This window comes from Homarus americanus, unplaced genomic scaffold (genome assembly GCF_018991925.1).
Source record: "Homarus americanus isolate GMGI-L3 unplaced genomic scaffold, GMGI_Hamer_2.0 scaffold9729, whole genome shotgun sequence".
In the NCBI taxonomy this organism is placed as follows: domain Eukaryota; kingdom Metazoa; phylum Arthropoda; class Malacostraca; order Decapoda; family Nephropidae; genus Homarus; species Homarus americanus.
In genome coordinates this window covers 396,675-518,570 of record NW_024728130.1, presented here as the reverse complement: position 1 = coordinate 518,570, position 121,896 = coordinate 396,675, and the positions used below count along the sequence as shown (strand labels likewise).

Sequence of the window (121,896 nt, the reverse complement as noted above, 5' to 3'; positions counted from 1 at the left end):
ATATCATAATGAATGACTAAAATTTGTTTCATTGCTTAGATAACTTTGTTTTCTAAGCCAATATGGTAAAACTTTGGAGACTAACACCCTACTTTCTGTTTCTTAAGTACTGTACTGTCGTGAAGAAAAGTTAGCTCTTCGTGGTTATTAAACCGAGTCACGGGCATGAATCTCTGAAATGACTTACCCTGACTGTCATCTGGTACAGGTATAGCATGCCCTTAAAATTCGCAAGGGTTAGGTTCTCAAAATGTCGCGAATAGGCAAATCCTTGAATAACATTTGTTGACCAGGGGGGCGGGGTGCATTTTTACTATTGTGCAAAGAAATGTATACAGTATTCCCTTTATGTGTTTGCCCTTAGGACAATTATTTCTTTTACCTGTGTTGTATGTGTGTGTGTAGACAACACACACAAAACACATAAGAATAAATAATGGGAAAATCCTCTCACAAATAATCAGGAACAAGACAACAAAATGTATTAAAAATGTGAGTGTACCCTCAAGTCAACTCCATGCTTTGTTTAATACATTTTGTTGTTGTGTTCCTGATTATCTGGGAGAGTATTTTCCCATTTGTATGTGTTTTGTGTGTGTTGTCTACACACACACACACTAAAGAAATTACTGTCTCTAGAATGAATGGCTCTCTGTCCCAGCTGCAAAAATGCCAGCAACTTTAAAAATACCAACATTCTTGGGTACATCCATGGTGTCATCCGCAAAATAAAAATCTGTGAATTGTCAGAGCATGCTGTAGTATGTTGTTTTAACTCATTTGGGGTCAATACTGCTTTATTTTAGGAGGGAGAAAATTTCTGACCCAGACTGGTTTCACATCATCACCAACAATTAAGGCCATTTTCTACACTTGCCGAAGTTAGGAGAAACTCATGGTAGACTGAATCTCTTGAAAAAATAGAATATTAACTCCTTGTGTATAGGGTCACCTCAGAGCTGAATAAAATCGTCTGGTGTTAGCCAAATAACATATTAAAAGTGACGTCCCCATAGTGAAGGTGTTAAAAGGACAATCCTAGAGAAAATCTATACGGTGAGACCTTGATCTAACAGACTATATAGGAGTGTAGTTCATTATATAGAGGTTTGACATATGTGAAACCTCCATTAACAGATTATATAGGAGTGTACAGTCCATTATATGTGAAACCTCCATATAATGGGCTATACCCATTAAGATTGGTGTCCATTAAATGGAGGCTTTACTGTAATGAAAGTGGATATGGTAGAATTAAATTTACTAAGAACTTAAGTATGTCTTAAAGATTAATACTGTACTGTTCCAGAAAAATACTGACAGCAATCACAATAACTACACTACTGGACTCCCAAATGAGTTCTACTGTTATCAAATTATTATTATTATTTTTACCTTCATTCATCCTCTGGTAAGTGTTCTAAGCCCTGAGTCTATGGCACTGAGTCATTCTAGACAGGATCATGTTATACTATACACCAGAGGTTCCATCCTGTGGTCATGCAGGGGTGGTGGGGTCATTATTTCCTACCTCTGAGGCCATCCAACAAACTGTGGTACATAGTATGAAGGTTATTAGTATTTTTCATAAAGATTATTATTATTTTTCATCGTAAATACACAATACAGTACTGTACACTCGCCCCAACAATTATCTTTAGGGAAGGGTACGATGAATTTCAAAATGAACGCCCGGATCCTGTTGTCTCGGCAGGGTTGTAAAAAATCCATTCCATTGTCGTATTGTTTAACACAAAATCATAAAGATAATTTTGGACCATTTGTACAATTAAGGCTTCAGGGTGATGTATGATGCCTGTGCTTATATTTTCACTTCCTGAATTTACTTTGGGAGACAAATGACACAACACTTTACATTAAACACGATTTTAATATATACAAAGGTTCAACAGGCATGAACATACTTTTGTAACTCGTTCATACAAAACTTGGGAGATAGAATGTAAATTATAATTTTGTCTAAATAATAACCAATACAACAAAGTTATATGGAAATCAATTAATTTATAAAGTTTAATTATCAATAGCTAACAAATGTTTATTGTTTAATTTATTCAGCAATACCGAGAGGAATACTGAAAAACAAAAGTAAGACAAAAAAACAATTCAACCAATTCTTGACTGTGTGATAAAGCAAACCTGAAATTTTGAGGACGTCGTCATGCTGCTATTCTTGAATCTATGACTTATCACATAACGCGTTCATTCTGACTCTCCTTCAGACGTCTCCTCAAAAGAGATGGGTGAATCAGCCAGTTCTCCTTGGTCCTTCGTTTGAGTTGCCATGGCTGCCGACGCTAAAACTGCTGCTTTCCTGCTAGAGCGCACGGGTCGGGAGGAATTTGCGACTTTTGTTTCTTTACGAGGATTACGACTCTTGCTGGAAGCCGATCTATTTTTCTTATGCACGGTCTCTTCTATAATACACGTATCTTCCTCTGTTTCCTCGTTCCCTTGCGTTCGTTTACCTCGAGTGGTCTTTCTCGGGATGGGCTGCTTGTCCTCTTCCTTGTCAACTGATGATGCTCTGGTTACCATATTACTCTCAGCTTCGATAACACCTTCATTACCTTTCATTTCTTCGTCAGATATATTTTCACACGTTTCTGGGACGGCGTCTGTTCCGTGCTCTTCCTGTTTATTCTCAAGACTTGCGCTTCTGGTGGCTCTGGTTGCTCTCTGTGAAGTCACTGGCTCTGCCTTAAGTTTGTCCTCCAGGGTCTTTGATGTCTTTTTTCCTCTTACTGGTCTTCTTGTGGTGGATTGTTTCGCTCTTGTTGGCTGTTCTTTGGCCTCAGTAACTTTTTTGGCTCTGGTGGCTTTTCTTGAGTCAGAGATCTCCTTCCCTTGTTCTTGGATTTCTATTTCTTTATTAGCTTTGGTCATTGTTTCTAATGGTTCCATAGACTGACCATCTTCTTCCAGGGATTTATTTATCTCAGAGGGAAGATTTATTCTGACTTCCTCTTCCTGAACAATAGTCAATGCTTTCTTGCCTCTGGTTGATCTCTGTCCAGTGAGTTGCTTTACCTTCAACTCCTGCTCAACAGTTGAAGCTTTAGTGGCCCTGGAGGTTCTCCGTAAGGATGAATGCTTGACTTTGGTCTCCTCTATTTCTAAAGTAATTGATATTTCCTCAAACTGTTTGGTCTCCTCCACCTCGGATTCCTCTTTCACAAATTCTATGGTTTCTGCGGCAGAATCTTCACTGGATTGATCTTGTGTTACTTCCTCTTCAGAACCTTCATTCACTATTGTGGTTCTTGATGTTCTTTGTGACCCAACTTCTGTTTCTTCCTCTCCTCCTTCAGTTGTTACAGCATGTTCAGTCTCAACCAAATCACCAGGTGACTGTTGCAATTCTATATCTAACTGAGCACATAATTTTTCACTATTCCAGGTGTTTTGGCTTACACATTCAATCCCGTCGCTGCATTCATCCACGTCCCGTGAATGAGGACTCGGAGCTTGTAAATGTTTTTCATCTTCCAAGAGAGTAGTTCTTGAATCTGAGCTGTTTTCACTTGAACATTCCTCACTGGTGTTTGTACTTTCATGGGTTAGATGTAAAATAATATCGGTAACTTGTCCTATACCTGTGTTAATATTATCAGGAAACTGTGTATGTATTTCACTTTCATTTACCGCGTCTTGGCTTCTATCCTCCATATCCCCGAGTGCCCCATCCTGTATTGCACAAGGGTCAACAAATCCTTTATCACTCTCGAAAATTTCCTTAGGATCTTCTGATATGAGTTTACCAGATTCAATACCAACACATTCAGATGATACAATTGTCTCTTTAAACTCAGGCACTTTTATATCTTCCCCATCACCTTTATCATTGGTTTCATCACTCTCCATGTTGTGTGTGTGTTGAGTTGCACTTTCTACGCCGCCACGACTTCCCGGGGGATCATTGACGACAGTATCACAGGTAGACACTTTAAAATCACCTGAAGATATTTGCACTTCAAAATCAAGTCCCTCTTCTTTTTCTTCATTACAAGAGGGTAATTTTCGAGACTTTTCTTTTTTACTTACAAGATGTGAGCTTTGTCTCTTATTAACAATTTGAATAGGAAGCTCTCTATCTATCTTTTCCATAAGGATTGGCTTGATTTCTTTATTTTCATGTCTTGAAGTCGACGGAGTCCTTTTGGGAGTAGTAAACTTTTTGGAGGGAACACTCTTGGTAGATAAGAATTTAGATGTCGACTCTGTGCCAGGAGGTGGAGGCGTCGTCTCCCTTTTACCAGGGTCACCTTCACTGTCGCTGTCTTCACTCAGTTCCATACTTGCTTCACCAAGTTCACCAGGTGTGTATTCTAGTTCATTTATGATCATATTTTCTGTGCCTGGAGGAGGTGGTGTGCATTCTCTCTTTGTATGGCACAGGGAGCTCCAATTTGTAAAGTTAGTAGCATCTGGCACTACAGCACATCTGGATGGTTGGACAACGGGCCACTGAGGGAGTCCTATACCTACGGACAATGATGCAGCTGGGTCGGGCCTATCTGATTTAGATGGTGGGACTGGGAAATCCTCTAAACTATCACTACCTGAACTGCATAATCCTAAGTTGTGTTGTTGAATAAATGCTTGGGAAGGAACCCCAGTCTGATCTGAACTACCTGGTACTGAAATATTATCTGCAACAGTTGATGATAAAGGGAGGCAGGATATCTCTTGGACATGTTCATCCTCTGTTCCAGGCGGGAGCAGTATCTCGGCAGTCTTGTCACTCGCTGTGGGAATTAGTGACATTCCAAAACCTTCTTGACTGTTACTACCCATGCTCCAAGCCCCTGAACTAAGGTCTTGAAAACCTGGCTCAAAGACCGGTGCAACATTTATCAGGGGAATAACTACATCACTGTCACCTCCCAGATGGTAGTTAGGGGCTTCATATTCTGTTCCTGGTGGGGGTGGCAGGCCTTCTTGGACCTGAGAAGAGTCCTCTGTTCCAGGTGGTAGAGGTATCTCTAACTTCTTCAAACTTCCAGAGGTTGATTTTAGAAGACTTTCTTTGCTGTTGCTGATATTGCTCCACGCTCCAGAACTATGATCCTGTATGGATACCTCTGGCCCACATATTTCAGTCATTACAATAGCTGGTCCATCGTCACCTCCAGGAAGTAAAGATAAATTTGAGCTTTCTTGACAGTGCTGTTCATGTTCTGTTCCAGGTGGTAAGAGAATGTCTGATGCGGGGGCAGCTTCAGTAGCTCGCTTTAAACCAGGTAATGGGATACTCAGCAAATCTAAAGCATGCAGAGTAGCGGCAGCAGCACATTCTGAAGATTCCTCATTTCCAGTCTCCATAGAGTCAAACATTTTGAAACTGTCAGAGTCACTGCTGTCCTCAAAGTCCATTGGCATTGGTTCGTTGCTGGGCTCCTCAAAATAGATGGAAGGTTCCTCTGCTGGAGATAGATCCTTCACCTCATTCAGACAAGTACTAATATTTTCTGCAGTACTTTCATTATCGTTCACTGCAACTGGATTCTCTTGTGTTATGTTCATTTTAACGTCAGCTTCCTCCCTAATAATTTCCATGTTGTAAGCAATTGGGAATAATGAGTCTCCCACTTTCTTTGGATCTACTTGATTTTCAGTGTTGGTTGATGTTTTAGCCTCCCCTATATGTAACTCGTGTTGTGTTGGCGCCTGTTGCTTGGTACGTGTAGTGTTATGCTGTTCCTTGCCCCCATGTCCAGCTGGCCTTTTCTTCAAGAATGGCATTTTCCCTATTAGTGGCAGTTTTGGTACAGCAGATTTCTTTTCTTCTTCCTTGTCTTTCGAAGGTTCCTCCACACTCTTTGAAAGTGTTTCATTTTCATTCACATCGGCATCTTTCTTTTCCTTATCATTACTACAGGTACTGTGAATATGTTCATTTTTCTGTTGTTCGCCACCCTTTACATTTTTCTGGTGGTCGCCGCCCTTCACATTTTTCTGTTGGTCGCTGCCCCTCAAGCAGTCATCCCTTGACTTACTTTTTGTGTTGGAATCCTCTTGGGAAGGTGCCTGACGCTCCTCAGAATGTCGCTTGGAGTTGTCTTTGTGCTTTTGACGATTATCAGATTTCTTATCACTAGAATGTGAAGGACCTCTGGAGGCAACTCTGATGCTGCCACAACCCTTGGCCTTATCATCTTTAGCATCTGCCACTGACCTATCATCTCTACTGTCCTTCTCTCTATCTCTATCTCTTTTTTCCTTTATTTGTTTCATTAACTTTTCCTGTATGTCATGAGCGATGGTTTTCTCTTTCAGATTTAACTGCCCCTCGAGAAGCTTCCGTTCCTCATCAATGCTGTACTTGGCATAGGCGGCTGTTTTGGCCTTCAGGAAAGTTGACTCATACATGGGGTTCTTTGCCCGGTGAACCTGCAAACAGACACACAGACAGCATTAGGATTACTGGCAGGGGAAATGCTGTTGACGTGCATCTTATATAACTACACAATTCATATGTACAGTCCCCTTCACGAGTGCATTTACAGGAGCTGGTCGGGAAAGGAAACTTGCAAAACTAAACACACTATGGAATCAAAGTAAAACAATAGTAAAACAAATATCTCAATGTAATGATTTGTGGGAATGTTTACAGGATGAGCCCCTGTAAACACACTGGTGAAGGGGACTGTACTTGCTGTCACCCGAATACTAAAAGACGTTATACACTATATTAGTAACACAGAGTAAGGCTACGTATACTTAAGGATGTGTATATTCAAGACTATGTATATTCAAGGCTATGTATACTCAATGATATGCATACCTAAGGCTATGTATAGTATACATAGCCTTAGGTGTACTTAGCCTAAGGTATACATTGTATACCTTAGGCTAAGTATACCGAAGGCTATGCACTGTATACTTAAGGCTATCTGTACCTAAGGTTATGTATACTTATGGGGCTATGTATACTCAAGGCTATGTATATTTATCAGTTAACTATTCCCCCATTCTCATCCCATTGAGCAGAGTGAGGACATGGCAGCCCCAAGAGAGCAAAGTTCCCCCCCCCTCCCCCTCCCAAAATAAATAAATACAAATAACTCTTGATATTAACAAAGCCTAAGGAAGTGCAGTAAGGTCGGGATATATCGCGAGATTGGGTCCAAGGATGTTCGCTATATACTACATCGCAATATATAATTACATGTAATCGATGGTGAAAATAGGGTCAGGTTCTGGAGGCCAATAAAATAGACTAAACTTGACATAAAATGGCACAGTCTAAATTTAGCAGAATATAAATTGCATTGCTGGAATCCTTGCAAAACAGTGAATAATTTGAATACAGACATCATATATTTTGCACAAAAGATAAAATTTTTATGCCCATATTATTAAACAACATCTTCCCTTGAAGATGGTCGTCGTGTTTCAACCGGAGTTTTAAACTAAACGAGTCCTGAGGGACACCGCAGTACAGTACTTAACGGGGTGGTGTGGCGGTAAAATTAACTAATTCCAATATTATAAATTTATAATATTGGAATTAACAATACTGACGTTAGTCTTTTAGAGTACAGTGATCCCTCGGTTAACGAGCGCCTCGGTTAACGATTTACCTTCCATAAGATTCTTAACTTCGGTTAACGAGCAATCCCTCGATTAACGAGTTTTCTTACGAGCCGACTTCAACATGTTTTCGCTTGCATTTGGCGGTCCACCAGCTGTAGTATTAGTCCGCCAATACAGTACAATAATCGGTTTTAGGGCTTAAATTCCTTACTATTTTAGTAAATATCAAGAAGTTTATACTATTCAATAATTTTAAAAGTTTAATATTAACTTTTTTAGTCATTTTAACAATTATTGAACATAATTGAAGGTAAAGAAACTAGTTTCTGGCGTGCCATCCAGCCTGTTAACACACCAGACAGGCGTTAGTCTCTCTCTGTTTTCAGTGGAGGTAACATCTTGCTCGAGACTCTCTTCAACTAAACGCTTTTTTTCTGTGTTCCAAGCAAATTATTGGTCATTTTGAAATTCATTTTACATATTGACAATATATAATGCAGTGCAGTGTTGATATAAGAAAATAATCTTGAATTACACCAAGAGAACTAAAATTTTATGGGTGAAATGGTGCCATGGGGTGACTTCTCTTCCACCCCAATGCCTTCTCTTCTCCCTTCTCCTCCACCCCCATTCTAATTCCTATCATCATCATCCAGGAGCCTACTACATACACACCTCAAAGTAAGTGTACTTTTCTACCTTTTTTGTTGAATTTAGGCAATTTTCGGTGAGCTGGAACCAATTACCCAAAAACCCATTGAAACAATGGTTTCGGTTAACAAGTTTTTCGGTTAACGAGCAACCTGCTGGAACGGATTGTGCTCGTTAACCGAGGGACCACTGTACTGTACATTTAAGTACTGAACAGTTTTTCAACTCGTATTTTTGGGGAGATTTGGGGGATGTTTATAAGTGTTTCTGACTTTATACAGTTTTTGGCTTTATGGGAGGTCCCAGGAACATAACCCCACGTAAGTTGTGAGTCTACTGTAAATAAATTTATCGCTATATATTGGAAAATGTCGATAATTTTCGTAGTCGTGATAAATTTGAAATATTTCCTGCACGATTTCCCTCACGAAATAAAAAATTATTGCTATACAGTATATAGAAAAATGTCGATAATTTTGGTAGCTGCGATATAAAAAAATCGTTATAGTAAGTCGCTATATATATCCCGACCCTACTGAACAAGAATGATGTATTGAAATCACCCGTGTATGTTATGGACTTGGTGGATGACATCGGGTAATGTATGCCATAAAATTAAAAAATATTACAAATAAACAACCTACTTTGTAATTGGACACGTGGGTCTTGGACTCTGGGTGTCTCACTGTCTCTCCTTTGTCCCTCATGAATATATCACACAAGGAGCAGTAGTATGCTGGTAGTGAGTGAATAAACTCCAAACCTGAAATATACCATTCCTGTATTAATTCCGTAAATAAACTGGTTCACATATGATCTCATTACAGTATTATAAAGGAGTATTGACCATGTTACCTGGGTGACATGATCAGAGCCGGTGGGGATGCTGAAGCCTGCTCTGATGCAGGAGTCAAAAGTGGCTGGAGGAAGTTTAGGGAGTTGCTGCCTTTATTAACAGCAAGAGGACCTTCCCTCCACATGAAAGGAAGAATTTATGCGGCTGGCGTGAGAAGTGTGATGTTGTACGGCAGTGAAACATGGGCAGTTAAAGAGGATGACATACGTGGACTTGAGCGAGCTGAAAGACAGGAAGCCCTGTGTTCAGAGCTGGGTATTTAGAGTATTGGGTGAGTTCTGCATAAAAGTAAGATGCTGCGATGGTTTGGGCATGCGGACAGGTGTCAAGAGGTGCAAGAGCCTAATGTGGTGGGGAGGTGAGACAGGGGCAGACCAAGATTGACACAGGAATAGGCTGTAAGAAATGACATTAGAGTTAAAAACCTTACATGAGAGACTGCAAGAAACAGTGCAGCAGATCTACCATCAGATAATCACATCTATCCCAAAGAAAATGGCCATAAAACTATGATGATGATGACACTGTTTTACACACATCCCTTAAACTAAGCCGGTTTAAACAATGCAGCCCTCGCCCCTCCTCTTATTGCACTACGGGTTGCATGGGGAGCAAGGTAGGTTGTGTACGTGCATCTGACAACTTCCACGACTGGCCGCGAAGGGTCTCTACGACAGCGTGGGAGAGTTCCACACTTCCTCATATACAGTATTATACATCTACATATACCCTGGTTTATTCATTAATCAGTTGTGTATGTGTACGAGTAGCCAAACTGAGCCATCATGCATCACTCAAAAGGTAATGAATATCATTGTTAGGAAGGTATCTTCATATCAAATGAAGATTTACAGATACAGGGTAACTTTCTTTTCACATTTGCATTTGATAACATCGTTGGCAGCATTGTAGCCAAGTTAGACTTGCCACTGTAACCACAGGGCTACTAGGCCAAGCTTTAGGGTGTTATGGCAAAAAAATAATTGTCAGAAGGGCAAACACAAAGGGAATATACATTTCTTTGTACACGAGTTAGCTGACTCAGTGAGGGAGAGGGAGGAGGGCACCATTGCCAGCATCACTGCTGGTCTGCATTGTTATAGCAAAGCAGGGAGTGTATGCAAATGGCAATTGTGTAAAAACTTTCATTTGGCTTTTATTTACTGGTTTGGGAATACAGGCAGTCCCCGTTACGAACGAGTTCTGTTTCTGGGGACGTTTTTAAGTTGAAACACATGCTATGTGCATACCATACTTACAGAACAGTGTTTAAAATCCCACTATATCATAGCCCAAGTCCGGAATCACTCAAACCCGAAACTCTAGGAAAATCATTCCCAAAGCCAGAATTTTCCAGAAATTCCGGCTCTGGGAACAATTTTCCAAGGGGCACATTTTCTGAAAAATTATGAGAAAATTGTCATGGTATCCAAAAAAATTCAGGGATAGGGGGAGTTTTTTCCGGTTTGAGAGATGAAATAATGCATCATTCTGGAACTTCCCCCCAAAAATTTGTTACCCGGAAAATTCCAGGGATGAGGGATTTGTTTTTTCCGGCTCTGAGAGAGTCGTCTCGTTACCCAGAAATCTCTCATTCCGGAAGTGCTCTGCACCAATTGATCCGGCTAATGGAGATATCACTGTAGAATGACAAAATACAGAAATTGAAAGTAAAAAAATGAGTCATCAGGTAAATAAAATACCATAAATTTAACGTTTAACCTCATTTGTGTTGGCAGGCATTCATAAGTCGGACGTACATAGCCCAGGGATTGCCTGTACAGTAATTTTTTTGCAACTTATTTATTGGTATTACAGTACAGTATTTTTATTTATTCCTCACATTTACTGGTACTGTATACAGTGAACCCTCACTTTACGCGGTCAATTGAACCCACGGCGGACCGCGTAAAGTGAGAAACGCGTAAAGTGAACAACATAACATATGGGATTAATTGAAATAGAGACCGGGCCGACCCCCAAACTCCACTTTTTCAGACACAATACCTACATTGTAGTAAAAATAACTTCTTAATTTTATGATGGTATGCACACAATTAATAATTTAGAGAAATATCAATAATATTAGGTTTTTTAACACTTACATTAGTAGAAAAGATGGCTGGGCACACGGGGATGGGGGGGTTGGTTCCGAGGCAGAGGGCAGATTATTGGCCCTCACCTGTATCACTTGTATCACTATCCACCACAGAGGCTTGCAGGGCCTCTTTGTCAAACCCCTCAAAGTCCATATAAGTCCATATCCTCACTATCATTATCACTATTACTGACTTGGGCTGGCTGTGGTGGGTGGCGGGTGAAGAACTCAGTAATGTTTTGATGACTGGGCGACCTTGTGCGCACCCTGCTCGCGCCGCTCTCCGCGTAAAAGGGTACACACACCGCGGAAAGTGAGCATTCCGTGTTCGGCAGGGTACCGAGTAAAGCGAGGGTTGACTGTATAATATTTTAAGAAAACTACGGTTACCGGAGGAACACACACACAAAAGTTTTTTCCTAAATACTCCCTACTGAAATGGGGGATGCATCTTATATGCCATAAAAAATGATACTATACAATGTGTTAGTGACCCTGTTGTAAGCTAGTTTGCTGAAAGCTGATCATACAAGAATATAATACTGAATCAATAAATAAACCTGAGAAATGCAGCAGCCCCCATCAGGCCACCACCCTCAGCCTGCATACATGCGCAGTGTCTTAGCTTTTGTTAGGCCTACAGCAAATCTGATTAGACACTTTACAGTATTCAGTGAGCAAGTATTGTTCTTTTCATAAGATTTTGATGTATTTCCAACACCTGGAGTGGGGTTTTCTTTGTTTTTTAGCATGTTTGGCTTCCCGTAGGTGAACATCAGGGTTTTGGGTCTAGGCGGGGTTTTCATTAACATAACCCCTGCATTGTTTAAGGGATATGTGTAGTGTATGTACGTGGTAAATTTATTACTGCCTAACCTGAAAATGAATACTTTTGATCCTGTCTCAAAGACTTGTGGGTAAAACTGGGTCAGTATCTCAACTCTACAACTCATTATAACCCATTCTGACCAACACAGGGAGACCATAACCCATTCCAAGTTCCTTGTTGATACAGGGATTATGTAAATGAATTGGTTCCAGTACTCTGAGCAGACACCAAAAAGAGACATGAAACATAACAAAACAAACGATGGACCAGACGGCAGGAGTGAAGCTGAGGTAGTGAACACTTACCCTGCAAAGGTACAGTCAGAACTTGTGCATTGGCAGGCTTAACTTCTTTTTGTTCTCTGGGGGCTTTGGCCAGCCAGGACTTGCGGTCATTCTGAAACCATAAAGATGTATGAGCAGGGTGTGGTATAAAAAAAAAAAAAAATAAGTAAATAAATAAATACTGTACAGGTATATACATTTTTCCTTTTAATAAAAACAATTTCTAAGGACTATGCTACTGCCCTTTAAAGATTGGGACACACTGTTATATTTTTTTACAGTAGGTCCACAATCCCTTATCCGCAATTCCAAAAGCTCTGAAAACCTAAAGTTTTTTCGTGGAGCATCACCCGTGTGTACAACAAACCCAGACTGATGCTGAACATGACCCACGCAGGTGTGAGGCGTCAGTGTGTCTCAGCGCTGCTACCAGTCACATGTGTGTCTGCTGCTCTCTGATATTTTTTATGATTTTGAGTTTAATTTCACTGTGAAAATGTTAAAAATAGCTTCAGATACTCCTGTGGGTAACAGTGAGAAAAAGAAAAGGAAGCATCTCTCATTATCGATAGCACAGAAAGTGGAGGTATTACAGAAGCTTGATCGTGGTGTGCCTGTGCAGCCTTACTAAAGAATATGGTGTGGGAACCACCACCGTATATGACTTAAAGAAACAGAAGACAAGTTGTTGTAGTTTTACACTGACAGTGATGACCATAAACTAATGAAAAATATGAAAACATTGCATAGGGCAAAAAATCAAGATCTTGACCGTGTGCTGATTGAGTGGATTCGACAACAAAGAAGTGTACAATACAGTTACAGGTTTGCCCTTAGGACAATTATTTCTTTTACTTTTTCACAATATGAATTTAGGATGGTGTGTGCATGTAAATGAGTAGAAATAAATGAAGAAAGTTACGTATATCTACCCAAAAATATGAGTTGAAAAACTTGTACAGTACTTAAATGTACTACACTAAAGGAAATTTTTTTTTATCTCTTGCACAAAATATATGATGTCTATACGTATTCAAATTATTCGCCGTCTTGCAAGAATTCCAGCAATGCAAGTTATATTCTGCTAAGTTTAGTCTGTGACATTTTATAAGATAAAGACTTTAAGCCTAAAACTACCTTCACCCTGTTTTGAGAATGCTTCTTAGTCCAGAACCCCCAAATTGCAGAAATATTAATGTGGTTCTGAAACCGTAAAATTCCGAATTCCGAAACACACCTGGCCCCAAAGATTTCGAATAAGGGATTGTGGACCGTACTATATAAAAAAAACAGCTTTGCAAAGAAACTGGTTAGGGTAAGCAAATGTTGTGAGGCTTCTTCCCCTTCCTTATTCTTGGCACTGCTACAATTACTCAACTAGAATAACTAAAAATTACCCAAATAAAATTAAAATCTAGCTAAATATGATTTTTTTTTTAGCTAGCCAACAGGTGAATGGCTATAAAAGTATAGAATGAGCCGTAAATGATGGTAAAATAGTACATAAGAATGAGATAAGTGGAATTATATATACAGTAGAAGGAAGACTGGCGCAGAAGGAAAATATGATAAAGGTGTAGGAAAGGAATGAGCCAAGCATGAATACTAAAATCTGTGAAGAAAACAATAAAAAAATATAAAGGACTAAATGAAAAAGGCATGAGAGAGAAATGAACAAAGAATGAATACTAAAAAACTGATAAAAACAATATAAAGAAAATATAAAGATAAGAAATGAGGACTGAGACTAACCTTAACTCTTGCCATGTGAGAGAGTGTCATCAGGTGGCTCACATACTCCGGCACAGTTTCACAAAAGAGACTGCACAGTTTACACCAATGCATCCCTTGGTCCATGTACCGAATGAAGGTCCTCTGAGTGGTAAGTGGGGCATACTGCAGTGTTTCATCCACCTCTTCCTTAATTGTCTCCTGGTGACCTTTACCCCGAAGGCTCACTTGCTTTTTAGCCGTTTCGGTGCTGCTGTTTACTCGACGCTTTTTTGGAGGAGACAAACTTCTCTGTGATTCGGGACTTGAGAAATGTTTTTTACTTTCTTTTGGTAAACCTGGAGCTGGTGACCTAGATGTGTTATGTTTTGATAGTTTAGCAGCGTGTTCTGTTGATCTGGATGACTCGCCAGATTTATGTTTTGAAGGCGGAGGAGACCAACTCTCCTTCCTCTGAGGAGATCTTGTTCTCTTTGTCTTCATCAACGGTGACATATTTAACTCAGTCTTTTCAGGAGAATGGTAATATGATGTTTTTCTCTGCTTTTCTCTCTCTGATGAATACCCCGACTTCCTCTGTCTTTCTCTTGAATGGTAAGGGCTTTTAGATCTCTCTCTGGACACAGATGCACTCTGCTTAATATCTCCACCTTCACCTTTAATTTCCTGGTCAACTTTGTGAGCCATGTTATTTATTTTGAGAATCTGCTTCCCTATTTCAGTCATGAGTAACGAGTTCTCTTCTAAAAGACTGAAGAGACTGTCTCTGCTTCCCTTATGGTTCTTGATGATATCTTCACGTTGTTCGTTCATCATATTCTTCTGTTCCATCAGCATCTTGACTCGTTTCATTAAAGATTCCCTTTTTGTTAACAGTGCCTCAACCTCACACTTTTCCTTTTCAGGTTCTGGCGATGACTTTTTTTCAGGTTCTCTTTTATCGTGATTACTCGCTTCAGATTCAGACTCAGAATCCGAAGACTCTTTTTTGCGTTTGGATTTCTTCTCTTTGTGTCGTTTATGCTTAGATCTCTTGGGGCTCTCGGATGACTTTCTGGCCTTACGTTCACCAGACACTTTTTTTGAGGACCTTCCCCCTCCTTCGGGAGATGGAAATGACTGCCTAACCCTTGAATACTCTCTCATAAGATCAGCAGATTGAACTGAAGATGTACTCAGAGCACCCACCCCATAAGCACCCACTGCAGCCGATGATGATGTTGAAATGTTCGTCATGACTCCGTGACTTATTGTGGAGGGAACGCTAGTGGATATAGACTGTCCACTCGGGAAAAGCATGGTCTTTGACTGGGAGGCATTTTCCATACTTTGTTCCAGTATTCTTTCATTTGTTAAGTGATTGTTTTCATAGGGGATGCCAGGCTCTGGCTGGGAGAAGGCGGTCACCGATGACATCACGCCTCTTGATCCAGTCTTTGTTTCTCTTCCTGACACCGAGTCTTCCTGCTTGGCTTCATTCTTGTCCTTCCTGTGGGTACATTAAAAGGAATTAAAATCTTGCAAAAAGGATCACGAAGTCGGAACAAGTGGAACATCGAAGCTAATTCCATCATCTGCTTGTGTGTGGCTGTACAGTGTATCTCTCTTAAGTAGCCATTATCCTTACTCTAAGAATATCAATTAATCAGTTTAGGAACCAATAAACTTAGTCAACACACATCCACTTACACCTAACCTTACACTCTCATGGTCTCAGCTTGGAGAAATATTACCCATTAATCCCTTCTTGTCCTCTCTCATAAGCAAAGAATCTATCATCTCTGTCGACCAGTCCCTTACAACTGAGGCGAGGAAAACTTGAAGGATCTCCAGTTTCAAACAGGAATTATACCACCAAATCACATACAGTACAGTATATAAGACCTTTAGCATGTTACTTACAAGACAAAGGAGATATGAAGTAACTGTACTACTATATTCAGAAGTATGGATCTAATTACTTAAGTTAAATCATTATACATTTCACAATTATGAAGTCCTGCACAACCTTCTCTTATATAATGTTAAGATATTACATTATTTTACCATTTCGCATTCATTCAAAACTTTGCAGATTATTCGACTACAGCTCTTACCTCCCAACATAGGGCGTCTCAATCTCCCAGTCACTTGCTTTGTGGTGGTAAGATATTTTCAGCTTGGACTCTTGTAACTGGCGACGATCAAGTGCTGGGGTCCACAGAGACGAGCTGTTGGACTTGCTCCCACTAGCGGCAGCCTTTGGTGGAGCCATCGGGGCTTGGTTCTGCTTCCCTTCTATGGGTCTGGAGAGATTTTCCAGGGACGTTTTCAGTTCCCAGTCAGTGTGATAGTCTATGTCAACAGCACGCAGGGGTTGTTTGGGTTTTGGCAAAGGTTTAGGTTTAGGCGGACAAGGGTTACTGCCAACTTGGAGCTCTTTCTGTCTTTTGCTACTTTTAAGGCTCTCCTCGCAGTCACTCTCTATTGAATCATCTACAGTTCGAGCTATTGATTTGGTAAATATATCATCTACTTCCTCTCCTACTTCTTCTAGGTCCAGCCCTAACTGGTCTACTTCTGCACTCTCATTTGGAGATTGCAGCCTTTGTGAAATTGGGGGTTTGGGAGAAATATCTTTAGATTTATCTGAAGTTGATTTCAAAATTTCCTTCATTAACTTTTGTGTATGGGGATTCATAAAGTTCCTCGTGATGCGAGCCTGAAGCTCAGAAATAACCAATTTATCTACTGAATGTTTCTCTGCTTCTGCTGATGATCCTAATGTTTCTTCTTCTAAATCTGCATAAATATCTTCAAAGTCCAGTTGCTGTACATTGCCTGCACTTTCATCTTGGGATGAACTGCGATTTTTACTTTGATGGTGCGGTGGGCTTTGAGAGTGGGATGGACTCCAGTTTTTAACCGGAAATTGTGAAGGGCTACTGCTCCTACTTCGAAGTTGACTTCTACTGTGACTTCTACTGTACTCATTACTTATGCTACAACTTCTACTACCAGCATCAGCAGTGCTAAAACTTTTACTACTGAACTGAGTTATACTACGACTTCTGCTTCGACGGTGACTTTGGCTACACCCCGCTTGAGGTCTAGTTTGACTATTGCTTCTACTTCGAAGACGACTGGGGCTGATACTTTTCTCGTGGTGAGGTGGGGTGATTTTACTTCGATACGGGGCTGGACTGCGACTTCTACTCTGAAGTCTTCCTATACTAAAGCTTCGACTCCGAAGTCTACCTATGCTACGGCTTCTACTACGAGATCTATCTAAAACTCGACTTCTACTTCGTGATTTAACCGGGCTACAACTTCTACTCCGAAATCTTGCCGGACTGGAACTTCTACTTTGGCGCCAAGAGGTGCTTCTGTGATATCGAGAGGGGCTGAGACTCCTGCTACGACAGTGAGGGGAGCTGTAACTTTTAACTGGGTGGTAAGGGGGACTACGACTTCTACTCCGATGACGAGGGGGAGTGCGGCTACGATGGAATGTCTTTTGATGGCGAAGTGGACTAATACTTCGACTGCGACTTCTCCGATATCTGTCCCGGTGCCCCTGTCTTGGGTGATTCTGAGGAGATCATTAACATTATAATCCATAGAATTCCTTTTAAATGAACACTTGAAACACATTTATGATATATTATATAAAAAAAGTGAAAAACCTGAATAAATCCTAATAAGTACCTTGTACCTGTATGTTAATTCAATAAACAAATATATGAGCTACTCAGCTGTCTCGTCAACTCGCGCTACCAACCTGAAACTGTTTCCCACGGTACTCCCTCTGAGGAGGTCCACGCCTCATCTGGCTTAAGTGAAAGCGGGTGCAGTTTTCCCTCCGGCATCGTCTATCGTCCGGACACACGTACCCATGTACAAAATTGCACTGAAACTCGCCCTTGAAACACTTGCCTTCCTTCCAGTACCGACAAGTTTCTGGAATCTTGTTTCTGAATTTCTGTCGGAGAAAGAAAAACAAAAACTTAATTATGGTGTTTTAAAATATCACTAAATTCTTTATTTTATATTAGTATGGCCTTCATATATGGTTGACTAATGTGAGGAGTTATGTTACTGTTTACTGTGCTGGCCAAGCTAACATAAACTGAGGTATGAGTCTTTATGTAACTCCATACCCTTCAAGGAATTCAGTACAGTTGATTGATTTATCGAATTTTCAAAGTTATATTACATTTTTTGATACAAGTCATAAGTTTTGGGTCATGGGAAACTTACAGCCACATAGACTTGCTACCCATCCATAGGTCACCCAAATCTAACACTTGGTTAAGAAAAATATTCTTGGTGTGTTTTAAAGCCTGGATGTAAAGTTTCATGACCTCAAAAACTGGGAGTAAATTGTACATTCTGGCTACTAATTCTTATATGCAACCTAAAATCAGATACAGCACACATTTACATGATATTTTTCAAAACACAACAAAAACTTTACAGTACTTACACTCATTTTGTTGCTGAGGATGTAACACAAAACTGCAAATTAAATGAAGATGTTGTTCCCATCACTTTTCTGAAGAAAAAAAAAATTACGTGAAATGTCAAACTAGCAGATAGAGAGAAAATAATAATAAAACATAAGTACAGTACTACTTGTACAATATAACTGCCTAATAGTACATAACAATAACAACTTGTTGACAACAGCGAATGAATTAAATGACTCACTGCAGGTACAAGGTGTAGAAGTATTAAGATATTCAGGGTGTGGAGTAGAGTACAGTACTCATTTACTATCAAAATATCTTAAATGCATGAAACAGGAAACAATGGTGTTGGTATTACCAAAATCAGGTAATATACGAGACGTGGCCATCTGCAGTTCCCTAATTAAGGGGGTGATTTTAGACAGTTTTGTACTCTGATTACTTTCAGTTCTATTCATTTTCTTTTGTAATTACTGTACTTGGTTTTCCAGATGTAGGCAAGTTAAGATATAGGTTAGGTTTAGTTAGGTTAGCACAGGATTTCAGCCATTTTTATATTTTTCCACAACATAATACAGTACAGTACTATCTCCTAATAAAATATGTAAAAACTGGGTATTTTTAAACCCATTTTCAGAGAAAAACAGCAGACGGTCACATCTCAAATCATTAACCCAAAATGAAGTACAGTAATGAAATATACAGAACCTTAGCATAATCATGTTTACTGTAAAATGTGTTAAATACAGGTGGCAAGAAGTGGTGGTGTTAGTAGAAATATAACATCTGCCAGATCTAAGGTCTGGATCCAGGCCTGTATAGGTTAACCTTGGCTTAGGCTATTGTAATAAAAGTACAGTACCGTACTGTAGGCCTAGATATCAAAAAACTAAAAATACAGTAATGTGCTGTACCTGAAAATCTACATGCAATCAGTTCCAAGGTTTTGAGATAAAGAATCCTCAACAAGTAACTACAGTACCTATATACCAGGTGTGAAAATTATTTACAAACCATTTGAATGGTCATATCAAAGTGGGTCTGTCTTCAGAACACCCAAAACACGAGATCAAGGCACCTGAACCTCTGGGATGTGGATAAATTAACAAAAACTAACGTGTTTAAATGGTAAAGTTAGTTCCATATTCCTAAGAAAATTTGTATACAGGTTACAGTAATATGAAGTTTACTTGATAACAGTGGAAAACAGCTGTGACTGAACCAGCAACTTGAGGAAATTCCTCTAAAGGAGATAAATGTTTTCCTACTCATGAGAACACCAAACAATGGACGAGGAAAACATTTTTCACATTATAACAAATCTGTCCTAAGCACTAATCATCAGCATCGCCATTTTTTCTGGAATGTTTCATTAATTCTTTTCATAGACAGGATTTTTTTTGATAGATGACAATTATTTTAGGTTAGGCTAGATTAGGTTTGGTTGGTTCATATTACAGTTCTTCCCCGACTTACGACCTGCATCAGTCGTACCAAAATTTGGTCAAATTACGTATTTTCGAGTCCCAGTCATTACAGACAAAATTTTTGTTAGTAATTCACTTTAAAATGGCTGGCAAGCTTAAAAGTGAGAGTTTTGTGGTGCTGAGAAGAAAAAGAGACACCCATTTTAGATTTTCTATGTATTATTTAAGCATTTCTGACTTACGACCATTTTGACTTACGACCTGGATTTGGGTCCCTAATCCTGTCGTAAGTCGGGGAGGAGCTGTATTAAGTAATATTCCTGGTCCTTGACAAACAATTCCACCAGTTACTCCTGGGAACTGCTGGTCTAAACCAACACCACCCTAATATGATGTAGAAAAGAAAAGTAATATCGCCATAAGCCGGAATCCATCAAGCTCGGAACTCTCTGATAGCCGGAATTAAAAATTTTTCGGAAAATCGTTCCCAAAGCTGGAATTTTCCGTAAAATTCCAGCTTTAGGAACGATTTTCCGAGGGGCATATTTTCCTGAAAATTCTGAGAAAATTTTCCCAATATTCGTAAAATTCCGGGGATGGGGGAGTTTTTCTGGGTTTGAGAGATGAAAATCAGGTGCATTTTCTGGAAATTTCCGCGAACATTTTTCCGTTACCCGGAATATTACGGGGATGAGGGATTTTTTCCAGCTTTGAGAGTCATCTCGTCAACCGGAAACCTCTCATTCCCGGAACTGCTCTGCACCAATTGTTCCGGCTAACGGAGATATCACTGTACACAATATTAACATTCTAAATTACTATACCTTACCTATCCTAGACCTTACCTAAGCTTACCTATCCTAAACCTTACCTCACCTACACCTAACCTTACCTATCCTAAATCTTACCTCACCTAAACCTAACCTTACCTATTCTAAACCTTACCTTACCTCACCTACACCTAACCTTACCTATCCTAATCTAAAATAACACCACTTTAAAGACATTTCACCATACAGCTCCTCCCCGACTTACGACGGGGTTAGGGACCCAAATCCAGGTCGTAAGTCGAAATGGTCGTAAGTCAAAAATGCTTAAATAATACACAGAAATCTAAAATGGGTGTCTCCTTTTCTTCTCAGCACCACAAAACTCTCACTTTTAAGCTTGCCAGCCATTTTAAAGTGAATTACAAACGAAAATTTTGTCTGTGTACTGACGTTGGGACTCGAAAATACTGTACGTAACTTGACAAAATTTTGGTACGACTGAGGCAGGTCGTAAATGCGGGTGGTCGTAAGTCGGGGAGGAGCTGTATAGGTACGATATAGGTATGTTTCCCGTAACATAATCTTTACAACTCTTTTCCTTCCGAACAATCATCTACGGCTACGATGCCAAGACTTATTTTGTTTATGTCTGGTGCATCTCGGTAGCCAAGGTCCGGGAATATTAATTGATGGAAAGGAACAATATAACCTACAAAACTTACAATACCGAGCCTAACCTAAAACAATACGGTCATCGGTAATACGTCACTCACAGCAAGGACCCACTTTAGGGAAATTCTCTATACAGTACGATAAAACCTGTTTCTTATCTCATATAAACAATGTAATGAGTGGAGGAACAGTAACTTTCCTTCTTCTAGTTTTCCCTTGTTTTATAAAAGTGATTACAGTACAGTGTGTGTGTCGCTTTGATCACCCCGTTCATCATCCTACTTTGACAAAATTTTAGTTTCGGTCATCCCTGTATTGTAAACAACCTAACCTGGCCACAAAACCCAGGAACTATATCTAACCTAATTTTTGGCGGGGGGAGGGTAAATTTCTAAGATTTTCCGGATGACCAAAACTAAAATAAACCCTCTACTTCAGTTGACTATAAAAAAATAAATAAAATGAAAATCACAGTAATCATCCTGCTTAACATACCCTAAAATTTATAACAAAATAAAACCTTTTAATCCTAGTAAGTTTGATACGGTAGCTCTGGTTGGCTTGTCTTATCTACAATAAATCATTTATGTAGTTCACCGCGGGAGATAATTTTAAGCTGTTTAGGCATCACGCACCCCTATGGCAAAATCACCAAATCTATTATTAATATTCTAATTATTATATAAATACTAAAAAGCTACTACCGGTTTTTTGTATTTATTTAATGGATGCGTAAATGTCTGCAACATTTGTCTTTTCATGTGCACACAAAAAATTAATGGCAATTTGGCGATAAAAACATTGGAAAACCAAAAATAAAAAAATTAGTCCCTCCAACCATTTATTTTTATTCAAGAGATATGGAACAAGTTTTCTTCTACACAAAATTTCCCTGATGTGGTTCCTCCTCATGAGTCTGTTATCTACAGGTATTATCATCTTAGAAAGAGAAAATCCTGACCATGAAATGAACCGTCCACCCTTCACAGACGTAGAAAACAAGTCAAAGTCTGGATGGAGCGGCCGTATATTTGTTCAGGTGAGAAAAAATCATATAAGTGTTACAGTATTACCTAGAAACATTCCTCATGCACTTTTTTTGCCTTTTCATGAGGAAAGAAAGAATTTACCTTCTTAGCAAAATATCCTCAAGCTGCATAAGTAAGTAAACCTGAACAAACATAGAAGTAATACTTGACTAGAGTGGTCTAGCCTTGGAAGGACATAACAAAATTTCTGTAGAGGAGATATAAGCTTTCTTATCTCAAAAAAAATATACTAAATATGCAATAAGAATGTGTTTTGCGTCATTACACTGTTGTGATATTTTACATTACTTCTGTCTGTGGAGATGCCACCTTCAAACGCCATGTTTACTTTCCCATTGCTACAATCTCTCTTAATTTATCTGTAAACTGAAGAAAATTAAGCTACCAGACCTAATATAACTGAAAACACTAGATACCAAATTTCCGGTCAAATTTCACTTATGCACCCGTCTTTGTTTGGATATTAAAAATGTGTTTTTCCAATGTTATTTGACGAGTTTTTAATGAACTTGATATTCATTTCAGCCGGAAATCAATAGTTTTTGAGATAACCCCCTCCCCCATCAATCTTAACGAAATAAATTTTTTCCGAGTAAATTACCCCTTTTCTGATGAAACTCTCAATTGACGTAAAATAATCTCTTACACAATGCTGGCACAGCTCTTTCCACCTGTTCAGCCATATCTGGTTATTCTGGTACAGTACTGAAAAATCAAATCTCCGCTCCCGACGCACCCACACATTGTTCATTGGCTAACACAAAAAACTCTTGCCGAATTACAAGTCTCCTATCCCTATAGCCCAGGGGTGGGCAATTATTTTTGATGGAGGGCCACTTCATGAATGGTGGCACACTTCGCGGGCCACAGGTTAACAGCGACGAGCCAGTATTGCTGCTATGTCCACCCAACTTCCAAAATTGTCCTTTCTGTAATTAATAAGAATTTTTTTTTTCTGATTGCCAAATGCAGTGGCGGGCCACATAAATAATTTGGCGGGCCAAATGTGGCCCGCGGGCCGCACTTTGCCCACCCCTGCTATAGCCAATAAGAAACTCTTTTAAATATATATGAAATTCCTTTCAGCTAAAAAAAAAAAGGGTGTTTGCACTCGAACCTCATCATCAGGGTATTGGGTGTAGATAGCGAAACTGTTATCTGCACCTGAGGTGTGTCATAGTGAAATTTGGGTGCAAATTACAGTACCTATTTATACTCGATATTACCATCTCATATCCAACAAAACAAAATGAAAAAGAAGTGTTTTAACTATTCAAATTAGAGTAAAAAACACCAATGAAGTTATTTGTGATGATTTTCTGTACTATTCCTAAATAAAGTTTACAATGGAATTGTGAAAATTTAAATTATTTCATACATTATCTACTTTATCATCATATACTTTGATATCTGGTACAGAATCAATCCTAACCTAACATAACTCCTAAGCCAACTCCTCCGGACCCTCCGCCATATTAAGCAGAAAAAACTTACGGTACTTTGCTATCTGGTACCTAACCTACCTAACTTTACCCACTGGTTTGTTTAACAGAGAGTGAAACTATTACCTTCAACCAAGTTTTGTCAGGGCAAAATTCTTATAGTATTCGATAATAGTGTAAATATCTCGGGATCAAATAATGGTCTAACTATTTGCACTCAACTCTTGTCACCAAAAGGATCGGTTTCTCAATACAAAAATTGGCTGCAGATACTGAAATCGTTATTTGTACTATCAGGTGCAAATACCCACTAAAAAAGAAAAACAAAAAACACTCCTACGGGGTAGTCTTAATACGGCGCTGGTGGTAAGGTCGTGTTCGGCCGTCTTCCTCCACCCATTTCACACGTCAAAATCGTTATCTCACAGAACCTATTCCTCCTGCATTATTTTTCAGTATCTCGAGGTAAGGAAGCTTTGGTAAAATTTTAGTTTCGTACAACCATGGAATCTGGGATTTTTAACACATGTAATAGATATATCTCATCATTCTGACTAACTCACTCTGACCTAATCAACAAAAGAAACCTACCTAACCTAACTTTGGTGAATTTTTCTTTGTGCACCAGTCTTTCTCTCACTGTTATTAATACAGTATGTATTTCATAATTTTTAGACATTTCTAAGACATTTTTCTTCTATGATATTTCAGCCGGAAATTAAGGAAAACCGAGAGATTAATTTTTCCATATTATTAAATTCGCTCAGTCACAAGTGTCGCCATGTCTTCGTCTCTGTGAGGAGATGTTATCTCCGCATCACGCATGCGCAATATTGACTGACGTCATCCTGTCGTGACCAATGATGTATCGATATCATCTCGCGAATTTTTTTCAAGCGATCACATTTGATTTTTTCAAAGGAAGCAGCCTGGGTAATTTCATTGACCAGACTCATAATGGCCGTGGTGGAGGTTGGTTGTCATTTGTGCTCCTACGATTTATTTAAGTTTATTGCCAAGTTTTACGAGAAAGACGATCATTCTATCCAATTCTTATGTATCCCTGGTCCTTCCGCTTCTAACTAAGGTATTGTACTTTCGGACATGGTGCTCCCCAATGACTTTAACTACGGAGACATTTAGGTAAGTTAAAGCTAGGCCTACTGGGGGTAAGGGGCTCTAGGGGTTGGGTTAGGTTAAGTTAGGTTAGACAATCTATTTTCGTTTTCTCCCCCACCCAAAAATCCCGATTTCCCTTGCTCTCCCCCCATTGTTATTGTTGTTGTTGGGGGAGAGGGGGTCTAAAAAAAAACTAGTGATTTCCAGCAGAAATGAATATCAAATTCGTTCGAAACTCATCAAATATCACCGGAAAAACATTCATTAATATCCAAACAAAGACCCGTGCATAAGTAAAAATTTAACTAACCTCCTAGATGGAGGGCTAACCCTTTGCCATATTAAAGAAAAAGTAATTATTTTGATATGTGGTACCAATGAAAGCAACTTTGTTGAAGTGTCATGGTGTAAATTTACATTCTTTGTGGACGTGAGACTACGCTCGAAGAGAGTGGGTCAGCTGTAAACAAAGTGAACAGGTGCTCCCATATATGATAATAAAACACATCTAATATCTCCGTTATTTGACATCTACGAGGCAAGTGTCATAGAGGAAAACTCATAGAATTATTTGATGTAAATATAGCAAATGCCAAAATCCCTGAATGAGATAGCTGCACATAACTAAAATAATACAGAAGCTTTTATCTCCAATGGAATAAATATGAGAATTTTTCGTTATCCATCCATCACCTTTTTTTCACATGAAAAATTTATGTTTTAGCGAGTTTTCTTGCTGTTTTAGATGCTTCTGACATTACCTTTGGGGCAAATAATTTTTTTTAGTTAAGTTAGAATAGGTTACTTGACCTAACAGGCCATATCCTAACCTAACAAACTAACTATAAAAAAAAACTGATTTGCCCCAGAGATAAATGTGAGAATCATCTAAAACAGCAAGAAGACTAGCAAAAATATATATTTTTCATGAGATGAGTGGTTAACAAAACGAGAGCGACGCTGCATGTCACCATAACATCAAATTGCGACTTAAAAAAATTGCGATTCTTACAACTTATAAATCGTGAATATCGCGTTTAATTTTGGAATGCTCCACTAAATTCAATTATATTCTTTCGTTTCTCGGTGAAATCTACTAAATGGTAAGAAAGGTGATTAGTTGATAATGAAATAACCATAAATATTCCATCAGTTTGTTGTCAGGGAAGGATAACTCGTCAAGTAGTATAAGTAAACCGAAGTAGCTAAGATATTCAGTAGAAACATCCTAAATAAGTAAATGTAAGTAAGCAAACTTGAGCAAGAACACAAGTAAACCTAAATAAGTAAAATCAAGATATAGAGACACATCCTATGAATGTAAATGTAAGTAATAAAACATAATTAAGAACCAAAATAAACCTAAATAAGTAAAGCAAAAATATAATACATAATACAGTGTAAAAACATCTTTGGCTCAGTGACCAATGAGACCCATAATAGAACTTACATGTCTCAGTTTTCTTACACCATTTAACGCTATCACATTCATTTATATTACTTAACACCCTCTTAACTTTCACTTAAATTAAACTTATTATCCATATCTCACTGTCAATCACATAATTCATAAGTATTTTTAACACTAGAGAAAATTATTGCCTTGAGTACAATGCTGTGGTCGTGACGTGAGGAGGTATTTTTTTTTAATTTGGGGGATATTCTTCTATTTCCATTAATATAATTGGTTACTTCACTCGATTAATGTCATAGGTGTTTGGTTCCACAGGTATGGGTAATCGTTAACTAGGGTAATGGTATTTTAAGACTGAGAAAGACACCATAATACGATAACAAGTCTTAAGAACAACAAACCGTACACGAAGACGAAGTCGATCGTACCAAGCACTTGTCTCAATCCTATAGATGTGTTATATATATTTATTTTATTCCCCTTTATCTTATAAGTTATTTATATATTATAGAATTAGTATCTTATATTTTATTTATTTATATTATTCACATATTGTATATCTATGAATTGCATATGTTTAGATATTTATTTTAAAGTTTTGGGAAAATTTTACTTGAGTCAGGGAATCGAACACAACACTGCTAATAACAAACACGAGTAAATATTCAGAGCCAAATTCACTCAACTCTTTAATATTATATAATTTCCTTTACACAAAAATATACACATAAACATAGACCATAAATTATCAAATACTCATCATAAACTAAGTTAAATTTCTATATATCAAATGTTGCCAAGTGTCCCGCCATATTTAAACAACTTGTTTGATTGTTAAGACAACTTGTTTAGTAATCGGTATCTTGATGTATTGTATCACATAGATGACTCTTTCTATTATACTGTGAGTCCCAGGTGTGAGTAACATAGTTTGACCTGATATACTCTACATTACATTACTTTATTCTCTTCGCCAATAATCGGCCTGTTAGCCACTTGGTGCTGTTGGTTACGTCTCTGCTACCTACTGAGTAGTTAGTGCCACCTTCACTTTCTGATGCATGGAACATGTCTGGGTGTGTATGTCTATATAAACTCATTTTTGTACTCATCTGTAAGGAAAGAAGGACGCGAGTAATTGGAAGGAAAAATCGTTGGCGAGTTTCTTCACAAAAGGTTGTAAAGGCGAGGAACCAATGCGTGAAGGGTAATGCGTGGTGCGTATTCACTGCTCCCATAAGTCCGTCAAAATAATGTGATGCGTGAAAGTTTTAATCTAGTGTGGAACTCTGTGTGCAGTATGTTAGTACGTACAATACAGAGGGAACCACTTAACGAAGTGCTTGGGAACATAAACTGAGTTCTTTATGAAAGGGATTTATTTTAAGAGCTATTTATAGAGAGATTGCAATGTATTTTGTTTTGTGATTACTCGTTATGCTATATGCACAAAACAGTTATTATTAAGCCAGTCAACTCTGTAGTCCCAGTAAATTAACAAGAATATATTTGGTTATAGTTCATGAGTCACAGGGTTACCCAGCTCTTCACTGTAGTCTCTTGTTGCAGCACTCCTGTCATGCACTAACGTCAATCTAGTATATGTATATGGTGTCATGTTGCACTCACTAATTATCATTAAATATAATTATCAAGCTAGTAAAGAAAAAGAGGGTAATCACGTATTTTACAAATTTACAAGGAATTACCTACTTACCAAATGCCACCAATGAGAAGTTTCACAATAATTTCCACAAAGGGTCAGGCGTAATATGTGTTCGTGGGTCTGAAGCAACTCTTGTTTTAGTGTCTCTGCTGATCTGTGGTACCGCAGCCATGATGTGACATACGGCTCAGGATTCCACTGAACCAGAGGAGGTCCGTGTAGTTTAACAAACATAAGTGCTGATACATGATTTTTGAGAATTCTTGAGCGTGTTGGTGTTATTATCAAATTCATGTGACTGAATCCCCTCTCACACTCAGCAGTACTAGTAGGAATAACTTGTCAACGGCTCAGTAATGGGCGTAAATCTTGGGGGATGCGGCGTCCACCATCCTCCACGTAATCTCTGAAGGCATTATCACAGAGGGAGAAGAAAGCTTAAACCTCTTACAGAAAGATGATATTGCAGCTCCTCCATAATTAGGCGGTATTTCAGCAGGCCAGTAGTCTTTATCAAGGACACACATTTCATTTAGCAGGGATTTATACATACTTTGAGGTTCAGAAGAATGAGAACCTTTCAAGGATGTTGTCGTGAACATACGGTGCTGCAAATTGTTTATGAGACTAGTAAGAAACTGTAGATAATTAATGGAGACAATTTTGTTGCTGCTTACTAAGGTAATTTCTCCAAACTTCCCCCTTTCAACTGCCTCTCGAGCTTCTAGAGTTTTTGTACTAGGTTGTTCTTTCAGTCCATGCAGTGATCTTATGCTCCGTTGGATCAGTTTGTCTGCATAAACAATCGTAGAAGTGCGTTTCTGTAAACACCCTGACAGTAAACCAAGTTCATGCAACGTGTTGTGGGGTTGACGTGATGTTGGATCGCACTAGGCTGGAGGTGAGAAGGGAACTCAGCTATGGCGTTTTATATATAAATATCTTGATAAAATCACACGGGAAAATGGAAACAACGGAGTACCTTAGCTTTCGTCTTTATTCAAGACATCTTCAGATGTCTTGAATAAAGACGAAAGCTAAGGTACTCCGTTGCTTCCATTTTCCCGTGTGATTTTATCAAGATTTATCTTATCCACGTTTTCATTGTGGATTTACATGATATATATATATATATATATATATATATATATATATATATATATATATATATATATATATATATATATATATATATATACACAATGCAGTGCTAGGGAGTTTCTGTGTGGTGAGGAGCTTGTTATGTGGAGGTCTTGTCTTTCACGACGAGGCTGTGGGCTTATATACGAGTCCACCACCGGAAGTAAGCGGCGTTGTTACCCCTCCCCCCCCCAGCTCAGTCCAGGCAGCTAGGCTTGTCAGAGAAACTCGTCTCGGGATCTTGTTTTATCCTTCATTGCTTTTTCAAAATGAAAACACAGTGTTTAATAATTTTGCCACACTGCTGAAACTGTTCGAAACGAGCTAGCTACCCACCTGGTGCACAGAACACGGCCTATTTTGCAAATTTGTTGTTTTAGTTCAGAGGCACATTCAGACAGTTCCTTTTGATTTAGAAGTGATCTACTGTAAATAGAGTACAATTTGTCCATAAATGATTGAAAATTATTAACTCCATGAACTTCTGTCACCGAATCACCTCCTGCAAGTTCTAATCTGTGATTAAGACAGTGCCAAATTATCACATCAGGGTAATGTTCCTTGAGAATTGTAGCAACACCCGATTTGACACCAAGCATTACTTTCGCCCATCACTTGCAAATGCTACAAGGTTCTGTTTCAAGTAAGAGTCATCAAAACCATGGTTATTGAGACAGCTCAATAGATGCTTAGCAATAGTTGCAGCTTTTTGATCAGGCAGTTCAATTAGATCTAAAAACATAAAATGGGGATCACCTTCCTTACCACTTTCTCATTTAAAATAACTATTAGGGCAGTCTTGATGCTCAGGCTTGTTGATTCATCATTGAGAACAGAAATTTTATCATTATCTGCTTGATATGCTGGCAAATTTTCTTCCTCATATTATTAATGATGTCTGTAGCACTAATGCGGGAATGCAGTCCAAATCCAATATCAATACCATTTTTGTTTTGAAATTCCAGTTAGCCAAAGTGATCAGAGTATGGTCCGTCATTCTGAGGTAAATAATATAAAAAAAAACGAAAAATTGAACAAGTTGCCTTTGGATGCGAAGCATTCATGGTGTCACATAATTTTCCAAGAGCATCTTCACTAGCTTTATTTTCAACACTTAGAGCAGCAATGTGAGCTTTTGACAGTTTGAGATCAACATTTTTTTTCTGAGACTTCAAGCGTGTACTTCGATCGGCTTCATAATAGGATACTTGGCACATTTGCCATTCATTTGACAGCCTCGAGCCCTTAGAAGTGAAAAGTGTCAGATTGCTTATGTTTGCACGTACTTTACACCCAAGTTTATCATTCTTGAAGTCTAACTAGGGATAAGTTTCCTTCTTTTTCTTCCACATTTCTTCAGTCCAAACACCTGCACAGGGTTACAAGCCTGACCTCGAAGCACCATTACTTTCTGAAATGCATTTGGAGTCAGTTAGAAAATTTGCACTAGAAGCAGGTGAAACACAGCTTTTGTCCCTTTTACTATTAGCAGTCTCTTGTACGTTATTCTTGTTACACTCCTCAGCTCGTTTTTTTTTTACGGTGATTAGCCCACCCGGGAACAGGTCACTGACCCACATCGGGGCCTGGGGGGCAAAAATATGATAATAATAATAATAATAATAATAATAGTAATAATAATAATAATAATAATAATAATAATAATAAAGAACTATAAAGAAATAAAAAAAAATGAAGAAAAAAAGATGAAAAGTGAGAAACAATATTTGTATGTTGTGTTGTCAAAGTAAGAGAAACAATTGAGACCCTGCAATTGTGGGTAAATGAGGCAGAAAGTCAGATCAGCAACCTGGGACTTGGTCACAATTTTTTGTGATGCCATATGGCAGCAGGGTCTACCATTAGACAACACATAATGCTTTCAATATCTTCCCAGATGGTAGTACCTCCCTGTTTGGTAGCTGCCTACTACCTATTACGAAAGAAAGAAGTTAATGTTGTTTACTTAGAAGCCATAGGGTTGTTAGTGAGGAAAATTAAATTTAGTATTAGCGAGTAATCCACGGACCACCACAGATGTAGCCTTACTAATGCGGCTGTTTGTGCGAGATCTCCTACATGTACGCATGTATGTGAGCCTAACAAAGAGAAAACAGACAACTGGCCACATACACTACGCCACAAAGTTACAAGCCCTTACCCAAGTCATATGATTTCACTTGCACTCTTCAAATGTTTAATTTAGTTGATTTACCCCACAGAAAGTAGTATTGATAGCTTTACATACACTCTCACCCAAAAAGATAAATATAATTATTCCATTTCACAATAAGGAAATCACATTAATCATTCGTGCCTAAAACATCTTTTGTGAGTCCATCCTAGTCGTGGATAAATTACCGTCTCGTATATAGTAAATGAAAACACAGGTAAAAATATACATAATTTATTAAAAAAGTAATAATGTACATATATTGATTAAATAACTCTCAGGGAGTCCTCATATGCAGTGCTTCTATAATCTTTATATTGGGATGATAAAAAAGTGAAATGTATGACACCTGTTAATTAATGAGGACTTAAAATAATCACTACAGGTAAACAAGGATGTATGACACGATGAAGAGGACAAAATGAAGAAATTATGAAAGTTAACCATGAACTAGTTAAAGCACATAAAAAAAAAATACTTTGAATTCTCTTGTACTCTCTACACTGACCTAACGTGTGAATTTTACACCGACCAAAATGACTACTTGTGGTTTTGTCCAACTTAATCTATGGCCTCTGTAATCTGACCAAATACAGTGTGCTTAAACGTGATCTTTATTGTCATCAAAATAAAGTGATTCTTTGTGTGAAGCGTGTGACCTTTTCCCGGACTGAACACTGAAGAGTTTAAAAAAAAAATTGTTTGTCTCCTCTCCAATGTTCAGTTCTATCTTATGCCAATTAACAGTTACTTATGAGAAGCAACACATTTATTGGTATTGTGCAAAACGTAACGCAGTAATTTACAAGAAAATTTTTATTAACAAATACCTTTAAAAATAAGAGTTTACTGACTTAGCTGATGTGTCCACTACAAGTATTACAGGAAGGCATTTGAAAACCTCCAGTAATAGTTACACATAACATGTACAGTATTACTTCTATTTGACGGTTACATAAATTTTGATTATATCTAAACAAATGTAATGACCAATCTGGTGGTGGAAGACCTAAGTAGTGATGTGTGCAGCTCATAAGAGAGCACAGAGCGACACAGTGCAGCAGTTTTACAACTATGCACAAAAATACTGAGACTATATTATTGTAGCTAGGCACAGTGGTTCTACAGATGTGCACAAGTGTTGGAGCTACACAGTGATGTAGTAGTAGTGAGGGGGCGATGGTGCAGGTGTGGACAGTATTGTTGGAGCTACACAAATACATCAGTCACAGCACACAGGTGTTTCGAGGTCGACCCAAATTCTGAGGTTGAAATTGTTACATTGTTGCACACGTCTTGGGAGTTCATCATCACCGGTGTTGAGAGACTAACATGATTCCCCATAATGTTAAAAATATAATCAAGACTGTCAACAGGAGGATTTTTTTTCACCAAACGTCTTTCCGTCATTGATCAACGTTGTCATGCATCTTTAGAAACAGAATTATAAATCTCTTTCGTCTGTCATATATAAAATAGTAATACAATTGTGTGTCTTTATCAAACACTGGAATGAAAATACTCCGAAATATATTCATGAATTAGCACTTATTAATCCTTACCCCTTCATTACGGGAACGCCACTTTTAATATTTTATTTAGTTAAAGCCAGACGATTTTATTCAGCTGAGAGGGGAACCCATACATAAGAGGGAAGAAGTAGAAGGAGCTTTAACACAACGAGACATGAACACAAACACGTCACCATCCACTAAATGGTTCCCAAATCCTCCTCAATAATCTCGGCCTCAGAGTCTGGGTCCAGGTGGTCTCAGGTGGCTGGCGGGGCGGTCCTGAAGGATTTGCCGGAGTTCCTAAACTTCCTGATGCCGACGATGATGAGGGCGATTACCAAGACCACGGCGATGAAGGCCAAGATCACCCCCGTCACCACTGAGGCGTTGGAGGTGGTCACTGATTGTACGATCGCCTCGCTCTCTCCTGCAGTATCAGTTTGGAAGTTGTGAAGGTGATAGTGGTGATGGTGATTGTGATGGTGAAAGTGATAGTTGTTATGGTGATTGTGGTGGTGATTGTGGTGGTAACAGTGGTGATTGTGGTGGTGATAGTTGTTATGGTGATTGTGGTGGTGATAGTAGTGATGGTGAATGCAGTGATAGTGTTGGTATTGGAGAGGAAGAAAGAAAGCACCATTAATACACTATAATTTTATGTGTACTGTACAGTCACTCCAAAAAGTATCTTACCGATTCTGTGTTGAGACAATATGACAACGGACGAAGGATTTTGACAACCCTACCGAGACAACAGGAGTCGCAGTGTTCATTCTGAAATTCATCGATCACCACCGTAAAGTTACTTTCTGTAGCGACTGTACCTCTATATGTAGTGACTGTACCTCTATATGTAGTGACTGTACCTCTATATGTAGTGACTGTACCTTTCAATACCTGTACATTAATTTAATAATAAAATAAATAAGATTAAATTAAAAAGGTTTGTTCAAATTATTAAAAACAAATCGATATTGCATTTAGACTGATCTATCTTAATCTATCCTCTCCTAACCTAACACTATCCTAATCTAACCTAACACTTTCCTAAACTAACCTCATCCACCCGAAATAGCATTAGGTTGAGTAATCTTTTGGTGAAATAAACAGATGGAGAGTCTTCAAGTGACCCAAGAATGCAAAATGGCAATAAGTTTCAATATGGTAAAGCAAGGATCCCAGGAGAGGGGGGAGGAATTGAGTGATTGACTGGTAATTCCATCCCTGGCGACGCAACAGCTTAGGTCATGAGAGGAGGGGAAGGGGAGGAGGGGGACTTACGCCAGCCGATGAACTCTCCGCGGTTCTGGGACTCGAGCCAGGCCAGGAGAGGGGCGAAGTACTCCAGGATGGGCTCAGCGTCCAGTTTGTTGGTCTTGTCGCTCGTCAACACCGATAGCGCCTCCGTCCACGGCCGAGACTTACCCAGCGACAACACGTTTCTGTAAAGGATGAGAGGAGTTGAACTGTGGGTGGTGGTGTGTGGGCGTGTGGGTGGTGGTGTGTGGGCGAGTGGGTGGTGGTGTGTGGGCGAGTGGGTGGTGGTGTGTGGGCGAGTGGGTGGTGGTGTGTGGGCGAGTGGGTACTGGTGTGGAGTGAGTACTGGTGAGGGGGTGGTGTGTGGGCAGTGGGTGCTGGTGTGTGGGCGGTGGTGTGTGGGTGAGTGGGTACTGGTGTGTGGGCGGTGGTGTGTGGGTGTGTGGGCGGTGGTGTGTGGGCGAGTGGGTACTGGTGTGTGGGCGGTGGTGTGTGGGCGAGTGGGTATAATGGTATCATATACTGTACATACACCAATTATAATGGGAGTTAGTTGAGGAACTTTAATTCAAGTCAATAATCCTAGTTCCTCTTCAATAATCCTAGTTCCTCTTCAATAATCCTAGTTCCTCCTCAATAATCCCAGTTCCTCTTCAATAATCCTAGTTCCTTCTCAATAATCCCAGTTCCTCTTCAATAATCCTAGTTCCTCCTCAATAATCCTAGTTCCTCCTCAATAATCCTAGTTCCTCCTCAATAATCCTAGTTCCTCCTCAATAATCCCAGTTCCTCTTCAATAATCCTAGTTCCTCCTCAATAATCCTAGTTCCTCCTCAATAACCCCAGTTCCTCCTCAATAATCCTAGTTCCTCCTCAATAATCCCAGTTCCTCCTCAATAATCCTAGTTCCTCCTCAATAATCGTAGTTCCTCCTCAATAACCCCAGTTCCTCCTCAATAACCCCAGTTCCTCTTCAATAATCCTAGTTCCTCTTCAATAACCCCAGTTCCTCTTCAATAATCGTAGTTCCTCCTCAATAATCCCAGTTCCTCTTCAATAATCGTAGTTCCTCCTCAATAATCGTAGTTCCTCCTCAATAATCGTAGTTCCTCCTCAATAATCCTAGTTCCTCCTCAATAATCGTAGTTCCTCAATAATCGTAGTTCCTCCTCAATAATCCCAGTTCCTCCTCAATAATCCCAGTTCTTCGTATCAATAATCTTAGTCCCTTATCGGCACACCATTGAACCTTTACTCGTTCTTACTTGAGGAGTTTTCCGGCCTTGACAGAGCGGTAAATATCACAGTGGTGGAGTGGGCCCTCGTGGTCAGCAGCCTTGCACAGCTCAGCGTGGAATTGGAATTGTATGATGAAGCTGACGAAGTACCTGGTGGTGCAGGAGACAGATGCCCGATGAGTTATGTGGGTGTTATTGTGGGTTGTGGCGTAAAATAGACATCATTGTTTACTATACCATCTACGTTATACACGATTCATAACACGTATATAGTTTGGTATATTATATGGCGATCGAAAAGTCCCTATACACCTGTAATAATTAACACTATAGTTATATACCTTGCTCTACTTACAGTCAAATACTGGGTTAGGTTAGGTTAGTACTATGACAAGTGTGTAGTTTACCTGACGTAGGGAACGTTGGCAGGGACATGGAACTTGGCGCCAGGGTCGAAGTCGTCCTCATCCCTGGGGACGGGCGGTGACACCCCCTGCACACTGAGTCGAAGGTCCCACCACCGGCTGTTGAGTGAGGATTCTCCTATTTCGCCGCTGAACACTTCCCACCGCCACTGTCAACAACACCACACATTATCAAACTGTTATTTATTCTTATTTCTAACTCACTTATTATGTGTGTGTGTGTGTGTGTGTGTGTGTGTGTGTGTGTGTGTGTGTGTGTGTGTGCGCAAGAGGTGTGTGTTTGTCTGAATGTCATGTGTTTGTGCATGAATTAGGTGTATTTGTGTCTGCATGAGGTGTCTATGTGTAAGTAAAGGTGTTATATTAAAAAAAATCATCAGTTCCCAACCCAAAAGTTCAATCATACCAACTAACAGAGAGATGAAATGATAAACGAATACAAAAAAAAATCACCAAAACTAAGACTGGTGCCTGCACAAGCGACTTACCTGATCTACTAAGTAACCAAAAGGCAGAAAAGCGATTTTATCCAAGGCCATTGTGAAGAGGAAGTTAATATCCGTCTCATAGGAATCGTCCACGTTGCTAACGAGGTTCACAGCCTGCAAGTGTCGAGGCGTGGAGACTGACAGCGCGAGGACGTCGCCTACCGCCTCGTGGAACCCTGGATTAGCGCCGTCCCTGCCAGGATAAATACATAGTGAAAACTTCCTCATATAAAGGACTGACCTCTTATACATATATAGTCCGTTAAATAGAGGTTACACTGTATAATGAGGACTGGTGATGGAACAATAAGGTCTGGTGGTGATGGTACAATAAGGTCTGGCGGTGATGGAACAATAAGGTCTGGTGGTGATGGTACAATAAGGTCTGGTGGTGATGGTACAATAAGGTCTGGTGGTGATGGAACAATAAGGTCTGGTGGTGATAGTACAATAAGGTCTGGTGGTGATGGAACAATAAGGTCTGGTGGTGATGGAACAATAAGGTCTGGTGGTGATGGTACAATAAGGTCTGGTGGTGATGGTACAATAAGGTCTGGTGGTGATGGAACAATAAGGTCTGGTGGTGATGGTACAATAAGGTCTGGTGGTGATGGAACAATAAGGTCTGGTGGTGATGGTACAATAAGGTCTGGTGATGATGGCACAATAAGGTCTGGTGGTGATGGAACAATAAGGTCTGGTGGTGATGGCACAATAAGATGTCTGGGTCTGGTGTGATGGTACAATAAGGTCTGGTGGTGATGGTACAATAAGGTCTGGTGGTGATGGCACAATAAGGTCTGGTGGTGATGGGAACAATAAGGTCTGGTGGTGATGGTACAATAAGGTCTGGTGGTGATGGCACAATAAGGTCTGGTGGTGATGGTAACAATAAGGTCTGGTGGTGATGGGAACAATAAGGTCTGGTGGTGATGATAATAAGGTCTGGTGGTGATGGGAACAATAAGGTCTGGTGGTGATGTAACAATAAGGTCTGGTGGTGATGGGAACAATAAGGTCTGGTGGTGATGATACAATAAGGTCTGGTGGTGATGGACAATAAGGTCTGGTGGTGATGGGAACAATAAGGTCTGGTGGTGATGGTACAATAAGGTCTGGTGGTGATGATACAATAAGGTCTGGTGGTGATGGTACAATAAGGTCTGGTGGTGATGGGAACAATAAGGTCTGGTGGTGATGGTACAATAAGGTCTGGTGGTGATGGGAACAATAAGGTCTGGTGGTGATGGGAACAATAAGGTCTGGTGGTGATGGGAACAATAAGATCTGGTGGTGATGGGAACAATAAGGTCTGGTGGTGGTGGAACAATAAGGTCTGGTGGTGGTGGTAACAAGACCTACCTGAAGATGAAGGGCTGGTTGCGGTACTGAAGGTCGTACTGAATGTGACCCATCTCGTGGTGCGTGGTGATGAGGTCCTCTGTCGTCACCTGTGTACACTGCTTGATCCTGGGCGAGGGAGGGAGATATACTGTAAGTGTTGTTTGTTATCTCACTCTCTATATCTCTCTGTCCTCTATATATATATCGGTCTCTCTGTCCTCTATATCGGTCTCTGTCCCCCTCTCTCTATATCGGTCTCTGTCCTATATCGGTCTCTGTCTCTCTCTTCTATATCGGTCTCTCTGTCCTCTCTTCTATATCGGTCTCTCTGTCTGTCCCCCTCTTTCTATATCGGTCTCTCTGTCCCCCTCTCTCTTCTATATGGTCTCTCTGTCTCTGTCCTCTGTCTCTCTAATTCTTCTTCCGTCAGTCTTCCTCAACCTCCCTTTCTTTTCTACTTCTCTCTCTCTATATCTCTTTTTCTTTTCTAGTTGTTCACGTACCCTTAAAACATATTATTAGACAGGTTAAGATGTCCAGGTTAATTAGGCAGGTAGAGCTGAGAGAGTAGGTCACGTAACTCACCTGTAGTCAAAACCATTACAGAAATCCCAGGCTGATGCGTGACACACAACCTCCCTGTCGGTGGGCTTGACGATCATCGACTTCTGCCAGAATGTGAAGGGCATGGGATCGAGCCCCAGCGAGGTGAAGAACTCCTCCGCCAGGCCAAACATGCTGAGGGGCGTGTAACCCTGGCGACGGAGGGCGTTGGTGACGTCAATGGTAGTGCGCCCACGGTATGGGACGGTGAGGTCCAGTGTGTGGGTCCACGTCTGTGCCCACATGTTTCCTGAAGGAGGGAGAGAGTGAGCGAGGCATGTGAGGAGAGAGAGAGAGAGAGAGAGAGATCTAGGAAAGAGAACCTCAATAAATGTCAAGGAGAATATAATATAATATAAATAATAATAATAATAATAATAATAATAATAATAATAATAATAATAATAATTAACGGTTTATTGAAAGAGCTTGGCAGCCAGAAGGCTGAAAATATACAGTTACATATTTGGGGAATGGGTTACGAATTACAAATAATATACAGTGAGTGTGTGAGTGAGCAGAGACATTACGACACCATGCCATAAAACACACACCACAACTACTACTTTGCTGTCACTTGGAATCGAGTATGACGATCATCCAGCTATGGTAAAATGATATGAGTTATTAGGGATGTCACCTAGGTTGGTGAGTTTTGAGGTGACTAAAGAGGCCGATACGGGACCTGCAGCGTCATTCACATTCGTTGCACATGTGGAGGGCTACATCTACTGTGGGAGGGGCGGTGACAGCGTCTTTCCGGCGTTGGAGCTTGTCTGCCTCGGTTTGCAGTCGGGCTAACTCGAAAGTATTGACACTTTCTCGTATGGTGCTCCTCCAAGCGTTACGGTGTGGAGTAATCGACTCTCACACACACACACACACACACACACAAGGGACAGAAGACAATGTAATATGTGACCTTGTATTAGCATATAGATAATGATGGGTGTTGTGGAGGAGGCATCACGGTGCTGACGTCATCCTGATAATATTAGTGCTCCTATTATTGTTGTTACTTGTTGTTTTTGTAAATATTTCTTGGTGTTGGGACTTATTTGTTCCAGATAATGAGTATAATTTGTTGTGTATGTATGAATGTAGTGTAATGGTCAGCATGCTCGCCTCGCAAGCGAGCGGACCCGGGTTCCATCCCCGGGCAGGGTGAAACTACGGGCAAGTTTCTTTACGCCATTTGCCTCTGTCTACCCAGCAGTAATTGGGGACCTGGATGTAATAGATTTGCGGATCGTGTTCTGGGGTAATGGTTAGCCAGTGCAGTTGGCGAGTTGTCCGGTCTTCTGGGACTATTCCTTGACACTGGGTCATGCAACTCATTAACTCAGGTTGTGGTTGTTGTGTTGGCGACAGCTTCTACACCGTAAACAAATTCACGACTAGGTGGCCCTTGGGCCGGCCATCCTCGTTACACCAAGGGCAAACATTATTATGTATGTATGTATGTATGTTAAGTCAGACCAATACCTAACTTAACCTTACCCAGAAGATGTGCAGGAATAGGCCCAGCGCGCGGCACCACCACCTCACCATACTTCTCCCTCAATTTGGTCCTGACGTAGGCGTGTAGTTGCTCGTAAAGGGGCCGCAGTTTATCCCACAGTTCTTTCAGCTGCTCGCGGAAGTTGTCAGTCTCGTAGTCACTTCTCCAGTACTCCCCGGCGTCGTCATAACCTGAAGAAGCAGATAAAGGAGAGGATAAGAGGAATTTTTTTTTATCGAAGATCGTTGAGGTATTCTAACACCACGGATTATCAGATGTAATAACCTAACCTAACCTAACCTAACCAAACCAAACCAAACCAAACCTAACCTTATCTAACTTAGCCTAACCTTATCATTAATATTTCTCACATTCCAGATTATGTCACACACTTCCCCCCAATAGAATCACAGACAACTTACCATTCAATCTCGCCGCCTCATTCGCCAACTCGACGAAGCGAAGGTACTTCTGACGCAGTGGCTTCCCGGCGGCCTCCCTCCACGCCCTCCACACATATCTAAGCTCTTCGGGGTCTCGTGATGTCGCCATGATATTCGTCAGGTCTGTTTTGGGATATTTGAAGGTATTTGGTGGTGAAAATTAAACCCAAATACATTTTACAAAGTTACAAACATCCAGTATTGATTCTTATACAGTACAAGAGTGAATCAAAACATTAGCCTGACGTAAACAGAAAATACGTCTTTCATACCAGCTATTAAATCATACACAAATTAATGGCCATAAAATGAAAATTATACCGTAATAAACCCTCAAATTAAATACCCAAATATCATCTAAGATTAATATATCCTAGAAAAAAATTAGGTTCACTCACCGGGCTCTAAACTGGATGTCGGAATACAACCGATCTCGTTATCATCCTCCACCTCAAAGTCGGTATAGTAGTCATAGTCACCGTCTGGCAGCCTCCGTCGCGTTGAGTCGTATTTACAAATCTTGGCCGAGGAGTAACTCGTCTTCATATCCTGTACGAGTTCTGTTAGCTGGAAGGATAGAGTGTTTTGCTTGGTGAGAATTGATGATGAAATGTCTGTACAGTAAATCGTCTTAACAGACTAATAATTCTTGCAGGAAATCCTCTTTTTTTTTTACTTAAACAGTTGATTACATGGGGATCACTGTCAAGGTTCTAGCCTAATCACGTGGTACCTGGTTTAAAGAACAATTTTGTTAAAAAATACCATCTATGAAAAACCTTCCCCAGGATTATTAAAGTAAATTATCATAAATTACATAGTTAAGGACATTGGATTAATTAAAGCCACAAAAAATATAATAATGTAGACATAGTAGATAATATTTTAGAAAACATTACACAGTAATACACAGGAGAATCAGCGGAGTTGGGAGTGTCTCGCCATCTACTCTCTCTACCACACTCTCCCCATCTCTTTCTCTCCACTTCTCTCTCTACCCACCACTCTCTCTACCCATCCCCCTCTCTCCCCTCCCACCCTATCTCTTACTTCCTGCAGTTTCTCCTTGGGTAGCGCCGCCTTGCCCAGGACGGTGACGAAGGAGAACATCCTTCTGACGGGGGAGTTGGTGAAGTTCTTCCAGGCAAAGGTGGTCGCCTCGTTCCACTTGTTGCGGTGAAATTCCGACCATTCCATCTGTCGCTCCAGCTGCGGGGAGGAAGACTTGTTAGAAAATTGTCAGAAAACAAAATAATGAAAACTTATTAAACCACACACACAACCTCCCCCCCTCCCGCCCTCATCCCCCCCCCACACTCACGGAATTCCTACAGATATTGACACACACAGACACACACACACGGGAAGAATGCGTTCGTCTCAACAGCATCACACAACAAAGGCTTCACGTCACCATTGTCTCATATATTTCGCAAACTTTGAGATGATTATCGAGTTCCGGTGGACAGATCAAAAGTTTATGGTGTGTGTGTGTGTGTTCGTTGGGGGAAGTGGGCGTAACAAGGAAATATACGTGCTTACGAGGGTGTGAAAGAAAGCATGGGCGTGGTGTGGGCGTGAGAAGTGCAGCTCCCACCTCACCTGCAACAATTATCGTATTTGGAATCGTTGTGCCTTTGTTATGCAGGAAGGTGAAGTTTACTGCCTCCGTCAAGGTCACGTATTTACCTCTTACAACTGTTATAGTATACAGTAGATGACATGATAACAAACGCAACATGTAAAACAAATGAGAAGAGGACTTGGAAGGTGACACTCATTATCTCCAATCAGGGTCAATAGAGATGTAAAAGTATAGATAACATACAACAAACGTAATAAGTAAAACAAATGAGAAGAGGACTTGGAAGGTGACACTCATTATCTCCAATCAGGGTCAATAGAGATGTAAAAGCATAGATGACACGAAACACACCCAATAAGTAAAACAAATGAGAAAAGGAGGGTTTATAAAGAGTTTGCAGAACCAAGACAGTGCAAATCGAGCTTAAACACCTGGCGGCAGTTCCTACAAACATAATCCGTGGACGAGATGAGGCATTAGTGTTTGGTAGCAGGTGTATGTGTGTAGTATGTGTCAAATAAGAGACCTGCCACCACACCATCCTGTCCCGTCAACCTGTCAACCATTAGCGGGTTATTAAGTGTCTTTCCTCACTAGTATTGTGGCGGGATGGGGTGGGGTGGGGTAGGGTGGGGCGGGGCGTGGTGGGGCTGAAATACACGTGCGACAGGAAGGCCCCCCCCCCCCTCGGCGTCCTCAATAATACCTCCACCTACCTATTATAATTCTTGCCTCCTGTGGCCTTGACCAAACTTCTGCCGATCACCTGTTATAGACCAAACCATCACCTTCTCCAGCTGGCTCAAGACAGATGGTGAGGCACTGACGAGTTCCCCCTCATACCTGCTGTAAAATAATACCTGTAATCAACACACACACACACACACACACACACGAAAAAAATATAAACCCTAGACTCTACTTTAACCTTGACAGTGACGAAGATCCTTGTGTTTAGGATGTGAGCAATATTTTGGTGTACCTTGAGTTGACACAGCAGCGGAACCGGTGTGAGGAGGAGGAAGAAGGGGGGGGGGTTAGGAGAAGAGGGGCAGGAGGAATAGGGGGAGGAGCAGGAGGAAGAGAAGAAGAATAAGAGGAAGAGAAGAACTGAATAAGAAGAAAGAGGAGGTACGCTACGCACAAACTCAAATAGTAATCACGAGACCAGGGGAAATAAGATCACTGGAGCCTGGCAAAGGAGGTGACCTTGGCCGTGGTCGAGGCGTGGCGTTGACTGACTGAATCACTTACTGACGGACGGGTGTGGGGCGGGGAGGGCGGGAAGGAAGGAGGTGATCTGAGGACGATGAGTTTGAATTTTAGTCCGACAGAGGGCGGCGGAATACACCACTTTGCGCGCTAAGTCTCCCGTCACTAATCTTGGACCAGAGAGAAAGAAGAAAAAAAAAAGGAACAATGCAGAGTGATGGAAGGAGTGTGACGACCTTCAAGAACGACCTTCGAGGACGACTTTCAAGGACGACCTCAATGACTCTTGTGCAAGATATTTACCACCTTCAATATCTCTTGTATAGGTCATTCGTGTTACCCTCAGCATCATAAATCCATCCGTGTCAACAATCCAAGTCTCATTCATCACATAATTAAAAACAACAAAATCAACAAAAAAAATAATAACCGCCCCCCCAAAAACAACAGAATTAACCAAAGGCAAAACAAAAGACTCGTGTTGTAATAACCAGGAATGTTCTACAACTTTCACTTATTACGTAAAACTATATAATAATAATATTCTTTTATATACATTTATATTCAGGATCCCTTGGTAGATAATGATATAACAATAACAACAATAACAATACCAAAAATAAGAATAATAACAATAATAACAATACCAAAAATAATGACAATAACAACAATACCAATACCAAAAATAAGAATAATAACAACAATAACAATACCAAAAATAAGAATAATAACAACAATAACAATACCAAAAATAAGAATAACAACAACAATAACAATACCAAAAATAAGAATAACAACAATAACAATACCATCAAAAGAATAACAATCAACGACATAGAGGAAGTAGGGGTCGTTTTACGCGGTGGTGGTGCTTGCGTAAATGTGGGCAAGGTTACAGCTCACTATACGCACCTGCTTGTGAGAAACGAAATTAATGGGGCGATTAGGTGTATGTCATGCCAGATGTGTATGTGTGTGTGTGTGTGTGTAATATTAATTAATCGTCCCTTTTACCACATAAAATCCTTCCACTCCATCTCTACCACTCCACAGTCCACCTATGCCACTCCACACTATATAAGATACTCCATATTCCACCTACCTAACCCTTTCAACCACTCATTTCATACCACACACTCCCACTCATCACACCACACTCCCACTCATCACACCACACTCACACCACACTCATCACATCACACTCCCACTCATCACACTACACCCTACCATCACACCACACCCCACCATCACACCACACCCCACACATCCACACCACACCCACCACACACCCACACACACACATCTACACCCACTCATCACACTACACCTCTACGCATCACACCACACCCTACGCATCACACCACACCACCTACGCATCACACTACACTCCTACGCATCACACTACACACATACACCATACGCACACACTACACTACCTCACACCACACTCCTACGGCATCACTACTACACCTACCATCACACCACACCCACGCATCACATCTACGCATCACTACACCCTACGCACTACACACCACCCCACACACACCTCACCTACGCATCACACTCACCCCACGCATCTCACACGCATCACACTCCACGCATCACACCACACCCCGCATCACACCACAAGCATCACATCACACTCATCACTACATGCATCACCATCACACCACACTTCTACCATCACACCACACCTACGCATCACACTACACCCTACGCATACTTACGCATCACACCACCCCTACGCATCACACTACACCCTACGCATCTACGCATCACACACACTCACACCACACCAGCATACGCATCACACCACACCCTACGCTACACATCATCACACTACACTCCTACACACACCTCTCCACACACACACCTCACACACCCACACCTCACACACCTACACTACCTCCACACACCACACACACCCTCACACCCCCTACACCACACCCCACTACACCACACCACACCACACACTACATCCTCACACCCCACTACACCACACCACACCACACACTACATCCTCACACCCCACTACACCACACCACACACTACACCCTCACACCCCACCACACCACACACTCCTCCACTCACTACACCCCGCCAGCAATAACAAAACTGTCTAAAATAGCAAGAGTCAACAACATGGTTACACACACACACACACAAACACCATTACAGATGAACCACAAACACAACTATCAACTCACAACCATCGCCAAACATATAAGCATCACTCCAAACACACGGCTGGCTTGAGGTTTATATCAAGACTTCGAAAATTAATAATAAAACAGGTGTGTGGTGCAGAGCGTCGACTTAACGAGGGAAGTGACGCTGCATTATGTTTGACGTTAGTCCTTGATTAAAATAAATATGCTGTCACACTGACTCTGCGGGCGGAGTATAGCATTATCTGAACCACGGATAACTTGTTGTGGTTAAATTTGACAAAGACGATTCGATTCTAAGGTTCTTAAAAGTCTAATTCTACTTCATATCTATCATGTTAAAATAGGGAGTGGTCATTTTACTCAACTGTCCGAGTGTCCCTTATGCCTGTTATCGGGATGACTAGTGGCGCCACCCTCAAAGCATACGGCCATTGAGTACACTAACCCAGGGACTATCACCTTTGTAATTCATCTACAATTAATACTACTACTATTATTATTATTATTATTATTGCTATTTGTTCATTAATAGTACTACCACCACCCCCCACAGGATCCTAAGTACACAAGCTCCAAAAAGTATCTTAATGATTTTATGTGAGACAATATGACACGACGGACGAAGGATTTTGACAACCCTACCGAGACAAGAGGAGTCATGGTGTTCATTTTGAAATTAATCGATCATCTCCGTCACTATACTTTTTTTGGTGTGTGTGTGTGTGTGTGTGTGTGTGTGTGTGTGTGTGTGTGTGTGTCGGAGTGAAAGTACCACATAAATACTTGACATCACGAGTTACATCACTACCTGGGTCATCCTCGAGAAATAAAACACAAAAACAGTAGAATCGGAAAAGACAATGGCAAGCCGGGGTGGGTGGGGGCGTAGGGAAGGTGGGCGGGTGGGCTGAAGGGGACGGTGGGTGATAACATCTGGGTGGGGGCGTAGGGAAGGTGGGCCGGTGGGCTGGAGGGGACGGTGGGTGATAACATCTGGGCGTGGGCGGGTCAGTTACAACACTACAGTCCTGTAAAATGTTACAAAGAATGGCCACTAACCTAATGTATTATAGTGTGTTGGTGTGTGTGAACTATTGTATGCTATCAAGACACATATAGCTCCCCGGATACATATTATAGCTATATTATTACATGTAGCTCCCAAGATACATATTATAGCTATATGGTGCAGTTCTAGTGGCTATATTAGTGTAAATAAACCAAATATATAACAGTGGCAAAGATTTGCTGCTAACGAACATATATTATTTGTTGTCAATGTTAATATATAATAAATACGATGCTACATTTTGCTATTGGTTAGTTAACACGGGAGAATGGGTAATACTTTAGAACACCGAGTCAGGTTAACTAAAAACTTTAGGGGGACAATTTTCTATAATACAAAACTTCTTTCTTTACGTCTATCACAAGAAATAATTTCAATCATGTACTCAGAACCATCGGTCATCAACCCTTACCGATATTTTCTTTATGTGGACAACAGGAAACTAAACTAGGGTGTGTCTTTCTACTTCCAGAACCGCATTATACTGGCTCCACACTTATACCAACACCGTCCATGGCTTGAGTCAGCCTACACTGTCAAAGACTTCAGGCCATCTGGCTTATTGTATCATGAACTATGTAATTACTAAATTGAATCAGGAGTCCTTGAGGACATTCTTGCGGTCTATCCTAAATTTGCTCACCCCGTGCACTCTGATTAATCCTCAAATAGAATATAACTTATACTGTATATGAACTACTGTCCTGCGTGGCAGTGAACAGTGATATCACCCTCATAAATATGACCTATAGTATTAAAGAATATGATCTATACTATTAAAGAATATGACCTATAGGGGGCAGTGAAATTTTGCTCAAAGCTGCACTCTTCAGGCATTGTTCCTTATACATATCTAAAACTCCATGCCAAATTTGAAGCTGATATGTCGAGGTTTAGTCTGCCGCATTTTCTACTGAAATTTTTAAATTTACCTACAGTACTAGCCAAACAGCCGCTGTGGCGGTGCAATGTTCTGTTCAGTGTTTATCAACTTTTTTTTTCATATCTCTTATTTCATTTAAGTTGTCTTGTTGCAGATGAGTATGGTGCTATGTCTATATTGATTATCAGTTCGAGGATGATGGTGAAAGATCATTATGTCATCATGGTTGAGCCTGGCAATGAATATCTCACACATGTGACTCCCAAGACTGGACACGGAAAGCAGATTGCCAAAACTATTCACGGGTTTCTGGTGGAGAAAAATCTAACCCAGCAGCCCATTGTGTGTGTTGGTTGTGATGGAACCAATGTAAATGTAGGATCAGAAAATGGAGTCATTCATCATCTTGAAATGTTACTTGGTCACCCGCTCCATTATTTCATATGTCAGCTTCACGGAAATGAGCTGCCTTTCCGCGCAGTTTTTTATCACTATGATGGTAAACCAAGTGGTCCTGAGCATTGGCGTGGTCCCATTGGAAAGCAGATCAAGGAGTCTTTGTCTGAGCTTCCAGTTGTCGCCTTCCAGCCAGTCAGTTTCCCTGATTTCCCTGTGTTTAATGATGAAGTGGAGAAAGATCTGTCCTGGGATCAGAAATACCTGTATAGGATTTGTAAAGGAGTTATCACAGGTGTTGTTGAAGATGACTTGGCTGCTATTGAGCCAGGTCCTCCCTGTGTGTCAAGGTGGAACACCTTATGGAGTAGAATCCTCAGGCTGTATGTAGCAACATCAAGACCCAGCCATGAGTTGAAAAGAATTGTCATTACAATAATAAAGTTCAGTGCTCCAATGTGGTTTTACATCAAGATACACCCTTACGTAACACACGGCTCAAGGAACGTATTCCAGTCCCTGCTATATATGAAACACCTGAATAGTGAGGAGGAGACGATAGTGAAGAAGGCTGTCCAGAGAAATGCATACTTCGCCCACACAGATCAACTTCTTCTTGGTATGTGTGCAGATGAGGACATGACTGTTAGAGAAAAAGCTGTCTCAATGATAAGAAAAATTAGAGAGGAGAATCAGCAAAAGGAAGAATGCACTGGCAGATCTGAAGAGGAGGAGGAAGATTCTGATGCTGCTGTTGACGAGAATTTGTTAAACTATACTGATGAGGAGGGCAAAGATGGAGATGGGAATGAGGATGTGCCTCCTGTAGTCACCATGAGAAAGGTGGTGACTCCGAAACTAAAGTGGCAAGCAAAAAAATATCATTCCATGATTAACTGGAGGAATGAACTCAAGACTGAGCCTCCTTACATTGCTTCTCTGTCAAATCTACAGGTTAATGACATTCTTGAGACACCATTAGTGGTGCCCAAGTGGCCAAACAGCACTCAGGCGGTCGAGAGAGGCATAAAAGTGATGACTGAAGCTTGCACTGAAGTGACGGGATACGAATCGAGAGATGGATATATTAGGCAAAGATTATTGTCTAGGAAAATGATGCCAAGGTTCCGCACAAAAAAGAATTTCAATATGAACTTGTAATGATTTTCTATACGGTGTACCTGTAAAATAACATGTGAATTAAATCGATGTCACCCATGTAAAATTTATCATTATCCTGGAAAACATTAAATGACACCTAATTTTTGGTATACACTAAAAGTTGACAAAAAGTCGTTCGCGATGCGGCAGGGTAAGTATGCATGAAATGGCATGAAATTTTGCACAGGTGTTTGTTACAGCCATACAAACGATGCCTGAAAAGTGCAGCCTGCAACTCAAATAAAAGTGTTTTTTCCCTGCCCCAATGACCTATACTATTATCCCCTTTGTGTATGAACCTCTGTCCTGCGTGGCAGTAAACAGTGATAGTGTCCGGGTGTCAAGACCTGATTGAATTACTGTACTCAGAGTAGGCAAATTGTACGCCAAGCTTTGCCAATAAAGTTGTTAAACTAAAAAAAATCGATTCCAAGCCCCCCCCCCCACTAGGGATTCATCAGCCTAGTGAACCTTCTCCCCTCTCCACCTATCCCTCTCCCTCTCCCTCCCACACACTCTGGACTCCCCTTATCACACAAAACAAGGCTCTGGCCCAAGGTTAGGGTACAAAAGTGATGTGTGATGTCACGCTACTATTAAGATCAAACAATTAGGTTGAGAGAACGAGGAAAAACCACGAACACCGAGGAAGAGGGGGGACAGGAGGCGACGAACAACGAGGAAAATGAGGAAAATGTCGTAAAAGAAGAAGGAAGAGAAGGAGAAGAAGAAGAAAAGGGAGGAGGGGGAGGAAAAGATGAACAACAACAACAAGGAAGAACAAGAACAAGGAAGACGAGAACTAACCATCTTGCGTTTGTTGAAGGAAGTGAGGTTGGTATTGTAGTCCCAGCTGGCCTCCATGAACCGGTTACACATGATGGAGGCCTCTCGGTCATACTGCCTCAGGAAGTTGATGGCCTCTACCTCGTTGGTGTTGGTCCCCTGTGTGAGGTTATGAACAAGGCGGTGGTGAGGTTAGATTAGGTTAGTGTTGATCTCTGTATGTGGACTGGATGATGGTGAGGGTACGGGGGGGTGGGAGCTGAAGGGGGGAGGGGATGAAGGGATAGGGTGGGGATAGGGGGAGGTTGGGGGGAGGGGGATGAGGGGATAGGGTAGGGATAGGGGAGGTTGGGGAGGGGGATGAGGGATAGGGTAGGGATAGGGGAGGTTGGGGGGGAGGGGATGAGGGATAGGGGATAGGGGAGGTTGGGGAGGGGATGAGGGGATAGGGTAGGGATAGGGGAGTAGGGGAGGAGGGGGATAGGAGGGGATGTAGAAGGGAGGATAGTGGAGGGAATATATCATTATATATCACATTCTATAACATAAACTATAATATAAATAAAAGATCAATAATAACTCATATATTGTACCTATATAAAGTAAGGTAAAGACATACACTATAATTTATACACACCATACACTGTATACATAAACATACGGTCATCACCTACACCATACACTATACACACCATACACTATACATAGATTTATATAGGCACTCCCCCCCCCACCACCCAACGTCGGTGCCTTGAAGAACTCTATACCATTTTGGCATCATGATCTTTTAAACTATGTTTGACCTCTAAAATTACAGGGTTTGACCTCATCTCTTAAAGTCCTGTATAAAACACGTCTTGACGTGAAGAAGAAGAAGAAGAAGAAAAAAGAAGATGACGATGAAGGAGAAGAAGAAGAAGAAGAAGAAGAAGAAGAAGAAGAAGAAGAAGAAAACCAACATTAAGTTAATTCTGTTAAGTGGCGGCTTTAACTTGTTCACGCGAAAGTCCTCTGGTAGACAGACAGACAGATATACAGACAGACAGACAGACAGATATACAGACAGAAAGACAGACAGCAGACAAATATATAAACAGACAGACAGTGGAGAGACAGGCAGACAAACAGACAGAGAGAGAGAGGGAGAATAATAATAATAATAATAATAATAACAATAATATGAAGTATGTCGAGAGATCTTTTAAGTGACGTCACCTGACCAACGACTTTGACCTCGATAGTCGTGACCTTAACCACGGTAAATCGTCACTGGTACAAGCCCGGGTCACCCCTAGTCCACCCAGCTGAGAAGTGAAGGCACTGGAGTACAGTGCCTTAAAGACCTGGACATCAACAACTACAGCTAAAAAAGGGTCATCATATGGTGCGTAAGTATGGTGTTAATGAGACCAATAAATACCGAAGCACCCCTTTATGGCCGCCAACACACACACACACACACATACATCGATTCATCACCTTTCTGTCATCCAAAATTCGTTTTTTATCAATATTTCTACACAAACCTTTAATAATAATCTCTATAACGCATTAATATTACATTCTATAATTTCTTACCATATTTTTTTTAATGTATAATCAACGGAGCATATCAGGGTTGGGTTATAGAGTTAGAATATTATAGAGGTTAGGATCGACGGCAACTATAAGGTATTAAAGAGGGTATTTAATCCTATCTGACGACCAGCTCTTGTTTACTTGTCGTTTCGGAAGGTGTTAATGCCCGGCAAGTTATCGCGTTTATAGTCTAGCTGTGTCTCTTTTTGTAGAGTTGAGTGTTATCAAAACATTTTATCTCTCTCTCTCTCTCTCTCTCTCTCCCCCTTTCTCTTTCTTATATCTCATTTCTCTTTGCTCTGTCTTTCTCCTTCTCTCTCCCTCACTTTCTCCTTTCTATCTCTTCCTGTCTCTCTTACCCCTTCTATCTCTCACATCACTCTCTCTCGTTCTCTCCGTCTCTCTCTCCCTTTTTATATCTCTCCCCTTCTTTAAATCTCCCTCTCCCTCCTCCCACCCCCTCTCTCCCTCCCACCCCACTCTCTCCCCCCCTCTCTCTCTCACCAGCATCGTCTACCCAGCCAGAAGTATAAGTGAAAGCAACATTGTATATTTCTTACTTTTTATAAGAGTTTAACTACTAGACCCACCTGTATAAAAACCTGTTAGGCAACGTCAGTCCTATTTGGGTATTCGCCCCCCACTACCCGTCCGTCCATCCACCCGTCCGTCTGTTTGTCTGTGTCCGTCCGTCCATCCACTCGTTCGTCTGTCTGTCCGTACCTCCACCAGTCCGTCTGTCTGTCCGTACCTCCACCCGTCCGTCTGTCCGTCCGTCCATCCATCCACCCGTCCGTACCTCCACCCGTCCGTCTGTTGTCATTCTTGGTAACTAGGTTTTGTGTCGATAGTTTGATTTAAGCCAAACATACATACACAATAATAATGGTTGCCCCTCGTGTAACGAGGATGGCCGGCCCAAGGGCCACCTCGAGGTGAATTTGTTTAAGGTGTAGAAGCTGTCGCCAACACAACAACCACACCCTGAGTTAACGAGCTGCATGACCCAGTGTCAAGGAATAGTCCGAGAAGACCGGACAACTCGCCAACTGCACTGGCTAACCATTACCCCGTAACACGATCCGCAAATCGATTAACCTCCAGGTTACCAATTACTGCTGGGTAGACAGAGGCAAATGGCGTAAAGAAACTTGCCCACAGTTTCACCCTGTACGGAGATCGAACCCGGGTCCGCTCACTTACGAGGCGAGCATGCTGACCATTACACCAGAGGTCGCCACACACACAGTTACTACATTTCCCCTCATACCTCACAACCCTCTTCCCTCACACCTGAGTCTCCCGGTATCATAGGGGAAGCCCGGTAACTCCCAGGAGTGTCCGGTATAGCCAGGTAGTGTCCGAAAGTGACCAGCGCCACACCCAGCCCCCCCCCTCCCCCCCCCACAAAAAAGTTGTGACGAGACAAGTTCCAACCGCAACCTCAGTCCCTGGTGTCATAGAGGAAGGCTGATAAGTGTCCGACATACCCGAGTTTGTCCGATATACCCGAGTTTGTCCAATATACCCGAGTTTGATACAATATGCCCGAGAGTGTCCGATATGCCGAGTAGTGTCCGATATACCCGAGTTTGTCCGATATACCCGAGTTTGTCCGATATACCCGAGTAGTGTCCGATATACCCGAGTTTGTCCGATATACCCGAGTTTGTCCGATATACCCGAGTAGTGTCCGATATACCCGAGTTTGTCCGGTATACCCGAGTAGTGTCCGAGGTATAACTAGTAAAGAATTGAAATAAATAGTTAATTACTAAACACAGCAATTACAAATATAAATACAGAGTGTTAAATTGAAATTTACAAGTGTTAGGTACAGGTACAGTGTTAGGTACAGGTACAGTGTTAGGTACAGGTACAGTGTTAGGTACAGGTACAGTGTTAGGTACAGGTACAGTGTCAGGTACAGGTACAGTGTTAGGTACAGGTACAGTGTTAGGTACAGGTACAGTGTTAGGTACAGGTACAGTGTTAGGTACAGGTACAGTGTTAGGTACAGGTACAGTGTTAGGTAGAGGTACAGTGTCAGGTAGAGGTACAGCACCATCAATAACAATACAATACAGTACCGTCACCAGAATCACATCTCCCTTATAAACACACGTGACCACACATAAACACTCACGATCTTCTGCAGTCACCCACCCAACAACAACGATTCCCACATCAACCACAACTACCACATCCACCACAACAACTACCACGCCCACAACAACTGCTACCATACCCACCACAACGACTCACACAGCCACCACAACAACGACCACAACAACGACCACACCCACCACAACCACAACAACGACCATACCCACCACAACAACGACCACACCCACCACAACCACTACCATACCCACCACAACAACGACCATACCCACCACAACGACTACCACACCCACCACAACAACGACCACACCCACCACAACAACGACTGGCCATACCCACCACAACAAACGACCACACCCACCACAACAACGACCATACCCACCACAACAACTACCATACCCACCACAACGACTACCACACCCACCAAAACAACGACTCACACCAACCACCACAACAACGGCTCACACCAACCACCACAACAACGGCTCACACCAACCACCACAACCACTACCACACCCACCACCAGGAAGCAACACAGACCCACCACAGTTAAAATGTCATACCTTAACCTAAAATACACTTAAAATTCTCCTAAATTTACTTCCTAAACATCGGAGACACTAGTGCTTTAAGAAAATAGAAGTATTTACATAATTATCTCAGCTTCAAGAAGTGAGATAATGTATATAAAATGTTCTATCTATCCAAACAGCATAAGTGTAAAATATATATATATATAGATTTACATTGATGGATATAATTGTGAAAAATATTATGAAAACAATTCTAAGTTGACTTGAGAATTACGTGGAAAAAAATACAATTGCAATATCTATATTTTCTATGGTATTATTATTATTTTATTATTTATTGTTATTATTATTATTAGTTATTATTATTATCATTATTATTATTATTATTATTATTATTGTTATTATTATTATTGCTATTATTATTGTCACTATTATTGTTGTTGTTATTATTATTGTTACTATTATTAGTATTATTTTATTATTGTTATTGTTTTTATTATTATTAGTTATTATTATTATCATTATTATTATTATTATTATTGTTATTATTATTATTACTGTTATTATTATTATTGTTGTTATTATTATTAGTATTATTATTAGTGTTATTATTATTGTCATTATTATTATTGTTACTATCATTATTAATATTATTATTACTGTTGTTATTATTATTATTATTATTATTATTATTACTACTGTTATTATTATTATTATAACTGTTATTATTATTATTATTATTATTATTATTGTTACTATTATTATTATTATTACTACTGTTATTATTATTATTACTGTTATTATTATTATTATTATTATTGTCATCATTATTTTAACTCTCCTGTAGACAATATTACTACTATCATTAGCCACTTGAGTACGATGACTTAACCCCTTCCGGGATGGGTCTAGTCCTCGCCGAACTGGGATGTGCTTATAGTGAGTGCTTGCCACCCCTAACCTAACCCACCTTCCCCTCCCCTAACCTCCCCACCCTTCCCTAACCTCCCCACCCTTCCCTAACCTCCCCACCCTCACCTAACCTCCCCACCCTCACCTAACCTCCCCATGAGAGTTAAAGGTAACCAATATCTTCATTAATGCGGAAGAGTGTTAAGGGTGAAGGAGGTATTACCTGGCTGGTGATTAAAGAGTTATGTGGCTGTGTCGTGACGAGGAAGAAGGAGGGAGGAAGGAGGGAGGAGGAAGAGGAAAGAGGTGGTAAAGGAGAGAGGTGGGAGTGGAAGAAGGAGAGGAGGAGGCAGAAGAGGTGGTGAAGAGGAAGGAGGCAGAGACGACGAAGGAAAAGGAGGGGGAGGAGGAGATAGGAAGAGGAGGACGAATGGAAGAGGAGGCAGAAAGGAAGAGATGAGAGTAATCATATTTTTATATAGTGTTGCCAATACATGATGGGGAGTGGTTTAGGGACAGTGTTGCCAAGTCATGGTAGAGGGCGTGGGCAGCTCCTTGAACCTAACCAACACCCTGCTATCCCGCCAGCCTCACCCTAGAGAGCATGACTTTTCGTCCCTGGCCTCACAGTTCTTCAAATGCCCGTGTTAAACTAAGAGTAAGAGAGAGAGAGAGAGAGAGAGAGAGAGAGAGAGAGAGAGAGAGAGAGAGAGAGAGAGAGAGAGAGAGAGAGTTAAATAGTTAGAAAGATCGTTAATACACGTAAAATAAAAATAAAAAATCTCCGCTCGTTTTAATATGAATAAACTATCGTTTAATCCCCGATACACTCCTTTTTAATGCGGTACGATAGTTTAGGATAGGAACAACAATGCAATTCTCATAGTGGTATGGCGGATGTACGATAAAATTCCTCAACCTATTATAATTATTACGTTTCTTGTTTTCATCCTCTATAAAACCATTCTGGGAGGGCCTATCACCCCGAAAATGACGAATAAACAGATAAACGGACAAATATAGCGACATTATAGTATAGTTCCAACCAAAAGTATGACATTTCAGAGAGGATCGAATCGTGACGTCCTTGGGTAAGAGAATCGAGATCTATCAAGTCGTTGCTCTTTTGTTTCTCAGGATGGTCGCTGGGTCACACGCTCACTCCCTTATTGACTTCCTCATCGTAAACATAACACAGTATATTTACACTTCATCTTTAAACTAATATTTCAATTCTAATTTTAACCACGAAAATATATGTTTATTTCAACGTATTGTATTTTTTCCGCTTTAATAATAAATAAATAGATTTCCACACGTTCTGTCTCCATCATTTTGACAAGTGTTATGAGGAAAAACCCAGTTAAATATAGACAGTTAGACAGAAAGACAGACAGACAGGTAGAAAGACAGACAGAAGGGCAGTTAGACACAGACAAACAGATAGATAGACAAAAAGACAGACAGACAGATAGGAACACAGACAGTTAGGCAGACAGAGACATTCCGACAATTACTCAAATCGTCATACAAGTTTACAATTGGTCTCAACACGCGTCTACACACACAAACAATGACAGGTATACAGTTAAAATAATTCATTGAAACAAACTATGTATAAATTACACGTTGAGGAATAATTTATGTAACAGTACAGTACAGTTAGCGGGCCGAACCTTGACGTGAGAAAGATTACATTACAAAAACATATACGAGAGATTTGTTTGTTTACATAGTGTGTGTGTGTGTGTGTGTGGGGGAGAGAGATAGAGATGGAACTGACACACGAATACACTGAAGAACACTTTTTTTTATTTTAACAAATTTAATGACAAATCTTGGAGTACAGTTTGCCTATCCCGAGAGCGAGAGAGAGAGAGAGAGAGAGAGATACGAAGGCCGTGTCCATTTTGCGATGCGAGGTTGTTTTGTGGTGCTGCGCTGGGGTTAGGGGTCGACACGGGGGAGTTTGTGGAGAGGGAAGGGGGAAGAGGAGTGGTGTGGTGGAGGGGGGAGAGGAGACGAAAGGAGGAGGAGACGATGGAGTGGTGGAGAGAGGGAGGTAAGGATAGAGAGGAGTGGTAGATAAGGGGTGGAGTGATAAGGAAGAAGAGAGAGGGACGAGTGGTGGGGGATGCAATGGGAGAAGGGAGTGGGGGAGAGGAGAAAGGACGAGGTCATGTTCCTGTTACGTGTTCGTCCTCCCATGACCAACACTGTTTCTAGAGCCATAGAGGGAGGTTACTGGGAAGACCAACACTATTTCCTGAGCCATAGAGGGAGGTTACTGGAAGAAAAACACTTTCCTGAGCCATATAGAGGGAGGTTACTGGGAAGACCAACACTGTTTCTAGAACCATAGAGGGAGGTTACTGGGAAGATCAACACTATTTCCTGAGCCATAGAGGGAGGTTACTGGGAAGATTAACACTATTTCCTGAGCCATAGAGGGAGGTTACTGGAAAGACCAACACTATTTCCTGAGCCATAGAGGGAGGTTACTGGGAAGAAAAACACTTTCCTGAGCCACAGAGGGAGTTTTTAGTTTAACAAATTTATTGACAAAGCTTGTAGTACAGTTTTCCTATTCTGAGTAGTTCAGTCAGGTCTTGACACTGAGGGTGGTATCACTTCTCACTGCCACGCAGGACAGAGGTTCATACACAAAGAAATACATCATATTCATTAACAGTATATATGTATAGAGGTCAGATTCATGTGGGTAATGCCACTGTTCACTGCCATGCAGGACAGAGGTTCGTACACGAAGAAATACATCATATTCATTAACAGTATATATGTATAGAGGTCAGATTCATGTGGGTAATGCCACTGTTCACTGCCATGCAGGACAGAGGTTCGTACACGAAGAAGGAAATAGGGAAGACCAACACTATTTCCTGAGCCATGGAGGGAGGTCACTGTAACTAAGCTCGTTTACGGCGAGAAAACACAAAATAATACGAGACTGAATGATAAACAATGCAATAGGTCCCAGTCGGGCTAAGTGACGCCACACTATTGGGGGGAATACCGGTGTGTGTGTGTGTGTGTGTGTAACCTTGACGTGTTCCAGGACTGACTCTTATCTCTGCCATAACTCATCCCCAGTGTCTTTAACCCAACCCGGACCCGCTACACATCATCACCCTAACCCAGTACCACCTTCCCTTACATCACCCTAATTCACCCTGGGCGTATTTAAAGAACACAGAAACTCATGACGTCACTCGCTAGTAATCATGACGTCACTCGCCAATACCCATGACGTCACTCGCCAATATCCATGACGCCAATCGCCCACAATCATGACGTCATTTCGCCAGTAACCAATCATGATGTTTCTTTCCTTGTTCTTGTGATGACATGGAGTCCGAGTCTTGTACACGATAATTATAACGTCTAGTAACTATCAACAGTTCTCCGTCTTGGAAAAATAACAAGAAAATAACGTAAATAATAATCCTTTTACGTCTTAAATACGGGAAAATAACAAGTGACGTAACTATCAACACTTCTACGTTTTATATACAACTTGGTGGAAAAAAAAACGTAATGAATAGCACTTTTACGTCTTTGAAAAAATTAAATAAATTAACGTAAATATTAGCACATACAAATAACTGAATAAGTCTTCGAACAACAACAACAACAACAATACCAGCAACAAAAAAACACCAACAATAACACCACCGCCACCAATGACAACAACAATAACATCAATAACAACAACAGCAATAACAACCAATCACCCAAGTCAATATTTTTTGTTGACGATAAAATGAAATAATTATTCATATCCTCAAGGAAGCGACGTAAACCCCTAGGAATTCAGGATATGTTTATATTAACGTACAATTATGGTCAAACTTTTACAGTATATGATTAATGCCAAGACAACGGGATCACCTGAAGATTAGACACCCTAGCTTATTTCACCTGAAGATGCACCAAAGAACACACGCCATCCTTACCCTCCCTCGCTATAGGTGTGTGTGTGTGTAGATTCAGATTCAGATTGTCCACGAGGGGGCTAGTTTATTGGGCACCCCCTTACATCCTGTGCAAGGTGAAGCGCAGAAGCGTTTACAGCGCCCATCTGGGAAGCATGCGGAGTTCGTGCTTTCCTTTATGACTCATGCATTGAGGGCGTAAAGGCTTGAAGGGTCATGGGTTTTGTCAGCAAGTTACATAAAGTGACAGAATGATGAGTGTGTGGGGGGAAATATCCCGGTACAATTTATCTGTTTATGACAAAGTGTGGCAGGTCCCTAGTGCCAGGCCTGTCACTAGGAGGAGGGATATCTGGTCAGGGAGGGAAGAGGTGTTGGTGACGGCTGGTGACCTGTAGGAGGTCATAGGTGTGTGTATGTCGGAGGGTGGGGGGGTGATGACCTTGACGCAGGGCCGGGGTTCTTGCCAGTTTTGCCTTGGGTGTTCACGATTGGATAGCCCCCGCCCCCAACCGAGGTGCTGTTATACGGATTCTTCTCCACGATGATCATCGTCCCTCTGGCAACCAACCTCTTGATTATCGTCCCTCTGGCAACCAACCGACCTCTTGATTATCGTCCTCTGGTAACCAACCAACCTCTTGATTATCATCCCTCTGGCAACCAACCTCTTGATTATTGTCCCTCTGGTAACCAACTAACCTCTTGATTGTCGTCCCTCTGGCAACCAATCTTTTGATTATCGTCCCTCTGGCAACCAACCAACCTCTTGATTATCGTCCCGATGGCAACCAATTAACCTCTTGATTGTCGTCCCTCTGGCAACCAACTTGATTACCGTTCCTCTAGCAACCAACCACCCTCTCGATTATTGTCCCTCTGGCAACCAACCGACCTCTTGATTATCTTCCCTCTGGCAACCAACCAACCAATCTCTTCCCTACATGGATCTGATTGAACAATCTCAGTGACCTGATGCACGATTCTGATCGGCTGTTGGGATGAACTATTTATAGAGAGAAGGTTCTAACTCAAGGATCCGATCTTTAGTGTTTATGAAGACTTTGCCGGATGGGAATGGTATCGAGGGGGGCTGAGGTGGGCAGGGGGCTGAGGTTGTGGTGGGCAGGAGGTTGGGGTAGGCGGGGCACCAGACGTATACTAATGAGTAGTTACCCAACAGATTACTAGCTGTATGCTCATTCCAATGCCCCTCCCTCTCCCCTCAGGGTATAATGACCAGGGGAGGGGGGGAAGATGCGAGGGAGGAGACAGACCCTAAACTAACTACTAATAACTTCAACTCCCTCCTAAGACTTTTCAAACCCACAAACCCACACACACACACACTTACACCACTTCTAGGATATAGTTGTGTAATAATGATGTTACAATTTATACGAACACCAACGTCATCCACTAACGGTACTAACCAAATACGCGACCCGGATAACTTTAGGTACAGATTTGGTCGTGTACAGTCACTCCAAAAACTATCCATACAAAATTGTGTTGAGACAATTATGACACAATGGACGAAGGATTTTGACAACCCTACCGAGACAACAGGAGTCGTAGTGTAAGGTAGGGAAGGGAAGGGAAGGGTAAGGTAGGGAAGAGTAAGGTAAGGTAGGGAAGGGTAAGGTAAGGTAGGGTAGGGTAAGGTAGGGTAAGGTAGGGAAGGGTAAAGTAGGGTAGGGTCAGGTCGGGTCACACTGGATAACACCCTTCTCAAATCCATCTCGAAACGGGGACTAAACCCAGGACACGCTTATGACACAACTTAAGGCACCCAGAGCTACTAAGACCACCCCCCATGCGCTCCTCTCAGTCCCAGACCTCCATAAAATATCACGGTGTGAAGGTGTGGAACAACTTACCCCCACCCATCCGATAGCAAAGACTACGCTCCCTTCCTTTAAATCATCTCTTGAAAAATATCTGTTGTTTAAGAATTAATATTTCTTGTAACACCTACTACAGTATATTTACCTGCTTTTATTGTACCATCAAAACCGTTTTATCGGAAATTACCATTGCAATAAATATATTTGCCAACTAGACATAATCCTGACAGCTCTGTCCTCTTGTTCAACCTTAATACAACCCATGTTGTACTGCTCCCCCATTATACTTATGTTTTTCAATTCCACTGTAATTTATGTATATACTTATCATAAAAAATAATAAATAAATAAAATAAATAAATATTGAAGTGATAACCGCGGTAACATTATGAGATGTTCTTATTACCACCATGCTATTGTACTATTCCAGATGATACTAAATGTTACATAATACTTCCTTGAGATAAATGTATAGTATATATCAGGTGCCTGCAGGAGAGCTCAGGTTCTCAACTGGCTCAGCCATGTTAATATTGTTAATATTATCCACTCTGTATCTGTGTTTTTCTGGCTAAATAAACTGTTTCAATTCAAAACAACGATAGGAATTAAAACCAGACACATTCTACCATACATGAACTAATTTCCAATAAACTAAAACAATAAAAAATCACTGATTGTAAAAAAAAATAAGTTGGCCTTTTTACGGATTAATTAGACATGTATTTATTCTTATACACCTTGACATACACTATACATATATACAGCAGGAAGCTTGTATGAATGATGTGTATATCGCACGCGGGAGTGTATGAGGATAATTTTACACTTGTATTTTGAGTTCATTAACATACAGCAAAGTGTCTAAGTAAATAAGTCTCTCATTCGTCTATACAACTTTACACACTCACTTCCTCACCTCAACACCTTTGGAGGAGAAGATGGCAGCACGTGTCTCCTGAAGTACACCACAAACCACTACCACCACAATCACCGACACGCGAACGTCCTTCCTATAACCCGCCATACTGAGCACTGCCCAAGCGACCCTCAGACACGGGCTTTTATAACTTCTCGCTGGGCTGTTTACTGCATCTTACGCGCTCCGTGATAAGTATCGTCGCATTTCTCAAAGTATCGTCGTATTTCTCAGGTATCTTGTTCTCATCAGGGTAATGGGCCTAATGACCACTTGGTATCTAAGTTAATATGATTTTTAGTGTCTTTTTTTATAAATAGCTGTTATTTTCTTTTTAGTTAATGATAAAATTTTGCATTCTGTTCAACAAAATATTACTGGAGGTGTTTTGATTTTTGATAACACAGTAATATCCATAAAGACGTGCATCTGAGTTCTTTACATACAAGTTTTGAGACTATGTAACAAAGACGATGCTTTTTTTTTCTATCAAATGACAAGACACGAAGAGAAACACAACAATGTAACGAGAGGCAGCAACATCCTGATATTATCCGGCCACGGTTGACACACACCTCGCCCGCCAACCCGCTGGTCTAGAATATTTCATATCCTATACCCTCCTCGGTCCTTGCCCACTATCATGACAGCTCCCTGCGTCGAATTTCTTCCCCAACACCAAGGATACATTGAAACAGTAACTAGATATGTGTTTGTATTTTCTTGATGAGTTTTGAAAGGAAGCATCGCTATTTCATTTCATCTGCCATATCTGTGCCGTAGCTTGTATGAACAATAAATTCTTAAAATTGTTTTCACATAACATATAGAATCGTACGATAGACATCCGGAACAACTTATACCTGGACATGTAGCTGTCTCCAAAAGTGCCAACCTACACGAGACGACTGGACAAACATTCTCCGATTCCAGAGTGAGGGTGTAGCGTCTTACCATCAACCCTTCTTTTCCTATAATTGAATCTCCGAACCGATTGACCCTGAGTCGTCTAGTTCGACACTACTTCAGTTTGGTAAGAGAGGGAACTATATAATACGTCTAGATGCAGAGGCTTAACACCTTCGTCCAGAATACACACAAATAGCATCGCCAATTACGAAAAAAAAATATATTAAACAAAACAAATCATAAGAGCATCCCAGCCTCACGGACGTTCACAAACACCTCACGCGCCGTAGTAACGAGAGACCTGACAGTGCATCATTATCTGCCTCGCTCACCTTACTACAAAGAGATCGAGGGAAAAAAATGGCGTTGGTTTTATACTGAAACTCTGACGTAACTATTTTGACGTTGGTTTTATACTGAGACCTTGACGTAACTATTATGACGTTGGTTTTATACTGAAACTCTGACGTAACTATTTTGACGTTGGTTTTATACTGAGACTCTGACGTAACTATTATGACGTTGGTTTTATACTGAGACTGACGTAACTATTTTGACGTTGGTTTTATACTGAAACTCTGACGTAACTATTTTGACGTTGGTTTTATACTGAGACCTTGACGTAACTATTATGACGTTGGTTTTACACTGAGACTCTGACGTAACTATGATGAACTCTTAAAATGGTGTTGTTTTACCCTGAGACTCTTACACCTGTTACCCTTTTACAGAAAGAGAATTATCAACAGCTTTAGGAATTCAGATGAACGAGACACCGGGGAATTGATAGTGGGAACTTTACACGCTTTGATACCTTCTGAAACACCTGCCGGAAAGAGCCATCTAAAACCACCTAGATACACCCAGAACCGCCCAATTACATCCCAGACCCACCCACATACTCCCAGAACCACCCAAATACACCCAGAACCACCCATAATCACCTTAATACACCAATATCCACCCAGATCCACCCAAATACACCCAGAACTACTCAGATACACCCAGATCTACCCATCTATATGTACTGTATATTCCTTGTCAGCGAGTCTTTCTGGACAGTCACCGTGGCATTTCCTCCAGTCCAACAGTCAATCTCTATCATCCGGTCATTCATTTCTGCATTCTGGTATTTCAATGTCAACTTGACTCCCTCTCCCCACCATCAACCTCTCCCCCACCTCATTCCTTCCTCCCCCACTTCTCCCTCATTCTCTCCTCCCCCGCCTCCTCTCCTTCATTTCTGTCCCCCCTCCCACCCAATCTCCCTTTCCTTTATCTCCGCCTCAGACAATAGACCTTATCCTTTTCTTGTAGTTCCGCCTTCCATCCTTGTAAATACTGCATTGGATAAGCCTTCATCCTTCTCTATCCTCATCCACACCTTTTTAATCCTCCCCTTCTATATCCATTTCACCTAATGTTTAAAGCGTACGTGGTGTTTGTTTACGTAATTTGTTTTTGTTGATATCACTTGTTCGACAGATGTGATTTTATACCTTCCATTCATTTTCATTCATATTACACTTCATTTTCGTTCGTCACACTTCATTTTCATTCATGTCACATAGTATAATAAGTTAATTAAGCTGGTCATCCGCTCATCCAGACAAAAATGCCATCGATGATAGGTAAACAAAACGACAACTTTGAGGAATCGTACGAGTGTTGCCGGAGGTCTTATTGGGTCGCTTAAACTCCAACACTCTATAAAGGTTTCACAATAGAGGTGTTAATCGTGGTTTTATGAACAAATTTAAGACATTTATGATACCTGAAGAATTATTAATTTAGTTTAAGAAAATATTAGTAAGAGTTACCTATAATGCATTTCGAATTTTTTTCTTCGGTTACATGAGTGGCAGTGAGAACCCCATAGCTCTGTGGTATTTATTATACAGGTACTAAGAAATATTACTCCTAACTTAAACTTAACCGAGGGTAGCATTAGGGTAATTAGTCATCAATTTATATATACTGGGGTGACTAATTTTCATGTGATTCCAAAATGGCGAGCGCGCATCTGATAGCCTCGTTGAATTCTTCAGTGGTGTCTATAAAAGGTTTGCTCAGATGTTTATTATGTATCTATTAAAAAATAACATATCTCAGCCTTGCAATACATATATGATAAGTCTCTAGTTTATTTAATACAGCTAATATTGATTAAATGGTAAAAAAAAACCACTTTTGCATCCACGGTAGGGTTGGTAGACACTCCATGTAAAACTATTTCCTATTAAAAACTAAACTAAAAAATAATTATTCAAAATAGTCAGTCGTCACACACACACATTAACAGTAAAACAAACAGTATAATATATACTCACCCGAACTAGCCTCTCGGCGAAAATATCACAATCAACACAAGGGCGGCTATCTCGAAGACGACCACCACCACCTCCTTTAAGCAGTACCACAGCACCCACCACCGCCGCCACCACTACCAACACTACCACCACCACAGCCACTATCGCCACCACTGACTTCCACCCAGCCATGACCCGTCCTTCACTAAGCATAACCACCACACTGACTGTCTCTTGCCTTTTATAACCTAATTTGTGTGGGTGGCGCGCTACACCCTCCCACCGTGCCATTTTGTATTGTCGTTTTCTATACTCACAACATTTTCTCACCATTTTGTCGTACCTGAAATAATGTCAATATTGCAGAGGGACAGGAAAGTGACAACTTCCCGAACGGCTTAAAATTATAACCTAAATATTGTATTTCTCTCACTTTATACGCATGAGAATCTACGCAGTTACACACACACACACACACACACACACACAAGGATAATATTACAATGAATCCGACACTGTTTGCAGCACTTAATGTATTGTGATTTTCCTACATCCAATTTCTTTCGAATTTAAACATCAAAGTAAGTAATGAAAATGCGCTTCATTTTCTATCCCGACAGTCTAGTGTTATCTCATTTGGTCAGGTATTTACTCAGCAGCGGGAGCCAAGAATCACAGGCGGTCACTGCGCTGAGTGAGAGGTAATAAGATTCACTCAGACTCCAGACGAACTATGTCGAGCAACCACGAATCGAGGGAAAAAAGTCGCGGGTAAAGTCACAGAAAGACACCTAACCTAATCTAACGTAGCCCTTATCTAACCTAACTCAGCTTATCCAAACCTAACGCAGCCCCTACCTAACCTAACGCAGCCCCTACCTAACCTAACGCAGCCCTACCTACCCCAACGCAGCCCTTACCTAACTTAACGCAGCCCTAGTCTAACCTAAAGCAGCATAATCTAACCTAATCTAAGCTAGTCTAACCTAACCTAGGGACACGTAAGTCTTTTAAACCTCGACATTACATTAAATATATTCAGTGAACGGTATATGTCAGTCAGATGAAATCATATCAATTATATTCAAAATATAACAACAGATCAAGCGATATTGCATTACAATCTAGTGTGTTGCGTGTTTGATTAGGTTAGGTTAGGTTAGGTTAGGTTAGGTTAGATTCGAAATGCTGGGATACACAGACGGAGGAAATTCAGCCTGGCACTTTATGAATGACACTCGTAAGGCACCCGTGAGGCCGTGACCCATATGGCAGCAGCTGTTGACACACATGGCAGAGGCTGGTTGGTTCTATAAGCTAAAGAAGAAACTGTCAGTGTCTTATATAATGTCACACGGCAGTCAATGATGTTCTGTCTCATTGTTAACACACCACCGCCTGTCATTTAATTAAAGCATCTTTGTAAATTTGTTCAAGGCAAAACTTGAGAAATATTTTTGTAAGTTTTTATTTTTATGTTACTTCATTATGTATCATCACCTCATCAATTAAGTATGATTACATCTGTTGGTGAAATAATGTGAATGTTATCACTAAGCCACGCCAATGCAGTATATTTAAAATCTTCGAACGTAATGTACGGGAAGATTTTCAACAAAACTATTGAAAAACTGAATAAATAAATGTCCTGTCTCGTTGAGGCATCTATCTTTACCTTACATTACGGTGCTAGGATCATGGATCAGATACCAAGTGTTTATAAGTTGCTAACAAACAATGCAAGTGTGAAGAAGGTAGAACATGTCAGTCAGTACATTGGTTTAGGACTCGAGGATGAGAGCGGAGGCTGTTCATCAGGCTTATTGCCCTTGACAACCTACATGTAGGACAGTACGAAGCCTATCATATTCTGCTACAGACTCTTTGCCGATCAGTGAATCAGTGAGGTTTGAAGATTCTTATTACCTGATTGACGCAGCTAAAACAAATCCACTGGTTCATTTTATTCTCATATATTAATTACAAATGAAGACGAAACTCACAACCCTGCAGATATCCAATAGAATCTTATACACAAAATAAAGTAAATTAATCCAACAAAATATCGGTAACTATTACAAGTTTATATGAATAAAAATACAAGAACGGTTAAATTTTTCCAGCATTGACTTTGCATCGTGCGTCACGGTCTCCTGGTTGGCCTCCGAGGTGAGGACCCAGCAAGTGTTGAACTGCAGAGTAGCGATCATTGGCCTCAATTTGAGGTCTCATTACATTCAGGAAGTATTAATCTTCTGAGTGATTTATATCCGTGTTTATGACCATAGGTCTCTGGCACACACAGCTTATATTGATACTAACAACCAACTTGCCAAGGTTTCACTGCTGTTGGTAGACCAAGAAGTAATATTTATATTTATTTATTATATACAGTACTTTGGTATACGAAGGGTGAGCATATACTGTACATTAACTAGTACTCTATAGCCAGGTACTTCCTCAGTGCGCTTCTGACCTACAAAATACTACTAGCTGTATATAACATTAAAGTCTCCTTTCCTCACACTAATAATTATCACCACTTTTAACAGATCTCTAACTATTAAATCCACTTTTTACTTGATCTATTCTTATATTGGTGGCCAAAATAAAATTAAATAAATCTACCGACTAACAATTTATATTTTTGGGATTACTTTCTGTTTGGAAATCACCATAACGTACGTGTCTTTACAGCATTGACCCTAAGTCCATATTCTTCATCTTTTACCTCTGTGTTTACCAGTTTTTGTAGTGTTCCCTCACTAATTGTAATAAGACCAGTATCATTTGCTTATCGAATAGTTAATGTTGTTTTATTATTAACTTGAATTCCTCCATTACTAACACTTTTTAATTAGTCTCCTTGGAATACATCAAAACACCCTTGCTGCCATCGCTAAGTTATTACTAGTTAGAAAATAAGTGCTCCTGTTTTCTTGGTTCAATTTATGTTCTACTGTCATGTATAGTTACCTGATTATGAGTTGCACCAAAGTTAAATTTTTTTCACTGCTTTGAACTTGAAAATTTGTGCACCACGACCAATGTTTCCACCACAAGTAACGTTATATTCCAGAACTGTGCCGGGCGTTGCTGTTCTTCAGTCGTTATTTTTTCCTTGATTTCGGTCAGATTATAAGATAAGTTATTGTTTATTTTAAGTTAATATGACTAGATATCCTTTTTTTAATAACTATTCTCATTGACGGCTATGAATTGATTGACCCTGGAAAATGGCGCACATCACAAGACGTTCATTACTGCCTTTTAATCGTCCATATCGATCGCCATTCGCCAGTAATATAATTCACATGAACAAATTTTCATTATAGCGAGTCTTTTAATTTGGTTTCACTCTAAGGTGTCTAATGACCCTTTATTCACACGTAAATCAATAGTGTGGAAAACTTAGTTAATTAATGAAGCCTATTCGAAATGTCGGTAAAGTTTGCTTCCCCAGTGTGATGCAACCATAAAATATTCTTTTAGGCAGGTAAGGATGATGGTAATGTGTTTCATGAGGAGTGACGTGTGCAGAAGACAAGGCAAACAAGAGATTAACAAGCCCTGCTGGTACCCTCCTGTGGACCACATTGGCCCCACCATCATGAGGCTTGGTGGAAGTGTTACAGGTGTCACTCACTTGCGGTAAGGTCGTGTATTACTTTAAATAATGAAGTCATAATTGTCGGGTAATTGTCTTTAATAAGTATTTTTATTTTAGAATTCAAAATATAACCAACAATGATCCACTACCATTCATTCACTGTATCTTTCTAATGTTTATTTTTTTTTCAGTGATGACCAAGGAGGTATCGTATTTGTTCTGCGGCAAATACATGCTATTAATTGAATAAGAAAAAAACCTTTTCTTCATAATCAAACAATAATTCACATTACCTTAACCAATCCTGAAGTGCTTTACATTATGTCGTAACTATGAGCAGATTTGACAATAACATTGATGTAGCTTTCTGCATTATCACAAGCAACGTTCTTTAATATTATAGTAATATTCTAGATTATTAGATTTAATAAAACTGTGTATACAAGAAGGATATTATAAGGATTCAGTGCGCTAATGGTGTACCGTTAAGGGCCTCCACCCTGGACTTGGCCTCTTGTTTTAACATTACACGAAACACAATGGCGGGTACAACAAAATTAGCCCCCAGCCTGACATATTACACACACACGGTGTTGATGACGGGCTGTAGAATACCAAGGACTGTTTGTAATGACGCCATAACAAGCTTATTAATGATAGAGTACAATAGATTATTTAACCTGCAGTGTTTTTAATGATAATGAGGGGGAAGGTGAGTGTGTGGAGACAATGAGGATCCTGTGCTGAGGCGTGACGATGGCCAGGGCTGCAAGGAGGACCTGAACACAGATATTGTAGTAAGATCGTATTGCACCGTGTTGAAGGTCACAGCCTAGTCGTGAAGCACCTGAGAGTAGTATTAAGAATTAAGGTGAACTTTTATTTTAGTCAAATGAGATATATATATATATATATATATATATATATATATATATATATATATATATATATATATATATATATATATATATATATATATATATATATATATATATATATATATATATATATATATATATATATATATATAAACTTTTACTAAGCCCAGAATTTCTAAATGGGTAATACTGGTGATGTCATCAAAAAATACAGTCACGCCATTTTGAGAGGTCGTGATACACAATACACCGTGGGCCAATTGCAAGAACAGTCGTTGGGTGTACGACGCCGTTTACGATGACCTTCTTGCCCTGATCTTGTTTCAGGAATACCACTGTTTTGAAGCTCTGGAGAGATCTCGAAGTTTCGATATTTTGAGTACAGCACTAGCTAATAATTCCCACCAGGAAACTTGTTTCGAGACTCCTCCAAAGCTTCGAAAAGTGCAGAATTCCATGTGTTAAAGGCGATATTGCTGAAAAAGACCAGGGCAAGAAGGTCATCGTAAACGGCGTCGTACACCCCATAACCGTTCTTGCAATTGACCCCGTCGGTACTAACAAGAAAATCAGTGTTTTTCAAGTGACAATTTACGTATACTTAGTGTATTTAATGGCTTTTAATGATTTGGAGTTAGTTGGTAAGACATAAAGTGGTTTACAAAAGAGAAGTGTTTTGTGAGTGTAACTGCTCCAAGATGAAGTTAGCTGTCAATGAAGATAATAATCACGCGGCTGTCTGCTGTTAACACGACATTATTAACCAGAATAAAATGTATCTGGTAAATATTAATAACCTAAAATAAAGTCACAATGTATCAGGAGAAGACGAGGATGAAGACATAATATAAATTGACAGAAATAAAAAAAAATGATAATGTGGCGTCGTTCGAGTCTTCTTAAAATTTAAATGAATCAAGACTTAAAATATAAGACCTAGATAACGATAGTTGTTTTAATCACTATATTAACAGTGAATATATCCATAACTTTTCTTTTAAATTTATGGTGTTTTAGACTGTCTTAGTAGAAAGTTACATTATTACTGAGCATTTAAATATTACAAGTTTAAAATGTGTGGGGAATACAGTGAGGATATGGTGGTTTAGGTGAGGTTAAGTTTGGTTAGGTTAGGTTTGGTTAGGTTAGGTTTGTTTAGGTTAGGTTAGGTTTGGTTAGGTTAGGTTTGTAGTCAAGAAAACACCGAAAATCTGGTATTCCACTATTAACACAGTGATCAATATTGACTGGGATATTTTGTTGGTTTGTTACAGCGAGTCAGTGATCAATACTTGGCGGCTTCCCTAAGTAAATTGGACCTTCAGTGAGTTACTTTCATACACAATTAAGTTGGATCACATCTTCGTCTAATTATTGATGATAACTATAACATTAAAACTGCAGTATTGTATAAATGATGTCAATTTTTCGCTGTAAAATTTTTTTGGAGTAAAGTTCTGATTTGTTTTAGTACCAAAAAAGTAATTCTGTAACGAAATTTAACTTAATCCACCTCGTGTTTTATCCTTTTCACGGCACCATAGAGTTAAATAATGGATTATACAATATAAACTTAATCTCAACCTAATGTGAAGCGTTGCCAAGAATTTTGCCACTTGGATTTAATTACCTATATCAGTACATTTATTTAGTATATAAATAATATAAATAACTTTACATATAAAAATATGTAAAATATGAAATAAATAAATAAAGTACAGGTAACAAAAAAGTGATAATGAATAATACGTCAGTTATCAGAGTTCATTTGTTTTTAGCTATGGCTGCCGGGTCGTGTTTACCGTCTCCATGGCAACAGGACGCCGCTCGAGCACTCTTCATTAACCTGCTGTGGCCAGGATGTGAGCTGAGCTGAGCTGGTCTTAAAGGTAATCCATGAATATTACATCTATTATATTGATTTTGTAAGTATCTTATATAGTAATTCTAAGAAACTGTTAATGTTCTATATAAATATTAGTCTCCTTTTGCCTGACTGGTGATATAAGACTGAGAAATATTAATGTTGATATATAATGAGAAATTAGATTTTTCGTGAATGACATAAAGAGATGGGTTTTTTTTATCATAACGTTAAAAGAGATTACATATATTATTCCCACTTAAATATTCTTACCATATACAGAGTCAATATTCTTCCCCTTGTAGCTTGACTAACTTAATATTGATTTTTCTTTTTAAATACCTAGACACATTTTAAGGTAAGATTCCTAATAATACTAAAAAAAAGGTTATATTAAATGATATAGAAGTTTGTTATGATATTAATATGTTAGAAATGATTGGACTTTGAGCCTTGGAGGATGTTAGTACTGTGTGAGGTGTTTACTACTAAACCTACACTGATGTTAGAGGACAGTTGGCGTGTACTGGGACTATCAGCTTTGTGGGAAGAGTGCGTAAGGTTCATGTAGTGTAGTCACTTGTCTCTCGAGGGATAAATCTCATTCTCTTTCTCTCTTTCTGTTCGTCTGTCTATGCGTGTGTCTCTACTCTATCTTTCTCACTCTGTTGGTTTGTCTGTCTTTGTCTTTCTTCGTCTCTCTCTCTCTCTCTCTCTCTCTCTCACATGCTTATAATTCCGAATATTTTCTAGTGCATAATTGTCTCCCCAGAGTTGAATTTTTAACGAGGATGGCGACGACCACAACACTTCCTACGGCGGGGCAGCAGGGGGTGACGACGGGGCCACAACAGCAGTCACTCTCACCATCAGAACAGCAACAACGATGGGGGGATACCGAGGAACACCCCCGTACTGGCGTCACCGTCACTCTGGTATGTTTGTCTGTCTGTCTATATGTCTGTTTGCTTCTCCTCCACCCGTCTCATCCACACCCCCGTCACACACACTCCCTCCTGTCATGTACTGTACCTCCCGTCACACTTTGCTCTTACACACACACACACACACACACACACACACGCACACGTGAATTTTACTGCCTTAACTTAAAAGGTTCCAACAATATACAAACAAACTCTGAGACAAGTATAATACCATTTTTTTTATCGTGCCAATTCCAGTCATGAATGTCATATGTCATAGAGGAAAAGACTAGCGGGAGTCGACTTTTCCCTATCAATGGAACACACAAATTTCCCCTTGGATAAAACTGATAATAAAGTTTATAAATTTAATATAAGATCATTGTATAAATAGATTCGTGTTGTTGTAGTTTTAGAATTATTTTCTCTCTCTGGTTATTGAAGGATTACTGTAGTTGTGTCACTTAATAATGATGTTACAGTATTAAGGTAAATGCTGTAACTGTGGGTATCTTAACCCCTGGAGTACAGTGATTTAACCCCTTGATTACGATGGTTTAACCCCTTGATTACGATGGTTTAACCCCTTGATTACGATGGTTTAACCCCTTGATTAAGATGATTTAACCCCTGGAGTACAGTGATTTAACCCCTTGATTAAGATGATTTAACCCCTGGAGTACAGTAATTTAACCCCTTGATTACGATGGTTTAACCCCTTGATTAAGATGATTTAACCCCTGGAGTACAGTAATTTAACCCCTTGATTAAGATGATTTAACCCCTGGAGTACAGTGATTTAACCCCTTGATTACGATGGTTTAACCCCTTGATTACGATGGTTTAACCCCTTGATTACGATGGTTTAACCCCTTGATTAAGATGATTTAAACCCTGGAGTACAGTGATTTAACCCCTTGATTAAGATGATTTAACCCCTGGAGTACAGTGATTTAACCCCTTGATTAAGATGATTTAACCCCTGGAGTACAGTAATTTAACCCCTTGATTACGATGGTTTAACCCCTTGATTACGATGGTTTAACCCCTTGATTAAGATGATTTAACCCCTGGAGTACAGTGATTTAACCCCTTGATTAAGATGATTTAACCCCTGGAGTACAGTAATTTAACCCCTTGATTACGATGGTTTAACCCCTTGATTACGATGGTTTAACCCCTTGATTAAGATGATTTAACCCCTGGAGTACAGTGATTTAACCCCTTGATTACGATGGTTTAACCCCTGGAGTACAGTGATTTAACCCCTTGATTACGATGGTTTAACCCCTTGATTAAGATGATTTAACCCCTTGAGGATGATGACTTAACCCCATGAGGATGATGATTTAATCCCATGAGGACGATGACTTAACTCCTTGAGAACGATGACTTAACCCTCGAGCATGATGACTTAACCCCCTTGAGGACGATGACTTAACCCCTTGAGAATGATGACGTAACCCTATGAAGACGATGACTTAACCCCTTGAGGATGATGACTTAACCCTCGAGCATGACAACTTAACCCCTTGAGGCGATGACTTAACCCCTTGAGGACGATGACTTAACCCTCAAGCATGATGACTTAACCCCTTGAGGCTGATGACTTAACCCCTCGAGCATGATGACTTAACCCCTCGAGCATGATGACTTAACCCCTTGAGGCTGATGACTTAACCCTCGAGCATGACAACTTAACCCCTTGAGGCTGATGACTTAACCCCTCGAGCATGACGACTGGGTGACTTAAGGCAGCCATAAACGACCACTGTGTTATTGTGTCTCCTGTACAGCCGACCATCCAGATAACGGAGCCTCGAGTCCCAACGACAGAAGGTGTGGGCCTCGAACTGCTCACCCTCGAACTTGGAGACTCATCTCTAGTCTCCAAATCGTCCTTGTCCTCGGGGACCTCCAGCACGTCTCTGCCCCTACTGGAGGAGGAGTGTAAGCCTCGGGTGCTGAAGGAGGAGGAGGTGAGGTTGCCGCCCCTGGTAGTTCCTCCCTTGGTGCCTCCTGCTAACCTGACGGAGGCCGTGGAGCTGGTCCGCAAGTCCAACATGATGCTCTATCTCACCCTCAAGCACTCGCCCTCAGAGCTCGAGTATAACCCCTATAGCTTCAAGTAAGTGTTAGGTTAGGTTAGGTTAGGTTAACTTTTGGTTAGGATTTAAAAAACTCCACAGTCGTTCAAACTTTATCATGGTGTCTGTCAGGTTACTGTAGGCTCGGTTAAGGTGAGGTTAAGTTTGGGTTAGGTTAGGTTAGGTTAGGGTAAGTAGAGGTAGGTTAGATTAGATTATGGTTAGGTTAGATTGGTTTAAGGTTGAGTTAGGTTAGGTTAGATTTGGTTAAGACTCGGTTAGGATAGGATGATTACCTTAACCAAATGTAACCTAACCTTACTTAACATAACTTTCTATAATCATTCTAACATCTTCTCTCTCTCTCTCTCTCTCTCTCTCTCTCTCTCTCTCTCTCTCTCTCTGTGGTGTGCCGTGGTGTGGCGTCCATCAGCGTGGTCAGCAGTCGTCCTCGGGGCACTAAGCAGTACGCCATCCTCAGCAGCGCCGGGGTCACTCAGGTGTGGCCCACCGAGGTCACCTTCACCACCATGGACGACTTCCAACGGGAGTTTGCCGTCTATAAACAGCTGAAGACGGTAGGTGGCCGGGAGGCTTGGACACACACACACACACACACACACACACACACACACACACACACACACGGTAGGTGCATGGCGTGGCTGTAAGCTTAAGGGTTTGCTTGTATAGATGGGTCTTCTGCAGGTGTGTGTGCGTGTGTGTGTTTTAGTCATCCAGAATTCAACCGTATAGGCACAGTCCCTTTTAATCATCCAACTTCATCCTTACAGATCCGGTTCTTCCGCAACTTCCGGATAAGCAAGACGTGGCAGGTATGGCGCCGCAGTGTGAGGTGCCGCAAGGTTCGAGAGGCCAAGACCCGCGTGTCGGCCTACCTCCTCACCCTACAGCCGCCCTTCCACGCCACCCTCATCAACGTGGCCGCCCTCTGTCATCGCGTCTCTCATATGGGTCTTCTACAGGTGTGTGTGAGGGGTGGAGGTATAGGGAGAGGAGAGGATGGAAGGAGAGAAGGAAGGGAAAGGAGAAGAGAAGAAAGGAAAGAGAGGAAGAGGAAATAGGGAGGGAGTGAGATAGGAGAGAAAAGGGGAAATGAAAGGAGAGGAAGAGGTATAGGGAGAGAAGGTTAGGTGTTAGGTGTCTAATCTTCAGGTAATCCTGCAGGTAAACAGTGAGGAGCCGGCGGTGATGGAGACGTGGGTAGCGAGGCAGCAGACGGCCCTTACCAATGTCAGGACCCGACTTAACTCCTTCAGGTCACTCCTTCTGCAGGTAGTGGCCAGCATGGTGCACACTGATGACCCCCCGGCTGACGCTGACGGTGAGTGGAGGGAGGAGACTGTGTGGGAGGTAGAGGGAGGGAGACTATATGGGAGATTGGGGAAGAAACTGTTGGGAATAGAGGGAGGAGATTGTGGGAGGGAAGACTGGGTAGGAGGTGGGGGAGGAGAGGAAAGACTGAAAGAATAAAGGCAAAATAAATTGGAGAGAGCGAGAGAATGAGGAACAGAAAGAAAGAGAAAGAGATGGAAGAAGGAACAGAGAGAGACAGAAAGATCAACACACACACACACTCACACACACACACACACACACACACACTCACACACACACACACACACGTATAATACAACCTACAGTATCTCCTCTCCCGTCACCAGGCTCGGAGTTGCTGAGCGGGGAGAAGAGGCCCACATCACCCAGAAGCAACACGGGGTCCTCCCTCATCCGTCGCCACACTCAGACCTCCGTCGTCAAGTAAGTTCCCCTCCTACAGGTAGTTTCAGCACCTTCAGAGAAAGATCAGGGAGAGTAACTATATATTTCAGAAGGTATAAATGGGAACTAGATGTTTCAGAGTACAGTGCTAATATGCCATGGCAGATTAAGAGTACTAATTTGCCATGTTAAATTCAGAGTACTATTATACCATGTTAAATTCAGAGTACAGTAGTAATATACCTTGACATATGTAGGTATATCACCGCTTACGTGTGGTGGATGTGATGGTGAGGTTATGTGTTGTTTTATCACTAAGAATGGTTCGTGTGGTGGATCTGATGGTGGCCTCAGCTCTCAGGACAGTCCTACACAACACCATCACCAGCCTCCTCGACGCCCTTACCGCCAGGACCGTCACCATCCATCGCTCTCAGCAGGAGGTGTGTGTGTGTGTGTGTGTGTTTGTGTGTATGTGTTTGTGTGTGTGTGTGTGTGTTTGTTCCATTGTTTATAGTGTGTTTGTGTACAGGGCTGTTAATGTTTGTTATTATCACCTTCTAGGAGGACACTGAGGAGATCTGCCCCATGTTCCTGATAAAAGTGGGCGTGGAGGGTGGGGCGGTGATGTGCACGCCCACGCAGGAGTCTCTGATGAATGGGCTGAGGGCGGTACTGAAGACTTGCGAGACAACAGTGCTCTCGACCCAGCCTCTCCTCCCTTACTTCACACCCCAGGACAGGTAAGACAGACAGACATAGACGGTAAGACAGACAGACATAGACGGTAAGACAGACAGACATATATCGATAAGACAGACAGACATAGACGGTAAGACAGACAGACAAACATATACAGTAAGACAGACAAACAGAAATAGACAGCAATTTCGTGAAAAAATAGACGCAGTTAAAGTTGGCAAGACAGATCAGGCTATATAGAGATGCTTGTGACAGCCGAGGTATTGCGTTCTTCCTGCGTTTATTTTTTATTTTTTATTTTTTTACCACTAGTGTTGCTATGTTGTTGGATCAGGACAGATATTGTGAGGGGAAGTTCCGTAGCGTCTCAAGTAACGTGTGTGTGTGTGTGTGTGTGTGTGTAACTCTACAGTATGCTTCGATTATTATTGCAGTACATTTTGATGTTGGTATGGTGGGGTTATTTTGAATACGTGTTGGGTTATTTTGAACAGTTGGGGTTATTTTGAACACTTGTCCTATGTTGAACACTTCGAGGGATATTTTGAACACTTGAGATAACTAAGTGTATTTGCCGTGTTCATATGTTCGTATTTACACACACATTAAACGTTTATTTATTCAGTACGTCTAAGTATTAGATAATTATAATTATATTTCTGCTGTTATCATCTCAGTATGACAGTTCCTAGGTTAGGTTAGGTTACGTTAGGTTAGGTTAGGTTAGGTTAGGTTAGGTTAGGTTAGGTTAGGTTAAGTTAGGTTAGGTTAGGTTAGGTTAGGTTAGGTTAGGTGAGGTGAGAATTTAATAAAGACGATCATTAAAACATCCCGGTAGTGAAGATGTGTTCCTGTACAAGCTGTCCTCTTTTTGTTTAGACTAAGTTTCATCGCGTCTGAGGAGAACCTGGTCCTACGCACGATGCTGGAAGACGACCCAACCCTGAGAAGTACCACCGGTCGAGTCCTGGCGCTGATAGAGGAAAGCTGGCGGAAAGTGGAGGCGGAGGTCGACCCTTTAGAGGGACTACTGCAACAGGCTGACACTCAGACCCACGTGGAACAGGGCGTACAAGGACAAGGTTAGGTGTCACGTAAGGCGGGAGTGTATAGTATAGAATATAATTAATGAATTCATGAGGTTCAAGGCTAACTAAAATATGCAAGGAGGGTCTCAGTGTTAAGCTAATGTGATAAGATTAAGTTCAGGGTAATGGTGACAAGATCTAATGTAAATCAAGGTTATGATATAGAGACGGTAATGGAGAAAATGTCCCAGGCGAGAGGATACATTTGTCGCTCGTGATTTTGTCATTTTTGTTTATCATAAACAAAAATAAACAAGATTTTTTGTTATTATTATTACCACGAGTCATTAGATACTATATAAAAAATATATATACAATTTTATTTATTCATTTAATATCTACAATTTAGGGGTAAGGTTAGGTTTGGTTAGGTTTGGTTTTCGTTGTATATTTCAGCAACAGGAAACTTAAATTATGGAAGTTATCATTGTCATTATTTAAAGCCATTTCAGATACATCCTGGAAGAGGGTAACTTTTTTTTTCTCTCGATTAAATTGATGTCATTAAATTTCACAAGGCTTCGTTGTTTTCCTTGTTAGTTTAATTTCTTACCATAAGGACGTAGTTTAATTCCCACGTATGAGTGTAAGTTAAGGCAGGGACAGGCGGTGTCAGGTGGTGTCAGGGGGAGGTGAGGGGGTTAGGGGAGACCAAGGGAATAATGGATGGGTCAGGAGGTATCAGGCGCCAGGCAAGGTAAGGTGGATGAGGGGCTATCAAGGTGGATCAGAGGGTGTTAGGGGTGGATAATGGGGTGTCGGGTGGATCAGGGGTGTCAGGTGTGATATTGGGAAGCCGGGTGGATCAGGGGTGTCAGGGGTGGACCAGGGGGTGTCAGGGTTGGATCAGGTGTTAGGGGTGGAGAATAAAAGCCGGGTGGATCAGGGGTGTCAGGGGTGGACCAGGGTGTCGGGTTGGATCAGGGGGTGTCAGGGTGTGACCAGGGGTATCAAGATATCAAGGGTGGCTCAGATGATCAGGGGTGTCAGGGTATCAGGGAAGGTCAGGGGTAGGTCAAGTGCATATTATGACTTTATAACTTGACTGTTGCATTAATACCTGGACGCCTACCAGACCTATTAATCCCTTTTACGGTGAGAGTTTAATCCTGGGTCCTCCTCTCCTTCTTTTTTCTTCTTCTTCCCTTCCTACTCCTTCTCTTCTTCCTGCTTCTTCTTCTTCTCTTCCTACTCCTCCTGTTCTTCCTGCTTCTTCTTCCCTTCCTACTCCTTCTCTTCTTCCTGCTTCTTTTCCTTCCCTTCCTACTCCTTCCCTTCTTCCTGCTTCTTTTTCTTCCCTTCCTACTCCTCTTCTTCCTGCTGGTTTATCTCGAGTGTGACCGCCCCTCTTTCGACCTACTCCTCCTCCTCCTCCTCTTTCCCTTCCTCCTCCTACTCCTCCCCCTCTTCCTTCTCTCATCTTCCTCTTCCTTATCCTCCTCCTGCACCTCTTCCCCCTCCTCTCCTTGAGTGTGACCGCCCCTCTCTCGGCAGCCCAAGCAACCCGGAGGTGCGTCGACAAGTCCTGGCAGGAAGCCCACCACGCCCTTCTGTTATTACTACACCTCTTGATGGCTGCTCCTGACTCCACCCTTCCAGAGATATTATTTCAGTGACTGCGTGTGTGTGTGTGTGTGTGTGTGTGTGTGTGTGTGTGTGTGTGTAGTGCGGAGAAAAGTAGTGCATTACACATCCGGAGTTCTTTGTGATGACTAAGTCGACTGAGAGATTTATTTATTTTTTTTCTCTCTCTCTCTCTCTCTCTCTCTCTCTCTCTCTCCTCTTGATCTCTGACGTGATTGTGGGAAGTCTAGGGGGGATAACAAGGACACTAAGGACATTGATAGACCATACCAAGGACAAATGTACATCATGGACAACAATAACAACAAAATACAGACGCATTAACAAAAAACAACAGAGTCACCTGATGTTTACAAGTAACTCTGTTCGTATTCCTTACAAGAAAACAAACACAGTAAGAACAAGGACAATCAAGGACAGTTTAGTAGACGCCCTGTGGTAGTGGTTACGTGCACGCAATATGAATTCGAGCACACGATATATCCGCGAACACCTCTGTACCTCACGATAACGGACTGATGTTGTATTAACTAACTTCTTGTGACGTTTTCAGAGTTGAGTGAGTTGGGGTCATGGCTGGCACAGGTGGAGGGGCTGGTGCAGGCGGCTCGAGCGGTGAAGGAGGTGGTGGGACTTGGTCTCCTGCAGGTGGATCAGACCACCGCCAGGAAGATTCTCGTGACTTCACTTCGTCAGCAGCAGCAGCGTATACACCAGGATGTTAGCCAGTGAGTGAGCTGAGAGAGAGAGAGAGAGAGAGAGAGATAGATAAGAAAAGCTATAAAGGGGAGAAAAAGAGAGACAGAGATAAGGAAAGCTAGAAAGAGAGATAGTGACCCAGTGCTTAGTTTGTGATATTAGTCTAACATACTTCGAGAGAAAGAGAGAGAGTGAGAGAGAGATAATAAAAGCTAAAGAATAAGGAATAAAGGAGACACTCAAGTAAAAAGAAAGCTAGGGAGAGAGATAGAGAGATTATTAACTTATACTCAACACAAAAGCTAGAGAGAGAGAGAGAGAGAGAGAGAGAGAGAGAGAGAGAGAGAGAGAGAGATCAATATCATAATCATCTCTACCCAACACAAGACCCATTCCCTAATACAGACCTCATCCCAATAACGTCAACAGCATCTAGCACACAAAAACACACCTTATACACATTACCCCCAAGACCTCTTATACTTTACCTCACTCTCTGACAGGGGTTTCGACCAGCGTGTGAGAGCGTTGCTGACAGATGCAAACGACAAGTGGCTAGGTCTGGAACTGGCTCCTGTCACCGCCCAACAAGTGGTCACCCTCCTCAACTACGTCACTGAAGTCAAGGAGCAGGTTAGATTAGGTTAGGTTAGGTTAAGTGTTAGAGTTGAAGTAGGATTATAACCTAACTTTACCTAACCGAATCCAATCTAACCCAAACTATCCCAACTCAACCTAACCTAAGCTATACCCAACCTCACCAACCCCAAACTTCACCTCACCTCACCTCACCTCACCTCACCTTGCCTCACCTCACTCAACCTAACTTAACCTAAGCTAAATTAACCAGAACTTAAAAAAAAAATATATAACCCTGTGACTTTTGAGATCTAAGAAAAAAAATCTAAACTATGTTCTTGATATTTCTTTTTTTGTCTTGGTGTTGGCAGATGGAACGTGTGAACCGGGAGATACTTGTGATTCAGGAGGCCTATGAGATGATTCAGGGATACCACATCACACTACATCCAGAGGTCAGCCGAATCAATCACCATACCTTAGTCCTCCTCTTCTTCTGCCACTCTTGTTCTTTGTCCTCCTCCTCTTCTACCTCTCTTGTTCTTCGTCCTCCTCCTCTTCTACCTCTCTTGTTCTTCGTCCTCCTACTCTTCTACCTCTCTTGTTCTTCGTCCTCCTACTCTTCTGCCACTCTTGTTCTTCGTCCTCCTACTCTTCTGCCACTCTTGTTCTTCGTCCTCCTACTCTTCTACCTCTCTTGTTCTTCGTCCTCCTACTCTTCTACCTCTCTTGTTCTTTGTCCTCCTCTCGTACTGCACGTCATCTTCTGTTGTACTTCATTCCACTTGTGTACTTTATATCTCTTGTACTTTATTCCTGTTCTATTTCACGTTAAAACTGATCATTGTCTAGAAACGTCATTTATATATTTCTTTTAGTATTCGCCTTGGTAATGGTCTCATATTGATGACGACATTGAATAAATAAACAGAAGTCACGTCTATAATGTTGAGTCGTCTTCAGCTTGTTGTATCATTTATTGTCTCTAGGAAGGGGGTGTAGGGTTCTGATTCTCCTATATTTAGTGTGTGTGTGTGTGTGTGTGTATCTACTTTTCTGGTTTCTGCAGGTGCACAACAAGTACGAGGCGCTGCAGAAGGAGGTGAAGAGGTTGAGGAAGTCGGTGCGGCGGAGTCTGATGGAACGGCCCTCGTCGATTCGTAAGTTGAAGCAGCTATTAGATAAGGAGATCGAGGAGGTGGAAGCTGAGACGACCAAACTCTCTGAGCAGGTCCAGGTGCGTGTCTTCCATAGGTGTAATAGGATTCTGTATTGTCTTAACATTGTGTCTCTAACTTATCTCCACGCTGAGGATATTCTAACGTGTTTATATAAGACTTGGAATCAAATACGGGTTGTATATAAGTTAAGGTAACACTCCCCCAAAAACGTATCTTCACGATTTTGTGTGAGATAATATGATAGAACGGAGGAAGGATTTTGACAACCCTACCGAGACAACAGGAATTCAGTGTGAAATTCATCGATTACCTCCGTTAAGATACTATTTTGGTGTGTGTGTGTGTGTGTGTGTGTGTGTGTGTGTGTGTGTGTGTGTGCATCAGGTTTTGGATGCATATTCAGTGTTGAATCAATACATATTTATTTTATCTTCACAGGCGCTGAGATTCCTGAGGGTGACGAGTGACCGGGAGGAGGCGTTGAAGATGCTGGAAGCTGCCGATGCTAGAGCCTCCACCATCCGCGCTCAGGCCACCACAGTCACCGACCATCAAACGCGATTTAAGGTCCACTCTTGTTTGTTTTATCACAGTAACCGACCAATCGCATTTGTATTACTTCTCATCTCATGATAACTAAACTAAACGAAACGAAGCTAAACTAAACTAAACTAAACACTATGAAGTACTGAACGTTTAACACTCCTATATAAAGTATAATTTGCAAACTGTTAAAACGACTTAGAATAATGGTAACTTTAGTGAATAATGATAACAAATTAATAATGACAATAACGATAACTTAGATGAATAATCATAACTTAAGCGAATAAAGATATCCATGTAAGAGTACTGACAATACCAGAACAATTTATCATCATTTGTGTAAAAGTAAAGTAAATGAACGTGAGGAAGATATATACTCTATTTTTATATCAATTTACAATAGGATTTTGCTTAAGAGGAAAATAACACACTCAGTTGACTTTAACATTAGTACGTCGGCCACTGTATGCAACGACCAACCCTCTAAAAATAGTGTTACTCTCCCCAGATGAATGCCTGTCCCTTCAAGGAGCTAGTGGAGGTGGAGGAAGAGATCTCCCTCAAGATGTTACTCTGGCGTTCTCTATATGAGTGGGAGCAGCTCACAGGCAGGTGGTACCAGGTGAGTTCATTAGCGTAAATGTTGATGGGAAGTTTTATTTATGGGAGACTGGAGGTATAGGTGGGTACAGGTAGTCAATAGTACAGGTACGTTTCAACAGGTACAGGTAGTTATTATTAAAGGTATAGGTAGTCATTATTGCAGGTACATTTAGTATTTAATTGCAGGTGAGGAGACATAGACCCGTACGTACACCAGGTATACTGAATATACGCAGTAAGTCAACGAGGGGGAGATACGCACACATACACACACCTCTCTTCAAACACTCACACACATCCGTTCATACACATATACACCCACACACTCCAAGGACAATATTCTGTGGTCACTCCTCAGCACTCATGCTCAGTTCTTCACCCCGGGACAACAGCGGCCTTGAGGTGTTGTGTTGTGGTCCCTCACAGGCCGGCTGACCACACAGGCCCTCAGGCACTCAGACACATCCGTTCACACACACACACAGCGCATACACACACACTAATATGGGGATTTATTATGTTTTTTTTATTTAAGATCTGTTTAAAATCGCAGTAATTTATGTGTGTGTGTGTGTGTGTGTGTGTGAGTGTACAGTGTCCATGTGTGTGTGTGTGTGTGTACAGTGTCCATGTGTGTGTGTGTACAGTGTCCATGTGTGTGTGTGTGTGTGTGTGTGTGTGTGTGTGAGTGTACAGTGTCCATGTGTGTGTGTGTGTGTGTACAGTGTCCATGTGTGTGTGTGTACAGTGTCCATGTGTGTGTGTGTGTGTCCATGTGTGTGTGTGTGTACAGTGTCCATGTGTGCGTTTATGAGTGTAAGTAACGACCTATAATTTGGTATCTATCGCATTTATCATAACTTAAAGATGTTGTTTACTAAACTTATTCCAGCACACGTTACACCGTTTAGACTACTACAGTGTTGTTGTTGTGGTGGTGTGTGGCAGAATGAGGTGCGGAGCCTGGACGTGCGTGAAGTGAGTCGTGTGACGCAGGAATACCGGGGTAAGGTCGACTACCTCATGGGCGCCACTCAACACTCCGACGTCCTTCTCCACCTTCAGTCCATCGTCACACACCTACAGGAGAAGGTAGTAGTAATAATAATAATAATAATAATAATAATAATAATAATAATAATAATAATAATAGTGATAATGATAATAATAATAGTGATAATGATAATAGATATTTACGCTATTTGACCAAGGATAGCCGACAAAGCCACTAATAACAGTGAAATATATATTTATTTAATATTGAGGGAATATACCAGTAATGTGATTATGTTCATCTAAAAGGTCATATTTATTTATATATAGTGACGTATGGTCTGGTGATTGGACAATGTAGCAGTATTTATTGTCTAACTAGCCAATCACAAGTCAGAACGAGAGAAAGAAGGTGGGGTTATTTTGACATATCTATAACGAACAGATACCAGTGTTAGAAGCGCTTACCGACTCAGCACTCCGGCCTCGACACTGGCAGGAGATAGACACAGCCCTCAGTCAGGCTCTACCTCCCTCCCTCACCCTGGCTCACGTTGATGAAATGGCCCTGCACAAACACGCCCACACTCTACAGCAAGTGGCTCATACAGCCCAGCTCCAGCGAGAGATGGAAAACCGCCTCAAGAAAGTAAGAAACCTTTGTGAGAAAACGGACTTCATTTAGGGGGACCTGAGGTATTTTACTTTTACTTTACTTTTAGCCTCTTAGCCGCTGATAAAAGTAAAGTAGAGTAAAGTAAAGGTAAATTGAAGTAGATTAAAGCAAATATAAAGTAAAAGTAAAATAAATTAGAGTAAACTGAAAGTAAAGTAAAGTAAATTAAGTAGGAGTATAAGTTATAATTCCTCAGAACCCCCTAATAAATTTCGTTTTCTCACATGTACGTTTATAAGAAAATGAATATTATATTTTTAAGAGTAACTGATTAAAATGTATATAATTTATGTTTATATTAGCAAAAACGAACTAAATCGTTAACGGCAGATGTATAGTTTAAATATAGGATTTTTAACTCACATAAGGAGATATTAAATTTAATAAAAGATTATCCAGATAGATAAATATTCAGTAAAATCGTCATACATCTTTATATTGATTCAGCATGTATATAAACAACGCAGGTAACCAGGTATGCAGTCCAGCATGTATATAGTTAATTCAGGTATACGTTGTGCGTACATAGGCGCTACAGGTATATAAACAATGTAAATTTACTGCATTTCATAACACTTATAGGTGGAGGAGAGCTGGGAAGTGGCGATCATCCCTATCGCGGACTACATCAGCAGGAAGGACATGTATGTGTTGGGAGACCTGAATTACCTTGATACACTCCTTCTGGATACTGACTTGACACTCCACCTCCTCCTCCACTCCCAGCACGCCCTCCACATCAAGACAGAGACGATCAAATGGAAGAATATCCACACCCTCATCAGACAGTCGTTGGTAAGGTCTTGCTGTTACAACTCGGTGACTTTTTTTTTTTACGGGTTATGACTGGATTTGATGACAATAAAATCCCACTAACTGTTAACTGGTCATAACTGGAAGGTAAACAAAAGCGGGATTAATTATTGACAATGAAATCCCACTAACTATTAACTGGTTATAACTGGAAGGTAAACAAAAGTGGGATTATTTAGATGACACTAAAATCCCACTAACTGTTAACTGGTCATAACTGGAAGGTAAACAAAAGCGGGATTAATTATTGACAATGAAATCCCACTAACTATTAACTGGTTATAACTGGAAGGTAAACAAAAGTGGGATTATTTAGATGACACTAAAATCCCACTGTAAGGGATTAATTAAACACATAGAAGCTAGAGTACTGTAGTATATGTCGACTGTATCCCACTGTAGCTGAAGAGAACCTTAGATTACAGTGAAAAATATACAGTGGTCTTGTCTTTCTGTATTTTATCTCCTCCTACAGTGGGATTTCAGTGTTGTAATTTATGTTGTATTATGTAGTTTCTTCTGTTATATTTAGATGGGATTAATGGCCGTGCACAAGAGCTGGTTGGGATTTACAAGTGCGGAAGGGGATTAAGGGATGGATTAATGGCCGTGCACAAGAGCTGGTTGGGATTTACAAGTGCGGAAGGGGATTAAGGGATGAAAAATGAGTAATGCTGTTCTCTTGTAGGCCGCCTTGAGGGAGTTCGAGGAGGAGTGGGTGGCCCTCGACCCCGTCCTCAACACCTGTAGCGCTCAAGAGATATTCCCCCTCCAAGCTTCTGCCTTCAGTAGCGCCTCGACCTTCTGGCGTCTCACTATGACCAGGTAGACGGTAGAGTCTTGAAGTCATGTAACGTCATCATGAGCAGGTAGAGTATTGAAGTCATGTAACGTCATCATGAGCAGGTAGAGTCTTGAAGTCATGTAACGTCATCATGAGCAGGTAGAGTATTGAAGTCATGTGACGTCACTATGACCAGGTAGAGTAGTGAAGTCATGTTACGTCACTATGACCAGTTGGAGTATTGAAGTCATGTGACGTCACTATGACCAGGTAGAATATTGAAGTCATGTGACGTCACCGTAACCAGGTATTATGGTAAGATCTTGTGACATAATTTTGAGCAGGTAGTGTTGTAGGTAACTTAGCCTCATTATAATCATCACACGACTATTTGCTGTACTTGTGGCATCTTGTTTATATCGAGAGGGAGAGTGACAGCTGTGTTTACTCAATTAGGGTGAAGGAGGAACCACACGTGTTGCAGCAGCTTCGTGGTGGGATGCTACAGGAGGAGGTGTTACAGGAGAGGACGCAGCTGGAGGGCCTGAGAGTGTGTCTGGCACCGCTTCTGGCCATGAGGAGACAGACCTGCCCCAGACTCTTTCTTCTGCCTGATGCTGACCTCCTCGAACTACTGACGAAGGGGCAGGTGAGGGTCTTGGGTCTTTTGGGGGGCTAGGGGGATCATCGATGACTGCTGTGGATGGTATACTGGCCTTCACTGTCCCGAGTCTTTCTGTCACTCTATTTTCTCGTTACATTGTGTGATCCAATTCCTTATTACTCGGAGGATTTTCCTAAACCTTGGCTCAATTATTAATCATCAATCAAAAACACGAGTGATTTTTTATTGACTGATGTGATTTTATACCGGACGTCTGATCATCTTGTTGTAGATTCATATGACGTTCTTCGCAAGCTTTTTATTTTTATATTTATCTTGTCATACTTAAACCTTTATACGAGGATTTAGTCTGTTTCTGCTCCTCATTAATGTTCCTCTCTCCTCCCAGATTATCACAATGTCTGTTATAACTTTACTCGTCAGTGGTAATAAATATTGTCTCTCTTCCCTACAGGAGCCAGAGGTGTGTCACAAGTACCTCAGGAGGCTGTTTACTGGCGTGGGTCGTCTGGTGCATGGTGAAGATGGCAAGATAGTGGCGCTTGTGTCGCCTCAGGAGGAGGTCCTCAGTCTGGCTAAGGTATTGTACAGTCACCTCCACTTATACCTGGTACAGTGACTAGTGCATTTTGTGAGATGTGGCAGATTTGTGTTTGCTTACATCGATTGAAACACCTTGAATGGCCTTTAAGGAACCTCGCAATAGTAGCCAGATTAAGGATGCTAGATAAACATTCCAAAGTGTTGCCATATCTCCCAGAACATTCCAGCCACTGTACCAGATGTAAGTGCAGGCGACTGTACTTGGCAGTGTAGTCATCATTCACTTCAGTACTGTCAGATTTCTTGTTGTATTAATATTATTATCAATACTATTTAACATAAACAAACTTTTCTATGACTTCAGTTTGTGATGGACACTTTGACGTTATTATTAATTTTCTGTGTGTGTGTGTGTGTGTGTGTGTGTGTGTGTGTGTGTGTGTGTGTGTGTGTGTGTGTCTTCAGCTTATCATTTCCTACAATTCATGTAATGTAAAGTGTCAAATTTTGTCTTTGGAAAAAATATTGACGGTGCTCGTAAAGTGGTAAACCTCCAACATATTCTCCCTAAATGAACCTCCAACACAGCCCATAGCCTCTCCAAATCCTTCCCCCAAAACTAATGGTATACAATGTGTGTGTCTGTGGTGTGGTGATACAGTCTGTCGTGGCCCATCACGGTGTGGAGGACTGGCTGGGTCGGGTGGAGAGTGGGATGAGGGCCACACTCAAGCGCCTCATTCTTAAGCATGTCGAGAATGACCCCCTACACCTTGAACGCTCCCAGCTCCCACTTCAGGTTAGTTATAGTTAAGGAATCATCGTTAAAGGTCTTACCGTTGAGATGCTTTGAAATAAAAAATGCAGTACATTTCTTACGATTTTTCTTTGACGGTCAGAATTTATTTGAGAAAGTTGTGTTGATGGTTATTATTATTATTATTATTATTATTATTATTATTATTATTATTATTATTTTTGTTATTACACCAATTCATTTACAACAGTGTTATGTTATAGGTGTTAGACGTGTGTCGACGCATCCAGTGGAGTCGACACGTGTCCTCAGCCATGGATGTGGCTGCTACCTTTGAGACGAAACCCGACCTACAGACAGTCGTGAAGGGCGTGAGGCAGGAGCTGAAGGCGATGATAGGGGCGATGAGGCGGGTTGGTGATAACAAGGGCACCAATACACGCTTGAGATCCGCCCAGTTGTCTTACCTCACCGCCACGTTATTGGAACTGAGGGACACTACCGTAGCTCTCTTAAAAGACCTTCCTACCTCTAAGTGAGTCTCAGCCTTCATTATTGGTAGGGTTTTATGTCTCTTGTGTCTTCTGTTTGATATTTTATAGAATGATGATTTCTAAATGTGCTGTTGTGTTTCAATCGATAATTGACGTCACATAGATTTTTTCCACTTGATGACTAAACACCCTAACGTAACTCTAGGAGGGGATTAAGTTAGGTTAGGTTAGGTTAACTCTTTGAGAACGTTGATTTCAACCCTTTGGAGTAGAACGATCGATAGATTAACCCTTTGAAGATGATGACTAAGGGTGATATTTGCCGCCAGATGGTCGTACTCCTGGCTGCAACACCTCCGTCACCAGCTCACGGGAGAGGGACGGGGCGCTGGGGTGCAGGTGGCCGTGGGTGTCGGAGCTCTGGATTACAGCTACGAGTACATGGGTGTTGCTGGAGCCTCTGTTCACACGTCTACCACCACCAGGGCCCAGTACTCTCTCCTCACCGCTGCTATCAGACATAAGTGTAACTGTTTAGATATATTGTATTTGTTAAGACACTGTCAAGTCATAATGAATCAGGTATTATTATTATTATTATTATTATTATTATTATTATTGCTGTTTTTGTTGTTATTGTTATTGTTATTATTGTTGTCATTGTTATTATTGTTGTTATTGTTTGTAAGACACTGTTGGTTGAATTATGGGAGCTGATGTGTCGTGACTTCCAGGTGGGGTGGCTGTGGGCGGCGTGGGCGGCGGCAAGACGGAAACACTGAAGGGCGTGGCGCGGGCGGCTGGACAATACTTGGCCACCCTCAACTGTACCCCCTACACATCCCCACAGGTATTAGGGGAAGGGGAGTGTGGGTAGAGGAGGGGAGGATGTAGGTAGAGGAGGGGAGGATGTAAGTAGAGGAGGGGAGGATGTAGGTAGAGGAGGGGAGGATGTAAGTAGAGGAGGGGAGGATGTAGGTAGAGGAGGGGAGGATGTAGGTAGAGGAGGAGGACGTGGGTACTTGGGAGGGAGGGATGTGTAGGTGGGGAGGGAGGACGTAGGTAGAGGAGGGAGGGATGTAGGTAGAGGAGGGAGGATGTAGGTAGAGGAGGGAGGATGTGGGTAGAGGAGGGGAGGGACGTCAGGTAGAGGAGGGAGGGCGTAGGTAGAGGGAGGGAGGGATGTGGGTAGAGGGAGGGAGGAGGACGTAGGTAGAGGAGGGAGGGGCGTAGGTAGGGAGGGGAGGGATGTAGGTAGGAGGGGGAGGATGGTAGAGGAGGGAGGATGTAGGTAGGGGAGGGAGGGACGTAGGTAGAGGAGGGAGGATATGGGTGGGGAGGGAGGATGTAGGTAGAGGGAGGGACGTAGGTAGAGGAGGGAGGGCGTAGGTAGGGGAGGGAGGATGTAGGTAGAGGAGGGAGGATGTAGGTAGGAGGGAGGACGTAGGTAGAGGGAGGGATGTAGGTAGAGGAGGGAGGACGTAGGTAGAGGAGGGAGGACTTAGGTAGAGGGAGGGGAGGATGTAGGTAGAGGAGGGAGGATGTAGGTAGAGAAAGGGGAGGACGTAGGTAGAGGAGGGAGGATGTAGGTAGAGGAGGGAGGATGTAGGTAGAAGGGGGAGGACGTAGGTAAGGAGGGAGGATGTAGGTAGGGTGGGTGAGGACGTAGGTAGAGGAGGGAGGATGTAGGTAGGAGGTGGGTGAGGACGTAGGTGGGGAGGGGAGGACGTAGTTAGAGGAGGATGTAGGTAGAGGAGGGAGGGACGTAGGTAGAGGAAGGAGGACGTAGGTAGAGGAGGGAGGGATGTAGGTAGGGGAGGGAGGACGTAGGTAGGAGGGGAGGACGTAGGTAGAGGAGGGAGGATGTAGGTAGAGAAGGGGAGGACGTAGGTAGAGGGGAGGACGTAGGTAGAGGGGAGGACGTAGGTAGAGGGGGGGAGGACGTAGGTAGAGGAGGGGAGGGGAAGGAGGGACATGACACAACACTGACCATCATGTATGTATGTATGAGTGCCTACCTGACAGAGCCTGACCACCATGTATTATCTCAGAGCCTGCAGAGTATGGTGAGCGGTGGGGTACAGGGAGGGTTCTGGCTGTTGCTGGAGGACGCTGACCATCTGCCCTCCTCCTCCCTCGCCCGCCTCGCCCAGTACGCCCACAACACCTACCACACTAAGCTTCACGCCCTTAAGAGGTATATATACTGTACTATCTCCTCCTCCTCCTCCTATTACTATTACTACTACTACTACTACCACCACCACCACACACCCACTGTCTGCTCTCTCTCTCTCTCTCTCTCTCTCTCTCTCTCATTAATGTTTTTTCTCTACGTCTCTCTTCATTATGTTCATATAGTGGTTCATATGGTGTGTAATTAGTCTTCCCTTACGGAAGTATAATAATTAGTCTCCTCAGGTGTATAATAATTAGTCATTCTCCACAGGTGTGTGATCGACGGTCAGGAGATGAAATTAGTCGACTCCTTCAATATGTTTATGACCGTGACGTCAGAGAGCGACTTAGTGACGTCACCCAACGATCCTTCAGTGACGTCACCCTGCCCCCTCCTCAACCATCCAATCACGCCACACATCACCTCAGTGACTGTCTGTCCCCCAAGAGTCGGTAAGATGCACCTAGTCAGGACCGTATCGTTTTTTACCCTTACTGAAGCTGTTTAATGTAAATTTGTTCTAGTATTAAAAAAATGACCTTACTGGACCTTGTTGGATCTTACTGGACCTTGTTGGACCTTGCTATGTGCCTTATTGGACTTTACTGGACCTTATTGGACCTTGCTGGACCTTGTTGGATCTTACTGGACCTTATTGGACCTTACTGGACCTTATTGTACCTTACTGGACCTTATTGGACCTTACTGGACCTTATTGGACCTTGCTGGACCTTGTTGGATCTTACTGGACCTTATTGGACCTTGCTGTGTGCCTTATTGGACTTTACTGGACCTTGTTAGACCTTGCTGTGTGCCTTATTGGACCTTACTGGACCTTGTTGGACCTTACTAGAAATAAACATCTGCTGGCTCCCTCGGTTATCCTTGGTCAAATTGTCTTACTATTGCTGTATACATCTACTGTCAAGGTATACATTGGAAACTGTATACCTCTATGGTCTATGTATGCTGTATATCTAAATTGTCTATACACATGAAGAACTGTATACCTATATCGTCTACATACATAAGCAATTGTAAACTTTTAAGATGATTTAACTGAATAAATATTTTGTATTAATATTCTTGAATGTATTTTAATGTATTTTATGATTCTAATTAATCGTGTAGAATTTTTGTCATATAATTATTTCAATTTAGCACAAATCACTAGTTTACAGTATACCACAGAGGACCTCATGTAATTTATCCCCTTCTTCAGACACGCTGCTGGAGGCGGTACTGTTAGGTCGAGGTTTCAGCGTGTCTCCAGAGTACCTACAGAAAGCCCGCCAGTGTTTCACCCACTTGGCCCTCCTCCTGCCTGTCGCACAGCCCCCAGCCCTCGCCAGGTGAGAGTACAAATGGTTCCTAGGTGTTGTGTAAGTACCACCTAAGCCCTAGCAGATAGACTCGGTATATAGGGCTCGGTATAATTAAGTTCACAAATAATTAAGACACAAACGTTTATAAGTAGACACAAACGTTTATAAGTAGACAAACGTTTATAAGTAGATACAAACGTTCATAAGTAGACATAAACGTTCATAAGTAGACACAGACGTTCATAAGTAGACACAAACGTTTATAAGTAGACACAAACGTTTATAAGTAGACACAAACGTTCATAAGTAGACACAAACGTTCATAAGTAGACACAAACGTTCATAAGTAGACACAAACAAACTTATGGTGACGCTCTTTATTCCACCCCCCCCCCCCCCGAACCCCAGACTCGTACAGGCAACGGCTCGAGTGTGTTGTGATCTGCAGAGTGTGGTGCGTGGGGAGGCTAATGGACAGGTGCGTGGAGAGGAGGCTAATGGAGTGCGTAGGGAGGCGAGTGGACAGTTGCGTGAAGAGACCAATGGGCCAAATCATGACTACAATAACAGAGACGAAAACAATGTGGACGAGAAAACGACCCCAAGTACAGCCACTGAAGAGGAACAACACTTAATTCTGGACACTGGAAGAGAGATTCTGGACACTGGAAGAGAGATTCTGGACACTGGAAGAAAGTCAAGGATCCATAATAGTTGTAGGAACTTGAAGAACATTGTCACGGAAACAGACGGACCAGCACCACCACTACCACCACCAGCAGCAGCCTCGTCGCCATCATCATCAGGGGCGGCGACTTCCTTATGGATGCGTCACCCCAAATATTCACGGCGTCTGACAGATGAAGATATCGTCACCCAGGCCTTGTATGCTGTCTTAACGCCCTTGTTCAGTGATAGAGAGGAGGAATGGCGTCGTGTGTTTGTGAATATCTTTGACACTGAAGACGTAAATGACAGCCAAAGTGTATCTGAGGATTCTGAGATCGAGGAGACAGTACGTGTGGTTTTACTCGAGTGGGGTTATGGCGTCGATGATGTTAGCACGAGTAGGAAGTATCAGGAAGTGAATGATACAACTAATACTGACGCAGGTGATACCGGTGCACCTCAGGGAGAGCAAGATACTGTAGAGTGTAATGGGTTGATGGATAATACCGACGTGGAGGGAAATTGTGGTTCGAAGGCACAAGGATCTGGTGTTGAGAAGACAGGCAGCCAGAAGGAGTTGAGTCGTTATGGGGTGACCCTCCTGACGACAGCTCTACACATGTACTCCCTCCTGACGATACACAACTGCTGCTGCATCACGGCGCCTCCAGGAGCTGGCAAATCCACCGTCTGGAAGGTAAACACTCGTAGATCCTTATTACCTTAAGTCTGAAGGATCTCTACGCAATATTTCTGATGTCTTACTGTAAAACTGTATATGAGGCGTTTAGAGTAACAAGGGCGCATGTCTGAATATTTCAATTCGGCTTAGGCTTCAGGCTGTAAAGTGAACCTCCATATAACGGACTTCAAATCTAACTGACCCTCGATATAACGAACCTCCGTCTCTATATATTTTGTTAGATGGAGGTTTTACTTCTAATGGACTCTCTATATAACGAACTTTCCTCTCCATATAATCCTCGTTTTCTGTTGGGGAATGATGGGGCTATGAACTGACGTAGAAAATGGGAAATTGAGCACTCGCTGATACGTGTTGCTAATGTAAACACCTCATATTTATTTACCTAATTTATAGCGTTGTGTTCAAGGTGCTGGCAGAGTCACTCAACAGGCTGTGGAAGAGGGAGACTGGCCGCACTCCTGAGGCTCCGCCGTGGCAAGTCTCGTGGCGGGTGTTGCACTGTGGGTCCTTCACGAGGAGCCACCTGCTGGGGTCTTGGCATGATGACGGCAGATTCTGGAGGAAGGGAGTTCTCTTCACTGCACTCACTGAAGCACAGCAACAACAGGTATGAATACAGTATATGTTTATTACCTCTTGAGTATAGACGATGTAATACAGTATATGTTTATTACCTCTTGATTATAGACGATGTAATACAGTATATGTTTATTACCTCTTGAGTATAGACGATGTAATACAGTATTACCTCTTGATTATAGACGATGTAATTATACTAACTCAATTCCGATTCCTTTGCTTATATACACAATCATTGGTACTACTATAGCGTCCGGTCTACAGAGATATCTATAACCTAACCTAATCAAACCAACCCAACCCAACCCAACCTATGGAGAATGGCAATAGGTAGATGTAATGTTAAGGCACCTGACAAGGAAACAACTATAAGAGAGATAATTAAAAATAACAGCCATGACTACGAGTCACCTTTCAGCCTATGGATATTTTCTAGATTGTTGGGGAGAGATGGATCGTGCTGGTAGGTCCTCTCTCCACCAGTATCCAGACAGCCCTCGCGCCCATCTGTCAGCCAACACCCATCTACAAGGACGAGGCTATGCACCAGGTCCTCCTCGGCCATCATATCAAGATCATACTCGAACTGAACCACGAGGAGGAGCTTATTTCACAAGTCCGTGCCAGGTATGAGAGGGTGAGGAGGGGAGAGGAAGGGAGGGATGGATGGAAGGAAGGAAGAAGAGAAGAAGGAGGGTGGGTGGATGAGGTAGGGAGGATAAAAAAGGAAGGAACGAGAGAGAGAGAGAGAGAGAGAGAGGAGTAATAAAACGAAGGAATAAATAAGATTAAGCGACAAAATTAAATTGGAACATAAAGTCTTTGGGAAAAACGTGCCAGATTTCCATTAGTTGGTGTTAGATGAGGTTAGGTTAGGTTGGTTTTGGTTAGGTTAGGTTAAGTTATGTTAGCATCAATAACATGCTTAAAGTTTTATAATTATGTCTATTATCGTATAATAATATTAGGTTCATATAATCATCTATAATTATCAGTGTATAATTTAAATGCATAATATTAGTCCTTTTGTAGAACGTAATTATTCATTGACTTTTCACCCGATCAGGTGTCCGGTTCTAGAGATGGGTTGTGAGGAGGTGAGTGCTGAACGTGCTGCTGACGAGGCTGTGAGAAGGCTGGCGAGTCTCCTCCCGCACCTACAGCCCCTACAGGAGCTGGCCCAGGCACGCTCCACTCTAGCCCAAGGCCTTCTGAACCTCCAGTTGCCAAATACCTCCCTGGTGAATACAAGATCTATGCTGTTGGTTGGTTTTGAGAAAGTACACACTCGCCAAAAAGTATCTTTATGGAATGGTCGATGAATTTCAGAATGAGCACTACGACTCCTGTTGTCTTGGTAGGGTTATCAAAATCCTTCGTCCGTTGTGTCATATTTTCTCACACAAAATCGTAAAGATACTTTTTGGGGATGAGTTTGCCTCCTCCTTATCATCCCAAACTCTCAAGTCCAAAAAGAAAGTTATTAATGATGTTTTTTCTCTAAGATGTTGACTGTGTGTGTGTGTGTTTGGTGCAGATGTGTGTGGCCAGGTGTGTGTGTCGGCTGACTGAGGTGAGGGTGACGCCGGCCACGCCCCTGGGGGAGGTGCTGGAGGCCATGACGCAGGTGTTTGACCTCCTCCACACCGCCATGTACCCACACCTCCACCAGGATGCCAGAGAGGGCTCTTATACCCCTGCCAGGTAACGCCCCTGTCAAGTAACAGCTTATGTAACGCCACAGGCAGGTAATACCCAGACGGTTCAGACTAATTCCTCTCATGAAAGATACTTAGATTGTGATTAGACACCTTGTTCTCTGTATAGGCGAGTCTTGGGAATTTCGTTCGTGTCTGTACATCATTCTAGTTTCCCTCATCATGTCCCTGGTGTGTATAGGTTAGATTCCCGGAGCCCCGCGCCCTCTGATGCGTTCTTGGACTTCGCTGGACGGGTGGTGGCGATCCCGGAGTTCCAGGCGGGGCTGTCTCTCTTACCGCAGCTGCTGGACACCTCTTGCCCTATACTCATCTACTCTAAACCTGGTCAGTCTTACTCTACCCACGGCTTACTCTACTCTAAACATGCTAAACTAAATCACACTAAGGAACAACTGAGTGGTTTGTTCAAGGTCAGGTATAAATGTTGGATGAGAAGAGAAAGGTTATAAAAATGTCTTGTATACGAAGGATTTACTGTACGTAATATATTGTATCTGTAGTAAAGAGAGAATGAGAGCTATAATTTAATATTTTTGGTCATATCTCTATAATGAACAGTTAATAGAGCTTCTTTTATGTGTTTCAGGGCACGGGTTGAGCACCTTTCTGGACATGTTTACACGTAATCTGGCGCCAGCAACCCAAGTCATTCGCTTCAAGTGTACGCCTATGTCAACCTCTGAGGACCTGTTCTCGTGTATGATTGGTTCACTTCTTCCCTGTCCACTTCCCACTAGCCAATCAGAGCACTCACCCGGGGGCATTTATGATGACAGTCACGGTAACTGGTCGACAGGTAGACAGTTACCAGCAGAGCCCCTTCAGGTACTAGCCCCGGGAGACGAAGGGTTCTCTCTTCTACTGCTGGAGGACATTAACCTTCAGCTGGACGTGAACGGCGTCTCGGGAACCATCTGGGAAACCTTTAGGTAATCATTGCTCTTAGAAACCATGAATTTTTTTCGGGTTATGCTTGATGTTCTTATTTATAGGTAGTTATTAGAAAATGGATAAATAATGGATATATAGATGGATAAAAAATTAATCCTCGTATGATTCTAAACTCTTGTAGACATATTATAAAGTGTGGGAAGGTAGACGTGTAGACTGGTAAAAGGTGAATTCTAATATGACTAACTCTTGTAGACATATTGTAGTGTGGGAAGGCAGACATGTAAGTTGGTAAAAGATGAATTCTAATATGTCTAACTCTTGCAGACATATTGTAGAGTGCGGGGAAGTGGTGTGCCCAGTGTCAGGAACGAGATACCTTCTACAGCGTGTGGTGCCTATCTTAGCCCTCTCCTGCCCCTCCACTCCTGACCACAGCGTTCCTCCGAGGTTCTTCAGGCACTGCGTTCACATGGGCCTCCCTCACACCTCCCCCGCCACCTGCGAATACATCATCAAGGTCAGGTGATCAGGGGTCATAGTAGGTTAATGTTCTAGTGAAGTAAACATAAATTGAGAGGTACATAGTACACAAGCCCCCCAAAAAAGTATCTCTACGATTTTGTGTTGAGACAATATGACACAACGGACGAAGAATTTTGACAACACTACCGAGACAACAGGAGTCACAGTGTTCATTTTCAAATTTCATCGACCCTCTCCATCAAGATACTTTTTGGAGTGTGTGTATTATTAGTCAATTTATACTCGTGTCTAGAATGGGTTAAAGTTTATTTGTAACTCTTTTATACCAGTAAGATCCATTTAGAGTAATATGCCTCTATAGCTTTGTAGATTATACACTGAATATTCTACAATTTGACGTCATACATTGGGGTTAGTTAGATAGTAAATAAACAGTGATGGTCTTTTGTTTCTCCATGTTTCTGTTTATCGCCGTACCTTCCTCCATGTATTTTATTGATGTTATGATTAATTATTTTCTTATGTGTTTATGTTTATTCGTGTGTGTAGTGGATATGGATATAATGTCTCGTGTGTTCTCTCTTGGTACAGGTGTGTCTCCAGGATGTCCTCGTGGAGATAGACGAGGACAACCATCTTCCAGAGGTCACACGAGATGTCGTCTTGGATCTCTATCAGAACCTCCTCACAAGGTCTCCACCCGCTACCCCCTCAAGGCGACCCAACACCAGCGGCAGAAGACGTAAAGAGATCGGTAATACCACTGACAGGAGGACGGCGGATGAGAGCCAAGACCAGGAGGTTGTCAATCGTCAGAGCTCCGTCAGCGCTGATAAGAATCATAATGTCAGTGATGCTGCAGGTGACGTTGACGATAACATTTCCGATGATGCTAAAACTATTACTGATATTATTATTCCTGTTGATGGTACCGAAGACTTTAGGACCACCACTACTGGCAGCAATAACAACAACAACCACCGCAACAACCTGAGGGAGGGCAGCAGCAGCATCGTCGGTAAAATAGCTCGTAAAGGTGAAGATATAATGAGTTATGATCGCGATTCATATGTATCTCCAGCACCTAACCTACACCACCTACTGCAGTTAACTGAGGCCCTTCGTCGGAATTCTTGCCTCCTGCAGTTGACTATGAGCCAGGCGGCATCTCTCATCACCTTCGAGGCCAGGAGAGTCTTCAGCGGCCTTTCGACCAGCGAGAACCTACTGAAGAAGCGAGTTTCAACCATCATCAAGAAATATTTCGAAGAGGTACAGTAACTCAGTCTAAAACACACGACAGATAAAGGAAAGAAAAAAAAGAGACAAAACAAAAAAATAATTAATAGAAGGGAAGAAATTTAAGTTAGAAATTTATAAAAATAAATAAATAAAATAAAATAGTCATGGGTGAAACGGTATAATACATACATACATACACACATACATACATAAATACATACATATATACATACATACATGACCATACACTTTGTCTACAGGTGGAGGAGCGGGTGGCGTGGTGGCCAGGGGTGACGGAGGACGGCAAGAGAATGATGACCCACGCCAGGGACTATAACGAGATCCTTAAAAATGTTCAGGTGAGGAGAGTGTGTTTTAGTCTCTATCTTCCTGTTAGTTTTTGTTATCTTCATTTTTTTCTTTCTTTCTTTCTTAATTTTTCTTTCTAACTTTCTTTTTCTTTCTTTCTCTTTTTTCTTTCTTTCTTACTTTCTTTCTTTCTTACTTTTACTTTCTTTCTTTCTTTCTTTCTTTCTTGGCCTATGCGCTATCTAGTTTTATTTCTCATTGGGTCTTGTTTCTTCCTTCCTTCATTCATTCATTCGTTCCTTCTTCCCTCGCTTCCTTCCTGCCCATGTATAGTACGTTTTTCTGTGATTTTATTTCTCGTTAGGTCTTATTCCCTCCTTCCTTCCCTCCTTCTTTCCTTGCTTCCTTCCATCTTTCCTTATTTCCTTTCTTCCTTCCTTATTTCCTTTCTTACTTCCTTCTTTCCTTCCTACCTTCCTTCTTTCCTTCCTTCCCATACACATTAACTCTAATTTTATCCCGTCAGCCACCATGCTAAACAAGTATTCTTAAGTAACTCTCTAACTCTCCTTCAGTATCCCGAAGGCCTCCAGCCCATAATGTTCACGCATACGCACTTCGACGCACTCCTGAAGCTGGTGCTGACGATGGAGACCTTCTGTGGACACGCCATCATGACGGGGCCGCCAGGGGTAGGCAAGATGTCCCTGGCTAAGATGGCGGCATACACCACCCGTTGCAGGTGATGATAATAATAATAATAATGATAATAATAATAATAATAATAATAATAATAATAATAATAATAATAATAATAATAATAACAATAATTTCTTTTGATAGAGAGACAAATTACATGATAAACTGTTAATGTTAGAAGAAGGCACTAACTTTGTGGTGTTGGGCAGAGTGTATCAGCTGGACGAACACCCGGAGGAGGCGGGGCGGGTAGCGGGCATCAGAGCAGCTGTGGAAGCCTCGGGTATCGGGGGCCGTCGCTCCGTTATACTCCTGAGGGAACACGCCCTCACGCCCACCATCCTTGATATTGTGTACAGTCTGGCCAATGCTGGTGAGTCACACACACACACACACACACACACACACACACACACACACACACATGAAAATATACTAACGCCACACATACACACACACACACACACACACACACACACACACACACACACACACATAAATATACTAACTTGCCACAAACTTGCAGGATGGAGTGAGGGTCTATGGTGTCCGCTGAGGATGCGGGGGCTGCTGGAGGCGATCCGTCAGAAGGGCAAGAGTCCCCGGCCGCAGGAGAACCGCTGGCTAACCTACCTGGAGGAGGAGGACCTGGCCGCCCTCAAGCACAGGTTCATCACCAACATCAAGAGGAACCTACACGTCTGCCTCATCACACACTCACAGCAGGTAGGTCATCACACACACAACAGGTAGGTCATCATACACACACACACTCACAACAGGTAGGTCATCACACACACACACACTCACAACAGGTAGGTCATCACACACACACACTCACAACAAATAGGTCTTCACACACACAGGTCATCAGACAATCACGAGTACAGCAGGTCTAGGTCATCACAACTCAGGTAAAAAAACAATTATCTTTACGGACGTGGCCGATGAATTTCAGAATGAACTTATGCTGATTGTTGTAAGCTAATTGTATTTTGTTCCTTTAATTGATATACAGTTTATGGTATTAAAGTCAATTGTTGTTACAGTTTATGGTATTAAAGTCTATTGTTGTTACAGTTTGTGGTATTAAAGTCTATTGTTGTTACAGTTTATGGTATTAAAGTCTATTGTTGTTACAGTTTGTGGTATTAAAGTCTATTGTTGTTACAGTTTGTGGTATTAAAGTCTATTGTTGTTACAGATATTAAGTCTATTATTGGTGTATTAAAAATCTATATTTTTTACAGTTTGTGGTATTAAAGTCTATTGTTGTTACAGTTTATGTGGTATTAAAAGTCTATATGTTATTACAGTTTATGGTATTAAAGTCCTATTGTTGTTACAGTTTATGGTATTAAAGTCTATTGTTGTTACAGTTTGTGGTATTAAAGTCTATTGTTGTTACAGTTTATGGTATTAAAGTCTATTGTTGTTACAGTTTGTGGTATTAAAGTCTATTGTTGTTACAGTTTGTGGTATTAAAGTCTATTGTTGTTACAGTTTGTGGTATTAAAGTCTATTGTTGTTACAGTTTATGGTATTAAAGTCTATTGTTGTTACAGTTCCTTGATATTAAGTCTATTGTTGTTACAATTTGTGACTGATATTAAGTCTATTGTTGTTACAGTTGTAGTATTAAGTCTATTATTTGTTACAATTTATGGTATTAAAATCTATTGTTGTTACAATTTATGTTATTAAAAGTCTATTATTTATTTACAATTTATAGTATTAAAGTCTATTATTTGTTACAATTTATGATATTAAGTCTATTGTTGTTACAATTTTATGGTAATAAAATCTATTATTGTACAGTTTATGGTAATAAAAGTATTGTTGTTACAGTTTATGGTATTAAAATTCTATTATTTGTTACAGTTTATGGTAATAAAAGTCTATTATTTACAATTTGTGATATTAGTCTATTGTTGTTACAGTTTGTAGTATTAAAGTCTATTGTTGTTTACAGTTTATGGTATTAAAGAGTCTATTGTTGTTACGGTTATGGTATTCTAGTCTATTGTTGTTACAGTTTATGGTAACAAAAAGTCTGTTATTTATTGCAATTTAGTATTAAAGTCTATTATTGTTTTACAGTTTATGGTATTAAAGTCTATTATTGTTACAGTTTGTGGTATTAAAGTCTATTGTTGTTACAGTTTGTGGTATTAAAGTCTATTGTTGTTACAGTTTGTGGTATTAAAGTCTATTATTGTTACAGTTTGTGGTATTAAAGTCTATTGTTGTTACAGTTTGTGGTATTAAAGTCTATTGTTGTTACAGTTTGTGGTATTAAAGTCTATTGTTGTTACAGGTGGATGAGGAGTGGTGTTCACGTTATCCATCGCTGAGGAATAAGTGGACGTGGGTGAGAATGGACGCCTGGGACTTGGAGACCTTACGGGAGGTGGTGAGAAGGATCCTGCAACCTGCTGACCTCCCACCACACGTTCACCACCAGCTACAGATGGCTCTTCCAACTATTCATCAGGTGAGATACTGTAGGCGCTCTCTCTCTCTCTCTCTCTCTCTCTCTCTCTCTCTCTCTCTCGTGCCATCTACCAGGAAGGCTTAGGGTGTGATAATTGAGATTCATATAATTTATTGCTACTTTCTTTTGTCTTTTAATATTCTTATTTTATCTTTTTTTTAGCTTTTATTGTCTTCGTTATTGTTCTTCTTCTTCTGTACCATATCAAGTAATACCATGAACTAAACTGTACCATATCAAGTAATACCATGAACTAAACTGTACCATATCAAGTAATACCATGAACTAAACTATACCATACCAAGTAATACTATAAACTAAACTGTACCATATCAAGTAATACCATGAACTAAACTGTACCATATCAAGTAATACCATGAACTAAACTGTACCATACCAAATAATACTATAAACTAAATTGTACTGTATATGAACCTCCTATACTTCCCAGATACTGATGCAAGAAACAGCATTGACAGTGACGGTGGCAGACTTCGTTGAGGCCTGCCAAGTTACCGTGAATCTTCTGGAGCGTCGAAGGGCTCAACTCCGAGACTCTTTATCGCTCTTCAAAGGCGGGATGGACGTGAGTATTGTTCTCCTCTCTATAACGGAATTAAAGAGCTTCATAATAATCCGTTAAATGGAGGGTTTCACTAGAGAGGAATAGCAATATCAGATCAGTAATATTGGAACAGCATTAGTGGAACAGCAGTACAGCAGAAAGAGCCATCACCACCATCACCCACATTTCAGAAACTTCAAGACACAAGTGGCAACGTGGAGGAGCTGAAGGGAGAAATGGGAGAGCTGGAACCCGAACTGAAGGCGACGCAGGAGGAGGGTCAGCGTCTCACTCACGCCCTCTCCCAGCAGCGAGCACAGGTCACTCATATCAGGGACCAAATGATAGCACAGGAAGAGAAGGTCAAGGTTAGTACAGGTCAATGGTCGTTAACCTCTTTTTTCAGGTGAGAGAGAGAGAGAGGTCAGTACAGGTCAATTGAGGGCCATTTGAGAAATTCTCGTTTGGATATTTTCCTCTCACTTGTCTGCCCCCAAATCCAGGCTGCCGTGCACTGCTAATCTTCATACCCTGATATCATGTTCATTATCATATTCATTACTATACCTTTTATGGGAACCAACTATGTCTTACCTCATTAATTGACTCAGTGTTCCCGCCACTACAGGAGAAATGCGATGTTGTGGCGATGCTAAACGAGGAGATCGTCCAGGAGGTGGGGGAAGCCGTGCCGGGGCTGGAGACGGCAGAGAAGGCCATCAGAGCGCTGGACAAGAAGGACCTGGTCGAAGTGCGGGTCCTCAACAAGCCTCCTGATCTGGTCTTGGCCGTCATGGAACCCATCTGTCTCCTCCTCAACGTCAAGTAATGTTGCTCTGCTCTCCTTCTGAACCTGATTTATTCCCTCTCTCAGGGTGTAATGGTTCCTCCTTCAGGTTGAATTGGGGGCTCACTAGTGTGTATAACCTTTCTTCCTTCCTTCCTTCTTTCCGTCTTTCCTTCCTTCCTTCCTTCCTTAAATTATCCACCATTTCTCACCTTGGTATCTCCCTCCTTCAGGCTGGACTGGTCGGCCATGAAGACACTCCTGGGCGACCCGACCATGACCAAGAAACTCCTGGAGGTGGAAAAGGAAGCTATAAACGATGCCACCCTCAGGAAGATCAAGAAATACACCGAGAATCCCAAGTTCAACCCGGAGGAGGTACTCGTATAAGTGATTTAAACCCCATGGAAATACCGTATACGATGCGCTTTTGTTCATCCAAGAATATTTGTCTTAGAAGTGCAACATTTATATTTATCTATGTATATTAATCTTTGATTTAAGCCTTTGGAAATATTTTATACAATGCTCTTTTGTTTATCCGATAGTATCTGTCTTAGAACCGTAACCTTTATATTTTTCTATATATAAGTCTTTAATTTACATCCTTGGAAATATTATATACTACTTTATTTAGCATTTACGATAATATTTCTCCTATAATTATACTTTAACCAGTTTTGACTATGTTTAAAATTATTTTCATCGTTTAAATAAAGTAAATAATAACATATTTTGACTTAGGTGGGGAAGGTATCCAAGCCGTGTCGCCCTCTGTGTGGTTGGCTCAAGGCTCTGGAACACTACACCCAAGTGCTTCGTAACGTAGAGCCTAAGAAGATGAGGTCAGTGTGTTGATGACTCTATATTTTCTTTTGATTTTGAGGTGTTACAATATCTGATGTGGCTTGACTGTTTTATTTTTATAATTTTTTTTATAAGTTGGTCATATTCAGTTTTTTTAACAATGTAGGTTAATAATAGAGGGATTTTTTGTGGGTTTTGTTAATAGATCTAACTTATGTAGGAATGATAAGTCCTATAGTTTTATATATTGAAAGTATTATTAATTTTTTTATTGAGGCTTATATAGATTACTTCAGTGTATATAGAACTTATTAAATGATATCTTCTTGTGTCTAAGACTAATTAAGGCTTATAAACAATACTTCAATATACAGAACTTAATAACTTCTCCTTGTTTCTAAAGACTAACTGACCTGGAGAGAGAACTGAGTGGGATACAGTTAGAGCAGCGTCAACTACAGCAACAGTTAGGCCAGAACGAGAGAGAGTTGAGTGAGCTCCAGGCGCGGTATGAGGGGTGTGTGTGTCGGCGGCAACAACTGGACGCCAGCATCAAGCGAGCTACGGCCAGACTCCAGCGGTGTACTAGACTTACCACAGTCCTGGCTGATGAAGACTCTCGCTGGTCTGCCAAAATCAAGGTTATAGCGTTGTTTACTATTTCCTGCACTCATCTTGATCTGTATTTAGGATGGGTTGGGTTAAGATTAGATTGGGTTATGTTAGGTTGGATTGAGTTAGGTTATGGTATCTGATTACCATTTCTTCCCATCATTGTTTGCGACATAACCTGATGACAAATTTACCGCCCCCCCTCCCTCCCATCCTACAGGTGTTAATGAGAGAGATGGAGAGCGTGTATGGGGAGTGTACGTTAGGTGGAGTGGCCGTAGCTTACCTGGCGTCACTCTTACCTGCACGCCGAGATCACCTTCTGCATCAAGTCGTGGCTCTCCTCACTGCCAGCGGTATTGTCACCCCCAAGAAATATAAGTAAGGGTATATACCTCTGTGTGTGTGTGTGTGTGTGTGTGGGTGTGTGAGTTAATCGTATTTCTGTTGAATTTCCCTTTAGTATCTGAACATCCTTTCCTTCCTTTCTTCCTTCCTTCCTTCCCTTATCATCTGATCCCCCTCCACCACCCCCCTCAGAACCCCCCAGTATCTAAACCCCTCCACTCCCAGCATATAAACACCCTTCCCCCACCATCTATTCGCCTCCCCACCATCTAAACCCCTTCCCCAGCATATAACCCTCTCCCCCATCATCTAACCCCTCCCCCAGCATCCAACTCCCTCCCCCAGCATTCACCCCTCCCTCAGCATCCACCCCCTCCCCCAACATCCACCCATCCTCCGTACCCCCAATATATGACCCCCATCTTACCTGTGTATCTTTGGTCACGCCTCCCTCGACACAGCTTGGTGGAGACGTTGAGCACGGAGGAGGCAAGGGAGTCGTGGGAAGCCGCCGACCTCTACTGTGACCCAACCTGCTTCTTACAGGCCTCCTTCGTCATGGCCTCCGCTCGGAGACCCCTCGTCCTCGATCCTGACTATGTGGTGAGGAGCAGTGACTTAACCTCTTGACTATGATGATTTAACTTTACTGTGAAGTCTGTTATTGAGAGATTTTACTGTACAGTCACTCAAAGTATCTCTACTTGGGGTGATCGATGAATTTCAGATTGAACACTACGAGTCCTGTTGTCTCGGTAGGGTTGTCAAAATCCTTCATCCATTGTGTCATATATTTTCAACAAAATTTTGTATAGATAGTTTTTTTGAGTGACTGTATGAGTGTATGTACATCTTAGTGGGTTCATAGTTCTCTGGCTAACTTCCTCTTTCGTCTGCAGTGTGTACAGTGGCTAACTCGCATGCATGAGGACACAGGAGGGTTAATGATCCTCCAGGCGGGGGAGGACCAGCTAGTGACCAAGGTCCTCACTGCTGCTCGCAACCGACGACCAATCCTCATCCTCCACACGCCCACTTACCTCACACACAACCTACGGAAGGTGCTGGAGGTCCCCCACACAATCCAGGTTAGTCGGAGCAGCAGAAGGGCTACCCAAGGCCATAGGTTCCACCTCTTAGATATTATATTTTGGTATATTAATTAATCGGGTACTGTATAATAGTCTTGTGTGTGTGTGTGTGTGTGTGTGTGCGTGTGTGTCGTGTATTAATATGGCTTATGTCTGTATATGTGTGTGTGTGTATACAGGCTGCTGACGGCGGGAAGGTAGAAGTGGTGATGGTGCTGGTGACTGGTAGCGCCACCCCCTCCCTCCCCCCAGACCTCTGTGTTCACCTCACCCGCGTCTCCTTCGCTCTGCCACCCCTCGTCCTTGAAGAGCGGCTCCTCAAGTACAGTATACTCCTCACCTCTCATATAGTGAATCCTCCATATAACGGACTTCTCTTTCAATAGATTAAAGTACTGTAATTCTAATTTGTGTTTCTGAGGAGTTAAAATCAAGTACAGGATATCTTAGTTCATGTGGACGTGTTACTGACAGATGAGTTTAAACTATTGTAATTTAAGTGGCATTTCTAAGTAGTTAAAATCAAGTATCGTAGTTGATGTGGACGTGTTATTGACAGATGTGTTTAAACTCGTACTGTAATCTTGCTTCTGGGGAGTTAAAACCAAGTATACAGTATCGTAGTTGCTGAGGACATTTTACTGACAGATAAATTCATATTACAGTGACGTATTGAAGATGGAGAGAGAAGACTTGTACGAGCAGAGGGCCAACCTGACCTCCAGCATCGCGCGGGACCAGAAGGCTCTTACTGCCGTCGACGACAACATCCTGAAGAAGCTGACGCAGGCCTCTACAGCTCTCCTCGATAACGAAGAGCTCTTGGCTGCTTTCTACGAGGCGAAGGTGGGGTGAGAGGGGTGATGGGGGGAGGGCGGTGGAGCTTGTTGTAATGGTGTGGAGGAGGATGGTTGTTAGCTAGTAGGGGAGAGTGTTGGTGGTAGAGAGAGTAAGGGTGGAGTGGGGGTGTTGTTATAATGATGTGGAGGATTGTGGTTGTTGGCTGGTAGGAGAGTTATGAGAGAGAGAGAGACAGAGAGAAGAGAGAGAGAGAGAAAACACGATAATAAAAAGGTCTCCAGATTTACCCAATAGCTGATACATCCAATAGAGATTTTATTATTATTTCAACAAGATAAAATTTCACCAAGAGAATTAAAAAGATATAAGCTTATTAAGAACATTTATATATAATAGGAGTCAGGAAGTACCTCTATAGTATTCTAAAAATGTTCCAATAACTTAGAAATCTTAGGGTAAAGTCATTTTTTTTAGTTAATTAATAAAAAAATAATAAAAGAAGATTAATGTGTGTTTTTGTGAATTTCTGGATGAGTTTAGTCGACGTCAGCTGAGTTCCGGACGCGCTTGGCTGAATGTCGACGAACACTACAGAAGATCGGTAACGTGAGGGATAAGTACCGCCCCGTAGCCACCCGGGCGAGGCTCCTCTTCTCCACCTCCACAGCCCTGAGGAAACTTGATCCCAACTACGTCTTCTCCTTCCGTCATTTTCTCCACGTGAGTCTTTAAGTTTTGTAACCGTAATAGTGTTTTAGTTACGAAGGATTGTTTTATTTATTTTTTTTTTTTCGGTTTGTTTTATTCATTAATGCTGTAATTTGAGAAACATTGATGTCTTCGTTTCCTTAGTGAAGTTTAGGGTTAAAACAACTTCGTTCACTTATTTAGTACTGTTTTTTGTTCACTGTTAAGTATGTGAGTTTTTAGGGTGAGTCCATTGGTTGTTGTTACGTTAGTTTACAGTCAGACCAAAACATTGACTAGTCCAGAAAATGTCCCTTGATAACTCCCATCTCAATCATGTCTCTTGCTCATCAATTACACCTCTTGCTTACCTTCTTGACCTTCTACCTTAGTTTACCTCAAGCAACAAGTCTCACACTCCTGAATAAGTGTCCTTGACTCTCTCTCTCTCTCTCTCTCTCTCTCTCTCTATCTATCTATCTATCTATCTATCTATCTTCACACCTCCCGCAGCTCTTCTCAGTTTGCATTAGCTGTGGTGACCGAACTGAGGCCTTGAGCTTCGACCAGAGGATTGACTCCCTAGTGTGCAGCGTGACCCAACAGGTGGTAACACACGTCAGTCGCGCCCTCCACCCAGCCCACCGCCTCGTCTTCGTCACCGCCCTCTGCGCCGCCGTATCTGCCCAAGAGGAGACCCTAAAACCTCCCGTTTGGCGCGCCATACTTGACCCCTCCAACATAGATGAGGTCAGTGGTGTAGCTGTGTTGTTATTGAACTCGGGGGACGTATGAAACAGCATCTCCTAACCTAACCTAACCCTAAAAGAGGTATTCCTCCTCTCTTATGTTAACGAGTAAATTAATGCTTTGCCATAAAGATTGATTTAACATAAACAGATATACTAATGCTTTGCCCTAACATCTGGTCGTATTAATAAGTAAACTAATGCTTTGGCCGTATAAGATTGAGTCTCTGTAAGCAAGTACAGTATATTATAGTGCTTCACCTCTGAGACCTGTGGTGTGTGTGTGTGTGTGTGTGTGTGTGAGAGAGAGTGTGTGGGTGTGTGTGTGTGTGTGTGAGAGAGAGTGTGTGAGTGTGTGTTTGTCTGTCTGTGTGTGTTTGTCTGTATGTGTGTGTGTTTGTGTGAGACGTAGTAACAATCATACAGTTCCCTAGTGTGTAGACTTGTATATTGGTCGTAACCATAAACCATTATTCAACTGCTTAACAACCTTGTTATATATACCATCACTGTAGGTGTGACAGAGATAAATACATACGAGTCTGGTGGTTAGTTGTGTAGAGGTCAGTGACATGTACTACAGTAGCCTCTCCTCTAGTACGCCATTAAATAAACTAACTATATAATGCTTCTTAAAACTCCAATAAATTTACCCTTTATGTAGCTTAAGGCTTGTATTAACTAGTAGTAACCTTGTCCCTGTAATCTTGAAGTTAACGCTTGTTTTAAACTGTATGATTTTTTTTATATATTACTAGTAAACATTAAACGATAAACAGATTACTCTCTCTTGTAAACATGGCTGATAGGGAGTCTGTGTGTAAATATGAAGCTGGCTTTATTTTACACGATAACTATAAAATCCTCTTGTGTGTAAATAATGTGAATATGGAACACTGTTTAACTCTTGTTATTATATTGATGGTGGATTCAATTATATCTCACGAATTGGAGGTCTCAGTCGCCATAGTTATCGTTCTAGTTTTACAGATAGGCTCCCTTAATAGTCCTGCTTAATGCTACTGTAGAGGGTGATTCATATAAAATTCTCCTTTGCCTGATGCCGCTAACATTACCTTACCTTACCTTACCTTACCTTAACCTTACCTTAACCTTACCTTACCTTACCTTACCTTAACCTTACCTTACCTTACGTTACCTTAACCCCTGATCAAATTCATTCGTGTCATTCCTACGTCATCTGTCATCCATCCATCTGTCAATTAAACCCTTATCCATTTCTTGCCAAAGCCCTCATCCACCTGTCACCCATCTCCCTCCTAAACTTTCATCCATCTCTCGTTTCAACTCTCATCGATCCCCCACCTAAATCTCATCCTTCATCCACCTCTCATCTACCTCCGTCTCAACCCTCGTCCACCTGTCATCCATTCCCCCACCTAATACCTCACCCACCTGTCATCCATCCCCCTCCTATACCCTGGGTGGTTTTTGCTCCCCCTAAAAAACCCCTCTACGTCACCTGCCTCCTTCGCTAATTTGGCTTCTCCGCTGGTAACATTGGCTAGCACGCCCTCCTGAAGGCTGTGGTGGCTCTAGAGGCGGAGTTCGACAGCATAGCCAGTGACCTGTTGCGAGGAGCCCGTCTACAACTCATCCTGCACGACCTTGTGACGGTAGTAGTAGTGGTAGAAGTGGTGGTAGTGGTAGTCCTGGTAACATGAAGTATGGTGGGGGGGGTGGTGGTGGTGAGGGCGTGGTATAGTATCAACATTAGTTACCTGAAGGGGTGATAATATCAGCACTAGTTACTTGACGGGGTGTTAATATCAACATTAATTACCTGACGGGGTGTTACTATTAACATTAGTTACCTGACGGGGTGTTAATATCAACATTAGTAACCTAGAACATTATATAATACAAGAAACATTCAGAACCTCGGCTAGAAAAGAAAGCATTTAGGATTAAGTTACAGATCCTTATTAAAACAGGGTTAGACCCCCCTTGACACTGATGAACTCTTAACAGAAATCATAAACACAAGAGACTTACTATATCCTATAACTTATAACACCATTCAAGGACTTATACAAAATTTAAGATAATCACAAAAATGGAATTATTAACACTAACTTACATTACTTAATAAGGATCTATAAGACTTTATTTCATAGTTGGATTTTATAAGTCTAATTATGCTTTTTGGTTAATAAATCATACTTCAACTCTGTATAAGTTGTTTTTATGTCAATCTATTAAACTTTCTAGGCTTAATTAATCATACCTCGACGGCTTAGGCTAATTAATCACACCTGAGCCATGTATAAGACCTCACACGTCAAGTATTCCTGTAGGAGGTTGGACTGACGGGGAGCAGAGGAGTACCAGAGGCGCCCAGGGGAAGGATCAGTGACTTCCACGCCCTTATGCTCCTGAGGCTGTGTAAACCCCGCCTGGTGAGTGGATAGATGGATGGGTGGGTGGGTGGGTAGATGGATGTATGAATGGCTGATGGGGCTACAGTGCTATATTGGTAGTGCTATAGTGCTAAACATATATATATATTATTGGTGCTTAAAATCTACTATTCTTCACAGCTGGTGGCAGGAGCTCGTGAGGTGGTGAACTGTATGCTAGGTGACCCCACTCTGCTCCGGCCAGACCTCGCCCTCTCGAAGATGTAAGTCAGTTATTACACCTATTGGTTAATCACTTTATCCTGCAGAAGGGCTCATAGTAGGGAAGGAAAGATCTATTCTCTCCAATATGTCAGTTTTTAATAAGTATTTGTGTTATATTAATTGCTTAGTGAGAGATGAACTAGTTAATGGCTATTATTGTGACCTAGTTATTGATTATGGCTATTATTGTGACCTAGTTATTGATTATGGCTATTATTGTGTCCTAGTTATTGATTATGGCTATTATTGTGACCTAGTTATTGATTATGGCTATTATTATATCTTAATTACTGGACACTTCAGGTTGGGGGCGGAGGAGCGTAAACTACCCGTATTAGTGTGGACGGACCATGGGCGTGATGTGGGCGGAGAGGTAGTTAATGCCGCCCATGCCCGTGGGGTGGCGGGCATCACCAGAGTCATCATGGCTACCACCCCCACTACTACCACAACCCATAAGGTATAAAGTCACCTATAAGAGAAGATGTCTATTGAGCCATAAAGCCATTAAGCCATGCAGGTGTCTGAATTGATCTATAAAGTTGAGGAATATTCCGTTATATCGAGGAGTATTTTTAGAAGTGAAAAACCTCTATTTAACGGATTAATATGGAGGAAAAAATCCGGTATATGGAGGTTTTTACTGTATTAGTCTTGACAGCAGAGAATGAATGGAATGACAGTAATTAATTTGGTCTCTCTCTCTCTCTCTCTCTCTCTCTCTCTCTCTCTCTCTCTCTCTCTCTCTCTCTCTCTCTCTCTTTGTGGTGGAGCAGCCTGGTGGTGGTGGAGAGCAAGGCGTTCCACCTCTCGCTACCGTGTTAGTGAACGCCGTACAGCAAGGTGGATGGGTGGTGGTGCAGGTGAGTAGTGTTGTATATACCTCTAGTTACCTGTGGTGTAGCCTGGCCTCATGTGATGTGTATTGTAGTTCTTTATTTCACACACACACACACACTAATGTTGACGCAGCTGAGCATTCAAACAACCATTTCGCAACTTTATGCCAGACGCTCCCCCGGCTTGACACAACCACTCTCCCTGCTTACCTACCAGCCCCCCTTCCCACTGACCTAGTAGAAGAATTTGAGGTAGCAAAACGCCTGGACAAACTGAAGTTAAAGCGCTTCACCACCCCCATTGACTTACCAATGAAACTCTTCAAGGAGTTCTCCCCGGAACTAGCTAAACCCCTCTGCTCCATCATCAATGCTTCCCTCAGTCAAGCAAGATCCCCAGCTGACTGGAAGACTTCTTATGTCACCAGTGCCTAAGTCAACCAGCCCATAATCATTAAATGAGCTACGATCCATTGCCATCACCCCAATACCCAGCTGAATCTGTTTGACTGGGCTTATGCTGACATTGCAGGCACCATAAATCCTCAGCAATTTGGTAATATGAAAACTTCCTCAACCACTCACTGTCTTGCCAGCTTTCCCGACTACATATACCGCCATCTGGAAAAACGAAAAACGTCTGTAGCTGTCGCCTTCATTGACTTCACCAAAGCTTTTAACCTAGTCGACCACAATTTGATCATCAACAAAGCTATCAACTCGGGTTTCGAAGAAGTCTTATACCGTGGCTCACAGACTTCCTCAGTAACCGACGCCAAGCCGTACGCTTCCGAGGGGCTGCCTCCACTTTTCAGTCACTCACCTGTGGCGTCTCCCAAGGCACCAAGATGGGACCGCTCTGCTTCCTTATGCTTATCAATGATGCCCGAAGAGAAACCCCTGCTCGCTGGAAATATGTCGACGACTCCAACATTAGGATAGTGTCAACAACTCTGATCCCGACTATACCGCCCTCCAGGATTTATTGAACAGTCTCCAAAATTGGGCCACCAACAACCACGTCACCGTCAACCATACCAAGACCATGGTTATGCACATCAACCTCTCCTCAGACGTTGTCCCACCCCTTTCCATTACTTTAGGCCCCAACACACTCCAGGTTGTAGACTCCATTAAGCTCCTCAGCGTCACTATAGACAACAAACTAAATTGGAAAACACACGTCAGTGATGTTGTCAAATCCTCCAGTTTCCGTCTCCACCTCCTATTCCGACTCAAGTCCCTCGGAGTTCCTGTCCCCGAGCTCCTCAATGTTTACTCAACATTCATGCTTCCCAAGCTCACCTATGCCTCCCCTACCTGGTCTTCCTCCCTAAATGCCACACAACGTAAACACCTAGAAAAAGTGCAAAAGAGGGCATCCAAGATTATTCTCTCCCCTTCCTACTCCACATATCCAGAAGCGCTCAACACACTGACCTTCTCGGCTCTTACTGACCATCACCACGACCTCATCTGCAAATTTGGTGAGAATTTCTGCATCATCCTCGACACCGGCTCTTCTACCACCCGAGATCCCTCGTCCGAGAATTACTGTCCAACACCGCAACCGCATCCAGCCCATACTAGCACGTACTGGTCGCTATAAGAACAGCCCAGTCTCAACCATTGTAAAAATTATCAATAACTTGTAATCAACCAGTGTATTCACTCCCAGTCAATCTTACCTTTTTGCACTGTCACTTTGGCAGCCTTTTGGTTGCCATGCTCTTTCAATAAACCGTTAATTATTATTATTATTATTATTATTATTATTATTATTATTATTATTATTATTATTATTATTATTATTATATACACTCAGACACACACATTCTCTCTCTCTCTCTCTCACAGTAACATACAGCAGGTGTCATCTTTGCACCATTACTTAACCTGTCATGGTGTCATACCTGTGCCAGACTTACGTGACAGGTAAATACGTAACTTTAACAGCTAATTGTTTGGATACACTTAACTGACTCTCCTTATTAAATAATGCTGGTGTTTATATAGTGGAACCTCTATTTAACGGACTATATGGAAGGGAAAGTCCGTTAGATCGAGTCTTATGTTAGATATGAAACCTCTATTTAACGTATTACATAGAGACTAATTCTTGCAAGCCTTATCCATTATTGGGATGATTTTGTTATTGAGAATATCCACTATTGAGAAGCCCTGTTCGTTATTGGGAGGATTCTGTTGTTGAGAATATTTACTTTTGAGAGGGATTACTGTATTCATTACCTATTGAGAATATCCGCTATTGAGAGGGCTTACTGCATCTATTACCTGATTGAGAATATCCGCTATTGAGAGGTCTTACTGCATCCATTACCTTATTGAGAATATCCGCTATTGAGAGGGCTTACTGTATTGATCATATTAGTAGTACCGTAATAATATTAATATAACGTTATATTAATATGTGTCTATGTGTGTGTGTCAGGGGGCCGAGTCACTGTCCGTCCTGCCTACTCTACTGTCTGCCATGACCTCCCTCGGCTCACCAGATGTCAAGGTCAGTGTCAGGAGGGGGGAGGGAGGTATAGGGATGGAGAGGGGGAGGGGGTAGAGGGATGGAGAGGGGGAGGGAGGTAGAGAGAGGGAAGAATGGGAGAGGGAGGTAGAGAGAGGAAGGGATGGTGGGGGGAAGGGGTAGAGAAAGAATGGTAGAGGAAGGGAGATAGGGAGGTAAGGAGGGGTAGAGATAGGGAGGAAGGATGGGAGAGAGGGTAGGAGAGAGGGAGGAGGGTAGGAGGGAGGAGGAGGAGAGGGAGAGGGGGAGGGGAGGGAGGGGGAGGGAGAGGGAGGGAGAGACAGGGAGGGGAGGGTAGGGAGGGAGAGACAGGGAGGGAGGGAGGGAGGGGAGGGGAGAGACAGGGAGGGAGGGTAGGGGAGAGAGGGGAGGGGAGACAGGGAGGGAGGGGTAGGGGAGGGAGGGAGGGAGGAGAGAGACAGGGAGGGGAGGGGGGGAGGGGAGGAGGGAGGGGAGGGGAGAGACAGGGAGGGGAGGGGTAGGGAGGGAGGGAGGGAGGGAGGAGAGACAGGGGAGGGGAGGGTAGGGAGGAGGGAGGGAGGAGGGGAGAGACAGGGAGGGGAGGGTAGGGAGGGAGGGAGAGGGGAGGGAGGGAGGGGAGGGAGGGGAGAGACAGGGAGGGAGGGTAGGAGGGAGGGAGGGAGAGACAGGGAGGGAGGGTAGGAGAGAGGGAGGAGAGACAGGGGAGGGAGGGTAGGAGGAGGGGAGGGAGGGAGGACAGGGAGGGAGGGTAGGAGGGAGGAGAGACAGGGAGGGAGGGTAGAGGGAGGGAGGAGAGACAGGGAGGGAGGGTAGGAGAGAGGGAGGGAGAGACAGGGAGGGAGAGGGATATATTTTCAAGTTAGTTTTACACATTAATAATCTGTCTCTTAAGACCATGAACGGGAGGTGCTGTTATTGATGCCTTCCTCACCTGTCTTATCGCCTTCAGGTACACGAGGACTTCCGGCTGGTAGTGACGGTGGGTGTGGGTAAGGCCGCCCCTTCTGATCTCACCCTGCTGGCACGCCCACTCTACGCCCAGCCCGCGCCCACCTTTCCTGCCACCCTCGCCGCCCTTGCCGCCCTCATCAATGGACACAACTATCGCCACCACTGTGAGATATACTGATAATAACACACACACACACACACACACACACACACACACAGACGATACTGACTGACTCACTCACTCCCTCACTGACAGAGACGTTACTCATTCACACTCAGAACGAAATTAAAAAAGTTGAACCTTACGCTGGCAAAACATAAGATCAAATTAGTACTTGTTCTCTCTCGGGAAGGGCAGGAAGAAGTATATATTTAACAGTGTCTTCTTAAGGGTAAAAATTTATCCGAAAAAAGTGTGACCGACTCTTGTAAACGAAATAATGGCCACGCCCCCTTCCTCCTCCCTCCTGATGGCGATGTCAGCGATAACCTAAGAAGCTCCACTGGAAACACTTCACCTATTACCCACCTCCTCACACCACCGTAGCTAAACCAGAGTTATATTTTGTCTCAGATTATATAAAAATAATCTCAAATTAAATCATCATTGTGGAATATTTTTATCTATACAGTAATTACTAGTTAATAGTTTTACGATAGATTTGTGTTACAGATCTTGGAGTTTCGTGGAGGCGGGCAGTATGGCAGGTTGCAGCGGCCCATACAATCAACACCGTCACACGTCACTGGCACGGTCACACCATCCCCGAGCCGTCACCACAACCATCCACCCACACACCGAGGACCCAGATAGCTACCACCTGCCCCTCCACCCCTACCACCCCTACTCCGTCACTTTCCATGGGCGAGACGGAACCTGGCGTGGGTTACGTGGGTCTTGATGGGTATATCAACTTGGACGAAGTGACCTCTGCCTACATCTGCCTCAACAAACTCTCCCTCGATTGGCCCTTAAGTGATGAGACAGTCGTTCAGTTTCTGGGTAAGGAGGTCTGACCTAGTGTGTGTGTGTGTGTGTGTGGTGACTCTCCATCTTCCCCTCCCGCCCAACACACACGCACACACACACACACACACACACACACACACACACACACACACACACACACACACACACACACATCTAGGTCAGTGAACATGACAGGTAAGGTATATGGGTGATGTGTGTTGATTACTCGCAGGTGAGGGGTGGAGAGGAAAGAAGAGAGGGGTAAGGGGTGGAGAGGTGGTGTGAGGGGTGGAGAGGGGAGAGGAGGGGGGATCTATCTGACATATTGAAGAATGAGTTTTTAGTTAATTCTCCAGATCTTGGGTAGAATTAAGGGCTCAGTGAGGTATATATATAGTCAAGGGGGGTGGTTAAGCCTTGGCTGATATGTCCAAGATATTCACATCATAAATTAAGAGGAAGGTTTATCTAGGAGCACCTGAAGATTAGCCACCCCTAGCTTATCATTTTTACCTTAAATAGTAACCACGCTAATGCTAATCTGTACCTAACTTAAATCTAATCTAAGTTAATCATAACCTAATCAAATCTAATTTAACCTAATGTAACCTAATATAACATAATCTAACATATCTTCAGCTGGTATAACACGACTTAACCTGATCTCACTTAACCTAACCTAACCTAACCCCCAGGCAGGCTTAGAGTATTCAATCATCAGGTAAAATAATCTGAGGGGGGAAGGTAAGGGCTGATCTTCATGTGGTCCCAGAAAAAGACTACAAAATTCACAATAAACATCTCATGGTCCCAACAGACGTGGTGTACGGGCGTCGAGAGTCGTGGCAGGAGGCGGTGTGTACCCTCCCGAGTGAGGTGGGCGTGGTGGCGAAGGAGGCAGCGCTCGGTATCGTCGCCGCTCACCTCACCACCTGTCTACCTGACCTTCACAACCTGACTCTCGTGAGAAGCAGAATTTTTTGTATTGACTCACAACCATTGATGTTATTCTTGGTTTATTTTATTTATAACCATTGATGCTTTTAGTTTTATTTATTATGTGTATTTGGGTTTAAAGGTTTGGTTTTAAGAGTTAATTTTATTTTAATTTGTTGCTGGAATTTTATTTTTCTTAAGCTGAATAAAATCGTCTGCCGGCAGTTAAAATAAATTCCTAAAATGTCGAAGGATTATTTATTTATTTATTTATTTTTTTTTTTTTTTTCACAGGACGTGGAGTATCGTGCATTTCAGGAGGACTTGACTGTCATTGCTAAGGACATCTTTCCCCCGTTGCCTCCAGTGGGTGAAGAGTGAACTAACCACCACATCACACCACAAAATCACCACACCATCACCACCCTACCACACCTCCACCGAACCCCTACACCACAAAACCACAACAACACCGTCACAATACCACACCACACTACCACACCATACTCCCACACCACCCCTCACCCTACCACACCACACTACCACACCCTACCACACCACCCCTCACCCCACCACACCATCACCAGCCTCTTAAAATTTATGCTTCCTTTCCCTCACGAGTGAACCAGTTTTGACTCATAAACTTACCCGTTAAAACCTTGTGTGTTTACTCCAGACTGAGCCACCAGACGCTACACACACACACACACACACACCACCGTCAGAGATGGTCGCTACTGAGCACTCCCGTCTAGCCGCCTGCCCCCCCCCCCCCTCACCGCTATCTGGTCAAGACTCTCAAACACATATAGTAAGTAACCTTATTGTGTTTCGTGTTTTTTGGACTCACATATGTATCACGAATGAAATTATAGGATCATATGTGTCTTTTATGTTCTTGGGCCCACGTATGTATTATAGACCACAGGACGTAATTATAGAATGATAAAGTTGTGATGATTATTGTTATAGATGATTTGTTTGTTAACTTATGACGTGATAATCTGCCTTACTCCCCCTTTCCCCTTTTCCCCTCTCCCTCTCCCCCTCCCTTCCCCTCTCCTGTTATAACAGCCCCTCTCTCTCCCCCTCTTGTCACATGCCCTCTTCCCTTCCTCTTGTCACACCCCTCCTCCTGATTATCACACCGCCCTCTCTCCCCTCTCTTGTTGCATCCCTCTCTCTCTCTTGTTACACCTCTCTCCCCCTCTTCTTACAGCAGTCCTTCCCTCTCTTGATATACCCCTCTCTTGTTACACCCTCTCTCCCCCCTCTCTTGTTACACCCCTCTCACCCCCTCTCTTGATACACCCCCTCTCTCCCCCCTCTCTTGTCAGGGTATGTAAAAGATTTCTGTAAATGTGTTTCTCAGATTAAGATAAACGAGAAAATATCCCTTGAGAAGTCTTTTTAATGTTTCTCAGATCAACATAAGCGATGCGAATATTCCTCGAAAATGTGACTTAAGCTTGGGAAATGTACTCGTCAGGTGAGAAAGAGAGAGGAGAGAAGGAGGGTATTTATAGGAGATAAGAGATAGATGCTCGATGAGAGAGACGTCTGAGATGTGAAAGAGAGAGAGAGAGAGATGATGATGCCAGGAAAGAGGTGAGAGAAATATCACGTGATGGAAGAGAGACGTCAGGTGAAGAGATATCAAGTAAAGAGATTCCACATGAAGGATGAGACACCTGGTGAGAGGAGAGAGAATGCCACACCAGGTAAGAGATACGAGAGGTGGGAAAGATGCCAAGGAAAAGATGTGAGAGGGAGAGGGAAATGAGGACGTTCGACATTCCTCTGCCTGGCCTCAAACATCACTGTTATGGTTCCCCCTAAAAAGGTTGTTGGTAAGGATGGGAGGGTAAAGAGTTAGTGTTGTGCCTCAGGTAAACATTTATAACACAGGTAGTGGGGAAAACTAGCCCGAGGGAGGGGGGTGGGTGGGGTGGAGTCGTCGTCCTGGGGCTTAGGGGAGGAGGGTGAGGGTGAGGGTGTCTCCCCAGATTATGAGCCACGGGACACGGGTGTAAGGTATCAACGGTACTGAAGCAAACAATATTGGATTTTTTTTCCCCCGTCGTGCCAGGTGGTGGGGGAGGAACGTCATGCGAGGTAAACACAAACTGGCATCCTGCTTGGCGAGGGGGAAAATTGGGGACCCATTCGTTTCCGGAGATTCTGAATTTAGCTTCTCTTCAATGACGGGTTGTGGAGGGAGGCAGTTGGCGGGCGTATAATCACATTAAACTACTATCATAATGGATCCTCTGAGGCGAAAACAAAGGTACAGGACTTAAAAGTATCCTGCGTTGACATATGTTATTAATCATTAGTTTAAAACGTGGCCTAGGCTTGTGGGTGAGGCTGGTGCGTGGGTGAGAGGGAGGGGAGTATAGGCCGCCACGTGCCCAGCTGCAGCCAACACGCGCCGCCCCCGACCAGGTTCACAAAACACTCCGACCCCGCCATCAGCTCTCAAGACATACAGCCATACACACCGTCCCTGTGGAGATCTGTGTAGTTGTGAAGAATCTGTGCTGTGAGGTGTGCCGTGAGATGTGCAGTGTTGAGGACAATTACTGTGGAAATGTCGTCAGTTACCAGAGTGCGTTGTGGTGTTTATCGTTCAGGACTCGTGTGTTATACCCCGTGTGGTGACTAGACCTGACACAGATTAACACCTCACTCTTAATGGAGGGACATACCACAACTTAATGCCTCTAAAACACAACATCTTCACTACGAGATATTCCTCACTGTCATCAACTCGAAGATATTCCTCACTAACGTGGTAAAATTATTCTCTCAATATCTATTTACGTTGGTCATAAAGATTTTAAAAAAGGAAGAAAAATGTGCCACGTCGGTGAGTGATTTTTGATGTGGGTGGCACGATACTTGAAATAGCTCGGCGTCTCCCCTCACGTACAGTGCGCTTCGGGTCTTCACTTGGGACGTGGCCTGTATACCTCGCCCGCCCGGCCTCGCCCTCCCACCCGACCCGGCCCACTCCCACCTCCAAAACAACCGCCTCGCCCCTGTGTCGTCTACCTTTGCCGCGCGTTCACTCTCCTCTCACCCCCTCACCTCACCTCCATCTGTACAGGAGGTTCTTCAGGAGAAATAAGTGACCGCCTATCTCCCAGACCCAAACATTCTTACAAGGCCCAGGGCGTCTCTCTCTCTCTCTCTCTCTCTCTCTCTCTCTCTCCCTCAAGGCTCCTCACGCTAAAATAGATTTATGTGGCGTCGCTAACCTGCACGGACGGAGAGCTATCACAGATCAACGTGTGGAATGTGCTACGTTCTTGAAATGTGAGTGTGTCGATATGAACTGACTGTGTGTCGGAAAGAACTGACTGTGTGTCGATATGAACTGACTGTGTGTCGATATGAACTGACTGTGTCGATATGAACTGACTGTGTGTCGATATGAACTGACTGTGTGTCGGAAAGAACTGACTGTGTGTCGATATGAACTGACTGTGTCGAAAAGAACTGACTGTGTGTCGATATGAACTGACTGTGTGTCGGAAAGAACTGACTGTGTGTCGATATGAACTGACTGTGTCGAAAAGAACTGACTGTGTGTCGATATGAACTGACTGTGTGTCGAAAAGAACTGACTGTGTGTCGATATGAACTGACTGTGTGTCGATATGAACTGACTGTGTGTCGAAAAGAACTGACTGTGTGTCGATATGAACTGACTGTGTGTCGAGATGAACTGACTTTGTGTCGATATGAACTGACTGTGAGTCGAAAAGAACTGACTGTGTGTCGATATGAACTGACTGTGTGTCGAAATGAACTGACTGCTTGTGAGTGAAGTCTGTATTGATGGAGTGAAAATACGTATTATATCAAAGAAAAAATTGATCAAATTGGAGAATTATATCAAGAAATGAAATAAACAAATCGGAAAAAATATATATTCTTGACAATAAACGTGAGAATTTATTCACCAAAGGACATTTAACAGACTAATAACATCAATCACTCATACATGAAGGATAATTTATGCAACTCCTATACAGATATACAGTAAATGTTAAAAAAATCTAATGTTATAAAATACAATAAATTTGATTTTTTTAGCTAATTTTAGAATACTTTAGAAATTTATCCCAAGACTTTAGAAATTTATACCAAGATATTGAAAATTTATCCCAAGATATTGAAAATTTATCCCAAGATATTTAAAATTTATCCCAAGATATTGAAAATTTATCCCAAGATATTGAAAATTTATCCCAAGATATTGAAAATTTATCCCAAGATATTGAAAATTTATCCCAAGATATTGAAAATTTATCCCAAGATATTGAAAATTTATCCCAAGATATTGAAAATTTATCCCAAGATATTGAAAATTTATCCCAAGAACACAGTGGAAAAGAGAACTCACATGATGACAATACAGCAGGGAAGGTGTGTCAGTGTGGGGGGCGGGGAGTAGGTGCTGGTAGCAAGACGTAGTGCAACAGGTGAAGTGTGTGTGTGTGTGTGTGTGTGTGTGTGTGTGTGTGTGTGTGTGTGTGTGTGTCACGTGAGCACTTCTTCTTCTTCTTCCTCCTCCTGCTGCTCCAGTCATGGTCGTATCCCCTCCCCCCCTACACACCCTACACACCAAAGTCGTCCTGTAATACCAGTAGACTAGTCGTGTGGGTCGTGATAGTCGTCTTTTGTGGACTGGTAGAAGTGATTATCCTGTTTGATGGTCGTTTCATAGACTTAACCAGTGTGACCTTGAATATCAGGTGTGGTGGTCGTGATTGGGCTGGTCGTGCCTGGGCTGGTCGTGGTAGTCGTTTCTGGGCTGGTCTGGTCGTATCTAGGCTAGTCTGGTCGTCCCTGGGCTGGTCTGGTCGTATCTAGGCTGGTCTGGTCGTCCCTGGGCTGGTCTGGTCATATCTTGACTGGTCTGGTCGTGCCATACCCTCTAGAGTGGCCCTGTGGACTGGTCGTCGTGGTCGTGCCTAGACTGGTCGTCGTGGTCGTGCCTGGACTGGTCGTC

General features: G+C 41.9%; 2 protein-coding genes across 4 annotated transcripts; both read right to left on the bottom strand.

The window, feature by feature from the left end:
* Positions 1-1,871: 1,871 nt before the first annotated feature.
* LOC121866017 lies at positions 1,872-26,777 on the bottom strand. Of its 2 annotated transcripts, none has more exons than XM_042365599.1 (8): positions 26,752-26,777; positions 18,475-18,543; positions 17,770-17,970; positions 16,106-17,580; positions 14,031-15,498; positions 12,300-12,390; positions 8,856-8,974; positions 1,872-6,414 (listed from the first exon to the last, which is right to left on the bottom strand). In XM_042365599.1, exons 2-8 carry the CDS (start codon positions 18,478-18,480, stop codon positions 2,224-2,226), a joined length of 7,551 nt encoding a protein of 2,516 aa, XP_042221533.1. In that variant the 5' UTR covers positions 18,481-18,543; positions 26,752-26,777; the 3' UTR covers positions 1,872-2,223. The 2 variants fall into 2 exon arrangements, with proteins under 2 accessions (XP_042221533.1, XP_042221532.1); XM_042365598.1 differs by lacking the exon at positions 26,752-26,777 and adding an exon at positions 26,387-26,745.
* Positions 26,778-31,547: 4,770 nt separating this feature from the next.
* On the bottom strand, positions 31,548-64,707 carry LOC121866016 (angiotensin-converting enzyme-like). 2 transcript variants are annotated; one of them, XM_042365596.1, is made up of 13 exons: positions 64,511-64,707; positions 49,427-49,564; positions 41,193-41,351; positions 40,541-40,709; positions 40,122-40,265; positions 39,699-39,890; positions 38,181-38,448; positions 37,614-37,721; positions 36,252-36,444; positions 35,746-35,912; positions 35,366-35,488; positions 34,125-34,285; positions 31,548-33,270 (listed from the first exon to the last, which is right to left on the bottom strand). In XM_042365596.1, the coding sequence occupies exons 1-13, from the start codon at positions 64,700-64,702 to the stop codon at positions 33,101-33,103; spliced, it is 2,184 nt and encodes a 727-aa protein (XP_042221530.1). In that variant the 5' UTR covers positions 64,703-64,707; the 3' UTR covers positions 31,548-33,100. The 2 variants fall into 2 exon arrangements, with proteins under 2 accessions (XP_042221530.1, XP_042221531.1); XM_042365597.1 differs by lacking the exon at positions 64,511-64,707 and adding an exon at positions 61,272-61,402.
* Between the last annotated feature and the right edge of the window lie 57,189 nt (positions 64,708-121,896).

What these genes read in the sequence shown, in the direction of transcription:
- LOC121866016 (XM_042365596.1), bottom strand. Translation starts at nt 64,702, where the DNA reads ATGCTTAGTGAAGGACGGGTCATGGCTGGGTGGAAGTCAGTGGTGGCG. An exon ending in TGTAATGGTTTTGACTACAG is followed by an intron (nt 37,722 to 38,180) that starts GTGAGTTACGTG and finishes TCCCTCGCCCAG; the next exon opens with GATCAAGCAGTGTACACAGG. An exon ending in GCCAACGTTCCCTACGTCAG is followed by an intron (nt 35,489 to 35,745) that starts GTAAACTACACA and finishes CTGCACCACCAG; the next exon opens with GTACTTCGTCAGCTTCATCA.
- LOC121866017 (XM_042365599.1), bottom strand. An exon ending in ACCGTGGGAAACAGTTTCAG is followed by an intron (nt 17,581 to 17,769) that starts GTTGGTAGCGCG and finishes TGATCTCCTCAG; the next exon opens with AATCACCCAAGACAGGGGCA. An exon ending in TCTGACTGTACCTTTGCAGG is followed by an intron (nt 8,975 to 12,299) that starts GTAAGTGTTCAC and finishes GGTATATTTCAG; the next exon opens with GTTTGGAGTTTATTCACTCA.